Below are 137696 nucleotides of genomic sequence, written 5' to 3'. Positions count from 1 at the left end.
GATGTCTAATGTCAGAGCCCTTTTATAAGAGATTAAACATGCTGATTGCATGTGGCCAAGCATAGATGACCAGTACCAACAGTTTCATAGAATCACAGAATGGTTTGGGGTGGAAGGGACCTTAAAGACCATCTCATTCCAATCCTCTGCCATGGGCAGGGACACCTCCCACCAGACCAGGCTGCCCAAGGCCCCATCCAGTCTGGCCTTGAACACCTCCAGGAATGGGGCATCCACAGCTTCTCTGGGCGACCTGTGCCAGGGCCTCACCACCCTCACAGTGAAGAATTTCTTCCAAATATATAATCTAAATCTGCCTTCATTTAGTTTAAATGTTCCCCATGTTCTATCCCTACACCCCTTGACAAGGAGTCCCTCCCCAGCTTTCCTGTAGGCCGCCTTTAGGTACTGAAAGGCCACTGTAAGCTCTCCACGGAGCCTTCTCCAGGCTGAACAACCCCAACTCCCTCAGCCTGTCCTCATAGGAAGGTGCTCCAGCCCTCTGATCATCTTTGTGGCCCTCCTCTGGACTTCTTTTAGTACTTCCATGTCCTTCTTGTGTTGGGGGTCCCAGAGCTGAATGCAGGGCTCTGGGTGGGGTCTCCCAAGAGCAGAGCAGAGGGGGAGAATCCCCTCCCTTGCCCTGCTGGCCTCGCTTCTTTTGATGCAGCCCAGGATAAGGTTGGCTCTCTGGGTTGCCAGCTCATGTCGAGCTTCTCATCAACCAGCACCCCCAGGTCCTTCTCCTCAGGGCAGCTTTCAACCCATTCTCCACCCAGCCTGTATTTGTGCTTGGGACTGCCCCAACCCAGATGCAGGACCCTGCACTTGGCCTTGTTGAACGTCATGAGGTTCCCACAGCCCCACCTCTCAAACCTGTCCAGGTTCCCTCTGGATGGCATCCCTTCCCTCCAGCATGTCAAGTTTTAGCACCTCCAACTGCTTTTCCAATTGGTTTGGCATTATAGCCTACTAAGCTGGTTCCCAGATGTTTCCAAAAGGCTTGTTTGGCTTTACTGTTGCATTTCTCATGCAGAAGTCCTAATGAGTGGTGAAAATGCAATGACGGGATGTGAAAGCAGCAATAGTTTGTGTACCTGTGATTCATCATACACATAACTGACACCATGATTTGAAGAGGAAGCTACAAATCATTGTGAGCCAATTTAGTGATTGATGATGTCATTAGTCATCAACTGTCTTTGATCAGACTACGTGTGTTCAATGGTCTCTATCGTCACAGGAACCCAGCTATTCCACCAGCATCATTGAACTGCAGTCCTAATCCCACTGGTTGTCTACAAACCTTGGATTTATGAAAAGAAGGGATGGAAAATGGGAGTACTGCTATTTGAACTTCCACTATTGCAATCATTAAATATTTAGCATTCATTGGAACTGCTGATAATGGTGAGATGCCTGTAAAAATGGGTGAGTAGTGTATGCAGCCTGCATAGAGACAGCTATAAAATGCTAAATTAGTTGGTAGATGTAGCCTTTGTGAAACTTCTTTTCATTGTTTTTCCTAAATGCGTGCTGTGGGTTAGCCCTGGCAGGCAGCTCAGTACCATGCAGTACTCACCTGCTCTCCCAGGTGGGATAGGGGAGAGAATTGGAAAGGGAAAGGTGAAAGAACTCATGGGTTGAGATGCAGACAGTTCACTAGATAAAGCAAAAGCCATGCACTCAAGCATAACAACCCAAGGAATTCATTCACTGCTTCCCATCAGCAGGCAGGTGTTCAGCCACCTCCAGGAAAGCAGGGCTCATCGTGTGTAGTGGTTCCTTGGGAAGACAAACGCCGTCGCTCTGAACATTCCCCCCTTTCTCCTTCTTTGCCCCCGCTGTTATTGCTGAGCACAAGGCCATGTGGTATGGGACATCCCTTTGGCCAGTCTGGGTCAGCTCCTGGCTGTGTCCCCTCCCAGCTCCCTGTGCACCCCCAGGTACCTCGCTGGCAGGGCAGCACCAGGCGCTGAACGGTCCTTGGCTCTGTGTGAGCACTGCTCTGCAGGAACTGAAACATCCCTGTGTTATCAATGCTGCTTTCATCAAAAATCCAAAATACAGCATCATACAAGCCTCCATGAAGAAAATTAACTCTATCTCAGCCAAAACCATGACAATACGGTACCCTAAATTTGCCCAGCTACTTTCCTGGGGATTACAATATCTACAAATCCACCTTCCTGCAGTCAAAGGCAAGCATTAAATAAATCAATCACATCCTAAAATATCCACACTCTAATAAGCAACCCAGATGCCATCTGTTACACTTGATGGAGATCAGTGGTTGCCAGAGGATCAGCTACAAGATTGACTTTGCCACCTGAAACTCTGCTAACTAAAAGGAGTTTAATGGGCACTGTCTAGGAAACTTGCAATGGCCTTGAGCTTCTTGCAAGTTATATGCTATTCTGATAACATTATTCATGGATTATTCATGCCTGGTAAATTACTAGTATTAAAGAGGACGTCATGTATTAAACTTTTGCACCCCACAATCCCTTGCTTCCCCCATAGCCTTCCCCTACTCTGCTCCACCAGACGCAACCCATTTCCCAAATCCCTGCTACTCATTTTGCAAGATCCATATGTAGTTTCCTGGCCTTCTTATGGTTATAGGCACACAGTTCTCTAGATACAGGAAAGAGAGGTATTTTCAGCACTAAGTAAGATTTTAGGACAAAGATAGAGCCAAAAGAATGGCTAGAGCAGCTATAGCGAAGTCCCAGCAGAGATAGGAGCCACAGACAGGGGTGGTGCTGGGGGGTTATCTCTGCTGTTGGGAGCAAGCAATTGTAGCAGAGTAAAAGCAAAATATTGCAAATGAAGCTGAGGGCGTTGCTTGGTTCTGGTATTTATTTTGGGAAAAGACATAAAACAGCAGGATTGCAAGGAGACAAAGAGCATCTATCAGCATATGATATCATTTATATAGCATTAAGATGATCGAGAAAACACTGATGGGTATGCCCACGCTGAGATGTGGGCTGGTCATTTGGCTTCATGAGCTAATCTTTGTGTGGTGGTTTTATAGGCTAATCTTTGTGTGGTGCATGTCGATTCCCATTTCACAATACCCACGTGTCACCTGGGGTGTGTACCTAGGTGCAGAGCTCAGACAGTGATCACTGACTAGCACAGCCAGCCCAGACAACCCCTTGTGCTTTTCAGGTACTCACAGGTCTACAGTCCAGAGAGGAAAATTACAAGTACTTCGTCAGACTGCACATATGCCATGAGCTGCAGGACTTCCCATGCTGGTGCTGGATTTTCAAATGCCACTGAGGATTGACTTAAAGACAATGAGTGAAAGAAAATCTAGATCCCTGGATGTTTTGTTGCAAGCCCTCGAGGTTAAAAATGGTCTTTTTTTCAAGGTTAAATACATTTATTTTCTGCATCCAGGACTGTAATTCATGTGTTTTGCCTTTGTTTGCTATTACACTCTAACATCACAAATCTCCCATGTAGATATTTCTAAACCTTAATCAAAATATGCCATGAGCCATTCCTTAAATTGACTTATTTTTTAAGTGTCTCATCGTACAGCAAGGTTTCCCAACATAAAGTCACTCTTGAGCCATGTGTCCGTGGGCTTTGTTAGCAAAAAGCTCCAGCCAGTCATATTTCATATACCCGAAAGCCTTGTTAAGCGAATAACACCTTGGCATGAAGGAAGGAAACTTCACGGCAGCCCAGTGAGATTCATACAAGTATGTACAGGTGGAGACAGAAAACTCCTCCACCCTGCCCTTTTCCAGCAGTGCAGCTGCCTGTTTGCCTCTTCTGAGATGTGGCACACTTGCTGTCCCAGCTGTAGCCCAAGTGCCGAGATGCTCCCATCTCCCATCGCCTTCCCCACAGACAGCAAGAGCAGCTCTATGGCCAGCTGTCTTTGCTGGACACTCAGGAAGGAAAAGGATGAAGCCAAGTCCCCTGCTGGGACCCCTGGTGCAGGATTTGTCCCCAGATCTGGCTGTGGAGCATTGCAGCCACCCAAGCCCCGGGCAGCCGCAGCCTGCAGGAGGAGGAGGAGGTGGGACACGAGCCTAACTGCGCGGCAGTGAGTTATCATCACATGCTGCACAGAGCATGTGGTGGCTTTTTCCCTGCCTACTCCCGGTGGGCCTGCGACCTCATTCTGTTAATTTTGGTGGGAAATGTGATGAGTAGGTGAGTATGCCCTCTGAATTGGCATTTCAGGCAGAAAAAAAAAATAATAATTTATGTATATTTGATAATTGGTGATGCATTTCTTGATTTGACTTCTTTTGGATGATCTCCTAGATATCCGCCCACACACAAAAGAACAAAAAGGTTTATTTGCTGCTGTACTTTGTATTTATCACAAATACAGCCCAAAAAAAAATATAGAGAGTGTTATTTTGGAGGTGGTGGTGGCAGTGTTTGTTTGTTTGTTTCCAGAATGTGTGAGAGCTCCTAAAAATTATCTGTCAAAGTCCCTTTGAAACTGAATTTTCCTGTGTAACCCTGGGAAAAACATTGCACAGGCAATAGCAGGGCTGGCTACCCCCAGATCACACCGGTAAGTTGTGGCATCAGCCTCTATTTACGCTGAAGACCTCATCTCGGTTTTCTCTCTCTCATGGCCCTTGCATCCTCTGCTGTGCCTCTAAAGAGATGAACCTCCTGGTATTTTTGTGGTGAGGTTGTCTGTCCGTTTCTAACCCTGTTGAGTCATCCTGGCAGTGTGTCAAGCTTCAGTGCAGATGTATAGGAAGCCGCTGGAGGGACGTACACTGAGAATTGATTCAAGCCATTCTTTCTGTTTCTCACGCAGATAAGCTTAGCTCTAGTAAACCTGTTTGTCCCTGCAGATTCCCACCAATATAACAGCAAATCAAACAGTTGCAAAAATTCACAGTAGTACCACCAGAGGTTGGATTTTTGTAACAAGCCAAAATCCTAGATTAAAATATCCAGGCTTTGGTGTGCATGTGTGTGTGTTTGGTTTTAGTTCTCACAAATCCTTTATTATCCCTTCCTTTAATACTTGTTTAAAAGTGTTCATACCCTGCTTTCTCCTTTTGCTCAGTCCCCATGCAAAACCCATGTATTTGGCAGAAATTCCAGGCAATCACTGTGCACGAGGTTTGGGAAATCTGAACAGGATACTTCTATTCTACTTTCCTTCTCACTACACCAACTAAAAAAAATACTGTGAACTTCAGTTTGAAATTGATTGATTTTTCTTACAACAATGGCAAAATAGAAGAGATATGGCTAGGATATTTCCTGTAAAAATGCAAGATTTGAAAGATTGGAGTGAAATTTACATTCTGAAGAAACAAAGACACTGACAGAAAACAAACTTAATCAGAAGACATCAGTTCCCCTTGGGGGGGTGGAAGAGTCAAAGCTCCACATTTGTATCTGTTGTACTGAAATCTGCTTTCTGGTATCCACTTCGAGCTATCCAATTAAAATTAACTCTGAACAGTTAAGTTAGCAGTTGTGCCACATAAACCGCATCTGCTCACCTGTCTCAGACACCCACCCCAGGGCAGCCCCGTATTCCAGGCCTTAGACAAGAAATTGTCTGTCAAGGAAGCATGCTATGCAGCTAGCCTGAGCAGCTAGCTGCACCTCACCATCTGGTTGAATGATTTCCTTTTCCTTCATGCACCCCTAATTTTCTGGCAGTGTTACCAGGCAAGCCTATCATTACTTTTGAGGAATGTTGTCAGTCCAAAATCTATTTATTTCAGTCTCATCCAATCAGATTGGATAGTCAGTATGAACACTTCTTAGCAACAGACTTATTCTTTTTCCTTTCTTTTTTTCAGCCTCAAATAAGCTTTTAAAAATCATTATTATTTTTGGCTCAGGAGACTCTGAATCACTGCCCGTGGAGTCCTCTTGGTCACTGGATAGCCATAAGCACTTTAAATTTTCTTAGGAGTTACTGCTATTGTAAATTTGCTTTCTTCTTGGGAGCATCTCCAAATTCTCCAACTGTCCTTGCTTTCCAACCCTTTCTTCTTCTCTAGATCCAGTTCCCAACACTGCAGGAGTGATGGTGGGGAGGCCGTGCAATAGATGGAAGACCCCCTGCCACAGGACCTTGAGCTGTTATGCCACACTGCGCAAGGCTAATAAAGGAAAACAACAACCTCCTTCCCTCCCAGCCAAAAATACCACATGCTTCAGATCTGTAGTATGCACCTGAGCAGGGGCAAGACCGTGCACTGGAGAAGTGCTCATCTGCATCACCCTCAGGCTCCTATCTCGGGTCCATGCGGTCCATCTCCATCAGAACCTATATTCTTCTAAACCTGTTCTGGGTTATGCGCATACATATAAACACCCCCACACACACACTTGGACATTAGTGCAGTGCTGGTTAGGGGTGGGAACCACTCTGGTCAGTCAGATCCATGCTCTTGCCACCATCTGTGCCATACAGGGTCCTGCTGACCCCAAGGGACAGTGACAGATAGAGTCCATCCAGAAGTTGTTCCTTTCTGTTTGGCAATGGCAGAGGAGGTTTGGTAGGAGGCTTTTCAAAATCTTCTCCACTTTCACTGCTTTTGTGTTTCCCCTAAACTCCTTCTGAACTCTTGGAAAAAAAACGTGTGAACTGAAGCTCTGAGAGCTCGATTTCTGTCTTTCCCAGAAAGATTTTTGTTCTACAGGAAATAACTCTTTTTTACAAAGTGAATAAACATATGAACCACTCAGATTTAACAATGGTCATATATCAAAAGGGACAGTGTGAAGAGGGCACGAGGGACTCATTATCTGAATGAGTTTGCTCATCCTGAATAAAAGCTGGCATCTTCTAATAGGCTGAATTTTCTTTTCTAGAGAACAGTCCAGCTAAATTGACAAGTTTCTGAGTACAGCCTCCAAAATAAACAGCCTTGTCTCCTCACAGTAACATTGCAATTATTATAAATACTGCAGATGGGAAAACAATTTGAAGGAAGGGAAGCTGGCAGGACCCAGGAAGGAGGAGGAGCAGGAGTGTGCACTTCGATGCACAGGAAGGATCCTTTTGTGAAAAAAATGAAGCAGGGCAATTCTTTATTGTCACTTCTGCCTCAGAAAGAACTGCTTTTTTTTTTTTATCAAGATGTTCTATGGCCAAAAAAATTAAAAATATGAATATGAATTGAAGGTTAAATACAAATCAGTTCTTAGAATAGGATGTGGCAATGCACATTTCACTCAACAGAAATGCTGTTTTTTCAGTCTGAGGCAGCTCAGAGGTAGGTGACAACCTTTAGTTTGTCTGTAAGATTAAGCTAGGTGAAAATCCTTAGTTCATTTAATAGAATAAGAGCTTTCCCAGACACCATTCTGGATTGGCCCACAATTTATCCACTATATGTCTGGACCAAAGATCTTTCCAGCCCCGAGTTGTAACTAGAACAGTGCTAGTTCTTTTAGGCATAGTCTGGTCTTAGTCATTTAGAAAGCCATTAGTGCACAGCTAGCCAGCCCTAGGGCGGGGGGGTGTACCAGGGAGATCTGCACACATCCAAAAGCAGTTGTAGTCCTGTCTAGGCAAGTCTTTTAAAGCAGCAGAAACTCCCATACAACCAAACAGCAATACTCTGCAGGGAGGGATACCCCAACAGCCCTCAGTACTGCAAGTGCTCCAGGTGTTATTGGCTAAAATGTGCTTGTTGAGCACGTCAGAACCCAGGCTGAAGAAAATTCACAGTTCTTCTCTTCACCTTTGTGTGTTCATTTTCCCACCTTTTCTGCCCTTTTTGCTTTCTCGACTGCTGTTTTTCTGCAGTAGTGCAGAAGGATGCATACCAGCGATGAGGGGACTGATCACCTGGTATGGCTTCACAGCATTTCTCCTGAACCCCCTTCAGTGGAGCAGTTGTCTATGCTTGTAAACAGCCTGCAGTCTGTCAAATAAAAGACCTCTGCATTAATAGAGTGGGTATAAAGTACTAGTGACACGTTCATTTAAAAGTCAATTGAACACATGAATGGATAGAAAAGCACATTGGCCCTGGAAAGCCAAGAGTAAGATGCTATCAATCCTACGGTCACTGACCTTCTTGCCCTTCACCTGTGTCTTTGATATTCATCTCTAGACTCCAGCTCTGCTCTCCGATTTCTGATCTGTTGCTTTTCTGGTGTTGTTCTTTTATTTTTACAGCAGCCATACTCAGCATCACATGGGGGACGCTGGGAACAGCTGCTTCAGGGGAAAAACCAAAGCAATGCTGTATAGTTTCATCCTGAACAGGAGGAGGAGGCCTTGGGGCGAGGCAGTTCACCTGTGTCCTGGGACCATTTCACCTGCTGCCCAGTTTTGCCATGTCCCTCTCCCCCTTCCTGTATAAGTATCATAATGTAGTGGTCACGGTCGCGATCGCAACCTATGAGGGTCACCCCACCTGTGTGAGCCCAAAGATCATGATCATGATGGAGCCCGTAATACACAAGGACACAGAGGCCTGTTTCCATGGATTCTTTTATTACAAACTACTACTTGTAAAGGAGATATACATATATACTACAAGTTATTAACAAATTACCACTAGGAAAGCAAGTACATGTTACAAGAGTAATGCAAATATGTATATTGCAAGTTACTAGAGAATTTAGACAAGTGAAGCAAGTGAATACTTCGGGTCAGAAGCACCTCCTGGAAGCCAATTTCAGGGACAACATTTCTGGCCAGTCGCACTACTGCTTTACTTCAACAAAGCAACCTGTATGAACACCTGTATATATTATGTGAGGTGTTCCCAGCAGGACTCTCACCAAAACGCTCCCAGGAGTGATGCTAATTGATGATGAAAAAAATCCCTGCCTCAGAGATGATCCATGGCATGGAGCCTGGAGTCAGCCAGGTGTCCCCAGTGAGGCATCCAGTCTGTCCTGGGCATCCTTGCAGGGAAGTTCTTGTGCAGAGAGGCTCTTGCAGAATTTTGGGTAGATAGTAAGTTAATCTTTATACCTGTAGCTGCAAAAGTGGGGTAGGACATCAGTTCCTGGAATAGGTGTCACTGACTTCTGCTTTCCTGGAAGGTCATTTTGTTATCATGGTCTTTGTCCTACCAGCTTGGGGGCTCCAGGCTAAGTGCATACACATTTTTGTCAGTAACTTTATGGGGGTCACCTTTATGGTGGATCATGCCACAGTTAGTGCTTTCAGCTTTTTAATATCCATTGTCACAGTAGGGTGTGTACTACCTGCCTTACTAATCGAGTCCTCCTGCTGCCCTCTTTCCCTTGAACTTCCACCCAGCTCTGTGACTGAATGCTGAGCCTCAAGCCTTTCCAATGTATTGGGTACAAGATGACCTTGGCAGTTGTAAGTCTTTCTGCAGACAGCCCCTCCTCAGGCTGTTTTGCCATTTAGGCAAATGAACAAACCCTCTTCAGGGTGCCTGATCTTGGAGTTTCTGAAGCACTTTTAACTCTGCCATTTCTGACTGGGGGGCTCTCACTGCCAGTTCTTGGCAGAAGGATGAGATACTGAAAGGATGTCAGGCCGGAGGTGAGACTGAAAAGCCTGAGGTGTAGACCTGTACAAAAGTCAAATGGCAATGAGAACAACATAGTTTTATTACAGAAATAAGAACATCTCGTCCATAGTTTTTGTCATCAAATCATACAATTCTATAAAGGTACATAAGAACATGAATGCCACTTCACTGGAGCAAAGCAATAGACCATCTGGCCAGAAATTCTGTCCCTGAAATTTGTTCCTAGAAGGTACTTCAGGAAAAGTATAAATCCACCCTATTAGGATAAAACTTTACCTTAACCTCAGGGCACTAGGGTGTCATTTGATCATGAGGGTTACAGCCCTCCCTGCTGTTATTCTTTTAGAAAGGTGGTTCTGTCTGTTTTTGAAACCCCATTGCACTTCTTGAAGCCTGTACTTGCAATTCTTCCCTTGTTAGGGAGAGGCACTTCCCATATCTTATGACTCTTTTAAAGCTGGTTGCCACTTCAGGAAAGTCCTTGATTCATGAACACTTCTGCGACAGAGCAGAAAACATTTGGAAATATATATATATTATATATATATTATATTATATATATATATATATATCACTGGTCTGGTATGGAACAGTAGTAGTAGGAAGACCATCAGCTCATTTCACATAATCCTTGGAATCGTTATGAGAGGCAGGTAATGGTTTTCTCCAGCACATTGAACAGGTGACTAAAAGATCTGCACTCCATTAACAGAGTAATGCACAATAGCTTTCTGTGGAAAAATGTCTAATTTATATCTTTCCTGTTTTGCAAACCAAAACTTTAGAAAATGCTTTTCAAACTTCACTTCTCTCCTTTAAGTTCTCGTTTCTCTAATCTCTTCCTATCTTAGTGAGATAAATATCAGTCTGAAAAGCAGTGTTCAAGTAGCTAAATTGACAGAGGAGCAAAATTAAAAATTTGCTTCTTCCTTTAACTTTTATACACTCCGTGATGGGGCTATCCATCAAGAGTGAGCTATCTCAGGATTGATCACAGGCCTGGCACAATGTAATTACTGAACCAGAAGCATTGTATTATATAGCATGAAATGAAATAGCAACTTTGCCTTCCACATTATGAACCAGTTGACTAATGATGGAGTGTTGCAATTAGAAAATATGGAAGTAACAAGGCAAGGTATTCCACGGTCTGCTAATGTGTAGAATAAAACTACTGATAGTGTGAAGTAGGGAAATTAAAAACAGTAAAACTGTAACAGAAAATAACAATGGTATTCTTAATAAACTGTAAAAGGAGGGGATGAAGTGTCCTCTAAAGTAGGTCAAGTTTAAAAGGATTATGTGTAGTGCATGAAAAGGGCTTCTTTTCTTGTATCAGTGAACCTTTGTTTTTCTGATTTGCTTTGATGCTTTCTGATGTCTGAGAACTGGTGCATTCATTGGCTTGATAACTGTGACCCAGAATCAGGACATCCTGCTTTAAGAGACCAGGAAGAAAAAATGATGAGACCAAGAGTGAGCACGCAGTGCTCCCTCCCCAAACTCCAATTTCATGCTGTGTGAGTGACAAATGGCCAGACCACAGAGTGACACCGAGCCAAAAGCTCTGGTGGCATAACTAGTGGTTTGAAAAATCATCATTTTGCCATAAATTAGCCTCCCCACAAAAAAGAATGAGAGGAAATTATGAAGTTGCCCCACATCAGTACTGAAAGCGTTCTTCCCCTGCCATCCCCCTCTTATTGCCTGGAATATGTTTCTTCAAATTAGTTGATCATCTGCAAAAATAGGTTGGATATTTATTTTAAAATGCAATATAATTTTTAAGCCTGTATTAAAATCTTTTAGTAGTCATGATGCCAGCTACAAACATTCTGAGTCACTGACGCAAAATAAACCACCCAATATGTGCAAGAACCTGGTCCATTTACATTTTATCTTAACGTCAGCTGCAAACTTCAGCAGTGCCTGAGTGATGCAGGGATTTAGACTTCCAGTGACACCCAGCTTTGTAGGAGGCTGTAGCTGCTGCTGCTGCTCTCAGTCTGCTAGCTGGTGCCATGGGATGGGTGAGGGAGTTTAAACTCCCCTGCCATGGACTTGCCACCGGGGGGCTGCTTGTCCAGGAGTTTTGGCCTCTTGGAAGGAACATTGTCCTAAAGAGCGCAAAATTTAGACAGTGCACTAGCACAAGTGATGGAAAAGGTGAGCAAAAAGTCAAGTGCCGGACCAGAACTTGCAGGATGAGATGCTATTTGAACACCATAGGCAAAAATTTACAGCGTGGTATGTTACTGACAACTGATCCTGGGACTGACTATCATTTCCAATGGGAGTCAACCAGTGTTACAGCCTAGGTGTCCAGCATTGATTGTAACATGCTACTACAAGTGCCAGAGAGTGCTGTGAGGTGCTGTCAGGGTCCTGAGGGCACCACCAGGCCTTACTGGGCCTCCCCCCTCCCTGTCCACGGCCAGGACTCCATCTCAGCTCAGCCTGGGGCCTGATGCCTGCTCCAGTGACCAATGTGATTTATCAGCCCCTTTCCAGACTTGGAGAGGAGGATTTTGTCTGAAAGATCCTTCCTTCCTTCCTTCCTTCCTTCCTTCCTTCCTTCCTTCCTTCCTTCCTTCCTTCCTTCCTTCCTTCCTTCCTTCCTTCCTTCCTTCCTTCCTTCCTTCCTTCCTTCCTTCCTTCCTTCCTTCCTTCCTTCCTTCCTTCCTTCCTTCCTTCCTTCCTTCCTTCCTTCCTTCCTTCCTTCCTTCCTTCCTTCCTTCCTTCCTTCCTTCCTTCCTTCCTTCCTTCCTTCCTTCCTTCCTTCCTTCCTTCCTTCCTTCCTTCCTTCCTTCCTTCCTTCCTTCCTTCCTTCCTTCCTTCCTTCCTTCCTTCCTTCCTTCCTTCCTTCCTTCCTTCCTTCCTTCCTTCCTTCCTTCCTTCCTTCCTTCCTTCCTCCCTCCCTCCCTCCCTCCCTCCCTCCCTCCCTCCCTCCCTCCCTCCCTCCCTCCCTCCCTCCCTCCCTCTCTCTCTCTCTCTCTCTCTCTCTCTCCTGGGACATAGTATTAATGTAATTCATCTACACTTTGAAAGGGAACTTGGCAGATAACTGTCCAGTTCAAGATGTCACATACGAACAACATGCACTCCTGGATTACTCAAGGAACTGGCGTAGCAGCTGTATTTTGGGCAACTTCTACTAGCAGACCACTGGAGAACTGCCTGATGTAACCGAGAGCCCCATTCTCTACTCATAAAAGTTCACAAGAATGCAAGATACAACACTTCTTTCCCTCCTGGTCCCTTCACGCTATTTCAGAGCTACCAGTGACCAAGAAGCTCTTTCCAGCATGTAATGCGGCTTGAGGAAAGTGGTACTGGCTTGTCTCGTTTTGCCCAGTCTTGCTGTTGTCCCAGGGGCAGCAACAGCAGTGACAATAAGGACACCACTAAGCAGTCACATCGCTCCTAACTCCACTAGTCGGTGCTGGAGAACTGCTCTGTGCACCACAGGTTGGTCTGCCAGGAGCTCAGCTCTGCAAGACCTCATGGACAGTTATCAGGACCTCCTCTGGCTGTTACCAGACCGACTTTCTGGTAGACGTGCAGCCTCCTGTCAGGTCTTTAATCCACTGCCCAGCACGGCTGCCTACTCTCAGCTCACACTGATGAGAAATCTGCAAAGTTGAGAGAGAAACCTCAGGAAGTTTGTAGAGAAGAGCTGAACAAGATAAGGGAAGAAGAATACAGACAGAGGTAGAATTGTTAAGATAGCATCAGTAGCAATTTGAAGATTTAATGGACAAAAAAACCTACCAACATGGAATGATTAAGAAAGCCCAAAATGAAATAAACAGCCAAACAAACAAGTTGGAAGGCAGCAACTCAGCACTATCAGAGAGCTCCAAGGAGCCCTGGAGGACGACCCTTCCTCTCCGAGCTAGCAAAGTCTTCTTGAGGTAACAAGGATGCTAATGCTTAGTCTGACTGTTTATTAAATCCAAATCATCTTTTGTCTTAATAAATATTTTATACTTTGTGCAAGTATTGTTTGCAGCATCTTTTATGCCCAGTGAACTTGCTCAAAGTGTTCCAGAGACAACGCTGGGCAGCCTACTCAAGGACGCGAAGCTGACTTTGAATCCTACCGTGCTTTCACAGGTGTGCCCCGCTGAAGCATGGCTGCTGGGCTCTTCTTGGGGATCACGTTTACGACTTTGCCCTGTGTTTGAGCTTCTCCATTTTATTTTATGATACTGTTAAGCATTAGTCAGTCCGTCTCCAAACTGTATTGTGAAAACCCCTCTCCTTCCCTCCCCACCCCATTACTTGCCTTTTCCTCCACAAGTTTTTTCCCTCTTGTCTCAAAGCCGTTCCCGGTCTGGGAATGTCACCCAGATTACTTACAATCACACGCTCTTCTTGTAAGCAGGAGTCCAAATTTATCTAGCATAGGAACTGAGTTCATGTGTACGTCTTGACCTTGGTGACATTTATGTGGTCTAAACCTTGCCCTTAGGCTTTGCTGTCAAGAGCCCAAGTTGGTAAATGAGGCAATTAAGTTTTAAGAGATTGCAGATTAGTATTTGAAAATAAGACATTTAAATTAAAATTACAAAATGACTGCAATTTTGGTATGAAAAAAAGCAGGCTAGAAAACCGTTGCATTAAACTCTGTAATTTGCTCTGCATTTTTTGTTGAAACTGTATTTTCAATGATTTATGATGATACTTAATTTCATCATTCAGTATTTTCCACAAGGTTCTGTATAACCAAAGGATCCATCATTTCCCTAGGAAGCTGAATAGACAGTTGTTGGGAGGAAATAATTGCTTACATACTGCTCTATTCACATTTGGAGAAGCGTTCAAATTTATGAAATGAAAAAATAATCATTCAGATTTATCTCAACTTTTTTTTCCCCAAAAAACTTGGGAAAATGTTCTTAAGGGATGATTTACAAGATGTCCAATGTAAAATACAAGCCATTATTTTAATGGTTAAGTCATTCAACTGGAGTAAAATGCGAAGGCAGCAGCACTGGTGTTAAGCAGCAGCAATAACTCCCTCCCAACAGGAGCCAGATACCACATCTGCTCCTCCTCCCTGGCTGAGTGCCTCTCACTGACAAGACCACAGAAGCATTCTCTGTCCTGGCTTGGTCCATCAGGTCCCCAGCTCGTGCACTGGTGGCTGCATTGCCCCCCGTTCCTCAGTTTGGCAGAAGTCACCTAGAAAGTTGGTCGCCTTAGGACACAGCCGTTGTGAACTCCAAGTTATCCCACTACCTGGGTAAATGCCCTAAGCAACCCCCCAGATTTTCTGAATTCTGCCTCTCCTGCATTATGAAAGGGGAAGATAAGTCATTTCTTCATATTGAGAGAAAAACTTTGACAGATGAGCACAGAAAACAATTTTTAATATAAATTTTTTTGACACATCAGGGAGATGAGAAGTCCTCACTTTATTTCATGAAGAACAATTTCAGATACTTTTCTCCCTGAGGCATTCCTATCCAGCTGGTTTGCGTCTTCTTCCTTTTTCCTTTCTGAATTAAGTGCTGCCTGGTTTGAGTCCTACTCTGAGATGCCTCATCTCTCCCACTTAGAGGCACCAGCAACTTTGGGGCGTTGCAATATTAAGTATCCAGCTTTCTCTTCATATATTGCTGTAAAGAAACACTCTCAAGAGTGATTTTGGGTTGTAGTAGTCAAATTTATTTTCACTGTAGAAGCACACTTGTTTCAGTAATAAAAAAATAACATTTTCTTTGCAGAATAAAAGTAATCCTGTAGTGGTATAAATATATTTACTTGCACAAGAATCCACGTAAGTCACTCAATGTATATTCAGATTTAGTATTCCCATACTCCTAAGTGTCAAATGGAGTCAAAAAAGATAGTTGCTCACAGAAAGATGAGAAATCTAAAGTCTGGCTCAGTTGGGATTTACAAATACATATATGAAATAAAAGAAATCCTGTTGTTGTTTTTTTTTTCTTTTAAATGAATACTTTGCACATGAAAAATACTGACAGCCATCAGCACTGACCATTTCTGTTTGCCTAACTAAAACATGCTGAATGGCATCAGCCATAGAAGCCTCTTCAGCCTGTCTCATGGACATAACCTCAGTGCTGCCTAGGCAGAACTAGTATCAAAAGTCTTAGTGTTCAAGCTCAGCGCTCCTTAGCCTGTGCTCAGCCTCCTCCTCCACTCACAGGCCTCCCATCGTCAGTTAATCTCTTTCAAGGAACTAGCCAGGTCTAGTTGCTTTACTTCAGGGGACTGACCAGACAGCAGTTACATCCTGCTACTAAGCCCCTGTGCTGCTAACCCAGATGTAAAATGCTCCATACAGCATTATTAATGACCTGACGGAACCACAGTCCAGCTTACGGTAACTATGGTTATGTGTAACTTTATCTGGTATGAATACTTCACGTAAAAAGAAAGAACACTATTTTCCACACTTGCATTCAGTTCAGGTCATGGAACAACAGTAAACACCACTGTAGTGGATTTAGCCTGTATATACTTCTTTAACTTCTAGACAATTGCTAAACTCCTCTTTTAGCTGTGGGAGTAGAAAAACCCAAAGAGGGGAAATTAAATTTAATAAATCAATCACATCACGACTGTGTTATTATGTTCTGCCTAATTATACCTATTTACTGTGTGGGCTATCCTCAGCACCATGCCCTCAGAACATATGCTGATTTATTCTGATGCTCCCTTACTGTTACTGCATTAAAAAAAAAAGTACAACAGTCAATCTTCTCAACATGTCTGTGAAACGAGGACACCAAACTAATACAACACAATACTTAAGACAAGAGAACATAACATTTAGTTTTGATACACTGAAACACAACTTCACACATAAGCTTATTTATGTAGGCACACTGACTTATTGAGCACCATTCTTTTTTCCCCCCCATTTTTTTTTTTTTTTTTTAAAGTTTAACATCAACATTCAACTCTGAACAGGAGAACATTAAACCTCTAGGACAGTTTCAGTATTAGGAAAAGAACTACCTCTATTTTACAAACATCAAATCGCTAGTACTGACTCCTCAGTTGAGAAGTTTACTGCAAATGACCCTCTCTCTGAATTCGCAGGCGTTCTTTTTCCACTTGCAAGCGTTCCTTCTCAATCTGCAGCTTCTCTGACTCAAACTTTAGGAACTGCAGCCTCTCTTTCTCTAACTGCAAACGTTCTTTCTCAAGTTTTAACTTCTCAGTTTCTAGATCCAGAGGCTGCACGACAGGCTTTTCTGTTTGGGTCAGATCGTTTTCCAGGGCAGGTTTTTCAGCATGCAGAGTCTCTAGCCTCAGTTTCTCCCGCTCAATCTGAAGTCGCTCCTTCTCAAGCTGAAGTCTCTCATGCTCTAAGTCAACATGCCGCAAACGTTCTTTTTCAATTTGCAGGCGCTCCTTCTCCACTTGCAATCTTTCAGCTTCTATGTCTAGTCGCTGCTTCTCCAGCTCCACCTTCTGCTTCTCCAGATTTATAAGCAAGTGAGAATCTTCATAGGCTAACCTAGCTTGAGCAGAGCTTAGATTTCCAAACTCCTCAATGTGGGTGAAATCTGGTAGGTCATTTTCTTTTTTCGAATCTGGCAAAACTGATGACAAAATTTCTTCTTCTTCCTCAATAGGAAACTGCAGAGAGGAATGCAATACACCAGAATTACATTCCAGTTTCTGTGCTGGAATAATGTCACATACAACTTCATTGGAAATAACAGATACTGTTTTTTTCACAGAATCTCAGAATGGTTGAGGTTGGAAAGGACCTCTGGAGATCATCTGGTCCAATTGACCTGCAAAGCAGGATCGCCTATAGCACATTGCACAGGAGGACATCCAGAAGGGTTCTGAATATCTCCAGAGAAGGAGACTCCACAACCTCTCTGGACAACCTGAGCCAGTGCTCTGTCACCCTGCCCTCAGTCTTCTTCTCCATCTTAAAAATACCCCCAAACTATTTAACTTAGATTCTACAAAATAACCATGCTAGATCAAAAGACTGGTTTTTTGCGTTTACATGGGAAACACACTTGATCTGTAAGTTAATACTTGGCCATGAAAAATGTAAAATCAGTTTGTCTGTGGACATGCAAGAGCAGCATAGAAAACACTGCATGAGAGATATTAGAGTATTCAGAACCACTGACAGAAAACTGGATCTAGAAAGCCCGTGTTGTTCTTACTTTTCATATAGCTCAGTGACATTTACTTAAGCCACTGGGAATTTCTTGTGACTAATTATCTATCAGAGCAGCAGGATCCATAAACTATGTGGCACGTACACTAACCCAGCCCTCATTAACACGAGGATTTAATTTCTAAAAACATTTAACACTGTACAGTATTTAAAACCATCTGACATTTTTCACACGCTCCTAACCCTTCAAACTGCATTAATCGGGTCAATGAACAGGACTTGTTCAACCAAGTTTATGTTGTCATGTTTGCTGGAAAACCACTTATGATGCAGATGATTAGGGGGGTTAGTACCGCTGTTCTTGGTGGAGCATAAAGGCTGTAATTCTGCAGGAGTTATGTGCTACACATTCATAGTACACAAGGGATCACTGTGACCCATTGTGTATACTGCAAATGGTCGGCAAACTGAGCAAGTTATGGGTTCAGAGAACAATTAAAACAACGAGAGCCACTGCCACTCTTTTAGTATTAGAGAAGACAGACACCTTTCTTCAGCAGCTGTCAGGCAGCAGTCCCCCTACCATTTAACAGTTTCTTGTGATTTTTGGCAGCACATATCCTATCTGAGCTAAGACTCAGATGTTCCCAATCTAAAGAGAAAGTATCCCTTTTTTAATGAGCACTATACACTTGTACAGACAGAACAAATCTATTGCTTTGTACAGGCAGACTGAAACAGACCGATTTCAGTCTCATTGGCTGCCTATCCCAGGCAGGACAGCCATGGTGCTACTGAGAGCAGAAACCAGGCCACAAGACTCACAGCTGCTTGATGCAATTCACACTACAGTTCTGACATAGGAATGGCTGATTGATTTATTCAAGTAACATGTTCATCTCCCATGGGTCCATTTTAAGAAATGCAAACACTGTGCAATCGTGCCTCCAGGCAATGTATACTTTCATTTGTTAAAGAGGTGCATCTCTCTTCTCCCTTCATCCATTCCAATAGCCTAACTTAATAAAATAACCAGTTTCCTTCAAGAGTGTATTTTCATCCTACTGACTGAAATAATTCCTATCTATGACACACAGAAATGGAAGAACGTATAAATACACACTTGTTGTTTTGAGAAATATCAACCTTCCATAGCATTGCAAGTTGCTAGATTTAAATATCATCTTTCTGAAACATACCTGCTCCTACAATTTCCTTAATTCACACATTCAGACAAGACAGAGATGCTATGAAAAAAACAGAGCAAAATGTCCCACACTGAAGTGAAAAGGGGGCCATATTGCACATAGCTAATGCATGCCAGTCACTTACCTCAAAGTTTTGTGGATCCTCCTCTTCTTCTTCTACTTTGATTTCTGTTAAAGATCCACCTGCTTCTCTGAAGTCGGTGATATTCTGCCATTCAAAACTAGATTCGTTTGCAAATCCCATTTTGTCATCCATATCTTCATTGAGAGAGTCATCTAGATCAGATGAAGGAAGATGAAACCCAGCACCTACCATCTTGATGTTTGCATTCAGGCGTTTTCTCTTCATGAGTGCTCTCCAGTCAAGGTACCTCCTTTTCACTTCTGTCCCTGTTCTCTGCTCTCCTTCACCTACAGCGTTTACACACTCTGCTATTTCCTCCCAAGCCTTCCGTTTCATCTCATTAATTGTTGTATTAAGTTGTTTCGAAAAGAGTACTTCTCTCCTTTTTCTGATTTCCTTAAGGAGAGTTTGAGTTTCCTGAACACTAAAATTACTTTTTCTTTTTCTTTTCAATTGTTTCATTTTTTCCAGCTTTAATCTAATAATTTTACCACAGCAGACTACAAGGATTATTTGACGCTAATCAGCTAGTAATACAAATAAAATTTAGCAATGAAAGCAGAGCTCATTTCTCGTGAAATGATTTTTCTCTTCACTTTGTAGTATTTTCCTATTTGTCAGGCTTCCTAAGAGAAAAAAGAACAAACAAAATAAATCTCAAAGATATACACTGTGTATTTTCCTTTAATGAACTCGGCTCCAAAATCACCAGTTAAGGAATGCATATTCTGAATCGACTGCTCATCTGATAGAAGAAAACAATTTTGTTAAACCCTGAATACAAAGTAGCTACAGATAAGCTTCTCTAAACTCATATGAATTATAAATCCATTAATATATCCATGTCACAAACCGTTAAGGTTGAGTTGGTATTTCCATTATAGAAATACAGCTATTTTCCTTCAGCTCTTACAGTTTTGCCAGTTAGGATACGCTTAAGGCTGAAATTTGACATATACATCTCAGTTTGAACGTCATTTCCAAAAGAAGCTAAAATTGTTACATCATTACTTCAAAAACAAAATGTTTAGACAAATGAAATTTGAGACATTTTTAAACTACTTCTGTGCAAGAGAAAAAAAAGCACGTATGTTAAAAGTTGAAGTTTTAGAGGTTCTTCTGACTTATCTTAATCATAAAAAAGAACTGAAGCAACCCTGCTGAATAACAGAAACTAACTATTTGAACTAACTGTTCAAACAAATGCCACACAGTAGAGATGTTTCAATAGAAAATAGATTTAGGAATAAGTCATTACACGCCCATGTTCCATCCTCCATAGTCCTCACACTGTAAAACACCTCAATTCATGTCGGATGTGATCACAGGTTCAAAGCTCAGTGCCTCTGCCCCAGCTCCAGCTAATCCCATGCCTGATGCTGAGGAGACGGCTCAACCCAGTAACACACCTGACATCATGCACACCTCGAAGAGGAAGCAGAAAGTTTGAGTAGGAGAAACATGGGACTGTTACTACAATGATGAATATAGCACAGACCACATTACTAAAAAAACAAAAACAAAACAAAAAGAAAAAAGAGAGAGAGACTGAGAATCAACAATGACCCCTGTTCAGACTGCTCGGTAAAAGTCCATCTTAGGATTCTTCATGAACTTTCTTTTCTACCACATTAACCTCCCACTGTTAGAAGGCGGCTTTAAACCACCAGGGCAATAATTCACTATACTTACAGTTTCAAGTTATGCTTATTATTAATTATTGTATTATTAATCCAGTTTGCCTTTTGTCCACCAGAAGCATACAGCTCAAACATTATATATTTGATTGCTACTGACTAATGACTAGTGGATTTTATCCTTAGGTAACTTCCCCCCCAGGTTATATAGGATTCTTGTATTACTAAGTATTTTTCTCCTGTTATTCTCCTGAAGTTGGTTAAAACTTACACATCAGCACATCACACGAAAGCTCTCCATTCAGGAGGTAAGGCACATGATAGTTCAGAGATCAGTCTCCACCTCCTGTGCACTATTTACTGCAAATAACTGGTTCACATACAAAGTTTTCTGTATCAAACAACATTCTTTCATACCCAACACATAAGCATACTGGCATCATTTTTTTTTCCAATATTGCATTTAGGAAATTGTTTTACTAAATTTCCTGGTTGAAATATTGTCCCTACTGGGAAATCATTTATTTCTGGTGGTTAATAACTAGCCAATATGGAAGACCTGAGTCCCAAGAACAAATCAATTTCATAGAACATAAACCTGCATCAGCATGGACCACTGTATGGTGCTCCCATGCAGCTACCTGGCACTTGACTCCTCAAACTCAAGTTGGAAACTGCCTATTGTTGTTCAAAATGCAATGCAACTTCCTGCCTTTCTGAAAATAAAATTGATTCATTTTGAAAAAAGGCAGTTACGGGAGAATATACTATCTCTTAGGTTGTTAATGTAGACACTCAGCTTGCCATGACTAGTAATATAAAAAGAAGCAAATAACTTTCTGCAGTTTAAAGTCAGGTTTATACCACAACACAGCACTCTATCTGCTAGAATTACATACTTCATTCCTAACACTCTTTACCTGATCTTTAAGCTATTCCCTTAACCTTCATTATTATAACATTGCCATGAAAAGATACTTGGGTGTTCAAGGAAGCAGTAGCATATTTATTTGTGTCTAGCAGCAAGTCAATTTATTTGGTACTTACTGTGCTTTTCAAACCCAAATTGCAATGTTAGTGCTTCTCTGTTATTATGGCAATTGAATTTCTTGACCTATCTATCAAACTCTTAAGTTTATTTTGTGTAAAGTGCTATTTTTTTGTTCAGTTGATTAAAAAAAAAAAATACTTAAAAAGCCATTGAGCAGGTAAATTCTGCAGAAAATTGCCAGTACACAGAAAGAATTAAGACCACTTTTAGAAGTATCACTGTTAATACACATATTCTGGATTGATAAATAAATAAAGCCAAACTCTTGGTGCCAGGTGCTTCATGTTTACTTCAGAAACTGTGTATGCGCATGCATGTGCGTGCCTGTCTGCCTGTTTCCCAAGTAAGAAGTACTACACTGAGCTCTTACAGCACAGTTTTTCTGACTTCTCACTACCAAGGCAGTGAACTTTTGTTTAAGGTCAAACCCTACTTATGTTTACTGAACTTGGTAGAATTTCACATGCTTGATTCTAAGCAGGTACCTAAGCAAACATCCAAGTACTAGCTATTGGACAATGGGTCTGACTTTACAAAGCACTGGATAAATCTAACGCTTAGAAGTACTCTTAACTGTCTTTTTTCTTAACATAAATATTAGACTCTTGCCAAATCAAAGCTGTTTTCATCTCAAAGCAAACACTGGCTAAGTCCTTTACTTAGTCCCAGCTGGGATCAACAAGGTTCTGGTCATTCCAGTAACTGGGAATCACAGGATTTTAAAAGCTCATTTTATTTCTTTGTAACCCTGGCCCTTCCTAAATTCCTCAGTGCTAGCATGGCAGAGGAAAGTAGGCACAATCACGGGGGGAAAAAAAAAAAGAGAGAGAGGGCAAGGGGAAAGGGGTGTTTCAAATCATTTTTTTCATCCTTGTTATCTTCTAAATATAATTCTATATGAATATGGAAGATACAGACAACTGAGTTTTCCTCTTAGCTCCAGGTCACGTTGAGTTAAAAAACACAAAAGTCAGGCTACTCTGCGGGTCAGGCTCACTGCTGCTCACCCAGATGCTCTGCATTACCTGCCCAGTCTCCCCTTCCACTCTTGAAAACTCCTGACATAATATTCCCTCACTTGCAATTTTCTTTTAAACTTCTTTTTTTTTTGCTATAGCAAGATAGAAGCTCCTGAAAGCAACTACAAAGCCTACCCGTTTTAAAACTCATGGCTAATTGATAAGCACATCTTACCTTTTCTCTTTCCTTTCTGAAAGTATATTGCCTCGTTAAAGACGTTTCTTTTCTAATTAATTCAAGTGGTGTTAATGTATTGTCTTAACATTATATTGACTTCCAGATTTGGATCAACTCCACTGTGGGACTATTTACCTTTCTGATATATTAATAAAAAGCAGTATTATTTAACTAAAGCTGAGGTTTGTAATATTCTGGTTTCTGGTATTGCTAGATGGTGCCCAGGATATTACTTTTTAATTCAGAAAAATGAACTGTTACATGCTCGAAGTTTTTAAGGGGCAAGGACAGGTAACAAGTCTAGAACATGGAAATGCATATATTCAGCGATAATTCTAGACAAACGTTACAGCTTTTTCCAGAGAAAAAGCATATGGTGATAAGAGCAGAGGTGAAAAAAGTCCAGTTACGTGACAGAGAAATCTCTGGGAAGTAACAGGACACAAACAGCCCAAACATGACTAGTCATGCACCCCATCACATGGCACGGGGCTCGCTGCAAATGCAAAAGTCTGTTTGCATATTTGCACCTTTTGGGTAGACATGCAACCTGCTGGCCAGAGAAACAGAAACACTGTTGATCATGAGAGAACAGAAAGCTTTCAAAGGGCTTCCAGGTAAGACAGCAGCATGATGCTGTGAGTCTGATGCAGTCCTGTCAGGCAGAAGCAAGCGAAGGTTAAGACGGTCCTCGTATCTGGACTAAAGAAGACGAAACTACTTGTCAGCGTTGAAATGAAACAGGTATTGCAAAAGTGAACAGAACGTAAATACACAGACCAGTAATAACTGCAGAGTACAGACCGACAGAGGCATCCACATTCTGTGCCTTTTTGTTTCCTTTGCTCACATCTTACTGCGTGCACATGCTGAAATGGAGCGCTTAAAGCTGCAACAAAAACCCCACAGCCAGAATTTGCCAAACACCCCCCAAACCCCATGCATTCACCAGGGCTGAAGGACTGTTGTTAGCATTAAGCTTGAATTGTCCTCTAGAAAAACCTGACCTCTATTTTAATTATTATTATACCTACATAGTTCAGCTTTTTTCTTTTACAACTCTCAGAGGCCAAGACTAAGAAATAAGTTTTAAGCGAGGAAACCCTGCAGCCAATTCTTCTGAAATTTAAGATTTTTAAATTTTAAGCTCCTTGGAGGCTCTGCACGCGATGATGAAGCCCGGGGCTTTCTGGAAGCCCTGAGGCGCGATCCCTCCCCCCCTCGTTGGGGCCGCGACGAGCCGCGTTCGTGCGGCGAGATTCTGGCGGGGCGCCGGAGGCCGGCCCTGAGGGAGGCCGCCGGGCCCACAGCCCCCTTCCCATGGGCAGGGGGCGCGGAACCGCGCCGGGAAGGCCTCCCCCGCTCGCAGCCCCTCCGGGAGGCCGGGAGAGGCGGCAACAAAGGCGGGTCGGGCCCGCGGCCCCTCATGGCGGCGGCCCCCCCCCCCCCCGCCCGCCCCACTCCCCGGGGAGCCCCGCGCGCCGCTCACCTGCACCCACCTCGCCCCGCCGCGCCACCGGCCCTTTAACGCCCGCCGCCCGTCCATTGGGCGAGCCGCGTGCCTGTCAGCCCGTCCTGCGCGCCTATTGGTGGGCTGGGCCCGTCGCTTCGTTTTTACCCCGCCCTCCCGCCCTCCCTCCAGCCGCGCCGAGGCGCTCCCGGTACGCGCTGGGAGCTGTAACAGCTCTCCCCGCGGGGCCGCCGCAGCGCGCAACCCGCGGGCGGCCGTTGGTTGCAGCCGCTGCTTGTCTTGAGGATGCTTTGCGGTGATTGGCTAACCGCTGATAAAGCCCGCCTCTTCCTCAATGAGCTTCCGGCGGCGCGTTTCTCGCCGGGTCAGTGAGGCGGAGGGCGGGGCCGCGGGCGGGGCCGCGGGCGGGGCCGGGCGGGGCCGGGCGCTCGCTCTGCGCTGCGCCCCGTTACCATGGTAACGCGGCCTGTGCTAGGCTGCGGGCGTGCAGCGGGCTGAGAAATAAACTTACTATTTATCACTTGGTTCATACAGCTTTTGGGGATCATTGCTGTGGTGGTTAAACTGAATCCTCCTTTAAGTTGTTACTTTACAGTTTCAGCCCACAATTCTGGCAGTGGAGTTCCTGAAATGTTTATACAAACCAAACATAGAAACACTACAAAGTTCTGTCAGCCTACAGAAAGTGATAGTTTTGACGCTATACTTGCCCATTGTGTATAAAATACCATAACATTTTAATAAGGAAAACTGTGAAGTAGGGTAAGGAGACCATGCCATGTTATTGGCAATATATTATACTGTATATTGTGGTATTTTAAAAAATCCCATGCATGACTTAGGCTTTAGTTTATGCTATTTTGTTTTGACAGTGCTCAGAAGTAAGATGCAAGCAAGCCCTAAAGATCTTGTAAACTTGTTCAACATAGATTCAGGTGTAATAGGTGGAAAGAGAGTGGAATTCATTACAAGTCTGAATCTCTGCCAATCTGCAAAAATAATTACTGCTAATTATAACTCACTGAGTATCCCTCTTTCATTGTGAAGTACAAAAACACTAAACCTCATTACTGCCCATTAAAATAATTTGAACTAAAAAGCATAAGATTTCATATGGTAACTGTACTCATAATTTTAAATAGATCTCTTTTCTCCCCATTGTTATTCCACAATTACAGAGACTATTAATCAAAGGTGAAAAATATTGGTGAAATATATACCAGCTTCCTCCACCAAAAAGTCCTTAGAGCTCCTTCATTCATGTGAACTCTCTTGAATTTACATATTGTTTGACTGAAGCCTAAGAAAAATACAGTTGTAATCCCAGAATCTGTATGTTGTTTTGCATGTTGCTGGCAATTGTAAGAAATCATCTCTTAATTTGACATTGTCATAATCTGACAAACATCTACAAGTCTTATGTACTTCTGTAACATGCAGAAAAGTAATCTTCCAAATAAGCAGAAACTTTTGGTTATGAACCCACCACGGAACCAGTCTGCCCAGGAATCATTCAGCACCCGAAGCCTGCCTGCCTTTGTGCCAGATTTGTCATGGGCTGCAGCTCTGCCCGGTGTCTGCTTTCCTTCGGGCTTTATACTCACTCACTCCGCATGCAGTGCATTTTGATAACCTTCATTATGTCCAGACTCTGGTTTCCTGCTTTTGATCACAGTGAGAAAAGCCATGTCGTACAGTCTGCTTCACATACAAACTGTGCAAGTCCAAGGTGAATTAAAGGTTTCTGTATCTGTCAAACATACATACACGGTTTTCTTCTGACCGTGCACAGCGTTACATAACTACAGCTCTCAAATTGGGTCTACAAATTCATTGTTCAATTTAAGCTTTTAGCTTTGTGAACGCTGTTGGAGTGCCTTGTACATGCCTTGGGAGATTGGAGTATCATTTTTTATTGCTGTAACTCTAATTTCTCTATACAGTGGTTTGAAGGTTGCTGAATTTTAAGTTCTGAAAGAATATACGACAACATAGGGCTCCCCCATTTTGTATTAATGCCATTGCTGCACCCGTTGCACCTGAATTTTAAAGTAGTTTATATCCTTTTACTTAAAGCAATTTTAAGCAAAATAAAGTAGTATGGAAGCCCATTTCAGTCAAAATAAATACCTAATCATTTGCAATACTTAAACTGTTAAAAATGCTACATACCAATGTGATCTAGTTGCATCCAATAAAAATATACCAAGCTAAATAAGTACTTCGCAGTCAATAAATATTAGAGCTTTTCAGCAGACAATCAGTTTGGCTTGGTAGGAGCAAATTGATATATAAAGGATATACAAAGTCCAAGGATAATTAAAAATTAAAACAAAACAAACAAACAAAAACTCTCACTGCAGTTTTTATGCCTGCTAATTGCACTCTTGGTCATAACCTACTATTCAAAATGTTCTTCATTTGACAAAACCTACTTTAATTGTTAACCTCATTAGAAACATTGTTGATTCTCTGTATTTTGAAACTCAGTGGAAAACAACAACAACAAAAACAGACCTGAGAAGGATTCAGTTGCTCAGTGCTTTATTTCACAGAAGAATGAACATTTCAGCAAACATACAGTATCGCACTTTCCACATATCAGCAGAGCCCAGGCAGTAGCAAAATGTTACTGATCTCTATGCTGTACTGGATGTTAGAAGGGGAAAAAAAAAAAAAAAGTAAACTGAGCATAACGTTCAGATACAAATATTGTCAAATATATCCCTGGTTTAATTCTGTTTTAATTAAAGCAGATCTTATGCTGCCTCCTGTCGGTCAACTACAAACAAAAACATCTAAAATTAGACTCCACGTTTCAAAATGCAAACAGCATATCCTATATCCTATACCTTACCTAACAGTTACTACTAATCAGAAGAGGTATACAGCTTTCTTAATGGAGTAATACCAGGAATAAATCTGACCCAGTAAATCTACTCCATTTTTAAAATATAATGATTTTCTAACAGCAGTAAACTGACTTACTATTAATGTATTTAGAATATAGAAAATAAATTCATTAGCGCATAAATAATGATCATCAGGTCTGTGCAAACATAATCAATATAAACACCTGAATAATTGATATTTATTATAACTCAACCAATATGATAACATTACCAAAGTGCCATAATGTTTTGATAGCATTCTTTAAAAATTAAGATTATTCCAATATAATCATTACTGGGTATTGAAGTCCCACATACAATATATTATCTTAATGTATATTATACTGGTCATGCTTATAATGTGTTCTGTGACATATAATAGACAACTATTAGAAATGTTTTGGTTACATTATTTAAGTGCAAATAGTAGCATATACTTTTACATGCAATTTGAATGTTTTAAACATTTTACTATATTTCAGAGAGAACATCGGTAATCATTAATCTAGTCATGGACTGTTTTTAGAGGAATGTACATTTTCATAAAGTTCTGTGAGCTTTCAAAAGTCAGAAAAAATATAGAAAAAAATTGCATGAATTTTGGGATCTTTTTAAATTCCATAGCTGCTGTGTAAAGTCAACTAAAAATATCTATTTGATCCAGACTTACAGAAGTAACTCGAGCAAATAATCCATATTCTTTTGAGTAGTGTAGTTGACTTCACTGAGATTTCATCTATCATTGGGTATTAATCACAGCATGTGGAATATTGGCCATTAGTCATATCATAAAGCCTTGTTTCTAACCATGACTTTCTAGCACAGCTGCTTCTACACTCAATTCCGCTATCAGATTTAACCCTTGTATGTGAAACTACAGCAAATAGCCTTTTATTCCTCCTTGGGCTTACCTACATAATGGAAGAAATTTCATTCTATTTCACAGTAACTTTTTACAAGCAATAGTGTAAAATAACTGACACTACCACTTTATTTCTTGATCACCGATTAAGACAGCTAAACTCCATTTGAAATCCATGAACGATTTGTCGGACTGGGAACTGACATTAGTTCCTGTGCAAATGTCGCGTAGAATATTAAAGAAGCATATGTTTTCCAAATAAAGCTGCATTGTTTTCACTATATATATATATATAAATTGTATAATTTACCACATACGCCATTGCTCTGTCTGATGTCATGTGATAGAGGTATGTGCGTATAGCAAGTAGCTGGATGGAGGACCACCAGATAAAATGTGCTGGAAGGAAAAACTTGGAGGAAAGAGCATCACCTGAATTTGTGACCAACTCAGTGCTGTTTATGCGGCCCAACAATTCGGTCAGGACACTGGCAATTGAAAATAACTCGCACTTCTCTAGTCTCTTCCAACTTGCATAGCTGTTTATACCCATGTGCTATGGGCATAATGTCACTTTTGTCATTGCATAAATTGCATACTTATTACTTGGGTATAAAAACAGCATGAAAGCACAAGCAAAGAATTAGTATTTCTGATGGAAAGTGACAAGTTACAATAATTAAAGGTTAATGAAGTCTCTTTGCTACCTTGAGTAGCCTTATTAAAGCTAAAACTACTGTTCTCCTGTATGTCTATTTATTTGTCTCCTGATGTTTCAATAAGCAGAAATAGTTTTCTCCATCTCTCCTAAACTATTCAATACATTTGGTTTGCACTAATGAAAAGTAGTTGTGTTCCAGTACAAAAATACTTGCATTTCCATATGGTGATTCTATAGGGTACCTGTCTAAGTGTAGTTATAACATGAGTTGGAGACTCATGATGAAAAGAGCAAAATAAATGTGGAAGCTACCTGAAATACTACTACAACAAACTATTTACTTCTACAGAACTGACACATACCTTAATAGAAATTACTGAGGGGGAAGGTTCCGCTAGCAATAGGTTATCCAAATGTGCATAATTTTCATTTACATCCTTAGGAAAATATTTATGATAAATATTATGTAATTTTTTAAAGATACCTGATAACAAGTAATAAAAATCACAGAATTGGAGCTTGCCATTGTTTGCTGTGTGAAAGAGAAATACATTGCTAGGTGATACCAAGCTTTAAGCAGAAATGTTGAGCTTGACTTTTGCAGACAGTACATGCAGTAGAGATGTGATAACGAAATTACCCTAGTTGCCTCAAGCCGTGTGAAAGAATTTTTAGCTACCTCACTAAATTTTGTTCATTTTTCAGCTACTTGGAAAAGACGTGCTTAGATGTTTAGAACCATTTTGACTGGCATAACACAACTTTATGGCTTAAACAATACATAAGGGCTCCCAAAATGTTATTTAAATATTTGGAAAGAAAGAAAATTCTCAGGCTGTGGAAGATTACAAACGAGTTTATGAAACCTAGCTAATGCGAGTGTCCTTTCGTCAGACACAGGTCCCAATTTGTATACATGAGATCAAATTTACTTCACTATGTATACCTTGACTAATAGTAATACTGAAAGTCCATTACAATTTTAACATGATGATAGATTACTGTAGGAAGTTTCTCAAGCAATATATTATGTAGTGTTTACCATGTAATATTTTAACACTTAAAATTACTATGAAGTACAAGATGGAAGTGTCATTCATTTAAACTGCTATAGAAGTAAAAAAAAAAAAAATTAAAAAAAAAAAAAAGGGTTATTTCACTTCAGAATACTACTTACTTTAAGTATTGGGAGTTATTTATGTAACACTGTATTTTGTGTATGACAAGATACAAACTTTTCCCATAGTTAACTGAAGCAACAACTAAAGCTGACTGTACAGCTTGCTGCTTATCAGATAGCACTGCAGACTTCAGAGATGGAAGACTTCTGTTCAAAGCGGTTTTTCTTGCAGCGACTGAGGTGACCACCTGTACAGCAAAGTTCCCACAGGAATCATCCACCCTGTAGAAATCTTTTTCGCCCTGCAGAATGGCACCAAGGTTTTTTTTTGCCACAGCTATGGGATGACAACGGAAAGTACAGCTACTACTAAGGCACAAGGATGGAGAAAAACTGGTCAAACGGAAGAGCTGATGTAAGATGACAGAAATTATCAGTCTCTTCATGTCAGATACCTGGTTTTAATGCTGTGAAGGTCACTTTGGCTTTTGCCTTTGCTAAGGTCATTCTAATAGGATAAAGCTGACAAAAAAACAACAACACATGAATGTAGATTACTTTTAAACTTCAGTTACATAGGGAAAACAGTATCGCAAGCACTTTTCTCACTCAGCAATTTGTCTCCTAGGTCAACTGTGATTATTACGGAAATAATGGCACATTACAAGATGAATTCTTCATAACTTCTTTCTTGAAATGTAGTGTTTTGAAAATTATTCAGATAACTACAGAGAAGAGTTGTATATAAAACTAAAAAATACTTTATATATAATGGCTAATATTAATGACAATTTTATGGACCCTTTCGAAAACAACTCTATAGCTGACAATTTAAACTGAATAACTTAAAACAAAAATAGTACATAGTTTTATGCAAATTAATACCTAAAAATCTGTTCTAAAACTTGTGCATTTAAATAGATTCATCTGACTCAAGAGTTTCAAAATTCTCCGGAGCAAATTGTCATTACAGATGACCAGGGGTCCCTATATTTATTAAACTGAATGACCTGACAGTAAAACTCAGTTAAGGCTCTTGGCATTGGGGAAACTTCTTCCCACTCAGACCTACTGCTGTGGTAGACTTGAACTTCATCTGTGATTTCTTCTGGAGCATAATCACCACCTAATATATAAATTTTGTCTTCTGTCCCAACTGCGCCTGCATTAAAACCAGCGCATTCGAAAGATCCTTCCCCTTTCCATACACAGGTTTCTGGGCAAAAGCTGTAGACCTTGTAGGTGGAGAGATCACATATATACAGCGTGCAGTTCACTGGAACAGCTTTGATTAGAGTTGCATGGAAAAACTGCCCAAATTCTGCTACAAGCTCCGACCACTGATCAGTCATAGCATTATACTTAAAGAAACAGTCAAGAGATGGATTAAAGGCGTCAGTAATCTCTACTTCTGAGCCAAGGACGTAAATTATATTCTGACATGCACTTGCTTCTGGATAGTAGATACCTCTTGGTAACTGGCTTACAGATTTCCAGTCTTTGGAAAGAGGATTATAACATTCTACATCCAAAAGACTTCGGGTTTCTTGAGCTCCTCTGGTCTTCCCACCTATTACAAACAACTGGTTTAAGGTTACAACAGATGTGTGCATTGTCCTTGGCTTTGTCATAGCTGACACAATGGAGAATTCGTTGCTGACTGGGCAGTAGCACCAGGTTTGGTCCGTGGCATCATGAAACGGCTCAGCAATATGAAGCCTGACGGTCCTATAGCAATTCCCTTTACATCCTCCAGTTATAAATATTTTTTCTCCATAGCTAGATAAACTTGACCCTGGAAGATCAATCATGTGTGTATTTGGTAGTTCTTTCCATTTATCTGTTTTGATGTTGTAGCAAAATGTATGCCTGTTTTCTCCATCTTCATCAGTTTTATGAACAAATATGTATTTTTCTGTTGTTGAAGGACGTGCATCTGGAAACAGTCCACTAAAGTTTTGCACACTTTTAACTGCATCATTGATTATTACTGAACAATTAGCACTTTTCAGTAAATATTCTTCAGAATGCAGAAAGTCTTGCAAAGTCTTTTCAGGTAACTGGTGCAGTCTCACTTTTTGGATCAAATTAGGCAGATATTTCTGTCGCGTTTCTAAGTTGTGTTTGGTCCACTGAAGGACAGCTTTCAACACTGATTCTTCCTCAGGGACATCTAGTTCGTCAGCCTCAAGACATTTTTGTAATATCTCAAAATTAATCTCCAAGAAGTCACTTGATCTGAGTAGCAGGGAAAAGTGGTGCTGTACAAAATCTAGTGCGTGATCAAATAAGCGGTCGGAGCCGTAACTTTCTGATAGCGATAGCAACTGTAAGCAATTCACAAGATCAATACTTTTTATTAGAAAGTCACTGCAAGCTTTGGAAAGGAGTGAAACTTGAAGAAATGATGACAGCTGGAAGAGCATTTCCACATTATCATTTGTTATCTCTGTTTTTCCTGTGTAAGCATAATCAAGAAAAGCTTTCACTGCCTTGGGTGATAGATTACTAATAGTAACATTGCCATCATCTCGTTCTTTCATATTAACTTCAAACATGGCTCTGTGAATAAAATACAGAAGATATACACAGAAATTAAGGATCTAGCAAACAGAAGAGAACGCTGATGTGAGAAGGAGGAGATAATAAGGTGGGATGGCTGTATAGATCTAAAATGTGAAGGTTATCAAAAATAAGAACACATTTGCTTGAAATGGTAGCAGACATAAAGGAGTGGTGATAAGAACGTATTCAAGGCGATAGCTCATAAAAATGATAGCAGCAGCTGTGTTTTCTATGGATTTTCAGAGTGAGATGAAGTCTACAGCTCTCAATGGGAACAAAGATGTGAAAATGTTAGGGGCAGCATCAGCTTCAACGCTGAGAAAGAAAGGCAGATTTAAAAAATATATAGCAAGAAACCAACATGATTTAGGTCATGCACTGTGGATGAATACAGAAAATTAAGAGAAAAAAAGGCCTTCAAAATTGCAGGCTGGAACAAATGGCAGGATGGATGATGGGTGCACTCCTCAGTCATTAAGTGGGCGAGTGGTGAAAGAGGAGAAAAGTATGAAGAACCTTCATTTTTGCTATAGAGTTGACAGATAGATTTATGGGTACAGGCAGATGTCAGAAAAATGAGGTTCTGACATAGTATTGGATGATAAAATGAATCTTGTGCAGAAAGTGGATTGTGACTGAATACAAACAATGGTTGAAATTATTAAACAAACATTATTGCTCAGTAGGTCTGTCCAAATTTTACTGCAACTGAGTATTTTATTACTAAATATGCAATAATTACTTTTTAACTTTTAACTACTGCACACAATAGCAACAGCTCCTGAATTTGACAAATGATACTAGAGAAAAAATTAGACAAATGATTCCAAATACTAAGTATATCATCTGGATTATTAATATATCAAATGTAGTTGCTATTAATAGAAGGAGCTCTGTTACACAATTAGTATCTGTATAGCATGTGATTTTTAAAATCCCATACTTCTATGAAGCCAAAGAGGAAAAAAATAAATCACTGTGTATAGCATACTCTTTGGAAAGTGAAAATCAGGTAAAGCAGCAACTCACCTGACCTCCAGAACAAGAAGGTAAAATTACAGTAAGAAACTTACATCCCAAAGAACTTTTTACATACTCAACAACCCAATCTTTTGAATCCTTTCCTCATTGACCCAAGAGCTATGATATAAATCTCTAAGTTGTAGAGTAAAATGGAAAGGATGCTGGATGCCTAGGAAATGCACTACAGCTTCACTTACACACAATAGCAACTGAGTGATACCAATAGGAGGAAAGCAGTCTAGGAAAAGGCTTTGAATCTGAAAGCTAAAGTGTAGGGAGCAAAATATTGCTGAATATTGGGTGTACAAAATGAAACCAAAACTAAGAGAAGTCCAAAGGCAAGAAATATCATTTTCAGATGAAAAACCTTTTATCTAGTGGACGTGGGTACTTTTTATTCCATGAAGGTAGTAAATGGGCCTTGCATTCCAGGACAACTTACGAATTCGATGGCTGCTGTTAGCAGCTGTTACATGAAAACCCTCCTGGCAAATTTTAACCTGAAATGCCTGTAGCTAGTAAAAAGGCCACGTTACCATGTGCTTACTCCAGTTCTAAAAATTAACGCTGGAAGCTCTTTCATACTAATATTCCTTTCTACCGGTGTCTTCGTGTTTCAGTAAAAAGTGTACTTGGAAACAGATTTTCAGCGTGGAATTGCATGACTGAGTCTTACTAAGGAAAAGCTCCGCAAAGTTCTTCATAAATTTATATTCTGTATGTGAATAATCTGTCCCTTAAGAATGTATAGCTTTAAGTACCAGAAAGAAAATCACAGATTTGTTTCATGCTGAAAGGCTGAACTCTGTAGTTTAGAAAAATATATTAGATATCTGATAAATAATTATGAAGACAAACAGTGCTATGCTGATCACTCATCTTGCTATAACAAAATCCAGCCCCACTCCAAAACCATGAACAATTTACCCACAATTGTTCAATGCAAAATGTATACGGAATCAACCTGTTCTGTTTCACAATGTAAATATGTCAAAGTACATAGACTGTCCCAAACAAAGTCAAACAATTGCAGACCTTCAGGTACAGATACAGGCAACTTATTTAAATTCTACCAAACAGCAGAGTCAGTTAAGGTTTGCTATCTTTATTTCACAGTACAGACTGCTGTTTGAATCTAAAATTCATAGGGTACTCATATCACTTTGGAAATCTAACATTGCAATTTCTTTCTTTTTCTTTTTCTTTCTTTCTTTCTTTCTTTCTTTCTTTCTTTCCTTTCTCTCTTTCTTTTTCTTTCTCTCTCTCTCTCTTTCCTTCTCTCTCTCTCTCTTTTTTTTTTAAGTATCCTTAATATGATGTTTGACCACTTTGATTAAAACCCTACAGACATGTGAAAATTGTGTTGATTTATCTTTTAATTTTTGGTATTCCTTCCCTCCCTCTCAGAGAACTTACAATCCATTTCCTACAAAGTCATGCCAAAATTATGTTTACCTGAAAAAATCACTGCATGCTGCCAGTACACAACGATGACAAGGAATTATTTCATCTTTCACAATAATTTTAAAGTCAAAAAATATATTTTGTTCTCTGAACTTTTGTAGTACTTTTAGAATTTGTTGTCCATGACCTTCAGCCACTAAGGAATTGATTTTACTTTCAGGAACAGAAATTCCATTGCAAATAGGTCTGCTAATGTAATCCCGTTGATTGGCCATGTTTTCTTCAATCTAATCCTGAAATGGAAAAATAAGTAATTGATTTTAGAGTCTCATTATTTTTGTAATCAATATGCCATAAAACACAAATCCTGAAGTTGGTTTGCAAGTCGTATGTACAGTTCTAAATTTAAGTGACTTTTACACTGAATTTGATAATACTACTTCTACTTTGCAAAATACGTAAAGAAGACATACTTTGAAAAGTAAAATATCTGACGTAGCAAAAAGCATATCTACAAATAGTACCTACCTGTAGGATTTTTTTCAATAGAGTCCACAGGGAACATACCAAGGAGTGTGATATAGATTTTAATTGTCATGAAAGAGTATTCCTAGGCTTACCCTCAAAAAAAATGCACACTTATAATTTGATGAAAAATGAAGATGGAAAAGGAGAATTTCATTACGTATTTTTAGATTTTAAGAAGGTTCATTTGCATACTACAAACCCCCAAACTCAAAGCAGACCAATGGTCTTTCTAAGGCTTACAGAGCTCAGGAGACACAGGCTCCTGGATTCCCGTTAGGCATTCCAGATGAAAATAACAGCGCAAACACGACAGCCTGGCCTAACCACAGGATTGCTAGGGGTTACCAGGTGGGGTCATGCAGAGACAGTTTGGTGACAGTACAGCTTTGAGTGTTTCAGCAATTGTCGCTGACTTTACCTTGCAACCTCTGCTCTTGCCCCTGAAGCCGTCTGTTTGCTTACAGCTTACCCTGCACGCTGGGAGCTCCATTTACAGTGACGTACATTAACTGGGTTCAGAACTGATTTAATCTTAAGACAGTGCAATCTCCCTTTCAGTAGACAAGGTTTTCTAGTGAAAAGCCCTATACTGAATAAAGTGCATGGTCTGTACAGTAAGTTGGGCTTTGCCTTTTTATTTTTTTTTGTACATTAAAAATATTTTATTCCACTTTGATGGCATAACAAAAAATACTTTATATAAATATAAATATATTTAATATATAAATAATTTATATTTATCTTAAGTATTTTATATTTAAATATTTTATATTTTATAAATATAAAATATATTTAAAATATATAAATATATTTTATTTACACCTATACTGAGAGCTATTCATACTGCTTCAGATGCATAAACTGGCCTTGCTGGAAACTTGTGTCAAGCTTGCCTATTTTAAAGCTTAAGGAAACATGTCACAGTTTTTCTATTAGAGGATTCTGCTTCCACAATTCCAATTACAATTAGCAACAGATAATGGCCCACCTGAATTGACAAAGAAGCAGATAAAAAATCCAAGCCAAACACGGAGACCATAAAAATACCGATTCTGTTTTTTAAATTTCATGAAAAGGCTTATCTAATCAGGTGATACATTCAGAACAAACTACGCCATCAGGCGGTCTTCTTCATGGGAGGTACTTTCACAGCAGACTGATCTACGCTTTTATCTAGTCAGGTAGCTCCAACCACAAATAGACCTCCATGTCTCCTGGAATAGAAGAGATCCATTGATCTTGCTCCCAGCACTGGCACCCTTGGAGCAGGCATCTTCTCCTTGCCATGGCCAGACAATCTCATGTATTCACTCTTTCCATTCTAAGCCTGAGGAACTAGGAAAATACAGAAGAACAAGACCACCGTTTATTCTGATAATACATGGCCTCATAAACCCCAACTTCCATAAATCATAAAGTTTTTTTTTTGTGTCAGAATTCTCTAGAATACCTTTTTCTTATGACCTTCAATTCTACTCCTCAAAAGACTGAATCTGGAAAAAGCAGAGTCATTTCAGTAAAATTAGTTTCTCACAGTTCAATGAAACTTAAAATAAGTGAATTTCAGGGTTTAATTAGCATTATATATTTTTTTTCTAAAGGAAATGTAAACCTTTTCACAAAATTCTGGAATTGATAATAGATAGTAGACATGTTCCTCCTTTTACATGTAATTTCTATGTCAAGCTCTGACTTACTACTTGTTTTCTGTGGGTAAAATTACCAGTTTCAGTAACATCTATCTTTGTATAAGGAACACAGAAACATCTAATGTCATCAGGTCCATCTCTGCAGGCAAAGACATCATATAATCACTTTCATAAAAGCATGTATTTTCCTATTTTTCTTTTACCACCACTATTTCCACTGAAAAGCTATCCCACTACTATTGATGACAAGACTGCAAGCGTTCTTTTAAGTACACATTCAATTTATTAATGCTTACGCATATTTGTTCTTCTGACAAAACTGTTATTTGACTTAATTTTCCTTTGTGATATTTAGTCACTCACAATGATCAAATGACGATATCCTCTTTTTCATCTACTTTTGTTAGGATGAATTAAACAACTGTCAAAATTTCTAAGGCCATTTATGAGACTGATTTTTTGTTTTGCTTATTATTTCCTGCAGCTTTTTCTTCATTCAGTCCAGTTTGAGCTCATCTTTCTTTCATTGTTATCAGATTTATTGTACAGCATGATGGTTAAATGCTCAGCAGCGTCTCACTACTCATCCGGTGCATCTTAATCCTAATCTGTGATAGCAGTGTCTTCTTATTTTGTATTAAAAGCAATTTTCAGTGATGTACTGCAACTGGTTTTGTCCACCATTAAGGGAGATATACAGAATACTGTGCTTTGTCACTCCTTCCTCTGCTCCACTGAAAAAAAAAACCCATCAATTCTCATTTCCCCTGTAGCGAATTCCTGCTTTACATGATATTTTTGGTACTATTTTACCAGTTTGACCGATCTGTTCATGATTTTAGATCCCTGCAAAATACCTTGAACAATTCAGCTAAAACTTTGTATGTTAAAAACAGAGCCAAGTAGCATTTATAATTATTTCATGCATCTTCTACAAAGTTGTATGAATTAATCAATAGTTGCAATTACATTTATAAATATTTGATCAAGTTCCTGACAGCAGAGTTAAAACATGGGGGTGCAGACATATGTTATGTAGGTCTGGAGTTCAGAAAAACTGGGCAATGAGACTCCTTATTTTTGTTCCTTTTAGGAACACAGAATTCCAGTTACAGAGTCTGTCTTTATGTGGATTACCACGAACAAACTCCAGTAGATGGTTCATTACACTTGGGATCTCTTACTTTAATTTCTTAACATACGGCTGTGTGCCATACAGCCTCTTCCCAAGGCACCCAAAGCTACACCTTCTCAGGCCCTCTTCCATCACGCAACCCCACAGATACTCGTCACACAACAGCCTTCTGGCACCTCCTATAATGTGACACGTCAGACCCTGAGTGCTGGCATATGGGGCTGGGTATTGCCTGCTCTGAGACCAAGCGTGGTCTCTGATGTGGCCAGACTGAAGGTTCCCCACCACTCGGCAAAGCTGCTTTGCTCACGTACTGAACGTTTTCACATCTTGTACTGATGAATGCCACGTTTTGGTCACTGGGTAGACGCACAACTGGCCATAAGAATGGCAAGACTCACGGCATCCCGAAGAGGTCGGGAGGGACAGATGACAGGCTCAGGAACGCTTCAGCTACCTGCCATATGGCCTCCTTGCTGAAGACGCCCTGACAGAAGGGAGCCTTGGGTTGCTGTCTAGGTTTGTGCTTGTGGGCTCCATCTGGTCACGGCTGATCGTCTGCCACTCTTACTGTACGGTTATCCCCTTTGTTCTCACTCTGCCTTCTCAAAGGGAATTTAATTATTGTTTTTTCCAGTTTCAGAGTTCTGTGTACCTTTAAGTATCAGCCCAGCTTTCTAAAAAATGAAACCAAACCCCCTGAAAGTTTTCCTGCTTGAAAGTCACATCTGCACTGGCCACTGCAATGACGTTTGACAAAGACGTTTATTTAAGGCCGACCCCACTTAACACGTAATCAGGAAGATATTATGTACCTTCCAAGGCTCAGACTTCCACTTGAGCTGTGAGGCATTCTGCACACCTGACAGCTGAACGGCAAGAAACGGCCAGCTTACGTCTGGCCACAAAGTAAGCCAAAGCAGCAGGCACCTGAACAGCAGGAGGTGGGGACGGTAAGGTAATGGCAGTCGTTAGGGTGGATGAACTACGGGAACACCTTATGGGAAGAACAAGGTTGTGATGGTAAGAGCATTCTCAGGGTCCATTACAAAGTACAATAGAAAGGACCCAGACCTCTTTAGTTCTGCTGTTCACAAGGCCCTCCATTTCAATACTGCCCTTTTCCCAAGAGCAGTCTAGAAAATAATGAGCTAGATGACCCAGGTGTCAGGTATCCACACTGAAAATTGTGATAAGCCTACAGTCAAAACGTGGTATAGGCACATTCCTATCGTTATTATCTTATCTCCTTGTAAAAAGCTTCAAGAAAATGCCTAACTGTCCTTAATGGTTGTATACCAAGCACATTGCTGCAACACCACTCCCTGAACTTCTGGAGGAATTCTTTTACCTCACTGATGGTAATGTTACCTTTTCAAAAATAGTTAAAAGATGTAACATCATTATAAAGATTTTCTATTATTTGGCACCACTGGCAACCCTTCTTAGATGTATTGGTAGTTCTGTGTGTGGAAGAAATTGAAATGTGCAATTTATCTGTTTATAATCTTCCTTTGGGAAGTCCGGCTGCCTTTCTGAGTATCAATTTCCTAATCTTGATATTTGTAGACTCCTAGACATTACACTAAGAGACTGTAGTCTCTTAGACTGGTACTCCAGACTGCAGTATCTTTAAGATATCTAAGAGACAGCATAATTTAAACTTACACAAGTGTCCAAAAACATCCAAGCCAGCCATTTTCTAAATATCTAAACAGCCACACGCTAAAATCATAATCAGTATGCCTCCTATAATAGGTGATAGCACCCATTCTACCAGGTGTGAAACGGCAAAGCAAACAGAGCTGCAGAGTGAGCTCTGAGCACAGACAACCTTTGGTTTGGGTTGTGTCTACTGTGGTTGTCACCAGAGCATTGAACAGAACATAGCCGTAGAAAGTACCTGTATTTATACATCCTGAACCGACAGCCCAAATAGCCTTAGATGCTGTGACTAACAGAATAAGTGGTTAGTTACATTTTGTACTAATGAAGATGAGAATGGTGTGAGATGTGCTGTTCTATGTGGGTAACAGAGGTAAGTTACAAGGGAAGGACAAAGGCATGCATAGTAAGAATCGAGCATGAAAACCCAGATGAGGAGGACACGGTACGAAGTGACACTGGAGGAGAATAACAACAAACTCTTTTGATGATTTATAATAGTAAAACAAAAATCTATATAGAAATATATCCAACTTTGTAATAGCCAAACGGATGCTGTTTTGTGAAAGTATAGAACATACATAAGTATTGTGCCTAAGCTAGCATTTTGTGAGAAAAAAACATGCCAGGGCCGTGCCTGCCTGACAATAAACATGACTGAACCTCTGCAATTGAACAGAAGCCCGAGACCATTCCCAACACAATGGACACAAATCTTACTTGACCAGTGCATTCACACAGCACAAATAACATTCTCCATGTAGATAATGCACACATCCAAAACAGTCCAAACTCAACACTGAAGTACCAAATAAAGGTTAACAAAAAACTGTAAAGCACCCTTTAGCTGTTTTTATCTCAAAGCACAATATAAGTGTGCTGTAGCACTCTCTGTACAGCACTCTCTGTAAATTAAAGAAGAAAAAAGACATTATCTCTTAATAGTTGTTACCTACGAGAACTATCTCATGAGAAACAAATAGCGATTCAAGAGAGCATTACCTTTGTCACTTCACCTGCTCCCAACTTGGTTGGTATGTCTTACTAGACAAAAGGGTTTTAGAAAAGAGAGATTGTAAATGCTGTTATTTTACAGAATATTTTGTGTACCTAGGAAGAAAGAATTAAGACAATGAAGATAAAGAAACTGTATTCATTTTTGCGAGGAGGCTTTGGTTTTCTAATACAAAATTTAACTGTACAGAAAGTGTAAGTTTTGAAAAAATGCTCCCTCTTACCCTTCAACTGCTTTAGTGTAGTAAGAATTAGAATGCTATAAAATCTTGGGAGGTTCAGCATGTCAAGTTCAATGTTTTAAATTAATATTTTAAAATTTATTTTTAATATTTCGAGTACACTACATAGTTATTAAGGCAATTTGCTGTTTTCACTCCTGATCTATTCAAAGGGGGAGAAATTAGTAATTTATTGTCAAATTTTAAACACACTGCTCCCCACTACACATCTAATTTAACAGCTCCTGATTCAGCAAGATGAGAATGAGTGGAATAGGTGTCTAAAGGGTACCTTTGGTAATCCTTCTAATTGTTGACTATACAGGCAAGAGTGGATTGAAAGACAATCGAAGTGTAAATATTAAGTAGAAAGTTCTGTATTTTTATATTTTGTTATTGCTTTGTCTTCACTGTATCAAATATCTGCAATCTAAAACAGCAACAGAATTCCAAGTTCCTGTCTGGAAAATTCAGTGCAACTCAGTCTCACAGCTTTTTCATAAATAAGTGAACATCGCAGAAAATTAATGCTCCGTCAATCATTTTCAGACAATCAGAAAAGATGCATGTGACATTATGAGACATTTACTCCACAAAAAAGTGGCATTTATCAATAATACATACTGAGACAGTACTGTAAGAAGAAAAGGTGACAGAGAGACTTTAAAGATTTGAATTCTTTAGAAGTGATTGAAAAAAAACAGCATGAAAAGGAAAAAAAAAATGAAGAAGAAACAGCATGGTACCAGCAGGAAGCGGTGAAATTGCACTGGTTCCTGCAGACATTCCCAATGTGGAAGATTCCCTCTCTGCAAGCAGCAGTCTGTAATTGCATATCCTTTCACAAACACATAAATCCATTAAGACAAAAAAAAAATTAATAAGGAGAGCTCAAACTGACTGGATTTTATTGTAAAACTAAATTTCTTAAAATCATCAGGTTCCTTTGGAAATTATTTTTAGATAAGGAAGGTCAAGAATTGTAATTTTCATTTTCCGTATAAAAGATGGAATTGAAATGCAATGTTGTACTTCGAATTCTGGCAAAAGTAATAACTGCAAGTTCCAGAAGAGAAAAATCGCTGTTTTTACTGGGTTTTCTAGTCTTTTAAGCTCTGTATGTGATTAAAAAAAGTTAATCAGATACAGATTAGTATTTGTGAGCAGCATTTTCCTGCTTTTTCTGACTGTACTAAATCCTCCTCTGCTGTCATTTCACTTTGTGTCAGTGTGGATAACACACAAGGGAGTAAGTATGACATCCCTTGCTTAAGTCACAAGAAAAAATGGGAATCACATTTGAAAAGAAACAAATTACACTGCTGATGCCTTCCTGAAACTTTCTTCCCCAGCTGTTACTTCAGCATTTAAAATATTTTGCAGAGCCCAACCTGTACGCAGTTATAATTGGGGTTATTTTGGGCAGGAGGACAACAGCTCACCTGGCCTGGGGGGAAACGGCATTTTTTTTTCACATTACAGGGAGTTGGGATGCTGAATAACGACAGGTTCTAAGAAATGCCTGACGTAACACCACTTCATTATTTTTATTTATCACTTGATGGCTAGCACAGAGAGGCACAGCCGAAAACACACAAGTGCCCAGACGCACTGCCCGTTCCCCTGAGGCCCCCAATCCGCAGCCCAGGGGAACAAAATGGCCCCGCCGCTGGTCTGCGGCTGAGGGCACCACCTCAACCCACTGTGCCCCCCACCGAGACACACGGCAACGGCCCCAGGAGGCCTTTGGGGCCAGACGGGGCCTTCAAGCGCACTACCCGGGGTGACACTGGCTCTGTCCCTGTCCCCAACCCTGACCCCCTCCCTGCCCTTGCCCTCACAGCTCCCCGCCCGCCAGGGGCGGGCAACGGCTTCAGCGCCGCTTCTGCGCATGCCCACCCTCCCGCGCATGCGCCCTGCGCCGCCTCCCTTCATTCTAAGGGAGGACTCAGCCTGCCGGCCCGTTTTTTCCTCTTGCAGCCCGACTGCGGGCTCCGGGACGTGGCGGTCGCCGGTGCCGCCGCTGCCCCTCTGTAAGCAGCGAAGAGCTGCCTCCCTCCCCACCTCCGCGCTCCCCGCCGAACAGCGCGCACCCACCTGCAGCCGCCACCAGCAGCTCACTGCCCCGCTCTGGCCCACCCCCCGGCGGCAGCCCCGCCAGCGGATTGGCTCCTTCCGGTGTCATTCTCCGCGCTCTCTCCCTCGGAATGGCTTGGCGGGCTGTCAATCGGGATAAAGCCCCGCCCAGCCTCCCATAGAGCTCTGACGGCGCCGCCCAGCCTCATTCTCCCTGATAAGCCGGCGGTTGGCGCGTTCCCCTGTCACTCAGGGCTTTTCTGGCACCGGATTGGTCCTGGTGGCTCCACAGCTGGGCCCTCCCACCGACCGCTCGGGTTGGGGGGGGGGGGGGAGAGGCGTGAGGAAAGTGGCGGGGCCTCCTGAGGGGGCCCCGGGTGAGGGGGGGTCTTCGCTGAGGCGGTCCCGGCCGAGGGGGAGATGGGCGGCGTGCGGTGGGCCTTCCCCTGCGCCTCCTGGCGCCCCCGCCGCGAGGAGTGGCTGCTCGCGGCGCGGCTGGTGCAGCCCGAGGAGAAGGAGCGCATCGGGCGCTTGGTGTTCGCCCGCGATGCCAAAGCCGCCTTGGTACCACAGGGAACGGGGCGGGGGGCACCGGGGGCTGCCTCGTCCGAGGGGCCGGGGAGCGGCGGGCAGGGCTGTTTGTCGAGAAATGGGTCCTGCGGGGTCACGTCAGGGCGGCTAAGGGGTTAGAAATGGTTAACTGGCAGCTCTCGTTGCAGTTTAGCTTAAGAGGGGTGGTAACATCCAGCTATGGGTAGTTATTCTGAAAGGTTTACAAGTTTTATGTACCTCAGGAGGTAAAGTCATCATATCACAGAATTAATAGGATGGTTTGGGTTGGAAGAAACCTTAAAGACCATCTAATTCCCACCCCCTGCCATGGGCAGGGACACCTCCCACCACACCAGGTTGCCCAAAGCCCCATCCAGCCTGGCCTTGGACACCTCCAGGGATGGGGCATCCACAGCTTCTCTGGGCAGCCTGTGCCAGGGCCTCACCACCATCTAAGTTAAGAAAATATGAGCATGTTCTAGGAAATTCTGCACGAAAACAGTAGTGTAATCTGTAAAAGAAAAAAGCTGTTTCATGCAGAGGCTTTAGGATAATCAATTCAGGTTTAAAATCTTACATAAGAGTGGGGCAGTAATGCAGTCTTTTGCGAATTACCCTATAAACAGTTACTCATCATTTTTGTCTGCACAGTATTTCATTTAGCACTGAAGCAACTGAATGAAGATACTGAGAAGAAAGCTTTTGAAAGAGTTTTACTCTTCAGTGCAGGATAAAAAGTATTCATCTGTGCAGTAAAGTATCCTAAATAAAATAGAGAACTATTTTATGTCATTGTTCTGGGCTCTGACTACTTCATATTGGGCTTTGTGTTGTCTCTGTGCTAATAGTGGTAGCAAACATGTTGCATAATCAGGTCTGGTGAAATGTGTTTGGATTTGGTTAAGTTTATATGGCAAGGGCTTTCATAAAAGGGAAAAGCCTAAATGATTTAGCACAAACATATTCATTTTCTTTCTGCAGTAATAAAAGCATACTTCTTTTTAGGCAAGTTGTTTTCTAGGAGCCATAGGTATCTACATAGCTTAGTAGTTCTGTGTGAATCACTCCTGTTTTATTTCATAGGCTGGTCGCCTGCTGATGCGGAAATTAATTGCAGAAAAGCTGTGCATACCTTGGAATGAAATACACTTGCAAAGGACATCAAAAGGAAAACCTTTCCTGGCAAATACCATACTCAATGTCTGTTCAAATTACAACTTCAATGTCTCTCACCAAGGGGATTATGCAGTTCTTGCAGCTGAGCCTGAGCTTCAAGTTGGCATTGATGTCATGAAGACTAGTTTACCAGGTAATGCGTTATTGTGATGAAAGCTCGTTTTGTAATATTTAAATGCTGAACACATTTAAAGTTTCCCAAAGAACCAATCTGTGTCCTAGCAATTTAGTGTTATTCGAAGAGTGTGCATGCATGTGTAATATATTTGCTTCTTTGTTGTTATACATACTGCTCACTTTATTCCAGATATGGATATGTTTCCAGTTTAGAAAACCAGAAGCCTGCAAAAATAGTCATAAATCTTGTTGTGATACTGGCAGGATTGGCACAGGCAGATATTTTAATTGCAATTTGCTTCCTGGTAGGCAGGTAGAAGCAGGCACAATTTGCCAGCTAGGGACAATGGGATCCATTCCCACAAGACCTTAAATGGTATTTCCCATTTCCATAAATGTGGACGTTATATGCATTAGCACCAGTAATGTAGCAAACTGGCATGTTCGTTATGTGTGTGCAGTAATCCTCAGTGAGAGGGGATCATCAGGGAGCGCTAGATGTGCCCCTCCCTCACAAAGAGCTAAACTTCACAAGCATTGACATCTGTGGCTTATTTACTAAGTAAATAAATTGGTTTATTTACTTGTATGAAGTTTGAAGTTAACATGATTCTATTAGTGAACTCCAGGACCAAAAGTGTAAATTAGAATTGTAGCAAAGTGTATTTTTAAATGCGCTTTTATAAAGGTCATTTTCATAGAGTCAGAATAGTTTAGGTTGGAAGGGACCTTAAAGATCACCCAGTTCCAAACCCGCTGCCATGGGCAGGGACACCTCCCACCAGACCAGGTTGCCCAAAGCCCCATCCAGCCTGGCCTGGAACACCTCCAGGGATGGGGCATCCACAGCTTCTCTGGGCAGCACGTGCTAGTTTTGAGGCAGCACTCAAGGACAGTACTTTTATCATGGCTTTCCCAGGCAAAACAGTGATAAACAGCACAGCAAACTGCAGATGCTGAAAGTAGCCATTAACAATCCCTGAAGTTTGAAGCACAACAAGAGCATGCCATGGAGCAAGTAAGTCAACAAATGAAGCAGTACTGAAAACAAAAAAATTGATATTGTGACCAGAAATGGGAAGTAACAGTTCACAGAATCATAGAATATCCCGAGTTGGAAGGGACCCATAAGGATCATCAAGTCCAACTCCTGGCACCACACAGGTCTGCCCAAAAGTTTAGACCATGTGAACCCTAAGTGCACAGTCCAATCGCTTCTTAAATTCAGACAGGCTTGGTGCAGTGGCTGCTTCACTGGGGAGCCTGTTCCAGTGTGCGACCACCCTCTTGGTGAAGAACCTCTTCCTGATGTCCAGCCTAAACCTCCCCTGCCTCAGCTTAACACCATTCCTGCGGGTCCTGTCACTGGTGATAACAGAGAATAGGTCACTGCCTCTCCACTCCCCCTCGCGAGGAAGTTGTAGACCGTGATGAGGTCTCCCCTCAGTCTCCTCTTCTCCAGGCTGAACAGGCCCAGTGACCTCAGCCATTCCTCATACGTCTTCCCCTCTAGGCCCTTCACCATCTTCGCAATTGAACAGGTATTACAGCTATAAATTCCATCTAGCGCACTCCAATCAATTCTGTTGATAACTTGAACTCCTCAAGCCCCAAGCTGTGCGACAAAAAAGACTGTGGTGGGTTGACTATTGCTGTCAGCTCTGCCCTGACCCAGTCACTTGGTCACTTCCACCCCCTAGGGAATTCCACGAGAAGGGCAAGTGAGGAAAACCTTATGGGTTGAGATATGGATAAATTAGTGAAGAAAAAAGGGGAGCAAGGAGAAGTGATGCAAAGGCAGTCACTGCCAGCAAGCAGATTCCCAGCCAGGCCCCAAGCAGTGCCTACTTCTGAAGCCCTTCTCGCTCTCCATTTTATTGCTGAGCATGATGTTTTGTGATGTGGAATACCTCTTTGGCCAGTTCAGGTCAGCTGTCCCAACTGTGTCCCTTCCTGATCTCCTGACCATCCCTAGCTGATTTGCTTGTTGGGGCAGAGTGAGAAGCAGAGAAGGCCTTGATGCTGTGCAAACACTGTGGCAGTAGCTAAAATGTCAGTGTGTTGCCAACACTGTTGTAGTCACAGATCTAAAACACAGCACCATATGAACCATGGTGAAAGAAAAATTAACACCAAGACTGACTACACTTGAAAACAAGTCAGCTAGGCTTGCCACAGTTACTCATTTTCTTTGGACTTTAAGTGTTTTTGGGGAACTTAAAACCTTAAAGTCATTTACACACGATTATGAATAAGATGTATGAAAGTAGGGACATCTTCCGTCCTTTACTGTTTTTTTTGTGCAGATGGAAATTTAAAGATATGTTGCTGACAGCCAGCTAACAAATCTTACAAAATTTTTTAAACTTTTGTTTTGAGAGTAGTAAGCAATTGTGAAGAGTATAGATTTATTTTTACATTTAGGTTTAGAAACCTGGTTTGTTTTGCTTCCCCATTTTGGAATACAATGCATTCAACTTTTAAGTGAACATATTCTTACTTTATTTCCAGTTAATATAAAAAATCCTTTAACTTCAATACTAGCTGGCTTTATTTAAATAATAGTAATAATCTTTGTCTTGTTTGTACAGCTTCCTTTCTCTTGTATTTTTTCTAAACTTCTTCACTATTTCTTTCTCGTTTCCCTCACATTAAATCACTGAAATAGTGGATAAGTTAAGGTGCGTTTATCTGTTGCTCATTCTGCAGGCAGTTGCAGGAAGAATCAAGGATCATTTGCCTTGTATCTGAGCGTAATCTTCTTTCGGCATTTTTAATCCCTGCTGTCACAAGACAACCTGACTTTGGTTCTGCACCTCAGTACACATTGTCACTTACTCTTAGTTATGTTAACTTCAGCAAGCTAAATTTAGGAAAAAATATGTAGTATTCATCCTAATAATAAGTTACATTTGTTGTTTGGCTTCTGTCACATAGTTTTGTAGTTGTTTGTCCTAGGATTTCCAAATAATGTGAAGCTGAAGGTCACAGAAGGATTTGGTATCAGGAAAAAAGTTTCATCTCAGTGTAAATGTAGGAAAAGAGATGAAACAATTCATTTTTTATTTTTTTAGTTTATAATAACAGGGTTTGGGTACAACATTAAATTCTTAACTTCTTCAAGAGAGGCTCCTGACAGTATTTCCTAGTATTGTTGATGGCAGTGATCATGAACTCCCACTGTAGAGCAAATGATGCCACATCACCCTGGACAGCTGTGCTGAGCAGCTGTGTGGATTTAATTTGGGAACATGTGCTGGTGAGACAAAACAGTGCTTTGAGATCTTATACAAACAGACTTCAGTGATTTTACCCAGAAAAAGAAAAACGATGGCTATTCTGGAGATGCTAGTGATTCCAGAGGCTTAAATGAGGGAGTGAAATTGGTGTTTCTGTAATACAGTGATACTGCAAAGGTGTGTATTGAATACCACTCTGAAACAAGCTAGTGACAGATACAAGCTGCTAGAATTCCTGAACGTGCGTCCTTTTTAATGCTACTTTACCCACATCTGCCTCTTTCATCTTCACAGAGATGTAGGTATGTTAGCAGAAAGTGGTGGTATTGGGGAAGTCGTTGTATCCACGGACTGAATTCGTAGTAGCAAGCCACAGTGTATATACAAAGGAGTACAAAACATATCCTTCCAAAATTACTGGGTTTGTTTCCAATTTTTGAAGTTCCCTAGCTAGCATATTCTGTCCTGAGGTGATTTAGCTGTCAGCAGCTTGCATGGAGCACATCTTTTCTATCTTTTGGTAATGAAAGAGAGAAACTTCAGTGCTTGTCATTTTACGTAAAAAATAAATGTCTTAAGTGTGTCAGTGCCTGATCTTGCATTTTCCACGTTACTGAACTTTGCAAAAACATTTGTGAATTAAGTTTAAAAATACCATCTCCCAGATTTTAAAGAGGTTTTGTTTATGACCGTACAGTTTCATTGTTGAAATAATAATTTGTGGTTTCGGAAAAGAAATAGTTATGAAAATTTAGTAATGGTATGTGGTAGGAAAGTGAGTTAGTGAATAAGAATTACTAAGGATAGAGTTTGTAATTATAGTTTCTGTACTTTGAACTAATGCAAGTAGGTTTTTCACTTCTTTTTTTTCTTGAGAATGATTTTTGACAGAATTAGCAGGATTTTTTTTTTTTTACTGCTGTGCTATGGATAAAGGATACCTTTGACTTCACCAGCATTGTTTTATCTGATAGTTCCACTGAGTGGTGCTGTTGCTCTGCAGTTGCAAAGTACATTATGTTTCTGATCATAAAGGCTTGCATAAATCTGCTATAATCTCTTTCTCTGGAATAGCTACAAGGACAGAGAGTTCCATATGCACAGAGTACATTACAGTATTTTTTAATATGCTTGTTTAAGGACAGAATGCTCCATCTTGTGATGTTATCCAACAAAATCTTGAGGTCTCAAATATTCCAATTCTTAACACTCCTTTATCGTTCAACCAGTGAACAAAATATGCAGAATAAATACGTAGCAGAGTATCGTGCAATTGCAGGTTTTGTGAAATATGTTCATTAATTGTGTGCTAGCATATACACAAGGAGACCCTGGTGCACGTAAACATTTTATGTCACATCTTAATCTGTCCTATCTATTTTTGTTTTATTTATGTTCAGTACTGAAGAAGTCTCTTTCAATATTACTTTTGCTTTAGTATTACAATCTGAAAACCGAAACTACTGCAAGAATTAACAGTCTCAGAAGGTGAAAGTAGGCCACACAAAAAGCTGTTTTTAGTAGTGCAAATAGAACTTTTGTAGCACTCTCACTGCAGGTATGCAACAGTTCATCACTTTTTTTTCTTCCATTAAATACTGAAATAAATAATGTAGTGACAGTAGAAAAGGAAAATCTCCTCTTTAGGTATTGTATGTTATTGTTTCTTAGGGTGGTGGTATTTTTTTGGTTATCCAACAGGTTATTGTAGTAGATTTAAAACAGGGCTTTAATTTATTTGCTTGGGAAGAATCACTGAGATCAAATGTGTGGTTTTTTTTCCTTAAGATTATTTTAAGGTGATTTTTAAAAAATCATTTGGGAAAGTGCATACTGTGTTGCAAATTTGTTAGTGGAATTAGCTGTGGACATCATTTGTCTAGAGAGGTAATGTATGTGAAACTATTTTAACCCTTCCACACAAGAAATGAAAAGGATTCTAACAGTACTAGTAGTAACTCCCGAAAAAAAAAAAAAAAAAGCTCGTGTTGGTGTATTTAATTTTTTAACTTACGGACAAGAAATTCTGCAACAAGTGTAAACTTGGTTTAAGTGGTATATGGGTTGTTGATTTACTGGTCACTTAAACCCCGTAAAGTAGGGTGTTTTTAGAGACAATAATTGTATAATAATCAAAATTACTTTGTGCATTTGGAAAAAAAGTCTAGGTATTTCTACTATGCAAATGAATTTCTAGTCAGTAATACAGTTTCTTAGCTTAGATGGAATTATAAAGATAAATAAATGAACAGTTCATTCCTGATCTTTCACCATCAGCCTGCCATCTTTCATATGCATTGCTTTAAAGTTAGTTTGATCCTGACATCTTTAATCTTAATATAATTTCAGAATTAAATATCTGACGTGCAATAAAGTTAGCTTTTTTTCATGAATCTTTTTTTTATTCTAGGTAAGTTTATTAAGGCAAAAAAGGGTATTTTTTTCTGCATGTCAATTTTACAGGAAATTAATTTGATCTAAAAATACTTCCTGAAATACTTTTTTAAGTAAATAGAACGTGATGTGCAAATACTAGACTGTTTGAAACTGTTTCTCTCTGAGACAAAGAAATACAATCAGAACTCATTCTATTTTTATTCTCATTATTTCATCACTGAGGTGATATAATACAGGATAGCAACTTTCAAGTCAAAGATAAGTCACACGTGAATCGGAGTATTTAAATCCTACGTCACGATGGAAAATATGTTGGTGGAGCAAAACTCTTTCCAGCCAGTTTTGTGCCATTTCTTCTGGCAATCATAAACTAAATTCAGAGTTAGTCATACCTGCATCATAGTCAATATGTTTGGCATGAGTCTTTTATTTAGCAACCATCTTTAAGCTTCTGAACTTACAATGCTTTTTTCATTTCTGCTTTTCAGCTTTTGCAAAAAGGTTTTTTTTTTGACCTAGAAAGTGCCAGAACAGATGGGAGTGCTTTTGTCCTTCTTACAATACCTTACATTTCTTTACCTTGACCAAAGTTTTAATTGTTTTTGGTTTTATTGTTGTATCTCATAGCAGGAATCAGCGTCTGATCTTTTGCTAGAATAGACAATTGCTGAATTATTAGGTAATGGTACAGCTGTAAATATGTACGTGCACTGTTTGGAGAAATTAATCAGGGTTTTACGTTAAATGCTATTTTTAATTGAAGTAGGAAGGTTAGGGTTTATAAATATGAAAACAGTTCAATTTTAGATTCACAGTAGTGTTAAAATAGCTAACTATCAGCGTTATTGAACTAAAGCATCATAGTGATCTTAAGCCTTTCACTGAGTAAACAGGGAGGAATTTCTTTGTTCTTGTTCTGTTTGAAGATGGGAAGAAACAGCCATCTTAAAGATCCTTGTAAAGAGCACATTATATGGCAATCTTATTATTCTGCTTTATTTAAATTTCTAACACTGTTTTAAGTAGGAATTTCCTCATGTTTGTAAAAAACACTTCCACGTTCTGGTAATGGATTAAGCACTGATGCTTTAATAAACTGTGAAAGGAAAATTTGATTTTTGTGATTGAATCTTCTCTTTGAGGGTAAATTGTTTCTGTCTAAAAAGCTTATCAGTCCTTCATGATGTTTTTTCTGTAGGACAACATAAAACCACTTGGATTAAAGTAGAAGATGGTAGCAAAATGTAGAACAGTGACAATGAACTTGTGGAGAATAGATATGTTTAAAATGAGGGAGACGTTAATAATTAGGAAAAAAAACAGGAGCTTTTCATAAAAAATAAGAGGTAGAACAAAGAGAAACTACAAGAACATTTGCTGGGTTGTTGCAGAAGTATCTTTTTGCAGACTGAATTTATAGTAATCACAATTTATCCCTTTATTGGTATTTGGGGAAATTAAGTTACACATTCAAAATGAGAGACTGAAGAGATTTGAATATATATATTTTAACTAAATGAAAGAATTACTTCTTAGCCTAAACTAATAACGGTTAGCTTTGGCTTTCCAAATTAAGGAATTCTAACACAAGGATGTAACAGGAGGGCCAAGGTTTCAGTAATTATTATACATATGTTAAGAATTGCTTTTAAAGGAATTTCTTGGTAACGCTGATAGTTTCCAACAGGTCTGTAGGTGTGTATTTGTTGCAAAAGTTGGAAAAAAAGAAGCTGTCTTTATTCTGTGTTGTCCAAAGTTTCTTTGGATGTTCTCTGTGCAAGGGTTACAGTTTGGAGCTCTTACATATTAGTTTCAACATTGGAAGACAATATTCTAGAAAGATTTGCAAATTTTTAGTCTGACTTATGAAATGGTAGAAAATATCAGAAGTATTTTAACATCTTCCTTATGAAACAGTTTTAAAAAAAAAAAAAGCTTCGTCTGGATTCCTCTGAGACATCTCCTTTTCTAGGAGAAACTTTGATGTTTTTAACAATGCAAATATTTTTGTTTCTTCACTATAAGATTGCTGGTGTCGTGTCAGGTTTTGAAGAAAGTTTAGGACCTGGAGACTTTTGTTACGGGTATAATATTTGTCTACTCTTCCTTGCCATGTATCAGGTTGGTAATACAAGTTCTAGGCATTCATCCCTGTTTCATGCTGTGTTGCATTTTCATAGAAAATCCAATCTTGTCATGCATAAATGAAATTGTCACCTGCTCTGTTTAGATTTCAAGTCTTTTCATTAGAATTGCTGGTTGTTGTATTAAGCGTGTTGATCTTTCTCCTGGCAAAAACCAATTTAATAAAAACATGAGCAAACACTTGGTGATCGTATCTATAAGAGTATTACCCTGCTGAGCTGACCATGCTGTTCTGAAATATGAAATCTCTCTGGGCAGGGTGCCGAGCTGATTGTTGTGGATGTATCCTGGTAGGCAGGTGAGCGCTCCCCACGCTGCCACTTGAGCATCCCCCCTCCCCAGAGAAGAGAACTGGAAGGGCAAAAGTGAGAGAACTTGTGGGTTGAGATAAAGACAGGTAAACAAAGCTGTGCATAGAAGCAAAGCAAGGAATTAATTCCCTACTTCCCACTGGCAGGTAAATGTTCAGCCATTTCCAGGAAAGCAGGGTTCCATCACACACAGTGGTTACATAAGAAAACAAACATCATAGATGAAAACATTGCTGCCTTTCTTCTGCTTTTCTTCAGCTTTTATTGCTGAGCCAATATCCCTTTGGTCAGTTTGGATCAGCTGTTGTGGCTGTGCCCTCTCCCAGCTTCTTGTGCACCTCTAGCCTAATCACTGGTGGGACAGCATAAGAAACAAAGACACTGACTCCGTGTAAGTATTGCTCAGCATCAACTAAAACACTGCTGTGTTATCAGCACTGCTTTCATCACAAATCCAAACCATAGCACCCTGCCAGCTGCTATAAAGAAAATTAACTCTATCCCAGCCATAAAGAGTACACTGGTGGAGGTGTATGGGTCATTGAAGTTCTTTTTTTTTTTTCAGTTGTGGGACATGCTCTGCTCTTGCTGCATTGCAATTGCATCTTCCTCTTGCATCTTTTTTATAGCCTGTTGGCTTGATAAAAGCCAGCTGCAGCAGTGGCTGGTTTGGACCTGTGCGTGTGTTGATTTGTGTGTTGACGGGGAAGGATGCTGAAGGACAGCTGACTGCTGTTTCTTCTCTGTGGGAAGACCAAACAAAACATGATGGTTTTTAGCTGTTGAGTAGGCCAGACAGTCTCTTGGAAAGCCTAACAGTTGGCTTTTAAAGTCTTTTGTTGGTTTTTTTTTGTTTGTTTTGTTTTCAATGCATATTCTTACATGGTTACTCTCACTGATGTATAGGAGAGATTGATTCCCAAATTTAAAGCCATAATACTCACTCATTTTGAAGGGGGGAGAAGGGAGAATATATACACAGAAGTGGGGATGTTCTAATTGTGAAAAATGTTTATATACTGTTGATTGTGGACGTCACGGAATGTTTATTCCATCTGGCTTTGAGATTTGTATTCTGGGACAGGCTTCTGTGCAGTGTCCTGACCTCTGCAATCGCAAGGTTTGGTAGTGCGAGGCTATAGATTGTTAGGAAAACAGGATTTTATACGTGGCTGCCATTGTGCTAGCCACATATTGAGGTTTTTGTTGTTTTGCAGAGTGACAGAAAGCCTGGCTCTGTTGACACGTTATGTTCCTAAATGTCTGTCACCCTTAAAGAGATCTGAGTGCATTTGACTTTTTGGTTGGCTGATTTGCATATTTAGTTTTGTTCTCACAACTCACAACCATAATGCCTTTATAAAAGAAAGTCCATTTGGGGGGTTATTTAGATTTTGGGTTTTTGTGTTTAATTGTAGCATGATGCATCATAACCTCATGAGTGTTGAAAGGAAGCAGAGTTCCTGCTGTTGAACAAAATGAGATAATTGCTTTAACTGTTTGATACCTTCTATAATGGAAAAATGATTAAAATGTCATTTTCTTGGGGCTAATTTACCTTTTTGCTGGAATACTGCGGCTACCTTGAGCTCTGCTAGATGTGGTCATGCAAGATCTTGGAAAGAGTTTAAACAAGAAAAAGGTACAAGCAGTAATGCAGACAAGTTAAGAAAGGGTTTCTTATTTCTTTTTATTGCTCATTATCTTAGTTGTTTTTGCTTTGTAGTTCTAAGTACATTTTATTCAAAGAATTCACAGTTTCTGAATCATTCTATTTGATAATACCCAGTGTATTTTAAATATTTTTATTTTTTCTACTTAGAAAGAAGTTAAAACCAGACGGCATATACCTTGTGCAGACCATAAACAAGCTGTCTGATGAGATATGAAAAAAAAAAAAGATGTGAAGTTGTATCTAGGTAATAATTTGTGATTTTTTTCAGTTTTTTGTCAGGGCCACACTTGTGTCAAAATTGCTGTTTCTCCAGTTCACTTTTGGAGGTAGAGCTACCTAATCAATTACGTGTCCTTATTTTCTTTTGTTGACTGTCAGGGCAGCTTGCTTAAAGATTGATCACTGCTGGGCCCAAGGACTACTGCAATTGAAACCTTAGCAGTTTTGCTAATATTACAAGGACTTAATGATCCTAACTGCAGAGAAAAATAATATACACTAATTATGGCAGATTTTTAATGGCCTTTCCATTTTTGTAGTCTGGGAAAGAGTCAGTGATTCAACAGAAGCAACCTCAAATTTTATGACTTAATGCTGCTCTTCTGAGTCATGCAAAGATACAATATCATCAGTGACTGAAAAACAAGAATAGATGTTCAACATATGTACCACTGGGAGAATTTCAGGATAATGGCAGGAAGTAGAGAGGTCACAGAATGCAAATTCAATTTCCAATTCACACTAAAGCTGTGTGAGCTAATAGATTTAAAAAACATGCTCTGTTAATTTCCTATCTGGTTCTTCTAAGTCATTTATTTAGATAATTATTTGTCCTATGTTGTCAGTTGCTAAACATCTGTATAAGGGTTAGTTTACATTAATAAACAACTAGGACTTGGTCATCTGTTGCAGAAGAAATGTTTTCTCTGTATCAATCTACTTTGGTTTCCTCTAGAGGTGGTAAAATACAATCAAATGTGTGGTGCCCTGCACCAGAAGGATTGTCAGCCCAAGAACCTCAGTATGTGCTCATCCTATACAGTTCATTAGCTTGCAGGATTTATAGCTAGCCTGTATTTCACTGTACTAAGCACACTGATCGGTTGATACGTCGGTTGCTCATTTTGCTAGCTAGGCTAGGCCCATTTGCCATCTGAAAGTGAACTTGTATGTATTGATTAGATATTAGTTCTTGATCAGTGATCTGTTCCTTTCATGCAGTTCAAGGCAGTTAGGATTGTAGGGCTTTTTGCTTGTTTGTTTTTAAGGGATTATATGCAAGGCAGATTTTTGGCTTAGTCTTCAGAAAAAAAAATAGTTGTCATTTAAGTGGAGTAGATGCTATTAAATATATTTCAATGCAAGTGGCTTGTTGGGGGGGAGCATGCACGCGTGCTTGTGCATGCTTGCCTGCATATAAGATGTTTGTTTTCCAGATTTGATACTGGATTCTTCCAGTGTCACTCACTCCTTTCTTCTCCTCACTCTTCCTGAAATTGCCAGAGTATCTTATATTTTTAATGTAATCAAGGAACTTTTGATTTAGTCTATTTTAATATATAGAAGACAGTTTTTGAAAGATCACTGAGACTGTACTTGTAAGGATCTAATGTGCTTTAAAGTTTATTAGAAGGAGATAAAGCTATATATATATATATGTATATTATATATATATATATATATACAGGTAAGAAATCAACTGCCTTCACAGCTTCACTAAATTTAGTTTCACTAAATTTTACATTTAATTTATTCTGTGAACTCTGCCTTCAAACCTGTGTTATGTTGTATATACGAGTGTGAGGCTTAAGTGTCAGTAGAAATGAAATATGCCTTGGTCTCAAGGATAAAACCTCTAGATTCTCTTGTGAATATCAAACGAATTTAGACACCAGCTGAAGGAACTGGTCAGAGATTTGGTGGATGAAGAGCCTTTCCTATATTGGCTACTCTTCCGTAAGGAGAAAGTTAATGAGTGTTTTGGGGAGGAGGCAGAACTCTACATATTGGAGGGAGAAAGTATTTTTAAAGTTGGGATGTTGAGCAGCTAGACCGTCCGGTCAGTTTTTTCTAATGCAAATAATCATACATATTTGTATTTGTTAGACAATTAGATACTTGTACAAATTGTTGTCAGTTAATTGGATATTATAAAAAGAAGCTACAGTATGTTTTGGTTAACTTTATTAGAGATTCCTTGTTGAATCTCTTCGTTTTTCAGTAAGATGATCTAATATAAAAACAAATACCTTCAATATTTACATGTGGAGTTTGCAGTAGACTGGAGAAATGTTTTTGGGATTTCTGTTAATGAACAACTGCAAAAAGAATGATTTGCAGCAGTTTGAATAAAAGGAAGGAAAAGGAATCAATTATGAAAACGTCTACAAATGAAAATATATTTTCAAATAAGCAGGGGAAGTATCAATCTGCTCTACTATTGAAAAGCAAATTAAAATATTTCACAATTTCTTATAAAAATAAGCAAAGTAGGTGTTCCAAAGTGTATTAAATACAAGCTTGTAAATGAAGTGGCATAGGTGATAAAGTGTCTATACAAATTATTGGATATATTTGGAAACTTTACATTGCTAAGAATTATCACATGCAAAATCTGCTGTTAACTTAGATTTTCATAAGATTTATAATGAAGTTATTTGGTTGACTGAACAGATGCATGCATTTTGGGAAATAAAAGGACTCAACATTTTTATGGTTGGGGTTCAATACTAAAAAATCTTTTTTTAAGGTATTAATAAAGGGTAATTATGGAAAGGAATAGTGTTAGATTTTTGACAGAACACTCATAGTAATCAATATAATACATTTCAAAGCAAGAAAACTCTTACATTTAAACTTTTTTTTGTCATTCCTCTTGACCCAGGCAAGTTTGATTTGAATCTCCTTGCCATGTTATTACCTTCTGTGTCACTGGCTCAGCTTTTTGTCTCCTGAAATGCATTCTCTCATTTCCCCTTAGAATCTAAATCAGGTTCTTCTGATTTCTTTCATTTCTTGAAACCTTTTCTCCAGCATTTTCACAGATCTATTCCTGCCACAGTTACTTTTCTTCTCTTAGAGAAAACCAGCAAAAGGTTATTGTCTGTTCTTTCAGAGTTTTAATAGTTGATGGGTATAAGGATCTTTTCTCATTAATCAAAACCATCCATTGAATTAGCTTACCAGTTTTCCCTGCTTCCAACTACACTTATTTTTCTTATTTTTCAAATCTTGTATGCCAATGTCTTACCTGTCTTACCTATTCCTAAAATCACAAAAATTAGGTTATTCTGTGATGATCCTCCACCTAGTTAGATGGCCAAACCAATCAGATGAATATTGTACAGTTTCCTGATGCCAACCAATTTAAATAGGTGATTTATGTACATCAATATTTTTTTTCCAAAGTGCACACATTGTGTGTTACAGGGGAAAAAAAATCTGACTGTCCACTGAGATGGACAAGATTAGCTTAACTGTGTTGGATGCATTGGAATCAGAATCTAAATTCTGATTCTTCAGTAGCTCTAGGTATGCATTGCAAGAAGGAGCATTTAAAATGCTGTTTTTAGTGAAGTTTTTCCACATAGTTGCATTCCCAGCTAATGTTTCCTCTCAACATGTAAGTGTGTTTTGTTGTGGTGGTTTTGTTTTGATAACCCTGATCACTGGGAAAGCAGTGCTGGGTTATGTTACAAAGGACTCAGTACTGTGTGAACCCAGCTGTGTGGCTTCTGCTCGGGAGCTCGTTAGTGTATGGATGTTAAGAAGCACAGGCAGATCAGATGTGCAATTTTCTACAAACTACATAGGCATGTCCTACAGGAATCCTTTTTATTTACTACTGAGAGCTAAATAAGAAATAGGGGTATGGTTACATATTTCCCAATGAGAGTCTAGCCTTACCGTTTTTCATTTAATCCGTAAAGACAAAAAATAGTCCTGGAAGTATTTGTGTTTTGTGTGTGCGCTACAGCAAAACCATTTGTTCCTTCAGAGAATCTGGTTTTCAAATTTATTGTCAGGTCATATGTTTCATCATTTTCCAGTTCATAGATCTTTATTTTAAAGAAAGTTTTCCTAGAATTTGCTCTTAGATAAGTATTGAAGTTTGCTTCTAGCTCTTTTCCTCCCTCAACTCCCAGGTCGTGAGAGATGTGGTGTGGTGGGTTTGCCTTAGCTGGCTGCCAGGTATCTGCCCAGTTGCTCTCCCACTCCCCCACGTCAATGGGATGGGGGAAAAATAAGATGGAAAATGCTCGTGGGTTGAGGTCAGGGCACGGAGACCACTCATCAGTTACTAGCATGAACAAAACAGACTTGATGTGGGGAAGATTAATTTAATTTATTGCCAGTTAGAAATACAGTAAGGTGCTGAGAAAGACAAAAGTAGGGTGCTGAGAAAGACAGAAGTCCCCTCCATAGGCTGCGCTGCGTGTATCTGCTCTGATGTGGTCTTGCATGGACAGCAGGAGAGCAACCTGGTCCATCATAGTCCCCTCCATGGGCTGCAGGGAAACGTCTGCCCTGCTTGACAGGGCTCTGGGTAATATAAAGCCCTGTTTTCAAAAGAAGGTCGGACCAGATGGTCTCCAGAGGTCCTTTCCAACCTAAGTTTTTTCTATAGTTCCGTGAATCTGCCTCTCTGATACTCAAACAGATAGGGGGAAACAGTCTAGGCAGGCTGTAGCACTGCTAGCAATTTCTTGAGAATAATAGCCCTGGCTCCTATAATCTGATCCATTCCTCAGAGCAAAATGACTACACTTTATTAAGAAGGAAACTGGAGGGGAGGGCAGTTCAGGAGAAAGCAGAGCCTGAGCTTTTCAGAGCGTGCAGCTCACTGTGAATTTGAACATGAGCATCCAGGAGTTGAACAGGTGAAGAAACTTAGGACAAAAAAAAAGGAATAAGGAGAGAAAAGGCAGTACTGCGTGAGTGTGCTATACACTTGGTATACTAAACAGTTTAGTAAGTACGAAGTGCATTCATGTCGTGTGGTACAGCCTGTAGGGCAGAAGGACTCAAGGTGCTGAAAGTCTTCTCTGGTGGTGTGAATGGCCCTGGGTTATTGAACGCAAGAAGAGAACTGTCTGAAAGTAACGGGACTCTGAGGAGGAAGGTATACCAGGAAATTCCTGAAAGTTTCAAAATCTGAGTTACCTGAAGAAGCAGATGCACCACTGCCCTCCCCTTAAATACCCAAGAGAAGAAAAGGAAGGAAAAAAAAGAGTTTGGAGCGTGTTTTAATACAGTCATTTGATCATAAAAAATAGGCCATTTAAACTCAGCAAGATGAAAGGCCTTTCTCCAAGTTGAAGATTTTTTGTTGTTATTTTTCATTGTTTCAGGGAAGTTGGAGTGTCTAAGCAGATGGATGTTTCCTGTGCCTTGGTCATCCATCAAGAAGTGCTTGGCATTGTGGTTGCTTTTCTTTTTTAGTATCATCTTTTTCTCCTGAAAGGAAAGTTAGTTCTGTCCTGAGATTGTTCTGGATCATTCCATTAGCTGACTACTGCAACTGGCAACATAATTTCTGAGTTAAGATGTTTTTTATTTCCACTGTAGTCTATAAAGGAAATTAAGGGCATCTCTAAAATGTCACTGTCATGTATTGCATGATATATACAGTATGTCAGGTTTCATTTTGAAGTATGACATGGAAAGGAAATTGTCAGAAAACCTGCATCTCTGCTTTAGTGTGACACTAATTCTGCCAGATCAAGTTATTACTGCAGCCAATATCTTTTTTTTATATAGCTCTTAGATGCTTGTAGAAGATGACTGTTTTATAGAGGAGGTTTAATGCCTTTATGAACATAAAGGGGAACACTGATACAAAGAAGGGAAGTTACTTGCCCCTCATCACTCACAGAATCATTGACAGAACTAGGGTTAGCATCTTTGTCTTCATTAAGCGATAATTTAGTGATAAGTTTTCAAAAGTAGTGTAGTGTTTGGGAGAATCACAGACTGGCTGAGGTAGGAAGGGACCTCTGGAGGCACCTGGTCGCACCCCTGCCCAAGCAGGGACACCCAGAGCAGGCTGCCCAGGACCACGTCCAGGCAGCTTTTGAAGATCTCCAAAGAGGAGACCCCACAGCCTCTCTGGGCAGCCTGTGCCAGGGCTCTCTCACCGACACACGCACACACAAAAAAGTGTTCCCTGATGTTTAGACCAAACCTCCTGTGTTCCAGTTTGTGCCCATTGCCTCTTGCTCTAGCACTGGGCACCACTGAAAAGAGCCAGGCTCTGTCCTTTGTGTACCCTCCCTTCAGTCTGTTGTAGACTTTGATGAGATCTCCACCCCCATCTCCAAGCCTTTTCTTCTCCAGGGGGAAGAGACTCAGCTCTCACAGCCCTTCCTCATAGGAAAGGTGCTCCAGTCCCTTTGATCATCTTTGTGGCTTTTTGTTTGACTCTCTCCAGTTGTTCCATGTGTCCCTTGTACTGGGGGGGCCATAACTGGACCCAGCACTCCATGTATGGCCTCACCAGTGCTGAGTAGATGGGAGGGATTGCCTCCCTTGATCTGCTGACAACACTTGATCTATTGAAGCCCAGGACAGCAGTAGCCTTTCTTGTGGCAAGAGCACATTGCTAGCTCATGTTCAGCTTGGTGTCCACCAGGACTCCCAGGTCCTTCTCTGCAGAGCTGCTTTCCAGGTGGGTGGCCCGCACCAGGTCCTGGTGCCTGAGGTTGTTCCTCCCCAGGGGCAGGACTCTGCACTTCTCCGTGTTGACCTTCATGAGATCTTGTCAGCCCACCTCTCCACCCTGTGAGGGTCCCTGTGGATGGCAGCATGGCCCTCTGGTGCATCTACCATTCCCCCTGGTTTCATGTCACCTGCAGATTTACTGAGGGTACACTCTACCTGCATCATCCGAATTGTTAATGAAGATGTTAAACAGGGCTGGGCCCAATATTGACCATGGGGTACTCCTTTTGTTATTGGCCTCCAACTAGACTTTGCACCTTTGGATTAGACCATTCAGCCAGTTTTTGATCCACCTCACTGCTCACCCAGCAGCTTTGACAGCTTCTCTGTGAGAATCTTACGGGGGACAGAGTCCTTACTGAAGTCTAGGAAGACAATATCCCCTGCTTCCCCCTCATCCATCAGGTTGGTGATTTCATTGCAGAAACTTAGCAAGTTGGTCAGCCATGACTGCCCTTTGATGAATTCATGCTGATTTCGGATGATTTTCTTCTCCTTCATGTGCCTGGAAATGGTTTCCAGGATTAGCTGCTCCATCACTTTTCCAGGGATTGAGGTGAGGCTGACCAGCCTGTAGTTCCCTGAGTCTTTCTTCTTGCCATTTTTGATGGTAGGAGTGACTTTTTTTTTCTTCCAGTCTTCAGATACTTTTCCCTGTCACCATGATCTATCAAGGATTAAGAGTGGCCTTGCAGTGAGGGAGGTGAGATTGTTTTCCATTAAATACATCTGTTTTTTTCTCTTTAACATGAATATCGTATTACCTACAAAAAAAATTGTCTCAATATGTGTAATTGTCTCTATCCAGATTTTGATTATCCCAACTAAAGAAAACAGATTGCTTTGTGCCATTGTCTGTTTAACCAGCTGTAAGCCATGTTGGACAGATTGTATGGAATACTGATTAATGATGCGGGTTTTAGGTGATTAGTCAAGTGTGTAATGAGGTCCATAGCTTCCAGTGCATTGTAGAGATGCCATTGATCAATATAACCACACAATCTGTAGTGTCTCTTGTGAAGTAAATCCCAACTAGTGGGGAAAAGTGGTGTAGTCCCTGAAAAGCTGTGGCAACAGTACACAGCTGTGCTTATTTTTGTGGGATACTTAAATTTAATTGAAGGATTTGAGGCTTTTTCCTTTTTTTTTTTTTTATTTTGTCCCTGTGATAAATTTGGGAGATTGTATTTCCACATGTGCTTTAAAAAGTGTTTCTTTCATATTCCCACCGTCAAAGGACAGGAGGCAGAATAGCTTGATGAATTTTGACAAAAAGCATGCTGTTTTATAAAGTGTTACTAGACCAAGCTGTCAAATATTGAAGATTGTATATGCTTGTTTTGTAGAATGTTGAATATATATTTTTATATGAAGTCAGCACTGGTCAAATACTGTCTTTTTCAGAGAATGCTGAAAATACAGAATACGTTTGACTCTCATATCACATTTTTATGTAGTAATTCTGCCACTGGAATGTGCCTTTTAATGCTATGTCCTGAACTGTCACCAACAGCTGCTCACTGCTTTGAGGCTATACAGAGTAAATTCAGATTGTAGAGCAGAATTGGTTCTTGTTTTCTTATGAATGTGCCTGCTTTTTTTTTTTAAGAGCAATAACATGAGGTGATTTATTTACTTACTACTATTGTTCTGTTAACATTTCTGTAAATATTTTTTCTAACTTACAGGTAGCAGCTCAATTCCAAATTTCTTTCATATCATGAAGCGACAGTTTACTGAGACAGAGTGGGGTGTAATCAAGTCTATGAATAATGAATGGATGCAGCTGGATATGTTTCATCGGCACTGGGTAATGTATTTCTTCTCTATTTAAAGACTGCAATACTATAACCTGCAAATTCTTCTTTTGTTATTATTTTCATTATGATAAAATTGTATACTTTTGTAGGTACATAATCATATGGAGGTTATCTTTTATAATGTCAGAATAACTTGTAAGAACACTACTATAGATGACATTTCTAGGATTTATGACTAGTTTTAAACACACAGAGAACAAAGTAAAGGCTTCTTATCTATATGTGCCATTTAGTAATTCTAGTTGCCTGTTCATTGTTACGCAATAACTTAGGTAATAACAAGGCTGATAACTTTTTTTTCTTGGTAACTGTGTCAGTCTACCCTCACATTTACAGTGATTTAAGCCTTAAATATACATGGCCTACATTGTCTGCTCCAAAATAGTGTTTACAGAGAAGTTTGATTGACAACAGCCAGTATGAACAGTCCGTATTCTGAAAACAACATTTTATGTTATAGGCCCTAAAAGAAAGCTTTTTAAAGGCTATTGGAGTTGGAATTGGCTTTAACTTGCAAAGAATTGAATTTAATGTGTCTCCATTGCAACTGGAAATAGGGAAGGTGTATAAGGAGACACAAATGTTGCTGGATGGAGATAAAGAAGAAGAGTGGACTTTTGAGGTAAGATCTTCAAACTAATTTCTTTTTAATAATAATACCCAGTCTCAATGCCTTAATCAAATTGCACATTTGATGTCTTAATTGCAGCTTCACACCTTTATTTTGTATAACCACATTGCAAAGATACAAATTAAAGTAAAGGATATAAATCAGCAGCATCTAAAAATATTTCTGATCACAGAAGCACCCCGGAGAGTATATTCATTATAATAGCTTTTTATTTTTTCTGTTCCTTGAGTACCTTTCTGGCACTCTAGGGAACATCCTAGAGCACACAGGAAGTGCAGTAAAGTGTATATTCAGGCCTGACTTCTGAATAGTGTCTAAAATTTTGAAGTTCTTCCTCAGTTAGTTGAGAATGAGGCTAGCAATTGACTCCATTAGTTAGCATTTACGTTAAATGCTTGAAATGGAGAATGTGTCTTCAGCTCTTTGTTTGGTGTATATGTCTTTCTCTACCTGCTTGTATAGACAATAAACAATGGGGTTTTGTGGGTTTGGAGTTAAGGTGTGCTGGCTGGCTGTTGTGTGTGGGAATTCATAGATGCAAAAAAAAAAAAAAAAGCCTTTATTTGAAACATTAATTTGGGCTCAGTCTTCTATCTTGAGTGCAGGATTTTGTTTGGTTGTCATTTTGCTTGCTTGTTTTTTCTTTCTTGAAAGTTACTGAGACTTGCTAGTAAAACATCCATGAAAACGACCAATGGCATCTAGTGTGGTTTGATGGGTGGGAAGAGAAAGAACCGATAGGTACTGTGATCTTACATTATTTAATTGTAGTAAGAATCCAAGTTACAAAAAAAAAAAAAAAAAAAAAAGAGCACCCCAGAGTGCTCTTTGTCTAGCACTGAACGGAAGAATTGCAAAAGACATTGTGATTTTAAAGTTTTTTATAAAGGGCATCTTGCTCCAGGTTGTCCTTATCTCTGTCTGCTCTAAGTTTGTGCAGCAGGCATATAGCTGACTGCCTACTGACTTTGCAATTCTATTTCACAAAATAGTCAAGCATGCTTTTCATTTGAGTACTCAGCTTCCAGTACACTTGGAAACGTTTACATTTTGAAAATGTGTACATTGTTGGACACAACTGTCCCAGTAGACCTTGTCAAAATAAGTTTTCTGGTATGTACTGGTTTTATGTAGTATACAAAGTACATTTATGATAGTAAAAAAATAAATAAACATATCAGTAACATTTAACTTGTGGCATAAGATGACCTTCACAGTTAATTTCTTTCAGCATTTCTAGTTACATTTGGATTTCTATTACTTTAAAAGTCTACCCATGCTAAATCAGTTCTCATACTAATATTGCCATGCTCTCTAGGAACTGAGCACGTCACGAAATCCACCAGTGGGAATTACAGACTGGCAAAAAAAAAATCTTAGAAAAGATTGTGACATGCCTTATAATAGGACTGTTGTCTGTCTTAATGCTAACTGTATCATTGTCAAAGAAGCATCTATCTCTTTTGACTGACGTATGAATCTCCAAATTTTGGTCTTCAGTGGCATGCTGGTTGTTGATTGACTAAAATAGCTTGAAGTTGATAATGCAAATAACTCCCTGTATTACTTAAATGCTTTTTTTTCCCTTTATTAGTCGATAATTACTTCTAGAAGCTTAATTTAATTTTTGTCTGAGGAATGTCTCATCTCCCATGTTCACCTCCTACTTCCCAAGAGCACAGCCTTATAACTAGGCAGATTGTAGTATCTCAAAGAAAAGATTTATTATCAAGTTTAATTTAAAATATTAGCTCTGTTGGGTATAATTTCTTTTAAATATCAGCATTTATTAAAATGAAATTGGAAAAAAAAAATCACTTTTTCAGTTACCTATCCCAGCCTAAAATTAGGCATCACTTTACATTTAAAAAACACTCAGGAGAAGAAAAAATCGTGTGTCCATTTTGTTACTTACACAATTCTTATTTTTATTTGATTATTTGGCCTTGAACCAAACTATTGAAATAACTTGTTACCAGAAAACACTAATTTTGAGAAATATGGGGGAGTCATCCAAGGGGATGGGATTACCTTCAACTCTACTGGAGGTAATAGGACAAAGAGTAAAGTAGAACATCATTCAGAAACATTAAATTTTAAGATATGTCTGCTATCTGTGTTAAGTATGATTTGTTCATATAAGCAGTGTATGCTTTGCTCCTTTTAAAAAAGAATAATTTGTTTAGTAACAATTAAAAATACAGTAGTCAAGTGAAGAGCAATTTAGTATTTGTGTGAGGTTTTTAATTTAGCATGGAGTCATTACTCTTGATTTTTTTTTTTATTTTTAATATTATTATATTGAATAGTTCTTTATGCTCCAGTTAGTACTTCTGAAGAAAATAATCTTTCAGAATGAAGTACTAGTTAATATTAATAAAAGTGAAGGAAGTGGGTCGATAAAAATTTTGGTAATTTTTATAGTTTAAAGAGAAATATGTCTACAATATATATTTGTAGCAGACTTGTTCTATGGAAAAAAAACACTACTGATATGCAAAAACTTAAGTGGATTTGTGACTTTTTAGTCACAATTTTGTTACTCAGGAATGATGGTTGGATAGCATTTACTGGAGCCTCTATTAAAGAATTTTAAATAGGGAGCAAACTAGATTCCCATCCCAGTTTTCATACAGGCAATTCGTACAGGAAGCTCCCGTTTGTCCTTATCTTCAGTCAGCATTTGAGAATCACCTGACATCACTGCTGCTGCACAAATCATTGTTCACATTTTTTCACAGCAAATATTTGTTTGGCTTGTCTATATGCAAACACTTCCAGAACATGGATTTCAAACTGGAATTACCTGGGTCAATTAGAAGCATATTTGGTAATTGTTGTTGGCATGCAGCAGTAACGGAGTCTTTCACCCTCAGTGAGAGAAGTTCGTTCTGTTGTATTGTCAGGAATAAATAGGAATGAAAATTTTTGTTCCCAAGACTAGCTGATCCAACCAGATTTACACAGCGATCAATTCTGCTGGTTGGAGGTACAGTTTCCTCATAAGCTGTTCTGTTGAGTGAGCCCAGACTGATTTGAATCCCAGACACATCGTTCTGTTAAGCCTTTGAAGTGAGGTAATTATAATTCTCGTTGTGCCTTTAGCTGGAACAATTCAAGTAAGTTTGGTTCAGAGAAAAACAAGTTATGTTTTCTGTTTCACAGACAAAACAAATGTATCTTAACAAAACAAATCCTGTGCCTCAGGGGAGTTCCTGTACTGTCCTTTTTGTTTCCTATGCTACTCTTTCGGTTAATCTTCTATTTCTGTGCAAGAAGTTGAATTTCATTTGTAAGATGGTGTATGGATATGAATATGGAAGCTGGTTGGTTTTTTTGGTCTCTCTGCTGCATTATCTCCATAACGTAAGGGTTTTGCTGCTGTTAGCAGGAGTCAGGAAAGATCTCCTTCCCTTCTGTGTTTGTTCTGGGCTTACATTTCTCCAAAGCAGTGAAGGGCCTAGTTTGTTACGTTTTGTTATAAGATGCTGGGAACTGTTTTGTGGTCTCGAATGTACTGAGGACATGTGAAGTAAATGACAAGGAGCCTCCTGCATTGGGTGGGGTCTGCAGGAGAATGGTCCCCCTTACCTAAAGAGTCACCTCCTGTTAAACGATGCTTTGAGCTGACAGAAAATGATTTTGTTGACAATATGTAAGAGACTTTACATTATATACATTTATAGTTGCACAAACAATAACTAATACAAATATTCACTCTATAAATGCAGGTTTCTGTGCATTTAGCTTAAAGCTGTAACACAGTTGTTCCCAGACTTTTAGCTGCAGATGTAGGCCACTATGTGCTGTGCTGTGTGCACAGTCTCATCAGTCTTCAACCTCTGGGACAGGCAAAAATTGAGAAAAAAAGGTGGGGAGTGATTAAAGTGATAAAAACTGGATGTGGTGATTTTTCCATGTAGACAAGCACAGCACATTGCCATCCTGGAGCTATATAAATTGTTTGCCAACACTTGATAAAACATCTGATAGGCAATTTTTTGTTGCTTTTTGAATAAGTTGCAGGAATGTGTTATGTGTACGGATGATGAGGTAGCATTTTTATCCTTGGCTCATTTTCAGTCTTGTGACATATTAAGGGAGTAGAAAACTTACTAAAATACTTCATAGCAAGTACAACTATAGCTTTTGCAATTATGAGAAATACAGTTTACGCTGCAGGTTTGTTGGCATTTCCTATGGGCATCAAATATTTCTCCTGGTACAAAGTTAAAGTAATCTATCATTTTCTTAGTAGCACTTTGCAGAAAGACTAAGCAACATGAGCTTGATATTTTGGTTTTAAATGAGTGACAGAGACAAAGTTTGCTGCTAAATCAATCAAATACACGCAACTCAGGTGCTGAAGTGATTAAAGTAAAAACACACTTGTACTCCCACACCAGCACGTATCTGCCAAGACACCCACATCTTTGCCAGTAAAGTCCCCCAGCCTTAGAGTTGTGCTACTACACATGAGTAGAGCAGCTGCTGTCTTGGGTGAGCTGGGCTGCGTAGATCTGAGCTGAGCATCTTGGCACCTGTTCTATATACAAGGCTACTGGGGAATCACAGAAATTGTATCCTTGCAGTTGAAATCTTTGAAAATGCTATATAGCAGATGAGCTGTAGGAAGCTTGAGGCAGACTGACAGCATTATTTTAGAAGACATTTTGCTTCGATAAAATAATAAAAAAAAAAAAGCAAACAACAATCTGCCAGAAGAATGGGAGGACATCGTGATGCTTTCTTCATATAACATAGTGCGTTGGAGTATTTCCTGAGGAAGTGGAAATGGTTCAGTCATACACCCCCAGAGAGCAACCAGACTAGTAGCTGATATTCAGATTAATGGTGACACCTAAATTGTTCATTTTTCTAGGTAAAATTCTTGCCTTCAAGAATTCTTCTATTCTTGATTTCCATTTTAGAAAGGTTGTGCAGAAACGACATGAAAAGTTTTGGATACAGAAGCAAAGGAAACATTTTTTCCTTCATTTAAAAAAAAAAAGCCAACAGTTATGACTTGACCATAGAATAAACATTATTCAGAAATTATAATATATAAAAGCAGATTCTTCTGAAATAAATTGTTTAGGATGAATTGTTAGTCTTTCTGAGGAGGAGGAGGACTTTTAAACAAAATCATTAGATTATATATATACTATTATAAAATATAGCTATTATGTTTAAAAATATATTTTTTTTTTGTGGAAAATTGATTTGCGTTAACACAGAGCAGTGCTCAGACTGTCGTGTCAGAAATTGTCATTGTGGTCTTATATGATGCCTGAAGCCAAGAGTGAGAGTCATTCATTTAAGTTTATGCTTACGTTGTTGCTGTTCCTAATACCCTCTAGAGAACATTCACAGTTCATCTCATCAAAAACAGATGGTTAAAATAGATTGTATGTCTTGTGACTTAGAATGGACTGATAAAGGAAGACTAAAGTCACAAACCTGCATGTATAAGTCTATAAAGGGGTGAGGTGATGCTAACCTATAGTAACTAGTTCAGCCCGGCTAACTGGATTTGTGTCCTTGAGCTCTCCAACAAACCTGCTAAGAAGGACTATTGCTTTCTGAATGTCATTATTTTAAAGTATTTTAAATAATGCTTTGGTGTTCTGAACCATATTCTGACCGTGCATATAGTCTTTGATGGAAACAAGAGTAAAGGAAATGCTTCTACATTGCTGTTTTTCATCTCTACTAGGAAACCCGGTTAGATGACTATCATCACGTTGCAGTAGCTCTTGGGAAGCAGGAGGGATTTGGACAGCAACATTCTGATGTAAGAAATTAAGAAATGTTTGCAGGTCTTGGTAACTAATCACTTGAACCGTAAGCTTAGCCTGATGCTTTATTTAACAGTCTATTGTCTCAGGTGTAGGTCCAAGGAAAAGAAAGCTTACCTTAACCACAGTGTTAACCAGGTTGTTCACTGGACTGTTACCTTTATTCCTCTTGTGCCTATTTCAGAAAAGGGCTGGGAAGGACTTTGTTTAAAGAAATAGCGTGTAGATGTTATTTAGAAGAGGCACTTACAGCCTCTGTAAGATTCATGCAACTGTACTATTTGCCTTGCTGGAATTACACATGCAGGTAGCATACAGCAGACTGCACAGTAAAACAAGCCTTTTTTTCTTTGAAATATAAATTTTCTTGAAGTGATGAAACTAATGGTGAGACCATGACTCACTTATCTCCAGTATCTGAGCTTAATCTGGGTTTAACACTAGGAATTTTGAGTTGATTGTTACAGCTTTTGTCCTTAAGTAGCATGAGTTTCTGGGAGGAGACTGAGTGCATGCACAACCCCAGTGATTGCTGGTTTTAAAAGGCATAGGAGTAGGCATTCCTCTATTAGAATAAATCCTGATGCTATCATCTCAGATAATCATGTCTGCTGTAGAATGAAGTAGTTTGTTTTTCCTTTTTCTGGATTTAAACATTCATTCTGTGGTGTTTGCAGGACTCCCTGTGCCTTGTTCTCTCAGGTTTCTGACCTGAGTCTCTAAGAAAAACTTGCTTTTTCTGTGTGCCTTATTACATGTTTCTATTAGTTAATGTATAGCCTAAATTAGAGACAGTGACATTGGTCTTAACTGTAATACTTTCTCATTCAGTAACAATATGCAGTTTAAACTGGACAGGGAAGGTTGCAGGAAGAAAAATTGAGATACACTAATTCATGTAAAATTGTGTTTTATGTAGGTGTGTTCCACGGAACCTAATCAGCCGCAGTTTACATTATTGACTTTTGAAGATTTAGTCACATCTGGTATTCCAATCGCACCTGAGGATTCTGCATATTGGGATAACTTTTGTTCTAAGCAGGAGAGTCCAGTGAAACAGAGTTCACATTCAAGATAAGAACGCTTACAAGCGGCGGTAAGGGGGAGGGAAGAAATTGTCAAAGCTCTCATGCTGTTCTTCAGGTTGTGGGAATATGTGTATACATGTATAAATGAAATGCGTTTTTCTTTATTTAAAATATTTCCTTATTTAATAGTCTGATATTCACCTTTTCAAAATTGACATTCTTTATCAATATTTTAAAAAAGATGCGTGTTTCCTTGCTGAAGGAATTCTGAGTGAAGGCTAAGCTGATCACATGTTTCTTTGCTTCTCCATGCTGTGGCTCGGGTTGGAAGGGACCTTAAAGACCACGTAGTTCCAATCCCCTGCCATGGGCAGGAACACCTCCCACTAGACGAGGTTCAAAGCCCCATCCAGCCTGGCCCTGAACACTTCAAGAGATGGAGCATCCACAGCTTCTCTGGGCAACCTGTTCCAGGGCCTCACCACCCTTACAGAAAAGAATTTCTTCCTAATATCTAATCTAAATCTATCATCTTTTAGTTTAAGAACATTCCCCCTTGTTCTATCATTATCTACCTGAGTAAAGAGTCTCTCTCCATCCTTTTTGTAAGACCCCTTTATATATTGAAATGCCGCAGCAAAGTCTCCCTGGAGCCTTCTCTTCTCCAGGCTGAACATCCCCCCTTCTCTCAGCCTTTCTTCATAGGAGAGGTGCTTCAGCCCTTTGATCATCTTTGTAGTCCTCCTCTGGACCTGTTCTAACAGATCCACATCCATCTTGTGCTGGGGCCTCTAGGCCTGGATGCAGCACTCCAGGTCAGGCCTCAGAAGGGCAGAGTACAGGGGGACAATCACCACCTTCCACCTGCTGGCCACTCCTTTGTTGATGCAGCCCAGGATGCAGTTGGCCTTTGAGGCTGCAAGCACCCACTGCTGGCTCATGTTGAGCCTTTCGACCACGAGAACCCCCAGGTCTTTCTCTCCAGGGCTGTTCTCCATGAGTTCTTCTCCCAGCCTGTACTCATGTCTGGGATTGCCTCGTCTCAGGTGCAGCACCTTGCACTTGGACTTGTTGAACCTCATTAGGTTCTCATGGGCCCACTTCTGCAGACTGTCCAGATCCCTTTGAGTGGCATCCCTTACTTCTTTGGTATCAACTGCACCACTCAGCTTGGTGTCATCTGCAAACTTGACAAGGGTGCACTCGATCCCATTGTCCATGTTGCTAATAAAGATATTAAACAGCACTGGTCCCAAGACAGACCCCTGAGGGACACCACTCGTCACTGGCCTCCACCAGGGCATAGAGCCATTCACCACTGCTCTCTGGGTGTGGCCATTGAGCCAATTTCTTGTCCACCAGATGGTCCACCCTTTATATCCTTCCAATTTAGAGATCATGATGTTGTGTGGGACCGTGTCACATACAGTTACACCCCTTCCCCCTCCAAATCTAGTTTAAAGAGAGCTGTCTTGGGCAGAGTGACCACGAAATGGTTCAGTTCTCTATTCTTGGCGAAGTCAGGAAGGGGACCAGTAAAACCGCTGTCTTGGACTTACGGAGGGCTGACTTTGAGCTGTTCAGGACACTGGTTGGCAGAGTCCCTTGGGAGGAGGTTCTGAAGGGCAAAGGAGTCCAGGAAGGCTGGGCACTCCTCAAGAAGATCTTAATGGCTCAGGAGTGGTCTGTCCCCACGTGCCCAAAGACGAGCCGACGCAGAACTAGACCGGCCTGGCTGAGCAGAGAGTTGTGGCTCGAGCTTACGAGAAAAAGGAGGGTTTATAATGATTGGAAAAGAGGGCGGGCTACTCAGGAGGACTATAAGGATGTTATGAGGCTGTGCAGGGACAAAATTAGAAAGGCCAAAGCTCATCTGGAGCTCAATCTGGCTACTGCCATTAAAGATAACAAAAAATGTTTTTACAAATACATCAACACCAAAAGGAGGACTAAGGAGAATCTCCATCCTTTACTGGATGCGGGGGGAAACTTAGTTACAAAAGATGAGGAAAAGGCTGAGGTGCTTAATGCTTTCTTTGCCTCAGTCTTTAGCGGCAAGACCGGTTGTTCTCTGGATACCCAGTACCCTGAGCTGGTGGAAGGGGATGGGGAGCAGGATGTGGCCCTCACTATCCATGAGGAAATGGTTGGCGACCTGCTACAGCACTTGGATGTACGCAAGTCGATGGGGCTGGATGGGATCCACCCGAGGGTACTGAGAGAACTGGCGGAGGAGCTGGCCAAGCTGCTTTCCATCATTTATCGGCAGTCCTGGCTATCAGGGGAGGTCCCAGTCAACTGGCGGCTAGCAAACGTGACGCCCATCTACAAGAAGGGCCGGAGGGTAGACCTGGGGAACTATAGGCCTGTTAGCTTGACCTCAGTGCCAGGGAAGCTCATGGAGCAGATTATCTTGAATGTCATCACGCGGCACTTGCAGGGCAACCAGGCGATCAGGCCCAGTCAGCATGGGTTTATGAAAGGCAGGTCCTGCTTGACGAACCTGATCTCCTTCTATGACCAAGTGACGCGCTTGGTGGATGGGGGGAAGGCTGTGGATGTGATCTACCTTGACTTCAGTAAGGCTTTTGACACCGTTTCCCACAACATTCTCCTCAAGAAACTGGCTGCTCGGGGCTTGGACTGGCGTACGCTTCGTTGGGTTAAAAACTGGCTGGATGGCCGGGCCCAAAGAGTTGTGGTGAATGGAGCCAAATCCAGTTGGAGGCCGGTCACTAGTGGAGTCCCCCAGGGCTCGGTACTGGGGCCGGCCCTCTTTAATATCTTTATCGATGATCTGGATGAGGGCATCCAGTGCACCCTCAGGAAGTTTGCAGATGACACCAAGTTAGGTGCGTGTGTCGATCTGCTCGAGGGCAGGAAGGCTCTGCAGGAGGATCTGGATAGGCTGGACCGATGGGCTGAGGTCAACTGTATGAAGTTCAACAAGGCCAAGTGCCGGGTCCTGCATCTGGGACACAACCCCAAGCAGCGCTACAGGCTGGGAGATGAGTGGCTGGAAAGCTGCCTGGCTGGGAAGGACCTGGGAGTACTGGTTGATAGGCAGCTGAATATGAGCCAGCAGTGTGCCCAGGTGGCCAAGAAGGCCAAGAGCATCCTGGCTTGCATAAGAAGCAGTGTGGCCAGCAGGTCTCGGGAGGTGATTGTCCCCCTGTACTCGGCTCTGGTGAGGCCGCACCTCGAGTACTGTGTTCAGTTTTGGGCCCCTCGCTACAAGAAGGACATGGAGGTGCTCGAGCGAGTTCAGAGAAGGGCAACAAAGCTGGTGAGGGGTCTGGAGAACAAGTCTTACGAGGAGCGGCTGAGGGAGCTGGGATTGTCCAGCCTGGAGAAGAGGAGGCTCAGGGGAGACCTCATCGCTCTCTATAGGTACCTTAAAGGAGGCTGTAGAGAGGTGGGGGTTGGTCTATTCTCCCACGTGCCTGGTGACAGGACGAGGGGGAATGGGCTAAAGTTGTGCCAGGGGAGGTTTAGGTTGGATATTAGGAAGAACAACTTTACTGAAAGGGTTGTTATGCATTGGAATGGACTGCCCAGGGAGGTGGTTGAGTCGCCATCCCTGGAGGTCTTTAAATGACGTTTAGATGTAGCCCTTAGTCATATGGTTTAGTGTAGGACTTGTTAGTGTTAGGACAGAGGTTGGGCTAGATGATCTTGGAGGTCTCTTCCAACCTAGATGATTCTGTGATTCTGTGAAAGCCCTGCTAATGAGTCGGGCTAGCTTGCTGCCCAAAATGCTCTTGTCCTACTTGGTCAGGTGCACTCCATCATATGTTACCATGTCCAGTCTTTCAAAATCACACCTGAGATCACATAACCCAAAACCCTGAACATGGCACCAGCTACACAGCCTCCTCTTCTCCAGGCTAAACAACCCCAGCTCCCTCAGCCGCTCCTCGTAAGACTTGTTCTCCAGACCCCTCACCAGCTTCGTTGCCCTTCTCTGGACTTGCTCTAGCACCTCCATGTCCTCTCTCTAGTGAGGGGCCCAAAACTGAACACAATACTCGAGGTGCGGCCTCACCAGAGCCATCAGAGAATCACCGCTTTTTTGTTCCTTCTAACTTGTTTACTTTCCTCATGGCTTCATCATCAGGAGTCCGATGTTATCACCAACCACTTGATCAGGTGCACCCCATCATATGTCACCATGTCCAGTCTTTCAAAATCACACCTGAGATCACAGAACCCAAAACCCTGAACATGGCACCAGCTACGCAGCCAGTCATTCACCTGGTCTGTATGCCGCCTCCTCCTTGGGTCCCAGTCTCCAACAGGGAGGACTGAGAACACTACTTGTGCTCCTGATCCCTTCAGCATCTTTTCAAGGAACATAAAGTCCGTTTTGATGTTTTGGAGTCTCCTTGTCCCTGCGTGAAAGAACAGGAACGAGTGATCAGCCAGGCGCTGGCCAACGGCTGAGCAATCCAGCAGCAACCTTGTTTTTAATAGAGTCCCAAAGCTTGACCCCAATTTGGTCCCATGTTTCGGGATCATAAACTGTCTGATTCATAATAGAGGGGTCATTCATAGTAGCCCATACAAGCATTTGCTGCAAGGCTGCAGAGGGGACAGTTTTTCCCTGTTTTTTTTTTGAGAATAAGCTGGAAAGTTCCCAGGATATTCTTTGTTTCTAAGGCCATATGATTCCCCATGGTGCGCAACTGCTTACCTTCAGCCAGTGAGAGGTAATTGTGTGCGCGGGTACACTTCTCTCAGCACAATGCTTCTTTCAGCTCGCTGGGTTCGGCAAAACCTATCTTCGTGAGGCAATCAGTGTCCCTGTCCCGTTAGCCCGTCCCTGTTCATCATTTTTTGTTTTTGTCCCTGTTCTGTTAGCTGGTCCCTGTTCAGGTGCCATTTGTGGTAAAACAATCACAGGAACACCTGAGTACGTTTAGGGATCAATAACAACCTTATTGAGGACAGGCTCCCTTCCTTTATACCATTGGCTCTGCAAGGGGTGCTTTCACACGAGCTACTCATTGGTTAACAACTTCGCCCAGCAACAGCAAACATTTAGCAACTTCCATGTCTTAATGGTTGGAGAACAAGCAATTTGAGACAGGAGGGCGGCTCCTGAATCACCCTTCTTTGTTCCTTCTAACTGGTTTACATTCCTCCTGGCCTCCTCATCAGGAGTCCGATGTTATCACCAAGCACGGGGCTTGTCGACCCCCATGGCGATACTCCCACATCTCCCCCTTCTTCATTAACAAAGAAAGCACGATTAACACAAATTAAGACACAGAGAAAAACTACCAGACATACTAATCCTATCTTTAACAAACTTTGTAACCACATCCCTGGGAGAGGCAGGCACCGAGTGCCGCCGAGCGGGGGGGCTCTGGCTGCCCCTCCAGCTCCTGGAGCTCCATACGTTTTTTGTTTGAGCTGGAATCCAAACCGTGGAGGAGAGTGCTGTGATCATGTTAAGGCAGATGATGAGAAGGACAGACGGACCCATCATGCTGACACCCATCTAGGACCAGCTCCTGTTGAAACAAAAGCATAACCTCAGCCCCAAGTTGTTAGAGAGCAGGGCCCTTCCCATTGATTGGTGCTTTTTTTTTTTTTTTTTTTTTTACGATGATTTGTGCCCTTTCTTTAACTGAGTTTAAGGTATTATGATTAAAATGTTTGTGAATTGGAGGACCTTCATCTGTCCACGATTTTAAAAATTAAGAACATAGCATGTTTTACCTATCCTTTCCTGGGGGGTCACACCCCTACTCCCCCTTTTTTTGTTTTAGAAGCATAGCTTTTAGGGTACCATGGGCCCGTTCAATAATTGCTTGACCTGTGGGGAAAATGAGGTATACCCCTCAGACGTTGAATGCCCCACTGTTGAAAAAAGGAGTGGGTTGTGTGGGCCACATATCCTGGCCCGTTATCTGTTTTAATCGTTTTTGGGACTCCTAATGTCGCAAAAGCTGACAGAAGATGTTTACACACATCCTTTGTCTTTTCTCCTGCATGGACAGATGCAAAAATACAGGCAGAAAAGGTATCAATTGAAAGAGCGAACTTTTCTGAATTTTGGCAAATGTTTAATAAACAAGCCTTTATGTCTATTACATTAATATCCATGACTGGGGGAGCATAGTTGGAGATGGCAATCCTGGTTGAACTGCTCCCGTATCTTCCATGACTTCATTTTTCTCAAATCATGTAACAGTCTCCACTTTCCATTCCTTTTTGTGATTACCCAGGTCATCAGGGGGCATAACAACAAAGGCCTGCAATGGCAGTAGCAGTGGGTGGGCCGATGGCATAGCAGGTGGATCAGTGGACAAGCCCGCAGCTTCCTCACTATCTGGCAAACCACATGTTTCTGACTGTGGTCCCACATGGCTCTTTAAGGCCTCAGAGATTGCTGGCCAGGGGCTGAGCAATCCAGCCACAACCTTGTCGTTTTTAGTAGCAGAATCCCAAAGTTTGACCCCAATTTGGTCCCATGTTTCAGGATCGTAAACTGTCTGATTCGTAACAGAGGGGTCATTCATGGTAGCCCATACAAGCATTTGCTGCAAGGTGCAGAGGGCACAGTTTTTCTGTATTTTTTTTGAGAATAAGCTGGAGGGTTCCCAGGACATTCTTTGTTTCTAAGGCCATATGATTCCCCATGGCGCGCAACTGCTTAGGTGTCCCCACGTGAAAGAACAAGAACAGGTGATAGTCCTCCAGCTTGACCAAGCTCAGTAGCCTCCTTGCAATGTCACAACTGTGGGCCCCAGGCAGGCAGCAAACCTCTCTTGAGAGATTGTCTGGGCGGCAAATGGGCACCTCAGTGCCTCTCAGAGAGGAATCTCCAATTACCAGCACCCTCCGTGCTTTTTTTGTGGCACTGGTTTTTATACACATGGTTTGCTGGTCCACCTTTTTGCAGTTGCCCTTTCCTGGGTCTTGCCCATTACCGCTGTTGTTATTGACACCCTCTCCTTTTTTCAGCCCCAGAGCATCCTATCTGTTGTGTAGGGGCAATTCAGGAACTAGGGGGAGATTCCTCACTCTGCTCCGAGCGGAGACGAGGGTTCAGCCTCCCTTGTTTTGCGAGTAGATTAGGAACTTGAAGTGTCAAAACTGTTTTCAAGACAATTTTGCAGTTACATGACAAGAGACTGGTGCCATTTGATGTGAAAATATGCAGTTTTGAGTAGTGGATTATATGAATTCACTCAGGTGTTCACAAAGCCTGTAAACCTATGCAAAACATATCTTGTTACTATATTATGGAATCAATTGCACTGATGTTAATCAAATGCTGCTCTGGTCCTACTCAAACAAGAAATGTTAGATATATCAGCAGAAGTAGTGTAAATATGGTTGTAATTTATAGGTTCCTGGAAACGCACAGGCAACAATTTGCATTCAAACAATCATCTTTACCTAAGACATTGCAATAAAACCATGATCTGCAAAGAAAAGCAAGATTGGAAGGAAAAAGTAGTTCCTCAAGTGAGCATAACTTGTCTTTTGTGGAGCTTTACATGACCATAGCTCTACAGTTGGCAAAGAAGATGGAGCAGTGTTTGGGCAAAATTGATACAACTAAGTCTAAAACAGTGATTTAGACTTTTCTTCCTTAACTGCTGCCTAAATCTACCTGTGACTGGACATGGTAGTGTCCTGGGTATGTTCCTCCCATGTACAGATATTTTAGATTGTTGTACACTGTATTAAAAATGTTGGTATGAAAATCTATTCTGAATTCCTCTCAAAAGAGCTAACATTTAATTATTTTTTAACACATTTTTTGTAATGTGTTGTGGTATCTTCTTGTGCTGTCCCTACAGTTTTTTTTTTTTACAGCAAGATACAAAGTATAATTCCTGTTTCTGCTAAGATGGAGTTTAATTTCTTCATGGAAATAAAAAGTGCATTTTATGGTTGTGTTCTGATTTTGTGTTGTCTATTTATGGCTCTACATTTCTGAGTTATTTTTTTTTCTCTTGCTGGTTTTTAGATCCAGATGTGTGGGATTACTGAAGCACTTGTCTAATACTCTTGTTATTTCTGAAACAATTTATGGGAACACAAAACTGCATGCTCCTAGAGACATCTTTTAGATTAACCAAAAAATGAAGGTCTGGACCAGTTGTCCATTCTGTGGCATTCTTGTAATACTGGGTGTGTTCAAGTCTTTTCCAGGACAAAGATACTCCCTGTTTTTTTCCTGCAATTTTAATTTAATAAAGTGCAACCTGGTTTCTTGACATAAACTATAACATAACATTATTGTATTCTACATTAGAGAGAGTCGTTTGGTCTAAATTGCAAAAATAATGTGATATTAAAGGCATGTAGGAAGATACATATTTTCAAATAAAAGAGGCCACTGTTGCATAGTGGCACTTATTAATACATGTAAGGAAATTTCTGAAGAATTTTGTTTGAAAATGTGTTGTGGAACACAAAGGTTCTTGTAGTAGGACCTCAGTCTCACCAAAAAAAAAACAACTTTGGATTTATAAGTGATGTAAACAGTAAATAATGCAGATTTCAGTTGAAATGCATCTTTGATCCTTGAACATTTAGAGGTACCCAGATACTTTTATTTCTCCTTTACAAAGCAGTAAAGGAGTGCTGCCATATGGCAAGGTGCCGGGAGAACCTGCCCAGTAGCCACCACAAGGCCACTGAGGTTTTATGTGAGTTGGGTTTTGAAGACTTACCAACAGCAACCACTCTGAGGTTAACTTTACCCTTGTTTGTAAAGTTCATGAATAAGCTGATGTATCAGCTCCATCCTGTTTCCTCATCTGTCAGTTTGGCTGGCGCTGTGCCCTCAGTCTCGCAGCCCCTCCAACATCTGCCAAGGGACCTTTTGCTGCAAGTTTTCAATCGGCTGCTCGCAGCACGCTGAAAAATCCTGCTGACAGCGGGTTGACCCTGAGCTGACATGTTGTGGTATCATTATGTGTGCTTTGGTGTGATGTCCCCCTGGCAAGATAATAGAAAAGATGGTTAAATGAATTATACATTAAGACTGTAAATGAAGAGGGAAAATAAATATGAAAAACAAGATGAAAGTATATTCATGCTAGCTTTTAACTCACAAAGAGAAGTTTTTAGTTCTACTTTGTTCTAAGGTCTCAAAGCATCTAAAATTATTTCAATCAGTTTTTCAGTCAATAATTTAAATATTTGTGTTTCTTCTTTTTTTTTTTCTTCCCTTCCCCTCAAGGTTAAATAGTAGTATTCATCTTACACAGTTCTGAAGTTCCTGCTTAGATTTTCAAACTAGTGAATTTCTGTTGTCACAGTAGTTTAAGGTTTCCAGCCTTGGTTCAGTGTTCTAAAAAATTGCTTTCCTTTAACCTTGAAAGAGTCTGAATTTCACTCAAGTGACCGTTCACATCCAATTTATCCAGGGGAATCTGATAACAGACAGAAAGCGGGAACCTGGACTGCCTTCGAATTCTCATACAGGCTGGCCACTTTCCCAACCTCTGCCCAACCCTGTGTGTCAGGATCCTGTTCGCTGCCCAGGTAGGGCACGCTTCTGCTCTTTCCATTGGTACAGCAGTGCCAAGGGATGGCAAAGGCTGGGGTCGCACAGTGCATCTCAGATATTCTCACACAAATAGAGCAGCAGCACCGTGAGCCTGACAGTGCGGCGCTTCCTGCAGCCTGCTGCAGCAGTTACGCAGTTGTTCAACCTGGTCCCGTTTCGGTCAGAGGTGGAGAGTGCACGTTTCCGTTGTAAAGTCTCTTAAGTTGCCTCACTGTTTCTTGAACTGCACTGAACTTACTTAGTGTCACTGAATATTAAACTCCCAGTTGCATGACTAATAATTCATTTTCATTTTTTTTCACCACATCTAGTGATGTGAGCTGGAAGCAAATCTGGGGAAGTTGTTGCAACAAAATCACACAGAATCACACAGCAGTTGAGGTAGGAAGTGACCTCTGGGTCCATCTGCTCCAACCCCTGCCCAAGCAGGGACACCCAGAGTAGGCTGCCCAGGACCACGTCCAGGCGGCTTTTGGAGACCCCCAAGGAGGAGACCCCACAGCCTCTCTGGGCAGCCTGTGCCAGGGCTCCGTCACCCGCCCAGCACAGAAGTGCTGCCTGGTGCTCAGAGGGAGCCTCCTGGGTGCCCGGCTGTGCCCATGGCCTCTTATTTTTAAGCTACTCAGGTGTGCATCACTCCTTATAGTCTTGTATCCTGGCACTCATATCATCAAAATGCATCTTTCTTTGCCTTTTAGAAAGGTGTAGAAAAGAAGGTTTGTTTGTTTGTTTTTCTGTTTTTAACTATCTGTCTCTCAGAGTAAATTAGCATAACACCAATGTATTTTTTGGGGGAGGGTGCATCTACACAGATTTACAATGGCTAAGAGTTTGACCTGATATATTAAATTGAGAGTGGGATTTGAATCATAACCATATATTTGCTGATGGCTTTCTTATTGAGAAAAACGTATCTTGGGCAGTAGAAAATCGATCTGAGTACTGATCTGTGTCATAAACTTCATGGGATTAGCATGTTTTGGAAAAATGCTGCAGGAATGTATTTAAACCTCACATGGGAGAAGCACTTTGAAATTACTTTAATCACTAGGACTACAACAGAAATCGGTAGGCAGTTTACTATAGCTTTAGATCAATTTCACAGGAGGTATTGAAGTTTTTCAAAGCCATTATGAGTTTCTAAAATATTTTAAACTATCTGCAAGATTACAGAATTCAAAGGAATACACCTTCCCTGTTTAGACTTGCTCCAAAGAAATATTAATGGAGAACGCTAAACTTCTGTTAGCACTATGAATTTGAAATTCACAGCAGAAAAAAAAAAAAATGTGTTTTAAGTGGCATTTCACCAAATTATGCCTGTCACCAGACATCCTGAGTTGACCATCCATAGCTAATTAAATCTCTTCAATCCTTCCACTGCTTCTGTGCCATGAATATGCTAATGGCTGCTTTCATCAGTGTTTGCAATTTCTGCCATGACACCAAACGTACTGCTGGGTTGGATTTTAAGGCGTAGTAGGTGGGCATCCTAATAACCAGTGCAGAAGGGACTGTAGTGTTGAGGAAGTGCAAAAAGACAAAAACTATAAATGATCTTTATAAATAGATTTTGTATATCTTTGTGTTATGCTTAATGGATGCTGTGTATGTAATGCAATATGTTATATTGTCTATAATGTTATATAAGTTTTATAAATTTATTACATACATATACATGTAGAGTTTTATATATATACATATATATATATATGTACCATATTAGAGTATCTTACACTTAAGGATTTTTCTCACTTAAGGATAAGCCTGTGTTTTTCTCTGCAGTTTGGATAGGCATAAGTACCTCTATGTAGTTTGAAAAGTATTATTACTTCTCCTCATAGAGTAGTGTTTGATGTATTTAAATGACCGCCTATTAGAATTACTTTGAGTTTGCATTTGAAATAGTACACAGGCAAAAAGCTGAAGCTTAGTAGCTTGAAAATATTTTCCCTTTAAGGTGAACATCCTGCATTTTGTCAGCTTCAGCAGCATCGTTTCGTGTCATTTATCGTGGCTGCCATCAGGTGAGTGGATTCTCAGCCCATGTATCAGCGGATCATCCAATGTACACCTCATCCTCTCTGAGAGCTTTTGTGAGGCACAGAGAGCAGCTTGTTCAGTGGGGTCACCGGCCTCGTTGTGGGCAAAATGGAATTTTCCTGCATGTATTCAGCTCCAACACCGCATACTGAATACAGTAGGATTTTCAGGATACAGTGTTTACTACCTACATAAAAGCATTTTGTTAATCTTTTGATAGTTATGTGATCTACAATTAATTAGCTACCTGTAGAACACGAGGAAAATGTATTGAATTAATTCTGTTTGGTGAAATTGTGTGTGGGTAAAGGTCGTACTTCAGCTGTGTGCTTGGTTATACCATAATTAAAATTCTCATGCGAGTGAAAACAATGTATTACAAAGAGACAGATATTTTTGATATCATTGTTTCAGTCTAATTGCTTGTTAGGATCTATAAATGACTGGCCTTGTTAATTTAAAATGTTTTCCCTAAAGTACATTAAGATATTTATTTGCATTTAAATTATGCAGTCAGGTAGCTCCTACTTGAAGAAATGATTGCTGTTTCTCAGTCACCTTTCAGGATAAAAAGAGACAATAGCAAACTGCTCATTGCAGTTGAAGCACATAGCTTTTGTTTGGCTTAAATAAAGTCAGATCTGGGCTATAGAGCTATATAGCTTCAGTCTTGTAAATGCATTTAAGTAATCGGATAATAAGTTTATCTTCTGAGATGAGTCTTCAATGAAGAAAGGGAAGAAAATAATGCCAGGTGAAAGCTGCTTCAATAGTGAAGAAACCTCAAAAGTGCTAGGAATTTTAAAATATATCTAATTTATTTATAAAAGTCAATTTTGGGACTTCTGAAACAATGTGATTGATAGAATGATTATGGGTTTTGGTTTAGTTTCTTGGCATGACAACAGAGTTGACTGAATTGATAATTTTGTACAAACAGCTTTTAAAAACAAAAAGTGCAGCTGCATTAAATTTTTAGTGTGTTTATGCAAATATATCCATTTCAGCCATACAATGGGTTTTAACTCTTGTTCTCAGACTACAGTCAGTTCATCACTGACAAGTATCAGAGTTGCTATGGATATGTAGTATATGTATGCACATAAACATACATACATATATGCATATATATATATATACACACACATATAAAATGGGATCATCTTTAAAAGACCTAGAAATTAACCCCATCTTTATTAGCTCTGTAGCCTGGACAGGTAAGAAAAGAGCTTCAAGAGCAAGTACTAAAAATGGTACAAGTATGTTTGGCTGAAGAAAAAGACAATTTACAGTTTGGGGGAAATGAGGAACAGTACCTTGAACAAATAGAAAAAGGGGCAGATTAAGGCATAAAAAATGTGTTTGTTGGTAGCTTTTATCAAAAATAAATGAATTCAAAAAAAAAGGTGAAAAGAAGTAAATACGGTAAAATACCCAGTTCTGTGTCATTTTATGATTGGTGATTCGTACAAGACAAATTAACAACAGAAACCCAAGAAACAAGATTGCATTGAATTTATTTTACTTTATCCCAGAGATCTTAAATGCTTTTCTAGTTGATATCCAGTGTGGTGGAGGAGAATCTGTGGTATCGTTACAGTGCATGCATGAAATATATTTAAGTTTCCAACAGGACTAGAAAAGATGAATCCAAATGCAACTGTTTCAGAAACCAAATGCTTCTGAAAAGGAATCTCAACATTGTAGGTTGGCAGGTAGCAAAACACCTATTAATTAGAAAATCTGGTGAGTATATCACAGCCAAATAACTACTGTGTCCTGCTTTAAAGAGGTAATTCTGTAATTATTATAAGACACAATATCAGAAATGCTGCCTACAACTTCTCCACCACTTAGCAGTACAGATCCCGTAGGACATACCCAAACTTACATTTGCTGTTTGTAGAACATTATTTGTAAAAGAATGATCAAGCGTAAGTTTTAACAACAATCTGGCTTTAAATTCTTCTGAAATCTACCATTCCAAGGCACAGAGGATGGAAGGCTTTGAGACTTTCTGTGGCTGCTCGGGAAGATTCCTCGTCTCTAAGGGATCTCACATATAGTGCAGGACACAGATGTCGTGCCATGGCAGTATGCAGGGACTTCCTCCTGATTTCAGAAGGCCTCTGACAGCCCTGAGTAGCCAGGGAAAATTGGTAAGAGGAGTAAGGCAGGTCAAGGACTGCAAGCCCATCTAGCACCTGAGCTGGCATCAGACAAGGCTTTGGAGGAAGAAACTTTATTTCTTAAGTATAAGGGCAGCTAAAACCTGATTCCATAGAGAGGGGTTTATAGTGTAGCTTACACAGTGAAAACCATTGTTCCAAGAATTATAGAAGCTAAAATCAGACTCCAGTCTGTCCATCTGCTACCACCATTTTTTTTTCCTTAGTGTAAAGCAAAATGTGTGTTTCTGTTAGAAACAGTACAGGACAGAGGCATAGCTGGGAGGGAGGAATCAGGGAGTTTCAAACTCTGGTGGTAAAACATTTTTCTCGTGTCCTCCAGCTTCTAAAATGTAACATTTCTGTACCTCTAACATACATTTTACTGTAACTTTATATTATTTTTGATATGGTAGAGTTCTAAGATGGCTTTGCTTCTATTTTATTCAAGAAATACCATATAGTTGTGTTTTAACTGGACACCTGCTAATGCAAAAGTGCCAATGGGAATTAGTCTGCCTGTGCAACCATAACAAAATCACTTCTCAATGCCTCTGTTTCCCCTCTGTCTGCATCCTGTCAGCTGAAACTGCATGCACCCTTTGAGAAAGAAACTGTCTCCCAGTACTTGGTAAAACAGAGGCCTGGTCTCAGCTGGAGCCTCTCTGCATTACTCTTACACAAATAATACAGAAATAATTGAATCCCACCAGTGACAAACCTAATAATCCAACAGCAGCTTCTACGAACTCAGATGATGCTGTTCTTGTACATGGGGGATGCTCATGGGTGGCTGTGCTGACAAAAGACAGGCTTTGCTGTTCGACTGCTAATGCACCGAAGAGATGGGCACAGGTGGCTCCTGCGAGTGGAGACATCGCTGTCAGATTCTACCACCTTGGCAAGTTGTGGCATGCTGTGTAACCTATAGGTGGCTTTCAGCTGAAATTTCTAGGTAGTTTCATGCCTGCCTACTCCTCCATTTGAATTACTAAGTCTGTAATAGAGTTACAGAACATCCACGCCAGAAATGTTTATACAGCAGGCAGCATGCCAAAGGCTTGACAATATCATAACTTAATTAAATGTGAGTGTATGTATGAACTAAAAGATAATTCGGTTGTGCTTAGGGTATATGGCCTCTACTTACCATGCTTTCCTGCTTAGCCTACAACTTTTTGGCCAGAATATTTTTATCTTCTGCCAGCCAAGGTCTCTTTTATGATGCTGATTACATCCCAGGCCAGTTCACAAATACTGGATAATCACAGTGCACTCTCCCAGCACGCTCCTCCTGTTCATGTTCTTTTACCCCTTGCAGTTTAATTTCCCTCTATGGGGGACTGAGCCTGAGTGCTCTTTTGATGGAGATTGTCCTTCCCTTGTCTGCAAAGCCACTTAGTGCACTGGACTCCCATTTTGCAGAAGTGTAAGTGAATACCTGCAATGTGAGTCTACGGGCATTTTTTTAAAAACCTCTGATTTCCCTTTTGTCCTTCTTAGTTCCTTTTTTCTCCTGATGCACTTTTCCTTTCCCCAATCTAACACCACTTACTTTCCTGATAAAATAAATTCACGTTTGACTTCCCAGGTTGCTCCCTCATCCTCTTCCTTTCTCCTGCACAACTCTTAAACCTCTCTTCAAGCTATATGCTCTTTATGCAGCTATTTTTCATTTCTTTTTCCCAAGCCCGCATTTTCCCTCATCAGTCCCTTCGTCCTCATCAATCTCAGAGAAGGCTGCTCTGTGCTAGCTGCAGAGGTGGGGAAGGCACCTCTGGTTAGCCTGGCTCAGGCCACCCTATGACACTTTGCAGGCAGGAGTACACGCCTCCAGGTCCTTGCACAGATGATGCCCCTTCCTTGAACAGCAGTATCACGGTAGGGTTTGGTTCATTAAAGATCTCCGCTGTTTCCTTGTGAGGCAGGAGCTGGCATTATAATCAAACGAGGCGTTTGGTGTTGTGCCACACAGCTCTCACTGGCATTGCTGTGGAACTGAAGCCTTTACGTGGGACCTTCAGCAAGTAATCAGTGCATTTATTTTCTCACTTGTGAATTGGGATGATACCTCTATGATTTCTACTACCCAGTGGTTTGTTTTGTTTAGTGCCTCAAAGTGCTTGTATTCAAGCTTTTAAACAGGTGAAAAATACTGAAAAAGTATTGCTCCAATGGAGTCCATGTTTGTTTGTTTGTTTGCTTGTTTTTGAAAGGCATTAATGGGCTTTGGAGGCTTTATTAGCTTTAATGGAGAAGCAGACATCAGCATAACCCTCTGAGTGCAGTTTAGATGCTAATCTACCGCTTTCTTTACATCTAGCAGCCCAGGTAGACACAAGGAGTCAGCTTGCATCTGTAAGCCCTCTGCAAAGCATTTCTGCTCTGCCCCTTCTCTAGACCTTCCAGTGCAGACAGGTCTCCCTGTGTCCAGTTCTTAAAATTATCTGTGAGTGAACAAGGCAGCTTCTGAGTTTGATAAATTTGTATGACTTCACCTTCTGTCACTGAATATCATTGAAGCTGGTCTTACACTGAGTCAATTCAAACAAAAAAATGTTCAAATCATTTAATGCTAGCCAAAAGACTTCAAAAGCTAGGTACTGCAACAATGTAGTAAGTCAAAAAATAGAGCTGTTTTTCAAGATATGTGTGAAGAGTCTAATTGCAACTGAAGCTTTTGATGAGATCGTTTCATGTAAATGGTACATAAAATATGATATTTATTGTTAATGTAATTTAAGATTTGTCAGGACATAATAATATCTCAGAGGTATAAAAATGTAGGAGCTGGCTAGAGGCCATAACTGCTAAGCTGAAATACTTGGATAAATGTTTGTTTAATGTAAGAAATGAATAGTTTTATGTTATCTTAATGCTTTTGAAAGATTGTCTTTTATTATTGCATCAGTGATTTATGTTATACACCACAGGAATGAAAACAGTGACTAACTTAATTGGGCATAAAGAGGAAAGTGTCTTTTTTTTTTTTTTGAATAAACTATAAGTTTTCTATTATTTTCCCATGAGAGTATTTCTCTCCAATAAATATAAAGTGAACTATTGCTTCTCTCACTTCCTTATTTGTCTGACAGAATTATGTTAGACTTGCCCTCTGTGGCAAGGGAGTTTGTAATCTGGATATTGACATTCTGGCAGCCGAGTTGCATTGGACAATGAACAGACTGCCATCAAAGCAGAATTTAAAGGGTTATTTCTAACTTCAAAAGCCCCACTCTTACCAATATTTTGAGTGTTTTAGTGTCTTGACACACAACCAGTTTGCTACTTTTCTTTCACTAGATGTGTAGAATCTTCATGGGGGCCACAAGGAATGAAAAGTTTCATCATCATGGGAATGGGCATGAAGTAATCTAAAAAAATACCTTTATGCATTTTATTACCACCAGTGTTGATCGGTCTTCATTTCTTGGGGCAGCTTCAGAAAGATCCCAGGTGCTATGCTCCTCAGAGCTGCCATGCCCAAAAGCTGGATGCATGGACCCATGAAGGAAATCCACAATCCAGAAGCAGGTGCCTAAGTAACCTTTATGTTGAGTGGTAAGAGTTGTGTGTTTTAATTAATGTTCTCAATATCAGATGTTCTGGGCCCAGATGGAGACAGACTGTGAAAGAAGCAGCAGTACCTTCTGGTCCTTGCAGGATGGAGAACAGGGGGACATATCAGCTGGAATCCAAAAAGATATCTCAGGTGGCAAGGCCCAGCAGGCATAGACCCTCCAGTACAGTGTGACCAGAGCTCATATGCCTGCACCCACTTGACAAATAGGAGCAGTACAGGCAACATAGAAAATCTCAAGGCAGCCTGGGCACCCACTGAATCTCATTAACTGTTTTAGTTAATGGGATGTTGATATGGTTTTGAAACTCTGTATGATTTTAATTTTGTTTTATGCTAGTTTTTGTAATTGTTAATGTTATGTTCGACTGAGGAAGGAAGATGTAATCAACTCTGCCTTTACTTGGCTCTGGTAAAAGCTGGCCAGCGTTACGCAGAGACCAATGTTGTGCGGTGGTAACCAGTGAGAAACAGACCCGTCTCCCTGCAATGGCTCAGGGCCTCTCCAGTGATGGAGGCACAATTGAATTTTGCCACAAAGAAGATGAAAACAAAATAATTGGAATGCACTGGCTCTGCTAGAAAACACTGCATTGCCAGCTGGGGAAGGTGAGATGAAGGGAACGCATTTACCCTCTGCTTCCCTCCCTTTATTCTGCTATATGTCTAATATGCAGAGACTTCCCTGCCTTCAGACTTTCTCCCTGTGAGGAGAGGACGTGAGCAGTGACTGGATGAGGGCCGAGCTGGATATGTCTTGGTGGCGGCCAGAGACACCAGTGTGTGGCCTGCGGCCTGGACCTTCTGCTGCTTCTTTCCAGGGGCACAAAAGCTCCGACAGAGACTTAAAAAACAGAGCTCATTGTTGCACTTCTTTTTGTACTTTCTTTGTGACTTCTCAGCTCCAAAAAAAAAGAAAAAAAAAAAAAAAAGAATCATGGTTATGAAACTGAACCTAGATTTCTGGTCTAAATTTTGCTTTAGACTTAGATGGGCTCCTCCTCTCCCTGATGTCAGCTGTAACCTTAAAAATGGTCAAGAAGTTTATATACTGTTCAAGAGTGCTTGCTGGAGAAAAGCCATTCCCAATTTCTCTTCTTCATTCTGTATGCTAGGTTTCTTATTACTTTCTAATTTACTTTTCATTCATGATTCTTAATTTAAAAAGTCATCATTTAAGTTTGAGCAGACCAACTTTCAGTACTGCAATATCTTTTACTCTTGATTTTGAAATGAATTACAGGATATGCTAAAGGCGTAGGAAGAACAGTTCATACAGCTTAAACTGGGCTGGACAGCCTTTAAAACGATCCTAAATGCCAATACAAATTCACTCTTAAATTAGTTCTGTGATGTAGATCTTATTTAAATTGCAGCCAGAGAACACATCTGTGGTGCTATTGCCAGGCAGACTGCAAATTGTGCTGGATGTAAATGAGGACTGCTCTACCCAAGCCCAGCAAAGACAGCCGCGTGGGCAGCCCTTTGCATCGACGGACTGGCTGCTAGTGGGCGGACTGGGATCTGCCCTGGGTTCTTGTGATTTTAGTGAATTAACAGCTAAAACCCTGTCAGAGCACCAGTTTAAATGCTTTGTATTTTTCATTGTCTTCTTGCCATCAGATAACATGTAATATTCACAGCTTTGTGGTGCAATCATACCTTCTGCTTCGTACTTTAGGGCTGTTCCCCTGATCTGGGGCTCCTTGTAAACTTGTTTGGTTTTATTTTTCTTTAAAAAAAAGTTAAAAAAAAATCCCATGAGCCAGACAGCTAGCAAGCCTGAATCAGTCTAATTCTACTGAAGTCAAAGAAACTTTGCATACTAAAACCAGCATATAGTCTAGCCCAATATTCTTGAAATAATGATCCCATTCAAAATCCACACCCTGCCTGACATTTTCAAGGCTGGCCTTGATTTGAGCATAGAAGTACATGATGTGTATTGCAAATCTAGTGGTACATAGAAAATAATGATTCAAGCGAAGCAAGAACCTCTGCTATTTAAGCTGTGTTCATAATATTTATCTAAATGCAAATGAGAATGTTGCTGTTCATACATATGTTTGTCATTTTGTTTCAGAAAGTTGATCAGGGAAAAAGCTTGGTGAACTTTCTGATAAGATACTTACAACTTTCTAAAATAAAACTTGGATCAGTGCAAGAAACAGATGAGGCCTTTTATATGAAAAATATTTGTTCAAAAACTCTTCTCAAGTTTTCAGTAAATGTTGTCTGTATTAGATGCTTTGAACAGGCCCACTATTTTGATAGATCATGAAATAGTAAATAAAACAATCAACAAATGTTCTTCCAATTTCTTTCTCTTTGCCTTCTTTGACATACCCACGATTCATGCCCTTGGGCTGTTATCCTCTTCTTAGGAATGAAATTCTGCAAGCAAGAAGTTATATTCAGAATTATGCAAAATAACAGGACTACAATGAGATACTACCTCCGAAACCTGTTGCTTGACAACATGAGATGAAGTCAAACAGAAAACATACGCTGGAGTGTTGTGGTTTCACCCTGGCAGGCAGCTCAGCACCACACAGCCGTTCGCCCGCTGTCCCCAGGTGGGATGGGGGAGAGAATCTGAAAGGGAAAAATGTGACAACTCACGGGTTGAGATGCAGACAGTTCACCAGGTAAAGCAAAAGCCAGCAAGCAAAGCAAACCAAAGAATCCATTCACTGCTTCTCATCAGCAGGCAGGTGTTCAGCCACCTCCAGAAAAGCAGGGCTCATCACATGTAACGTTTCCTTGGGAAGATAAACACCATCATTCCAAATGACTCCCCCTTCCTCCTCCTCTACCCCCGCTGTTATTGCTGAGCATGAGGCCATGTGGTATGGGACGTCCCTTTGGCCAGCCTGGGCCAGCTCCTGGCTGTGTCCCCTCCCAGCTCCCTGTGCACCCCCAGGTACCTCGCTGGCAGGGCAGCACCAGGAGCTGAACGGTCCTTGGCTCTGTGTGAGCACTGCTCTGCAGTAACTATGTTGTATCCCTGTGTTATCAACACTATTTTCATCAAATATCCAAAACAGAGTCCCGTGTGAGCATCTACAAAGAAAATTCATAGAATCATAGAATATCCCGAGTTGGAAGGGACCCACAAGGATCATCAAGTCCAACTCCTGGCACCACACAGGTCTGCCCAAAGTTTAGACCATGTGAACCCTAAGTGCACAGTCCAATCGCTTCTTAAATTCAGACAGGCTTGGTGCAGTGACTGCTTCACTGGGGAGCCTGTTCCAGTGTGCGACCACCCTCTCGGTGAAGAACCTCTTCCTGATGTCCAACCTAAACTTCCCCTGCCTCAGCTTAACACCGTTCCCACGAGTCCTATCACTGGTGATAACGGAGAATAGGTCACCTGCCCCTCCACTCCCCCTCGCGAGGAAGCTGTAGACTGCGATGAGGTCCCCCCTCAGCCTCCTCTTCTCCAGGCTGAACAGGCCCAGTGACCTCAGATGCTCCTCATATGTCTTTCCCTCTAGGCCCTTCACCATCTTCGTCGCCCTCCTCTGGACACTCTCCAACAGTTTAATGTCCTTTTTGTACTGTGGTGCCCAGAACTGCACACAGTACTCGAGGTGAGGCCGCACCAGCGCAGAGTAGAGCGGGACAATCACTTCCCTCAACCGACTAGCAATGCCATGCTTGATGCACCCCAGGATATGGTTGGCCCTCCTGGCTGCCAGGGCGCACTGCTGGCTCATATTCAACTTGCTGTCGACTACAACCCCCAGATCCCTCTCTGTGGGGCTGCTCTCCAGCGTCTCGTCGCCCAGTCTGTACGTATAGCCAGGGTTGCCCCGTCCCAGGTGCAGGACCCGGCACTTGCTTTTGTTAAACTTCATGTCCAAATTAACCTATGCCAGCCAAACCCATGATGGGTGTACATGAGTTGGCCTTTGATGATTGCTCATCAGGTGCTGGCCAGGGTCACCCCACAAGAACTTGGGACAGGGAACATCCAGAAGAGTGTGGTGGCCTCCAGTCCACCCTGGACCAAAGATCAGAGAGGTGTGAGGTGTCAGAGCTCTTGAAGCAGACAGTGGTGATGTTCTGGCACTGTGAAGGGTTTCTCATAGGGCAGCAGCTCCTCCTCTGAGAAATGGATGAACAAAAGCTTGTGCAGCAGTTTGAACATGTCAACATCAGCATAAAAATGGGAAGAAGATTGTTTAAAAATTCATTTAAAATCAAAGTGTTTATGTGGCTTGCAATACATTCAAATTTATCACATAATATTATACATTATGAAAAACCTCAAAAACATTTTGGATGATGGATGTAAGCTTACTATATTCTCATTACTGTTTTAAGAGGCAATATACTCCTTGTGCTTTGCACAATGCCGCGGTCAGAATATCCACATGAGGGAGCTGGAAGAGGCAGCGCTGAGAATTACTTCCTGATGTGAATAATTCCATTGATTTCAAGGGCAAATGCTTAGGAAAAGCATGCACTGACCTCAGGGGGAATGCCAGCCACATCCAGCCAAGTATGGATGTGCACTGTTGCTGGCACAGGGTGTGAGTGTTGGATCTGAGTCAACCCCTAGGGCAGGTGCCATGTCTTCTCAGAAAGATTACAGTACATTTCTTCTTTATTTCCATAACCTAAGAGTATTTCAGAAGTCTACCTAAAAACTGGAGAAAAGCAGAACAGTAATTTTATTTGTCTTAGACTAATGCTTGTCAGGAGCAGGGGAATAGGAAGACTAATAATTACAAACATAGCCTGGAAAACTGCTTGTCTAAATAGCTGAAGATATTGCAAGTACCTATTAAACCCAATGACCAAGTATTGCCATGGAGATACTACTTCATAAAAAATTTATTTAGCTGCTTTCCATTCACTTTAAAACCAACATATGTAATTACTTCAATTTCCCAGGCCCAATCTCCAGAGATAGCTCAGAAGCTCGTTGCTTTTCACAGTTCAATCCTTATGGAGTTAAACTTATTGGATGAAAAACATCTATAAATGTGCAATGTAGATAAGGATGATTAATTATTTCTGATAAAACCAGAGGATTTGTTTAGTTAACCACTCTAATTCAGCTTCTTGCATTTTTAGATCAAATTACAGAAGTTAATAAGGGCTGTTACGATAAAGCTTGTAATAAAATTGATTCTTGGTGATTGTTTGGACACAGTTAACTATCACCTCAGCCATCCAAAAATGTAAAAGGTGCTGTATGTATTTTGAGTTCAATTTCTTAAATATTACTGAGCACTTTAACAATCTGTAGAAAAATAACTAACATTTGAGAGTGCCATCAATTGAAGCCAAAAAGAAGTATCATGGCATCCAGAGATTTATGTGTTGCTCACAAACAATTGCTCTCCTGCTACCGAGCAAGGAAAGGGCAATTCAAAGTGTATGAGAGAATAAGAGAAGTAAAAGCAATTAAAATAAGGTGTGACACCTTATGGAAAATAATATCCGAGCTGGAAACCAAGTGAATTTGCTGAGTTATAAACAGCTGCCCCAGCTTCTGATATGATGAAGGAATGGCTGTTCTGTGGAATTCTGCATGGAAATTCTGCAGCACTTTTTGCCAGATCTTAAACTGGGCAGTCTGAGGGTGAGCCCTTGGTACCATTTCAAAACCGTAGAAAAAAATGCAATGGCATATCCAGAATAAATCTCCAGTCCGAAAAGCTGTGCACCTGGCTGTGAATTTTGCCATCTGGAGAATGGCTGTGAGCAGGGAGATGGTGCCTAAAAGACGAACCAGAGGATGCAGTCTTGCTGCTGTTTGTATTCACCTGAAAATGAAGATGTGACACGTGCATCAGCCAGGACTTTCTCACCTTAGTAGTAATTTTTTGCAACTTTTCATGAAAAAGTTTCCTGTACTCATTAATATCAAGAAATTAAATGCTGTACACATATAGAAGGAAAAGACCGTTTCTCTGAAGGAGCCAAGTGTCCAGCAGAAGACAGGAAGTGGAAAAGAGAATGAAAATGAAAATTTTCATTTCATTATACTCCTGTTCACTTTCTCTGTCATTAATCCCAACACAAATTCATTTTCACCCCTTTCCCTGCCCAGAATATAGAGTTACACAGAGGAGAGAATGGGGATAGGACTTCTTCATAACGTTCACTGTCTATAACTGTGATGTCCTTCTCCATTTCGTTTTGTTGCCTCCCCTTTTCCTGTTCCCTCAGGATGCTCTCAGAGGAAAAACAACCAGTGAACCAAGTTCTCCATGGCAGGATCAGTGTTGCACCAGCACAGCCCTGCCAAATCATACGGCTGTGTTACGGCTGTGTTGCACTTGTGCTGTGGCTGTCCCAAACCTGTGTGCTGTTAGCACAACAGAGAAGCACACAACCTTTTTTCAGATTATGGCAGGAAAAAACCCTTTGGCTTCCACAGGAGGTCGGATACCTGTGTTGCTCAAGATATCCAAAAGCTAATCCTTCATCATTCCTGTGAATTCCTGATTGACTCCTGGCAGCAAGTTGTGCTTGACTATATACTTTTCTCTTTCTTGGATATGAATGGATTTGTGAAAAACAGAAGAAATTGAACCTCAGAAGGCCTGCAGGACTCTGCTGTTAAAATGAGTGGAAATAACATAATTCTCTTGGTAGCTTTTGCTGCTTTTTAATGTTTTTTTATATATGCCTTATTTTATTTTATTTTAACAGAAATGCCAGGGATTTGTTTTTCATTTGTTTAATGGCTATGTTGCATCATGTGTAGTAAAATGTTCATGATTTCCCATAAACTCTGAGATAGTCTATTTAAAGATAAACATGAAATAGTCAGGTTATAGCCCTGAAAGTGAACGAAAGCTGACATCTCAGTTAATTCCCATAGCAGCAGGCACACGTCTGCTCATTCTCTGAAACAGTACGCTGATGTGGTGTTCACCAACCTGGGTGGAACTCAGATGACTAACGGCACAGAATGAGATTATTGTTGCTATTAAAGAGAGGAATTCTGTTTATTTGAGAGAAGTGGTGGAACTCTCCTCTCCTCTCCTCTCCTCTCCTCTCCTCTCCTCTCCTCTCCTCTCCTCTCCTCTCCTCTCCTCTCCTCTCCTCTCCTCTCCTCTCCTCTCCTCTCCTCTCCTCTCCTCTCCTCTCCTCTCCTCTCCTCTCCTCTCCTCTCCTCTCCTCTCCTCTCCTCTCCTCTCCTCTCCTCTCCTCTCCTCTCCTCTCCTCTCCTCTCCTCTCCTCTCCTCTCCTCTCCTCTCCTCTCCTCTCCTCTCCTCTCCTCTCCTCTCCTCTCCTCTCCTCTCCTCTCCTCTCCTCTCCTCTCCTCTCCTCTCCTCTCCTCTCCTCTCCTCTCCTCTCCTCTCCTCTCCTCTCCTCTCCTCTCCTCTCCTCTCCTCTCCTCTCCTCTCCTCTCCTCTCCTCTCCTCTCCTCTCCTCTCCTCTCCTCTCCTCTCCTCTCCTCTCCTCTCTCCTCTCCTCTCCTCTCCTCTCCTCTCCTCTCCTCTCCTCTCCTCTCCTCTCCTCTCCTCTCCTCTCCTCTCCTCTCCTCTCCTCTCCTCTCCTCTCCTCTCCTCTCCTCTCCTCTCCTCTCCTCTCCTCTCCTCTCCTCTCCTCTCCTCTCCTCTCCTCTCCAGTGTACAGAATCCCATCAGCCAGGTCATTAATGAAGACAATAAACAATACTCAGCCCAGTATTGCCTCCTGGGACACATCACCAGTAACTGTTGTCCATCTAGACTTCATGATGCTGATCATGACCCTTTGAACCTGGCTGTGCAGACTGTTTTCATAATCCACATCACTGTATATTTATCTAGTCCAACTTTATAATTTTGTCTATGAGGATGTTATGGAAGACAGTGTTGAAAGCCTTGATGAACCTGAGATAAACAAAATCCTCTGCTCTCCCTTCACCCACTGGCTCCACTTTTTTGTTTCAGAAGACTTTAAAGTTGGTCAGGCAGAATTTCCTCTTTGTAAACCCATGCTGACTACTTGCTATCACCATCTTTTTGTGTGTTTCCAAGAGGATTTGAAATGGTTTTCACGAGGATTTGCTCCATCACATTCCCAGAGATTAAGATGAGGCTGACCAGCCTGTAGTTCCCCAAACCCTTCTTGCCTTTCTTGAAGAGAAGGGAGACATTTGCTCTCCCCAAGTCCTCATGAATCTCATCCAGTCACCACAGTTCCTCAGAGATAATCAAGACTGTCTTTGAGTGCTGTTGACCAGCTCCATCAACCCTTGTTGATGCATTATATCAAGTCCATAGATTTGTGTTGTCCATTTTGTTTAAAGTTCCCTAACGGGACTTTTCACTAGTGAGTAGAAATCTTCCTTGCTCCAGACTTTCCCATGAATCAGAGTGGTCTGGGTTTTCTGATGGCATATCTTACCAGGTAAGACTGAGGTGAAGAAGTCATTGAGTACATCAGCCTTTTTCATGATCTCAGCAGCTGGCCCACATTTCCCTTAGTTTTCCTTTTACTGACTTTGCAGCTTTAGAATACCTTCTTTTTGCCTTTCACGTCACTCATCCTCACCAGATTCAGCTGTGCCTCTCTTTCCAAGCCAGACCATTATGTCCTGACCTGAATACAAAAATACTGTCAGAGATGGTGTCAGAAGCCTTGCTGAAGTCCAGGAACTTGGGCATAGAATCACAGAATCATTAAGGTTGGAAAAGCCCTCCAAGATCATCTGGTCCAACCATCCCCCAACCACCAATGTCACCCACTAAACCATGTCCCTAAGCACCACGTCCAACCTTTCCTTGAACACCCCCAGGGACGGTGACTCCACCACCTCCCTGGGCAACCCGTCCCAGTGCCTGACTGCTCTTTCTGAGAAGAAATGTCTCCTTATTTCCAACCTGAACCTCCCCTGGTGCAACTTGAGGCCATTCCCTCTAGTCCTGTCACTAGCTTTCTGTGAGAAGAGGCCAACCCCAAGCTCCCCACAGCTTCTTTTCAGGTAGCTGCAGAGAGCAGTAAGGTTTCCCCTGAGCCTTGGTCTGTGCATTGAATTTAGGAATGTCTCCATTTTGTACTAAGGTCACGTTGCTGACAGTAATCCAGTGGCATGGCTGACCTTCCATCCATGTAACCTTTGGAAAAACAGTGTTTAACTGCCTGTCTGAGTCCTGAGGAGATAGGTATCTGCAGCATTGGCTTTTCAGTCTGCTTTATTGGATAGCGTGCAATGTGCTGTCTCATCACCTTACTCTTAATTATTATTTTTTGATGATTAGGATCTGAGCAAACAGTCACTTTATGTGTTAAAGTTTTTTTTTTTTTTTAAGCTACTGCTTTATTATATCCTCTATTTCATTACTTTTAAGGTTGTTGTGAGCAATAATTAAACAATATTTGAAGTGCCACTACAAAATATGATTACAGAAACAGCTGATTCTCATGCAAAATTAGCAGAAAGGATAAAACCCTGAATTTTAACTAATCTGCTTTAGCAAATCTAATTTAAACATCTCAAATTTTGCTTTAGGAAATCATAATGAACTATATCACTATAGTGGATGTTCTGTGTATGTCTTAAAATTTTCCTTGAATTTTCCACAGTGTTCAGTTTTCAGAAGAGAAGAATTGGGCAAATTTTACTGTGGGTTTTCAAGATGACCAAGGAAGGCATCTTTCTGATGCTTGAAAGCAGTAGTCACCTCCTTGTTGGTGCAGGTTCCCTTTATGTACAGATTTGTAAATATTTCTGACACAAACAGAGGCTTCTGCAGTATGCCAGATTTGCTCAGAGAATTAAAACTAAATCAGCTGTTCAGGCTTTGGATGTGAAATACCCTGAGTAAACTTGGTGCTGGCTGAAAAATCAGTTTTGTAACTCGATCTGACCTTGTTACTAGACTACACCCTGTTTGAGTGGAGGCGGAATAAAGAATACAAGGGCAATTGAGCTGAACTCTGCAGATATGTGAATGCTTATTCAAGGATGCTAGGCCAGCAAGAGATTTTCTAATTTATAATTCTACCTCTGGTGCAGCAGGCAAAGTGTTTGCAACAGCCTTGGGAGTGAAACTTCTCTAACAACTGACACAAGTTTGATGCCAGTGCTTCTCTTCTATGGCATCATGGAAAGCATTGTCCTAAAGCTCCTTCTCCTTGGCAAACTCCCAATGTCCTTGTACAGAGAATAGCCTTTCTCAGGATAGATCTCCCTTTCCATATTTACTTAAAATGAAGCCTGGATGGTTTCGGGAATGGTGGGAATGTGTGTGAGGGAGATGCACACAATGCCCTCCTTACTTTCTTGTGTAGAAGCAAAGTCTCAGCCTGAGACTACAAGCTGCTAGAGACACCTGCTTCCAGGTGAGTTATAACATTTAAGACATTAAAATCCAATTCGTTTGATTTTCTTTTTCTCTCACAAAGGCAGAATACTGGTCCAGTCCTTTCTCCTGCCAACATTTTCTATGAAATTCAAATTTGAATTGTGAACTGGGATGGAGATCTTTCTGGACTGCATCAAGGGGGGGAAATGACATGTACTTGGTCTGAATTCTCAGCTTGGTTGTGTGGACACCCTAGAAATTGATTTCCCTTACCATCAGAGCTACCTCCAGTGGCACAGCCCTGCAAGGGAGCCTGATGGCACTGCTGCAAAAATTCTACTCTTATTTCAACAACAGCAGAATGGAGGAATAAGGGGGAAAAATAATCCCACCCCCCGATCCCCATATATCCTCTCCTTTCCTGCGAACAGAGGTAGTTTTACAGCCTCAAAAGATGTCTTTCCTAATGCAAATACATTCACAGGTCTCTCTGCACATAATAGATTAAAAATTAAAAGTGAAGTTTGGGATGGAACTGCCAACCTGAATTTGCTTTTGTTAGATTTTCGCGTAGCAGCCTCGATGACAGATTTCCTTTAAGACCATATTTCACTAGAAAGATTTGTTTTTCAAATTCCTCATAAAAAGCATGCTGTTTGGCTTTCTTATTAACTTCTTTCCCTGCGTACCAGTTTCTGTTGGTGGGGAGCACTGCAGCACAGGGTGCTGGTCTCTGACAGGCTGGCAGAAATGTTGTTCAGCCAGAGCTTAAAACAGGACAAAAGAGAACTACAGGTCTTGTGAGATACAAAAATTTCAGTCACTTCAGTTTTATATAAGGATGGAAAAAGCATAATTTAAAACTGCACAGATAGTCCTTCTCTTCTTAATTCTTGAGTGCTCGAGTGCTTTACTCTCACAAGATTTTTTCTTTCAGCCCAGCTTTTTGTGCATAATGTATATATGCATGTATACATAACCTGCTTCTTCACCTCCTAAAAGACCCCTGCTATTTGGAAAATTGCACGTAGGAGGAGGAGAAAGGACATTTAAAAAGTCTGATATCAAAGTGATGCAGTGCAGGAGAACGGTAAATAGAGAGGAAAACAGCAGTCTAAGAGCACAGGCACTCGCAGCCCGCGCAGCCCCTGGGCCAGCAGCCCGGTGTGCATGGCCAGGCTGGCGTCGGCATCGCCTCCAGGGGGGCCTCGGCTTGGCTGGCCTTGAGACTCTCACTCCTGGAATAAACAGAAAATGGGATGATACCGAGGTACGGCTTTCCCTCCAGAGGGAGGTGCAGTTTATTAGCAGTCTTTACATGCTGTTATTTTGTTTATCGTGGAAAGCAGCCTTGGAAAGGGCTGTCTGCCTCGGTTCCTTGGATGCAGAGCAATTATGTGTTAAAGAAGCGTGGGAGCAGCAAGTTAAGAGAAGCTGGCCACAGAAATAAGGGAGAGAGCGTTTCATTAACGTTGCAGAAGCTCTGCTAGCACCATGGCAAGGAGCAAAGGCACCTTCCCATCTCTGTGCCTCCTGATGCCCTGCCTGGATGGGGCCAGCACCACTCCCACAAGGGCAGGGCAGTCAGGGGAGTTCAGCTGAAACATTTCTCTGTTGGAAAGTGCTGCTGCACTGAGGCTGAAATGTTCTTTCCATTTTGATGTAATTCTGCTTTGAAACAAATGTTGGGTTTGTATTGAAAAAAGAGTTTTTGTTTCTGCTTTGGAAGTTGCAAATAAAACATCACAGCTATGACACTTTGTTTCACCACTTTTGAAAGGGAATATATATATTTGAACACTGAACAGGAATTTTCACAAAATTTAATTTTAAGGAGGAACTACTGTAAGCATCTAGAAACCAGCTCCAGCATGAGGCATGGCAGATTTTCTTCTGTACATTTCTCCTTTAACTCCAGTGCTTGGAACAGAAACCATTCTTTAGTAAAACACCTTTACACGTCCCTACTGGCAGCATTGAGTGCCCTGGGAAACATCTGCTTGGATGTGCAGAATTATATTTTTCATTGAAAATGTCGGCTGCTCAGGGGAGTGATGCTCAACTAACACAAACTGCACTGTTAGAATATTAACTACAACTTTGTCAGAACACTGCCAGCTCCAGAAAAACAGATATGAAAGATTAAGGGGAAACCTCTATAATATAGTAAGTAGACACAAAGTAGGCAGAAACTCTAACCTACAGCAGTCCAGTTACTCAATAGATTTACCCCCAAATGAAACTTTAGATAATATAGCACAGCTGACTAGGTTATACCAGCATTAAGTGATGTTCTGAGTACAATGGTACAGTAATTTCCCATAAAGAGGCAGGCAATTTGTTTTCCTTACAGGAAAAAATCTAATATCACATCACCAGTAAGGCATATTTAGAATGTGCTTTTTCAGAGGAGTCTGACAGATAATCATCTGTCTTCCAATTAAAATGTGATATGAGTGTCTGGTTTTCTTGAGTTTGTAACAAAATCTCATAAAAAGGCACCTATTTTTATCATACAACCAACTACGAGCATGTTGAAGCAATTAAATTAAGTCAGCAGGTTGTGAAGATTGTCCAAAATGGCAATGTGAAGCAGGTATGCTTGGAGAACACAGGGACACATTCAAGTCATCCTCTGATGAGGAAGAACATCCCTCACACTCACAGAGGCTGTCACCAGGTTCAGCATTGCCTCAAGTGTAAATTCCAGCAGGGTGCTTTCCACCACTCCTAGTTTTACAGCATGGAGCAGTACCGAAGATTTAGGCGATCAACAGTGATGCTTTAAAGTGAGCCTGAGATAAACTTTGACATGAGTATAGGAGTAGTCTTGTGTGCTTCCACCTGAAAAGCCACTGGTGAAAGAGTTACTGTGCAGAAGTCATTGCTCGGGGGAAGAAGTATTGGACCACCATGGCATAGGGTTTCCAAGTTTATATAACACTGTACACAACATATCTTCCCAATACTCTTTTGTTTATCAGAATATGCAAATGATCAAGTTTTAAACTATAATTTATTCATACTTCGGTCACACTGGAATAAGTGAATTGCAGAGTTCATTCCTCCAAGGGTCCAAACTGTGCTTAGTTATCTTCTGCTGTACAATCATGTGGAAAATGTTTCACGTATTTGAGAACTGCTTCATGCCTACCCCTGTCCTGCAATTTCCAATTCAAGGAAAAAAAGAAAGTAGAAGAAAGTGTTCAAAAATGTATTTTTAAAAATATATTTATTTTCTTAATTTATATAGTATGTGCAGGGCAAACACAAAAACTATTCATTTATTCCAGCACTGACCCACCAATCTCTACCAACAAGAAAAGCAAATCATGATCTTGCAGGTGAGTCAACGAAAGCCCCTTGTTGTGGCATGACATCAGTGCAAGGCACTTTCCAACACAGACTTGAGGTAGATGAACTGTATTTTCCAAACCTATGTTAAAATATGGAATAAGAACAAAAAATGTTATAAGATGAACTGTCAGAGACAGTAGCAATATCATTGCAAGAGCTTGTTGTCTCATTATTACTCAGTAAAAGAATAATCATGAGACTCAATTATGTACTCAATGAAGTATGTGAAGACTGTAAATACTTTGTTCGTTGTAGTTGCTCTTCAGATTTATGCACCAGTGAGTGTTGCGGTACTCACAAGGTTCTGGACCCCTGGATCCCCAGACTGGGGACTTTCAAAGCACGTTGCCTTTCCTGTTGCTCAGCACCAACTGGTGTCTTTTCTTTGGAAAAAAAGGACTTGCAGGAATAAAAAGAGGGTCATGAAATACATGTCAGGGTCAGCCCTCTGGTGGAACCATGGGGCGCACCCTGATTCAGGAGCTCCAAAGACCTTCTTCTACCTTTCACTTAAATTCCTCTGTTAATTTATGGAGGGCTAAAGTAGTAAAATGCTATCCGAAAAAATCTGGGTTAGAAGGTTCCAGGCCTGCTGTTTACAGCTAATTGTATCACGCACACACACAAAAGCATGAATCATCACTAGCACATTATATTTTCAACTCACTCTGAAAATTTTCAATAAGGTGAGGGAGATTAAACCTCCTATAAATCTTGGGATGTTTCTTTTAATTTTATCTACTTACCTTCATCTTGAGCAAGATAACTTCGGTTTGAGTGAAGCACGACTTGTTTGGCTATAGCCTATTATCCCCAAAGACATCAACATTTTATTTGAAGATAAAGGAAATCTTTAGCTGAAACATCAAATGATGGAAAAGCCAACATCTTCCCAGGTGTTATCCTAATCACCATTGTTGTTAATACCTCATTTTTTCACTGGTCTGCATGATTTTACTGTCCTTATCAAGCTTCACCATTCCCTGTCTGCATGCTTTCTCCAGCAGATATTTCATACCTACTTTGAGATTATGAATAAAAATGTTCAATAATGTTGGATTTTGTTATGATCCCTGTGAGCCTCCAACAGGTATGCTCAGGCACAGCAAGCAGTTTGGGTGACCTTGTTGTTTACCATATTCCATCAGTAGAATCTAATTATTTTTTTCTGCTTTTAAATTTCATTTTGTTGTTGGCTTGGAAAAGCAACATACATTCTTTTTCTTCTAGCAGTTCATGTGTTGTTTTTATTTTCAGACCTGTATATGAAGACATATATTCAGTATTTTGGCATAAGTGTTTATCATTCACTTTTACTCACTAAATATTTAAACTGTACCTCTTCTGAAATCACTTTTTTTCATAAATAATACATTTTGGGCAAAAAGGTGTTTTCTACCTCTGATTCAAAAATAAGTAATGTTTGCATTGGAGCTACTGTGTTACTACGTGCATGTAAAACAAGTAGTAACAGAAAAAAAAAGATTGGGTTTGTTTATATTTTTTAAATCTAGGTATCTAATAACCTGTTCTATAGAAGACTTCTTAAATATGGATTAAAAGCATCCAGAAAATGTCAGTGAATGTTTATATCAGCTCCAACTCAGAAAAGTACAACAAAAAACTCCTGAAATGTCTAATACTGTACTACTAAGTTTGACCTCCAGATGATGAATTGTGGTCTTCAGCAGCTGGATTTCAGTGATTAGTTCCCGTTTGTCCAACTGCTCAGATTTGCCATTCCTCTGAGGAATACATTCCCACAGACTAGCAGTCTTGGGTGCCAGGATGTAATTTGGGTGCCACAAGATATTTGGACAGTGTGATTTGGGTATGTCTTAAACTGGCAGGTCCCAAAATAGCAAGCTTAAATTCCAGCAGAGAGGCAAGATCTTAAAAAAGACTTTATGGACAAAAAAATAGGTAAAATACCTAGAAAACAAACTACAAGGCAGGTTGTCACAACTGCACAATAATGCAATGTTGATTTCAAACTTAAGCCGTTGTGGTATATAGGATAGTCATGAGGAAAATACACATCTACATATTAGAGGCAATTCAGATAAAACTAGATTTACTAAGAACCTTTGCATCAAACTGACAAACTGTTTTGGGAATCAAATATGCTACCTGAGCTTCATAAATACAGGGATAATAGAAGCGCTAATTTCTGAATGCTTTATATACATGAAATCAAAAATCCTCTGTAGACTTTGAAACAGCTTGGAGCATCTATGAATAGCAATGCCCCAGTCTCTTTGTACAGCTCTTTGGACTGGGGAAGGGGTTGCAGAGCCTGCTGGTGCAGTCAGGGACCTGGCACTGCTTGCCCTTGGACAGCCCAGCTGAGGACCTGGATTAACAGGAACTGCACACTTTCAGAGATCTGGAAACTTTAAGATCCTTGCTAGTCTGTGTGCAGATAGTCATGCTATCAAGTGTATAGCGCTCATTGCATATGCAATGAGTCAAAATATTTTCTGATATCAGCTTTTTCTGTAGGCTTTGACTATTGGAGCAGTTTGTCTTCCATCAGTGTTGTGGTTTAACCCAGCCGGCAGCTAAGCACCACACAGCCATTCGCTCACCCTCCCCCTACCTCTCTGGGATGGGGGAGAGAAACAGGAAAGTGAAGCCTGTGAGTTGAGATGAAGCAGTTTATTAAGACAGGAAAATAAAAATAAAAATAAAAATAAAAATAAAAATAAAAATAAAAAATAAAAAATAAAAATAAAAATAAAAATAAAAATAAAAATAAAAATAAAAATAAAAAAAAAAATAAAAATAAAAATAAAAATAAAAATAAAAATAAAAATAAAAATAAAAATAAAAATAAAAATAAAAAATAAAAAATAAAAATAAAAATAAAAATAAAAATAAAAATAAAAATAAAAATAAAAATAAAAATAAAAAAATAAAAATAAAAATAAAAATAAAAATAAAAATAAAAATAATAATGTATACGGAACAAGTGATGCACAATGCAATTGCTCACCACCCGCTGACCGATGCCCAGCCTATCCCCGAGCAGCCGGCCCCCCACCCCGGCCAGCCACCCCTATATATTGTTTAGCATGACACCAGATGGTATGGAATCCCCCTTTGGCCAGTTTGGGTCAGCTGTCCTGGGTCTGTCCCCTCCCAGCTCCTGCTGCACCCCCAGCCTGCTCGCTGGCAGGACAGAGCGAGAAGCCGAAAAGTCCTTGGCCTGGTGTAAACACTGCTCTGCAACAATTAAAACATCAGCATGTTATCAGCGCTCTTCTCATCCTAATCCAAAACATAGCACCCGACCAGCTACTAGGAGGAAAATTAACTCTCTCCTAGATGAAGCCAGGACAATCAGACATTACAGAAGTGCAGATCATTTTGATAACCAGTCCAGCTAGGTTTCAATAAGAAACAGCTTCTATAAACAAATTCTGATGATTACTCGTGCTGCTCAGCAAAGGCTATAGATCTCAACCTGACAGATCCAGTGATCTGCTTGGTCTCACTGGTGTTTTGCTTAAGGTGTCCAGGATTTTACAGTGTTGCAGAGCTACCTATTCCTTGCAGGCCATTTTGGCAATGCACAAGAAATAGATGTAAAAAGACAGTAAGTCAACAGCATCCTAGCTCATTCTGTGCTGCCATTCCCATTATCCTGCTACACTTTGATTAGCCACTACCCTTTCACTCATAAATACCCATGTAGACAACAGACACCTTGGTCTCCCAGAGCAGTCAATCTCTAACCTGGCTGCTACTTCAAATTCTGACATGACAAGGATGTTTGAGTGCTACAGAAAATACTATCTTCCAACAAATGCAATGAAATGGCTGTCAAGGACTTTCCAGCTACAGTCAGTATAAACATCTAAATTAAATATCATTCCAAAGGGTGAGCCGCATCTAGATTTCTTTGGTACGGTGTTAACTAAAATGTTGAACTTTTGGAACACTTGCAGAAATTAAAGCTTGTAATGCCTTGTAATGGCTTAACCTGGGTTGCACAGGTTCACATGCCTCTCCAATCCGCAGCTCAGCTGCAGACCTCTGTTCATCTCACGCCGTTTGTCATAGAGAGAGCTGATTGACACGTGGTTTTATTTCAGTCTGTGTACCACACAAAAACATTTCTATCTTAACCTGCTAATGTAGCTACTGGTGTTAAGCATATGTATTCTTCACAGGGATGCAACTCATTAACTATTAGAGAACATCCAGGCTACTGTTCATCTGCCATTGCATGCAGATCTTTTCAGTTGCGTACAAATCTTTTCAATTTGCTTGTAGTTTTGCAGTCTCCAAAATAATCCCTGTGGTTTTAAGAGACTAAGCAAAGATTGCCTAGAGTCAGGCTGGTGAGAAAAACGTTTCTCATTAAAAATAAGAAAAAGTTTCCTCAGAAGCAGTCCTGCAATTTGGTTTGAAGTTCCTTCAGCCAGACCAGCCGAACAGGTTACAAACTGGCCAGTTCACAATCAGATTGCAACCAGTCTTCACAGCTGTGGCCAGTGCGTCTTGCAGAGATGGATAAAGAGCTGTGAATAAAATCACAGTCAGCGGAGCTGCCATAAGGACTGATGGCAGCTCCCCAGCATGAATAAGCATGCAGGGAGATGCTGCTGGGCTTGACAAGGAGAATGTGTTTGCTGCGTGACTGGGCTCCCTAGATAAGAGCATTTTGCAGTTCTTCATCTGTAACAGTTTATTCTTGCAAAACTTGTGAGGAAGACACTGTGATGATTCTGCCTCCCTCGTTACCTGTATGACCATCATCTGTGGGTTACTACTGTGCCTTCTGCTTTGGATGGGTTCTAATGAGACTGGGACTTAATTGTATGTTCATTACAGAAGTCAAAAAAGTTCCGAACTTCCTAAGTCTGGCCATTTTTCAGTTCATACTGTTGAGCTGAGATCATCTCTTCTGTTTGCATTTGACTTGTACAGCCAGCTACCAGCGTTACTCACCCTGCCTTCTGCAGCTGTGGCCGTGGGTCTGGGTGGAGGGTTTCCTGTGTCCAGCTCACCACGGAGGCACAAGGCACGGGCAGATCCCCAACTCCACATCCTTCTGCCCTTTCTGCCTCTGAGGCACACTCAGGAGAGACAACAGCAAAGGGTGGATGGGGTGAACTCATTTGGCAAAGCTTTGTCCTGAGGGTTCACTCAGTAACAGCCAGGGACATGTCTGCACAGATGTGCTGAGGAGCACATGAACAATAATCTCATTGCTTCCTAGCAGTGACAAGTCTACCAAATTTCTTCATGTAACCACTAATTTAACACATTTAAAGCATTTTTTCAGGAGCGTGATCCATTCTGGACATTTTACATAATTTATAAATGATAATCTGATCAAAAAGCATTACATTCACTACTAAAAATGTTCAGTGTATTCCAGTTTGAATTTTATTTACTTCAACTTCAAGCAGTGTTTTATATATTTGTACTTTTATCTGGCAGATTAAAGAGTCCACTAATGTATTTGTGTACTGTACCAGAAAAGCAGCAAAAGAACCAATCTGAAGATCAAAGAAGATTAGATGGATGCAGCTGCTCAACTCAACCGTTTGAGTTTGTTTATCATTAAAACATATATTGGTTTGGCCTAGCTACCAACGCTGCAGATTTAACTACTGTTGATTTTCAGCTCTTAGAGTTATGTTTGCTCAGTTTTCTATGATAGGGAGAGATTTCTTATTTAGAATAAAATCAGCATCAGAAGTGCTAAGAGTAAGTTTTGTAGGAAGAAGCAGTACGTTTCCTCTCGGAGAACAAAACACCCTCCAGGCTATAATAATTTTTGTTACACAGAAAAGATAGTTGCCTACGAATCATACGTCAGGGAGAGCCTGTGATGACTTGTAACACCAAGAGGCAATCTTTATATTAAAAATTCTCGCTGCCGCAGCAGCTTAATAGTCACATATCACATAGCATGGTGAGATCTTGCGGCTGGAGCAGTTACCTTCTGACACCACCAAGCATGCCAGGAAGGCAATCCATGCTGACAAAACCAAACAGTGGGGGAAAGAATCAGCACTCAGATAACTGGATGATTTTTTTCTTGTGCCTTATCCCCTCCTCCTGAGTGTGTAAAAATGCACTTCCTTTTATTGCATGAGAATAAATATTTTCCCTGTTTCTGGTGACCATAACAAGGACAGCTGACACAATCAGAGAAAACCTCATGGGTTTCTGACTCACTCTGCTCCACGCTCCAAGATGAGGACTGAAGTGCAAACACACACATGGTCCCTCGGTGCTGGTGGGCAGAGGGGGCCTGCAGCGCTTGTACCCACCTGAGAGCATCTGGAGATCAAGCCAGATGAAGGTGCACCAGATAATCATGTTTCCATATCTGTGCAATCTTAAAAGCATCAAACATTGCAAGACAAATATCAAAGAATGTAAGGAATCACAGAATTACCTGAATTACCTTTTTGGCAATCTGAATATTCAGCTTACAGTTTTAATAAGTAGTTGAGTCCATGCATTTACCAAAGCCAGATTCCCTGTTAGCAAAGAGGACAGTCCACGGCCCTGGGTAATAAAAGAGGTAGCTCTGGGCAGTGTCTGGCACTGCTTTGGGGGCTGCTCTGACCCACTGAGGCCAGCTGCAACACATAGGTTGTCAAACACAGCTGTGGTGTGGTGGCACATTGTCTTACTGAGATATTCCCTTTGCTTTCCCCTCAGGACCCACGGGCAGCAAGGGGCACGCTGTTCTGCTGACCACATGCTGTCAGCGTTCAGCCCAGCTGCCCACATCCTGGTTGCTGCAATTCGGGCTTCTAATTTGGTGTCTGTTAATTTTTCTCAGGTGCCTCCTCTCTTGGAGCCACATAATCATAAGGATTTCTGCACTGCAGAGGTTGAGTATGAGGAGATGTAAGGGCACCTTCCCCAAGCAATAACACACAGACGCCTCCTTCCTCCATGTATTGAACACTGCCAAGCAAATTACACTGAAATGTAGCCCAAGCAATAAGGCAAGACTTTGTGATCAGGATAATGCCTCCAAATGGATCAGAGCCAATTTAAGTTGGAAAACAAAAGAACAAAATATTAAATTTATTTTAGTAGCAACTTCAGCAACTCCCAACAAAAGATTTTTCCTCCAGGCATCTGAATAGCAACAGGCATTCCCAGAAGCATCTCAGCATGCATAAATCATCAAAACACACAATGAGAAAGAAAGTAAGCAAGCAGGAGAGAGAGAGGAAGCAAGCAAGCACAAAAATACACAAAAACAACCCAAAGAACAAAAAAATAGCTCAGGGTAAAAGAAGACCAAGTGAGTTTTAGAGAGTTGAAAGGCAATGTGGAAACCTTTTAATAAAAGCAGTTCTGCTGGTTTCATGGGGCACCAGTTCTTTTTCAGGGCATCAAGAACAAAAGCAAAAACATTTTGGAAATGACAGTTCTTCATCTTTCTCTTCTCTTTCTAGATTTGGAAAAAGTTGTCATTCTCGTCTTCCCCATGAACAAGACTCAGAGCTGCTAGGAGGAGGAGGAGTAGGGGAAAAGTTAGCTAACACAAATAAAGCTTTTAAAACTTAAATAACCTTGATGTGCCTTTGTTGATGAAAATTTCGAACAAAGGAAGCAAGTCTTCAAAAAACAACCTCCGTCTATAACTACACAGATGCAAACACACGACAGGGCAGAGTGTGAGTAGGGAAAGCCTCACCTGTAGCATGACACTGGATCCCACCTGCACCCCAAGTTTGGTGACACCTGCAAGCTTGCTAAGGGAGCCACTCTCTCTCCTCCTTTAGGTAATTGATAGAAATGTTTACAGGGTAAGTATTGGGATAGACAAATGAATTACTTCCTTTCTTATTGGCCTCCAGATCAAGTACATCCAATTAACCACTTAAAATATATATTTTTAAATCATCTGCTTGTCCACCCATCCAGACAGTAACGTCATCGCACGGACATATTGTGGGAAGCACTGCTCTTCCGCCATCCACATCATTTTATCATGGAAGTCCACCAGTTAAAGTGGACCCCACCCCTCCCCACTTGTCCTCAAGGAGGGTCCTGTGGTTGTAAAAACCCTGACAACAAAATAATCCCTAACGACAATGCCAGCTGTGGCATTGTGGATCTGCAGGATTTGACACCGTCTTCCCCAAACCTTCCTCTTCACTGGCAGGACCAAGGAGAAAACCACCTGAGACCCCATGGTCTTGACCATCACCTACAGAGCCATGCAGTCACTCCAGACACGATCCAGGTGGTTATGGCTCTCTGGCCATACTGTTGGTGACTATGTGGAGGAGAAACAGAGGAGTCCGAGGGCCGTGTGAGCCTCAGCAGCTCTTCTGGTTTGTAACCTTTAGCTAAGCCCTTTTCCTCATCTCCAGCTGGCTTAGCTGCAGCTTCACCTCTAACACTAAAGAAGGTTACCTGCAGAATGACCCCTCTCTCCCGAGCTTGCATTTAGCCTGTACCTTTTTCTGTATTGGCATTAACTGCCACTGCTACAACAATACTAAGAATAGAGTTGCGGTTGATTTTTTTTTTTCCTGTAAGATGTTTTTCCATTGCCCAAGTTACTGTTTTTTCAGGGCACAGTAATATGTCCGTGTGGCATGGATGAGAGATCACACGACACATATTTCAAACTTGTAGCAGTACTTCACAGCTCCCATAAATCCAGTACATTAATTTAATAAATAGAAATAAACAAACCTGAAAAAAAAAAGTTGAAGACAACATCTGCTGAGAACTGTTAAACAAAGAGAAAAATCAGCTAAATTTGGCAAAAGGAACTACAACAAATAATTCATACAGCTCTGCAAGGGAGAGCACCGCACCATTTGTTCTGCTGTTGGATCTAACTCGTGGTGGCCCATCTTCCAGAGAGAGCTGCATTGCCTTGTCTGCGTGTCTCAAGGAATTTACCACAGCAGAATTTCAATAAGATTATGAAGAGAAGATCCGTTCTTTTTACTGAGAAAAAAACTTCTGTTTTCAACAGATGAAAAATTTTCCTCAGAAAATTAACTACAAAAGCAGATGACTTCTTACCCATATGAGAAATGTACCCCTGTGCCCAGTGCGTGCTGCTTAACTTGTAGCAGATAAGGTAATTTTTTCTCTCTTATATTACCTTATTACTGACAGCTGCTTAGCTTCTCTTTTTGGGTAACCAATATAGCTACCCTCAAGAGACTGAGAGCATATATAAAGTCCTCAGAGCCTTCCATGGGCTGAATGTGTCAGCTGAGCATCCAGCCTGCCCAGAAGACAGTACTCAGATTGGCATTAGTCAGAGTATATAGGCTCTCCTTCATGTATCTGGGACTGTGTGGGGCGGATTTGCTTCTGGAACAACCTGGGACATTTATACGAGCTAGCATTTCTCAGTGGTACTCCTGCCTCTGTCTGAGTCACTGCCAAAGCACGGACATGCTGAGGCAGAATAATCCTTAGCAACTGCTGCTCCTACTTTTCCTTTTCTCAACCCTAAATTGCTCCAAAACCAGCAAGCCATCTATGAGGATCGTAAAAATCTGTGTGAGCCCAGAGCAGATGACCCTGCGCTGTATGGAAAAGGTAAATTCAGTCCCACAATCTCTTTGCAGAACTTAAAGCTTCAATAGAGAGCTGTCTGTTTGACCTCATTGCCTTTTTCTGCCTTCATTAAAACTAACGATCTCATGGCAGCAGAGGGCCATTGGAAATTTAGTATGTAAATAATTGCAAAGGTCATTAAGTATGCTGAACAAAAAGTGAATATTTAAATGGCATCCTTGCAGGCAGGACTGAGGCCTGCAGTGAGCTGCGAGCTCTCACGCAGCCAGCTGGCAATGCTTGCCAGGGAGGGAAGGAGACAGCGTCTGGGAAGTATTCCTCAGACAAGGTTCCCACTACAAGATTCTCTGTGAAGAGCTGTAAACCCCAGTGATCTCAGCCATGCTCTTTTTAAGGATTTCTTGGTTTTACTGTGAAAGATTTATGGCAAGTAAAAATAGCAGCCTACCAACGACGCTTACTTCACACCAAGGCCACGTTATAGGTTTCACAGTCTAATTCAGCTGAGAGACCACCAAGTCCTTATTGCAGAGGAAGGATGTTGCCTCAGGTCACATACAATTCAGAAATTAGGTGCAGATAGCTTGGGAAGGCAATGGGTACAGGCTGGGGTGGGAACCAAGTACGGAGCTTTCAGGTGTTTGGTCCTTCCCTGAAGCAGTGAGATCATTAGGAATGTTTAGCATTCACCTTCTGAAGAAGAAATTTTTCACTATGAGGGTGGCCAGATACTGGAACAGGTTGCTCAGACAAGCTGTGGACACCACATCATTGGAAGTGTTAGAAGTCAGGTTGGATGGGGCTTTGAGCATCCTGACCTAGTGGAGGGTGTCTTTGCTCATGGCAGGGGGGTTGGAATTAGATGATCTGTAAGGTCCCTTCCAACCCAAACCATTCTGTGATTCTGTTCCTGCAGATGTGCATGGCAGTACTTTTTTTCTGGCTTTTACCCAAGTACATCCAGCTTTGGTGATTTAAGAAGGAAGGAAAGCTCAAGAACCAAGAAGTCACCTTTGCACCCATTGTACAGAGGCAGGGTGTTGTGACTCCACATCTCAATACGGTTTCACACTGTTTATAACACCATTCCACTTATACTTCCACTGGGAATAACACAGGATGAAATCAGGAGCTAAGCTGAATGATTTACATGATTTACACCAGAGAATGTCAGAGCAAGCTCACTAACTGCTTACTGTAATGCTCTGCCATTCACCACAATTTTTTAATACTTCTTAAAGCTCTGAAATCTTTGCAGTGACTGACAGACACCATGAGGTAAGGTCCAAGGTACAGGGTGTCAAATACTTTCCATAAACGAAGTCCTTAATGAGCTTCCAAATCCCCTCCTGCCTTCCCAGGGTGCTCAGCTTGCTTTGGGGAGAGCCACTGGTTTACACATACATTGTTTTTATTTTTGGTTGGTTGCACTGATAGTTTTGAACCTTTTGTTACAGAATTAATATCTGTCATCATGTGTGGGTTTCCTCTGCTGAGGAGAAGATATCTTTGGCACAGGGTGAGATGCACAGGGTGAGATTCTGCCCAGAGCTAATGTGCAAAAAAAAAAAATGGTGGCAACAATTCATCATCTTTTGGGATGTCCTACATTCCCTTCTAACCACAGGCACCCAGTGATTGTCAAATGCCCCCTGGTATTGTGCTCCTTCTGGAGTCACTGACAAACCAGGTATGTGAGAGCAAAGCAGGGCCCTGCTGAACACCTGTACTGGCCCTAGCTGGGCTCTCAGCACTCCTCTGGATTGCATCCCCTTTGAAGAATAAAGATTAAGACAATTTCTACTAGTTCATTTTGAGTATATTAAACTTGATCTGAAAATGAAAACCTTTTTTTTTTTTTTTCTCTTGCTGTGGGAAGATTTCACTGACACTGAGTCAATATAATGAACACCCATCCTTGGAGCCTGATGATATTCAACACAATGAGATAAAATTGAAGGGTTGGGTCACAGAAAGCCCTAAAGAGGAATTGATAACAGTACTTCAAAGAAGGAACACTTTTTCCCTCAGAAGGGGAAAGTTTTAAAATCTATGTCTGACCTTTAAGTATCTTTGAATATTATTATGCATAATCTTTCTTTCTCTACCCTTTATGCTTCAGCCAGAGCCTTTCTGACAGAATACATTCCTTTTCCAATACAGTCTCTACAATTTCAAAGTTCAGTGGCACATTAACATTTACAGAAAGTTTTTATCATTATTGTAGGAAAAGTTTGAATGCCAGATTCACTGTGGGATTAACTAATTAATATTTTGAAAGCACTCTGAGGAAGAACAGTGTAAAAGAAAAATACATATTTCTATTTTTGATGAAAATTAAGACTCCATTGTGCAGGTTTTCAATTTAACTTAATGCCAGAAAGGTCCCACTACAGGACCTAGCTTAGTCATGTTTTTGCATTCAAACCTTTTCAGCACAGTGCTCAAAAATAGCTGGATGTTTTCCTGAACTAGGACTATCCTTGACAAAGTGGAAAACATGCAGAAATTCTCCTTCTGGGTCAGTAAAGCCAAAGGCAACAGACCAAACAACATTTAATTTTCATAAGAAAACTCTGTGCATGCATTATCTTGTCCCTCAGTACTCTGCTCCTGATTGCAGGATGGAGCTGAGTCATCTTGAGGCTCTCTCCATGCAGTCTTTCTGGACAGGACAGGACAACTGAGAAAACACAGGCTGAATTTATCAGACAGTAGCACCATCGCAGTGGTGGGAGCCCACAATGGAACGTGAATCCAGAAGACATCAGACTGAGTTTAGCTCTGGTATTTAGATCAATAAAGAAATTCAATATTTTGTTCTTGTTGTTTGTTGTGTTTTCATGTGTGTGTGTGTGTATGGTTTTTTTTTTCTTTTCTTTTTTTCTTTTCTCTTTTTTTTTTTCCCCATGGAAGATTCAGCTATTAGTTTCTGAATTGCTTTTATATTTGAGAATTAAAGCTTTTCAGGCATGTATTGCAGGAAGAGTGAGATTCAGACTAAGTTAGCAGCATGGAATATGTATTGCAATATCTAAATATGAGACCCTGAAGGCAAGCTAAGTGCCCTATATAATCAGTGCAGACATCTCTGAAAGCTTTCAGAAGGCAAATTAGACCAATTAAGTGAGCAGCTACCTGCCTTTGCTGACTGCGTAGGAAAGTTAGGCTTCTCACTGCTGCTATGGATCTGTGGAAGTTCTCCAAAGCAAAATCAGTGGCAAGCATCATCTCCAAATGAACTCATCCAAGATAACGATGATCTAAGATCTTAGGACTTGTTTCTTATGAAATGTTTGTGTATTTCTAGTGAAGATAAAGTCACAGTCATGGGAACGAAATCCTTCAGCCTCTCTCCTTGCAAGCTGGATGAGCAGCCAGTCTGTTTTTTGAGTGCTCTGCTGTCACTGGCTGCAGCAGGAGGCCAGTGCATTATGCATTAGGCTATTATGAGAAAGGCAGGTAGCAGGACAACATTATGGTCTGAATTCAGTGCAGTGCTATGAGGTTAATGTGTCCAAATTCTCTGGCCTCCCTGGGGAGCCATGTCGAACTTCTCTAAGCGGGGATGTTGTCACTCTGGTTCTGAGTACTGTTAAGCAGAAGTGCATGAAATCCATGGATAACTCAGGCATCAGGGTAAATCAGTGACTTCTTGTTCCTGGAGAGCTAGCTGGTGCTATAAAGCAGGATTGCCTTTGAGGGATGGGTATGTTATAATCCTTCATGTGGCAATGCTTTTGTACTTTTCTAGAGAGGTACAAATTCACATATTCCAAATCCAATGTTTGCAAAGATCATCTTGTTCATCGTTTCTGTGTTAAAATCCTGGCCAGTTATTAATTCCTCCCCCTCAGCTCCAATTTAAGTTTTGATTCATCCATGCCTTCTTTTTGGACTAATGCTAGTCCTTAGTGTCCAGCTGAGCTGTATGTAATACTCTTCTCTGAGGTAGAACATATTCTTTCCTGATTCATTTCATACCAATGAGAGGGAAATGAGAATGGGAATTGAAATACATGGGTAAAAGCTTTGGTAATGGGCATGCCAAATAGCAGAAGCCCAGGGAATAATCAGTTCCATAATATCAAGTAGATAAATATTAAATATAATTCTGAAGCTGTTCAATAGGTCTAGCAGGGGTTACATCTGTCTCTGTGGACAAATTGGATTCTGTCTCCATGGAGGAATTAAAGAAGCTTTGCACATGAAATAAAATAGCTCAGAGATAATTAATGCAAAGAGCAAGGCAGAAAAAGCGCTCCCAAGAGGCTGAGGTCCCACGTACCCTGGGTGAGTTTGGGTGTGCTGATGAAAGTTTCCTGTCAAAGCCTCGGTGATGGCAGTGAGTGACCAGACTGTATGAGGGGAGAGGAAAAAGTCCTGAAACCCAGGATGAACAGAAGCATATACTCTTCCTGCCAGAGTAGCCTTTGGATAAGGGGATGCCATTTCATTTTCTCATTGTATTTAGAGTTCTTCCTAAATAGCAGGCCTTTGCTTTATCTGAAATAACTGCGAGAGAAGAAGACTGGTAAACACACCAGGCCTACTGCAGGGATCATGGTAATGGACAGGATGAACCATACATGCCTGGGACGGGAAGGAAAGGACAGAAGGCTCCATCCCAGAGGGCTCAGAGTTGGAGGAGCAGTGCTCATGCAGAGTGGCTTCAGGCGGCTTTGGAAAGAAGGAGTCATCATTCCCATATTCCCTTGGCTTGTGATAATAGCTCTTTCATCTAGTCAAGGAAGCATGAGAAGATGGTGTATAGAAACTGAAGTTAGATAAATTTGGGCTATACCTAAGGTGGTGTTTTCCAGAGGGAGGGTAGCCATCCCCAGAGCAGCACACCGAGGCTCCCAGTGCAGCCCCCACCGCTGGCACAGTGGTCTGTCTGGAAGCTGTGCTTCATGTAATGAACTCCGAGCAGGTCTCTGCGTTCTACAGGGAGTCACGTTAACAATCTGTCCTTTCAGTAGCCAGGACCTCAGTTCCTGTTTTTCCACATCTCCACACAGTATTAGTAGTGCCTCCACCAGCCTAGATCTTTACAATTTCCTTCTGTTTCTGATCACATACCACCTGAGAAGCCACCTGGTAAACTAGTTCCGTAGTGGAGGTTTTCAAATCTTCATCTATATAAACCACATGACCTTTTAAGCAAATTGTCCAAAATCCTTAGTCACCTTGGAATTTCTCAACATTTATCATTAAGCGCCATCCAGTCCACAAGTGTTAGAGATTCACTACTAGGAAGTGCTTCCTCCTCCAACACCACTACCTGGTAACAAAACTGAACTGCTCAAGAAACTTTCAGACTACCTTTTGACTTTCCTTTCTTTCCCTTTAATTACCACCTATAAAGAACTATTCCAGAAAATGTGTTGCGTATTACAACAATATGGGAAATGAAACACTGCTGCAATTTAATGGTGGCCAATAAGAAGTGAGTTGTTTCAATGCATTCTTAAAACACTAGCATTCCTCTTAACCACTAGAAAAAATCTAGTTACTTGCAATTATGCATAGCAAATTGTGTAAGTCTGTAGGACTAGACTAATGATTTGCCCGCCAAGGATCCCCAAAGGGATCTATATTCTTGCTCTCAATCCCCAATGTAGTACATTAAACACTGAATTACTTCCTTACGGTTGTTTGCCCACCATTAGCTTTTTCATTCACGCTGATCATCTCCCTGCAATAGAAAATGTGATTTTTTTAAATAGAAAGAAGAAAAAAGAAACCAGTCTCCTACCAGCACAGTTAGTAAGCTTGACTACCAGAATTATCATCAATGCCTTATGTCGAGCAATGCATAGACACAATTGCTAAAAACTGAGTTTGTCAGAAGACACTGCATAAAATTAACAAACAAGAAGAGACCCAAGAGTTTGGGCAGATGCTTTTTAAAGTAGATGTTCTGAGAAATGAGTTTGAGAGGGAGATATCTTAATATATCTGTACATGCAGGTGTCTGCACATTCCTGAGTTTCTGATAAAATCAGTGAATATCTCCTCAACAGAGTCACAGCAGCAAAATTTGCTACTATATTTTGCTGGCATAAGTATCTTGACAAAAACTGATGCCTAGCTTCTGTTTCATTGGCCTTTTAAACTGCATTTAATCATTAAACCTTTTATTCTGCTTGGTTAGAAAAATAATTACCAGCTTATATGCAGCGCAAGATACCACAGCTGGAGCTTTTTGCTTCACACCATCATAGTTCCAGGATGCAGAAGATGAGATTTAACCCAGAAAGATTTCCCTACTACCCAGCTTAGCGAGGAATAAATTCCCTTTCAAAAGTACTTATCTGTAGTTCTATAAGCAAACACCGTTCTAATGAAAAACAGGAATATTAGAAAGCTTCTCTTATTTCAGGTCTAATATTACATTATATCATATCATATCATATATCGTATCATATCATATCATATCATATCATATAAATTATATCATATACCATATCGTATCATGTCATATCATATTATATTATTATAGTTTGCATTTTTGAATTGTGCATACAGAAGACTCTAAAGGTAAGAATTAATTATAAATGATATTTGAGGCTGTCAGACTAAGCTCTAAGTCATAATAGAGGATAAGTCCATATATTATTTGTCAGTCCTGTGGTGGTCCTCTAAGCTACAGCTAAACTGACTTGCTTGGAGGTTGTTTAGTGAATTTTGAAAGTCAAAGTAGAAGCTCAGCTCTGTCGAAAAGTCTTTCACATGAGAGGAAAAACACCGTTGTTGCTTTAGTCCTAAATACAAGAGCAATATGCATCCTTTTGACTGAGAAAGCTTATATTGAACTCTGGAAGGTACTTCAGGAGAAAAACAAGGACAAGCAAAACATGATTAGACTAAATACTCAGGTTATTTGGTAGTCGAGGGGGAAAGCTGGGTGACCTCCATCTCCACCTCCCTTTCTGATTTTTCTCATCGGATCAGCCTGCAGTGATCTTTTAGCAACATTTGCAGGTTACCAGGTGATGAGCATTCCTCAAGTTGTGTTGAAGAGAAGCCTGAAAGGAAGCTGACACATAACAGGTATCACTACCCCTATTCTGCGCTGTTTTGGTCATCTTTAAGCTGTGCATAAAGAGGGTGGGGGCAGGAGGGGAAGGGTTGGCCCCCTCAGCTCCTGGGCTTAGTCCTTGGTGGTGCTGCTTTGCCATCTCCTATGAACCTGATGCGCTGATGACACTGATGGCCGGACAAAGAGGCGGTTCAGCCTGGTGGTCCAGCTGGCTGAGTGTCTCCATGGAGGGAGGCTGTGGAGGGGCTTGCAGAGAGGAGTTACCTACAACACATGGAGCTGCAGTGAGAGGGCTACAGAGCCTCTGTCCTCTCCCCCTTTCACCGTCCTTTTCCCTTGCTAAATCCACATGTAAAATTCCTTACAGAGGTGAGGGGAAAACTGCTGTTAAATTATTAAAATTCATCTTTACTGGTTTTGACATAAGTACAGCATTATTGCAAGCATTAAAATGTTTATTTAGATGTTCTTGCAGTGTCCTATTCCCCTGCTGATGAGACCAAACAGAGATATATTGAACCTGGCAGGAAGCAGAAAAAGTGATAGAGTTATATAGAATCCTACCAGTTCTGATCACAGGAGCCCCAAACCCTTACCCTCAGCAGCACAGTTGCAGTTTCATGTTCTTTAGGCATTTTTGTGAAGAAATGGAGCATTGCTCTCAGTTGGGACCTGACTTTACAAAACACTGACAGCCTCCTACAAAGTGCTATCTTCCATTACCAGTTTTCCCCACTGTAGCTCCCAAGGACATTTTGTTTTGGCTGTAGGGACATCCAATGAAGCTGCCAGAAATAAGGCTCAAAGCAAACAAGATTTTTCTTGCAGTCAGTGTTGCAGCTGAGAAGCAGAAATCTTCAGCATGTTTTGTTAAAGTTTGCATGGCTTCAAGGAGAGGCTGGAAAAGTTCACTTCAGACAAATCCGATGGGGGTTGTTATGTACACAGAAAGTACTCCCAGCTCAGGCCTTGCTTCTGTTGGGCTTAAGTGGCAAGAGTTTGGTAGCAGTGGGGCTGCAAGGGTAGCCTCTGTGAGCAGTGCCCAGAAGCTGCCCCATGTCAGATCAGAGCCAGCTCCAGACGGCTCCAAAAGGACCTGTCACAGCCCACGGGTCCCACACGGAGCAGATCTCCACGCTGCAGCCCGTGGAGGAGCCCCCGGTGGAGCAGGTGGATGTGGCCTGGAGGAGGCTGCGGCCCATGGAGAGCCCCCGCAGGAGCAGGCCCCGGGCCGGAGCTGCAGCCCGTGGAGAGGAGCCCACGCAGGAGCAGGGGGTCTGGGGGGAGCTGCCGCCCGTGGGGGACCCGTGCTGGAGCAGTTTGCTCCTGGGGGATGGACCCCGTGGTACGGAGCCGTGTGGGAGCAGTTCTGGAAGAGCTGCGGCCTGTGGGCAGCCCCCCAGGCTCAGTTCGGGAAGGACGGCATCCCGTGGGAGGGACCCCACGGGGAGCAGGGGCAGGGAGGGACCGTGAGGGAGCGGCGGAGACGAAGCATCAGGGACTGACCGCAGCCCCCATTGCCAGTTCCCCTGCACTGGTCGGGGGATGGACGTAGAAGAGGGTGGATGGGGCAAGGTGGTTTGGGTTTGCTTTTATTTCTCACTGGTCTAATCTGCTAGCAATAGGCTATAAATTACACTAATCTCATTATGCTGAGGGATTTTTGCCCGTGATGGTAATTGGTGAGTGATGTCACTGTCCATATCTCAACCTTTGAGACCTTTTCCATTATATTTTCAACCCTTGTTACTTCGAGAAAGGGGAGTGAGAGAGTGGTGTGGTGGAGTTGAGCTGCACATCAGGGTGAAACCACCCCAGGGGCTGAGCTGCGAGTAATAAAACTTGGAGAAGCATCAGAAGAACACCATAGATGTTTATTCTGCTCCCACACGGTGCCCCAAGCTTTTGGGTCAAAACGAAAGGAAAGACGATAGACCTTGGTTTGATCTGTTATACCTGCTCTTATGTAAGGTAAGCAGAAACACTCTTACCCAATTAACAGCAAGGTTTCCAAGCATATCATTGCACAGACTGTACTTTTCTGTTAACATTTTAACAATGACAAAATAAATTAGACAGAATAGGAAACATTTAAATGAAGCATAGAATAGGCTATGATCTGTTTTAAGATATAGACCATTAGGACATTTAACTTTTTGATCTTCATGCCTACTGTCAAGAATAGTAACGGTTTGTTCTACATCTTTTTACGCTAGCCATCACTGCCATCTCCGTTTGTACTCTTACTAAGTTCAGCTTCTTGTGTAATTGTGGATAAAGTTGATATCTGGTCTGATTCAGCTCAAACAGCATAGATAAAAGAAATCCAGATTCTCAGATCCTGGTTTGTCACTTTAGGCAGATCTGATTTTTTTTTTTGGTTGGTTGGTTGTTTTTTTTTTTTCCTTTCTGCCTGAACCCCCTGCAACCTGCAGAGGCACTGGGTAATACTCAGCATGCTGCTGCTCATCTCTCTGCCAGCCTAGCTCCCAAAATCTGACCTTCACAGGAAAAGCAGGGAAACTGGTACTTATGCCAGTCGCCACACCTGGGATGATCTGAATCAAAAGACAAAGATATGAGAGATTCCAACACAAACGAAACTGGCAGCACAGATCAAATCTACAAAAAGGTAGGGACCAAAAGTTGACAGAATTTATTAAAACAGCAATTCTGAAACAAGTGCTTCTGTGCGTGTGCAGCATATGATGAAAAAGGTGTGTATAAAAATCCTGTGAACTGTCCTCAGGTGCCTCTCAAAGAACAAATCTTCACAAGATGAAAAAGAAATTGCTTAAAAATAGATTTAAGTACAAGTAATGGAATGTTTGGAAATTTGTTTAATGAGGCAGTTTCTAAAGCACAGCACAAAACAAAGATTATATCATGGGTGTCAGGATAATAAATCATGTTCACGTTCTTCTCACTCTTCTGAGTCATTTAGCCTGCTGTCCTTTTGAGCTGTCACTTGAATAAAAGCATCTGAAATGCACTAATTTTGTAACTTACCTCATTTGTCTTTCTTCAGGAAGCATTCTTTTCTCCAGAAGCCTCTTCAGCCTACAGGCTGAAAGGAGAGACAAATATAAGTGAAATGCCAATAAGAAAGATGATTAGTTTATTTCCACGAGCTGAAACTTTGAGATGTCTGGTCCAGGCACAGTTGCTGCGTGCACCACGTATCTCTGATACTCAGTTCAGAGTTTAAATAATAATAATGGCAATTCTTTCTCTTATTGGAGAGTAAATCTACACAACACAGCTACAACATTATGAAAAAATATCAAAGCTGGCTCAGATGTCAGGAGCCACCTCAGCATGACTCCTCCCTGAAGCATCACAGTCTAATTACGGTAGTTTTCCTTGCTCCAACACCCGGATTTACCTTTTCTAGGACTAACACACCTATCTCCCTGGTCAGGATTGAATAACTCAAAGAAAATGAAAAAAAAATGCTGTACTTTGGACTCACAATGCAATTTGAAAGAAGGACTGTCCTACTGGCAGATGTGCATCTCCTAAGCAGTGGCTCCATCATGGGTTCCACCATAGACATCCTTGCAGAATTGCAGAGCGAGTTCTTTCATCTTCACGTGCCTCTGCTCCCTGCCAACACCAGGAGAACTGCACCTACTTCCTTTCCTCTGTCCACTGAGTTTGGAAACATTTTGAGGCCAGCAGCACTCTCTTGCTATGCGCAATCTTATCACAATGGTACTGGGGTCTCAGCAGGAGGCTCTCAGTGCTATGCAGCATAAATAAATAATAATAATAACTAATGTCTCTAATGAGACCTTTCTTGAGACGTGCAGGGAGGCTTCCAGGCTAATCTATCAGTGTTCCTGTCTGAACAGATGTGTATCTGTTGACACACAGGTTATGTTTTCCTCTTACATTTGTAGGGAGCCTATGATTGCATCTCATTTTCCAAATAAGTTTTTGTTATTCATGAGGATTTCTTTCCTTGACAATCACTTAGATTAAGGCAGACATTCAGAGGGAATTTGGTAAAGCTTTCCTCATTACCTTGCCTGGATAGGTTCGTGCTTTCAGCATTCTGAAAAGGTTTAACAGATTGAGGTATGTATGAAAATTGTATGAACTCCTGAATCTGAATAGGATTTTCAGAGAGGGTGTCAACTCATCAAAATCACTAGCAGACAAGTGGACTTAAAATTCAATACTTTTAGTTTCAGAACTGAAAGATTATTTGTGCTGAAAACTCTAGCAGTTGGACTAAGGTGCTGTGAAATGCAGTACCATAAACCAATCACAGTATCACAGTATCACAGATTTCTAGGTTGGAAGAGACCTCAAGATCATCGAGTCCAACCTCCGACCTAACACTAAGTACTCCACTAAACCATATCGCTAAGGGCTACATCTAAACGTCTTTTAAAGGCCTCCAGGGATGGTGACTCCACCACCTCCCTGGGCAGCCCGTTCCAATGCTTAATAACCCTTTCGGTAAAGAAGTACTTCCTAACATCCAACCTAAAACTCCCCTGTCGCAACTTTCGCCCATTCCCCCTCGTCCTGTCACCAGGCACGTGGGAGAACAGACCAACCCCCACCTCTCTACAGCCTCCTTTCAGGTAACTGTAGAGAGCGATAAGGTCGCCCCTGAGCCTCCTCTTCTCCAGGCTGAACAAGCCCAGCTCCCTCAGCCGCTCCTCGTAAGACTTGTTCTCCAGACCCCTCACCAGCTTGGTCGCCCTTCTCTGGACTCGCTCGAGCACCTCCATGTCCTTCTTGTAGCGAGGGGCCCAAAACTGAACACAGTACTCGAGGTCCGGCCTCACCAGAGCCGAGTACAGGGGCACAATCACTTCCCTAGACCTGCTGGCCACACTGCTTCTTATACAGGCCAGGATGCCGTTGGCCTTCTTGGCCACCTGGGCACACTGCTGGCTCATATTCAGCCGACTATCAACCAATACTCCCAGGTCCTTCTCGGCCAGGCAGCTTTCCAACCACTCACCTCCCAGCCTGTAGCTCTGCTTGGGGTTGTTGCGCCCCAGGTGCAGGACCCGGCACTTGGCCTTGTTGAACTTCATACAGTTCACCTCAGCCCATCGCTCCAGCCTATCCAGATCCTCCTGCAGAGCCTTCCTGCCCTCGAGCAGATCGACACACGCACTTAGCTTGGTGTCATCTGCAAACTTACTGAGGGTGCACTGGACGCCCTCATCCAGATCATCGATAAAGATATTAAAGAGGACCGGCCCCAGTACCGAGCCCTGGGGGACACCACTAGTGACCGGCCTCCAACCAGATTTGACTCCATTCACCACAACTCTCTGGGCCCGGCCATCCAGCCAGTTTCTAACCCAGCGAAGCGTACGCCAGTCCAAGCCCCGAGCAGCCAGTTTCTTGAGGAGAATGTTGTGGGGAACGGTGTCAAAAGCCTTAAACCAATACCATAAACCAATCAAAATGCAGCTAGTGAAAATTTTAAAAACAAAAATATTGAGACACTTATTCAAAAACATTATAAACAGCAAGGGAAAATTAAAAAGTAACAATATTATTAAACATTGTTGCCATTGCTCAGTGTTTTAACATGAAACAAGATTTAAAACTTTAGCTGTAGTCATTGTGTGATTCAGTATAGCATCCCCCCCCCCCAAACTTTTGACATTTATGTCACATTTATTTCACATTTTCCATAAGGCTGTGAAGAAAAGTCTTTTGAATACAATTCTCAAAGACTGACAAAACAACGAGGCAAATAGTATTGTATGCATTCATTAAACATGTATCCATTAGTCTCTTCAGTTTGAATAGAAACTGGTTGATTTTCTGAGCCTGGCTTACAATTTTTGAATACTCACAATACTTTCATATTGATTGACCTTTTTTGTAATTCTAACAGAAATCATACCTTGGAGTACACCTGAAGAGCATAGTAAACCATTCAAATTTATTTTCACAGGATTAATTCAATTTTCTTAGCAAACATAAACAAAAGTTGGACAAGAGCCAACATGAACCGGGTCAGAAGAATATATGTTTTAATATTAGGGTTACTCCTATTTTATCAGCAGTAATTTAAAAGTACAGGTAAAAAACTACTTGGATAGTAATAAATAGAATAATGATATAACAATACGAAGGACAGGGATCTAATACAAAAGGACCTCAGAGACATTTAGGGTAGTAAAAAATTAAACAAACAAAAAAAGTAGGAAAAAATTTCGGAAAACACTAGCTAATATAACAATGAAAACAATCAGCTTTTAGGATGGAACTAATCTTACTTGTTTAAAAGTTTAAGAAATTACATAAAAGTAATCTTATACCACTAACTTAACTGTTAACTTATTTTGCTTCTTTTCATCATTCTTAAATCTGTATTGGGTTTATTTTTCCCTTAAATTTTCCCCCTTGCATAGGAGAGATTTACCTTAATTATCCGAAGGATATTTGTCTAGTAGTTGGCAGTGCTCCCAGCTCCCCTTACTGTGAAAAGAGAGAACTCAAAAGTAACCCCCCCCAAAGCAGTGTTCAAGATAGGTGAGATTAATTAAATTTGGCTAAAGTGTATTTCTATCCACTTTAAAATGATTTTATAAGGAAAACATACTTTTTTTTTTTTTTTTTTTTTCCATTTATGGAGGAATAAGCTGAGGTGCATGCAGGTAAAACAGTTTTATTTTGCCACCTGCCAGGCTTGTAGAAAATAAAATATGTTTATTTAATTCATGTTCAGTGGGCTCTCTGCTGCATTACAGTGACTCCCCACATCTGAGTGTAAAATGAATTACATTTTTTTTTTCTGTTAAAAACAATTACCTGTAAGCTACAAGGTCATGTTTAGAAACAGATGCATACAGTGACAACTCTCATGTTGGAGGTTGTTATAGAAGAGCAGGGCGGTTCCCCAGCGAATTATGCATTTATGCATCTAAGATACGTCTACAGATGTAAAATGGAACATGTTTTGGAGAGTAATAAATTAATAGAGTCCTAAGTTTTCAAATTCACAGGGGAAAGTGTAATCTTGCAGCTAACCTGTTTTCTAACTTGAGTTAATTCTTCCTTAGTGTGGCCTTGCCCATGAGCAAAACAAATAACTGCATCTTGCCTTAAGCTGATGCACATCTGGTACCTGGGTGTCAGCACTGGATACCTCTGAATGTCTGGGTCTAGAGACAGTACAGTTGGAACCATGTGCAAACACTGCCTTAGAGTCATCCAAGATCATGGAGACACTTCCTTTGTCAACCTGACTTAGGCTTTTTTTATTTTTTTTTTTCAGGTGGATTTTGGATTTTTTAAACAATCTGTTACAATATTTTTTCAGAATTTTGCCTTAGCACTTCAGATTGACAATGGAAAAAGAGACATTAGTCACAAACTGAACAGAAGTTATTTACTCTAAATTTGTTCTGTAGATGTGTTGTCTGTTGAGATTAGCTGTTTTGTAATTGCCTCTAATTCGGTCTTTCGTTTATGTTTGCAAACCTGTGTTCGTTCCAATAGACTATTTCATCATTTTCAGTGACAGACTTACACAAAAATATGTCTATTCACCCAAACAAATGGGACTTCACTGTAAATTACTATATTACTTTTTTAGCAAAAAGAAGACAAGTATAAAGGAGTTTGTCCAGTATATATATTAGATATTCTGAATGACTCTCACCCTTGATAAATTTGCAGATTAATAAATTAATGCATTTTACTGAATATCAGCAAAATGTTTACAAACATAAAGAAGCATCAATCTGTAGCCTGAAACATTCACATAAGCTTTAGAGCTATGAGACTTTATATTTTAAGTGTATGTGGACACAAGAAGATTGGATCAGATCATTAAAAACCCTGTATTTTTTAACTGTATTAATTCTTTTATATGAATAAAACAAGCAAACTAATAAATAAAGTTCTTTTAATGATATTGTTGCTTTATTCTCCAGTGATCCTATCCAAACAATTGCTGGATTTGCAGTTGCCTTGATTATCCATTTCTTTGGCTTCTTAGTCTCTGAGGAACAATGCAGCTTGCAAAGGAATGAAAACAAAACATTGAAAAAAAAAGCCTAACCAAAAAAATAAAAGAAGAAGAAGAAAAAAAAAGGATCTACTCTCTTCTGATAGCAGGGGATATCAAATATGACAGAAACTACCACATACTTGGATTGCTCACCCTAAACTCATGCTACAGTAAATTTCTGGTATCAAGAGAGTCCAGCCCTGCAATAAAAGGTCCAGGAACACCTAGAAAAGAAATAAATCCAGCCCCCCTTCCTATTTATAGGAGGAATTGAACATCCTTGTCATAAGATTTCCTGGTGCAAGGGTTAGGGCTGAAGAATGCAGCAGTCTTGACAAGTAGTGGCTTGCTGGATATTAATCGTCCTCCTTGGATAGAGGTGGTATTTTTGTTTGTTTTGTTTTGCTTTGTTTGGTCCCCTATGTGTTATATTGTGTTCTACGATGGGGAGTGTCCACTAGGTTTCTGGACACACTGCTTTAGGACTAGGACTATGGTTGAACCATCTCATGCTAGGGAAGCTAGAGGACTGAGGATGTTAGATGGCTTATAAAGATAACAAGGCATTGGAACTGGCATTTGCTTGATACTCCATGGTCTTTTATAGCACTGCAGTACTCATATAAAGAATTTATATTTACATGTTAGGGTTAAGGAAGGTGGCAGTCCAAGCAGGTAGCAAACTGAGGCATAAACTGACCCACTGACAGGTGATGGTCTAACTTGTTCCTTCCAGGTTATACATCTTTTTACAATGACAGAGGTCCTCCAGGCTTTGAAGCATATAGCTCAAATGTTTGATTGTATCTAAACAGCGTCTTATCTATTATTAACACAAAACACAAAGTCAACATTTTTTTTTTCCAAAATTTGATCAGAAATAACAAATTGCTTAGGGAATTTGTGATAGCAGTGCATGTCTGAAATTACAATAAATTTGAATGCAGCATAGACAGACTCAATCAATCATAGCAGTACTTATGGAAAACACAGATATCTTGGATTTTTATATGCAAATGCTGTTACTACTCTGAGCTCCTTCTTATGAATACACAATAGCAATTGTGACTGTGAACATCCTGCATTTCACTCATATTCCCAAATGGAAAATCTCAGCACTTAGGAAAAGTGCATGAATTTATAACTCTGCCTATAAAACTTCAAGTCCATAAACAAATAAACGGAACTTGTGTTTTGTTAAGCATCTCAGAATCTTGCTGAAGGATTTTTCTTGAAATGTAGATTTTACTCATTTTCCCCACGTACCCTTCAACAGAGGATGATTGTTCTTGCTTCTTTGACTCTAAAAAATCCCATCACTTGGCTTCACAACACTAACAATAATAATAATAAAATAGTAATGAAATAATCTTTATATAACTACTTAATCTTAAAGTAATTGATGTACCTGGTAGTGATTTAGTCAGTATAAGGCAACTTGTCTAAAATAAACCTAAAGTTTCTGACCATGTGGATGTCCTGGGTTCAGGGACTGTGTTCGGATTAAAGAATAGAAAAGGCCAGGTCCAATCCTGAGGCCATGGTTTGCATCTGCAGTCCTTACCGCTTTCCCGTCTCCTTTGAGGATGGGGTAGTTCCAATCCACAGCAGGTAGAGAGCAGTCTCTAACCAGTGGTATATCCATATCTGTCCCAGGATATTGCCTAGGAGGTCTCCAGGGGCAAGGGGCACCCTGAAATTAACCAATATGAATGATCACACACCAGCTCCTGAGCCTGTGCCCAGTTTATTTTACTAGCTAGATTACTTGCTTATAGTTCCTAGGCCAAGGTCAAACCTATTCTAACCAAAGAAGAAGGAGAACAACATCTTTTCATTCATAACTACTATATTTAGTCATAAAAATATTGGGAAGATCTTTGACTGGCGTATTGAATTTCTGTGTCTCATATATTTTGCAAGATTGTTTGAAATCCAGATTTACATCCAAGTATTGTTTCTCTGTCTGTTTGAGACAGCTCTTGGACTTTCTTTACCTGCTCTGCCCTCAGTTCTTCAAGAATGTCATGCTGAAGTCTGGCCAGAAGATCTGGCTGCCCTGGGCACCGGGCAAGCACTCTACATCTGCTGTTGTGCCAAGTAATTTACATATCATCACAGGGCTGTAAAAGTATGTTTTGTTCCTTCTTTGCTGAAAAACAACACAAAACTGTCTCATCTCTCCATAAAACTAGTGTAAGAGTAGCTAAGCATGCTATTCAACTCCAAAAGATCTTGTGGATCACGAAGATCTTGTGGAATTGTTCCACAAGACAATTTTTTTTCCAGCCAAAATAACTTCATTACACAATAACAATGGTAATTGAAGACATCTGAAAGAAGAATGGTACGAAGTGTCACTTTCTCCAAAGGATAAAATCCGATGGATGGCCTACCTCCATCAGGGACACTTTCAGGGAGGTGAGGTCAGTGCTGATACCCAGGCAGGGTATGAGCAGCAGAAACACACTTTGTATGGAGTAACCAGCTCAGAAATGCCTGCTGGTAAGCCAGGGTCTTATCTCTAAGGCATGGATCCAGACATCTGAAATGAGCCATTCGAGTTTGACAATTTTTTTCATGGTGATGGTTAATTTAAGTGAACATGATCTGAAACCTTTGAAGAAAGATAATAAATGAAAGCTTCTGACTGACTGGATTGTGTTATCCCTGTTCTGAGGGCAGAAACCACCACTCAGCTCTTCTGGCCAGAGACCGGGACAACCTGTTACGAGGACTCCAGGACAAGATGGTAGTACAGACACTAACAAAGAGGTGTAACACTGGATAACAATCAGGCCAGGCGCGTTCAGCCAACTCCAGTGTTGAAATCTTGTCATTGCCACCCATAAGAGACGCTGTTCTCACGCTGTTTTACAAAGCAAGGTGGAAAGGAACAATAGGAGATATTTATTGATCTTCCTGTCTCTGAAGATAGCTTCTGTTATGACATTTTCTAACACTTTGCCTAGATGTCTAAAGATGATCTGACTGAAATTAAAGGTTTAAATAGTCTTCGTTAATTGGGTTAATAAAATGTATAAATACAAAATCTTGTTAGTGTGCACCAAACTAAATATTACTTATTTTACAATTTCTTCACTCCAGAACATGTATTTTTAAGACATTTTAAAAATTTTGGTGTTTTTGAACTATGTTGCAGTTTATTCAGAAATTCACGTATGCTTAATTGACAGAAAAATGTGAACTTTTTGTCAAAATAATGGAAAACATTTACAGACTTTCAGCTTTTTTTTTTTTTTTTTGAGGCTGTTTCGCATTCAGGTATTACTTTCTTGTAAGTTAGTTTGCTTTTAATTTCATCCATTCTTTCTGTTATATCTAGGTACTTTTCAATGCACCTAGCAACTTCTTCCATGTATCCCATGCTTTTAATTCCCACACATGTAGTTAGCCTTTTTATTTCTAAATACCATTCTGCAAATTTGTTTACTTTTATGCAGTCTTCAGTTTCTTCTACACAGATATATTCTACTGCAACATATCAACCCTTAATGTCTATTATTATTATTATTATTATTATTATTATTATTATTATTATTAAATTCTCCCCAACCAGTTCTTTCTATCCGGATATTGTTTTGAGAGAGATATTTGTTCTGAGGCTGTAAGATACAGGATGGGCAGAAAACTTTTGGATCAGACTTTCCTCACAACCTGCTGTCTCAGAGCATTGGCAGAACTAATTCACATATGTCTACCAAGAGCAAATAAACATCCCCTCAGCTATGCTGTCTTGCTCGCACTTAAAACTGGAGCTGTTCCACACTGCATAAATAATTAACTATTAATTGGGCCAGAAGCTGACTATAGACACAGTTATCATGGCAGAACTACATTTTGGCAGAGCAAACGCTATTAGACACCATTTTCACAGAGACCGTATTGCCACAGTTTTGAATAGTCAAAATGTTGATTCATCAGAAATATATACTCTTCTAGGCAGAAGAGTCCCATAAAGTCATGTGTATGCACAGTTATAAATTTGTGCTAGTTAAGATTTAAACAAAGATGCTGCCTCCAAATGGATATAGCATTCCTAAGAGCAGGCCAATGATTTTGGCATTAGTTTCCTGTTTTTTTTTTTTTTTTTTTTTTTTTTAGAGGTAAGAATATGGCTTTATATATCCTCACCACCAGGAATACTTCTGAATGTGCTCATCATAGAAAGGAACACAAGCCCCCAGACATTTCTTAGGATGGTATTTGAGAGCATAATGTGTCTTTGCTAAACTGCCTGTTTTCAATAACTGAAATAGGTGGGCAGGGAAAGGCAGAGAGTGAATTTTTAAAATGCTGTGGCCAATGCTCCTGATGGTCGCTCCAACAGGCCCTTAGATATGGAAGCATTTTAACACCGTGTACATATCCAGATGTATTTTATCTTGGCCTTGAAGAGCCCAGATGTATTTTATCTTGGCCTTGAAGAGCTCTTATTCCCTACACCCCTGAGCAAACAGAATACTTTGAGAGCTAAGCAAACAATGAGATTGTCTGAGATTTTTTTGACTTCTCTGCTTGCCTTCAATGCCAGGAGAGGCTGGTGGTGCCCATGTGTGCATGAGGGTGAAGAGAAGAGGACCAAGGTGAGTGGCACAGGCACTGGCTGAGGCTCTCTGCTGTGAGAGAAGCAGCAGAAAAGCAGAAACACTGAGTTGTTGCTCCTAATACACCATGTCACATCCTGTCTTCCTGTTACTGAGAGGTGGGCGCAGAGAAATGAATGACATGAGCTGCTTCTGTAAGAATAAAAGTCAAAGAGAATGCCCTTATGATTTTGGCTGAAGACCTCGCTAACCATGAGAGAAAGGCAACCTTTCCCAGGAAATAATAACTTGTACAAAAAAAATTTAAAAAAAAAATAAAAAAAATCAAATAAAACTGTTAACTTTTGTCTGAAGAAAATCAATGTAGAGATAAACAAAAGAAAAATTAAAATACATTTTGAAATAATGGATTTGACAAAGAACAGTGTAAGTTCTTACGGGTGTCCAAACAACAGAAAATTTGTTAAAAAAAAAAAAAGTTTTTTGAACCCTTGCAGTCATAGATTCATGATAAAATTTACTTTTTTTTTTTTTTCTATCTTACATTTGCATTGTCTTCTTTTCAGTTATCTTAAGGCTTAATTTCTGAATAGTCTTTTAGGCCTATTTTCATTACGAATGTTATTTCATCTTTATAGGCAAGGTTTTATGATAGTCTGACTCTATTAATGATAATGTAAACAGTACAACATATCACAGTGGAATGAATTACTTTTACTTCATATTGAATTAACAAATTAAAATTTGGAACACAAACAAGAATGGACCAAGTTAAGGAAAAAATTTCACTAGAAAAATAATGCTTGGTCACCATTACACTATGTAGTATTTTCCGTAAAGTTAGATTATACAAACACAAGGCAATGAAATGCAGTTTGTCATTCATTAGAGGTAAAATAGTGTCCTGCTTAAAAAAAAAAAAAAAAAAGTATTAAAATCATAATGAAGATAGGATGCCTTCTTGAGGCATTCCCCAACGGGAAGAAAAAGTAATAAACCACACTAAAGATGTGAATTTTTGAAGGTTTATCAGGCATCTAGATTAGAGATGGACAATTTATTCATTCCAAGTACTTTTTCCCTGTTTGCAAACCAACTGTCATTTTTATGGGTGTTCTGACTATTGCCAAGGTTTTACCATTTAGGCAACACTTCATCCTTGAAGAGAAGGAACTAGCATCTCTACTTTGCTCCTTTTACCATTCTCAGGCTAATGAGCTTTGGCTGCTAAAATTCAACTATTCTCTCATAAGTTATTACTTAGGAAATCCTAAAAAAAGCTTCTTCCTTGTTCATATTTTTCTCATTTTTAGACAGTGGCTTGCAGGCATACTCTAATGGTGAAAGGTCGGCCCATTGTACTGCTGATACATACATTAAAAGTCATTAGTGACAGGTGACACTCTATCCTGTAATCTGGGGTGAAAATGTCATCAGTTACACCATAAAGCAAAGTTCTGAGAGGAACTTTGACACTTAGCTTAATAATCATGGTTGATGAAATTTATTAGATTGTAAAAGTCATTAGTGAAAGTAAACTTTTGCTATTTGTGATAATTTCCAAGGCAATTAAATTTAAAGTGTACTATTCAGCAAAGTTTTCATAGGACAGTCTCAAAATCTGCTTTATTTTAAGATATACAACTACAACAGCATTTTTATGTTGTGTGAAATCCAGTCCATTTAGATATCTCATAAGGAAAACAACACAAACAAAACAACAAACCCGACCCAAAATAGAATCTTTTTTTTTGTCTTTTACATTTTCATCTTTATTTGAGTTTCAAACTCTGCAAAACTCAAAAACTCTTAGTGCAGAAGACTAATTTAATTAAAACAAATGGGTTTCTCATAATTTTTGAAGATGAACTCAGATTCAAGGTTATCCATTGGACCATGCATTTTCATAGATTTCCACCAAAAGTAGCTGGATTCAAGTTAGTACTGAAGCCTGAGCAGGTAGCATACACTTCAGACTCAAAACCATACTTAGATGATACTAGCAATGATTTTGTTGTCATTATTCAAAGCAGGGAAATGAATGAAATTGTTCAACAGTGCGTATAAAATGAACAAAAGAAGTGCTTTCTCACAGAATGCCTAATTAAGCCATGGGACTCATTTTCACAGGATAATGTGAACACCACAAGTTTAGCTTGGGAAATGTCCTAATCCAGGGTTATTATAAACAAAAATAAGATCTCTAGTTTAGGAACTCTCCTTCGGCTTGCTCAGATCTGGATGCCAACACTTGCACTCCTCTTGCATTCTGTTCTATGCATATGCTTCCAGATGCTGTTGGAGACGGGATACTTGCTTGGATCATTGGTTTGCCTCAAAACAAAGTTTCTAATGTGTTTACATTTTCTTCTTTGTCTTCTTCCTAGAATGAGCATGACAGTACACTGTAGTGGATTTACATGGCAAGGTTTTAGTGGCAGGGGGTATGTGGAGGTGGCCTCTGTGAGCAGAGCCCAGCAGCTGCCCCAGGTCAGATCAGAGCCAGCTCCAACCTGCTCCAAAAGGGACCCGCAGCTGGCCAGAGCCGAGCCATGAGCGATGCTGGTTGGGCCTCTGGGAGAGCAGATTGAAGGAAGGGGAAATCTGCTGTGCTACAGCAGCTGGGAGAGAGGGGTGAGAGCTGAGAGAGAAGCAGCCCTGCAGCCCCCAAGGTGAGTGCAGCAGGAGGGCAGGAGGTGCTCCAGGCACGCAGCACAAGTTCCCCTGCGGCCCGTGGAGAGGCCCCTGGTGGAGCAGGCTGTCCCCCTGCAGCCCACGGGTCCCACACGGAGCAGATCTCCACGCTGCAGCCCGTGGAGGAGCCCCCGGTGGAGCAGGTGGATGTGGCCTGGAGGAGGCTGCGGCCCATGGAGAGCCCCCGCAGGAGCAGGCCCCGGGCCGGAGCTGCAGCCCGTGGAGAGGAGCCCACGCAGGAGCAGGGGGTCTGGGGGGAGCTGCCGCCCGTGGGGGACCCGTGCTGGAGCAGTTTGCTCCTGGGGGATGGACCCCGTGGTACGGAGCCGTGTGGGAGCAGTTCTGGAAGAGCTGCGGCCTGTGGGCAGCCCCCCAGGCTCAGTTCGGGAAGGACGGCATCCCGTGGGAGGGACCCCACGGGGAGCAGGGGCAGGGAGGGACCGTGAGGGAGCGGCGGAGACGAAGCGCCAGGGACTGACCGCAGCCCCCATTCCTCGTTCCCCTGTGCTGCTTGGGGGGAGGAGGTGGAAGAGGGTGGATGGGGCGAAGGTGTTTTTAGTTGGTTCTCTTTGTTTCTCACTTCTCTAGCTTGTTAGTAATAGGCAATACATTTTAGTAATCTCCCTATGCTGAGTCTGTTTTGCCCGTGATGATAATTGTTGAGTGATCTCCCTGTCTTTATCTCAGCCCTTTAGCCCTTTTCATCGTATTTTCTCTCTCTTTCCCTTTGAGGAGGGGAAGTGAGAAAGCAGTTGTGGTGGAGCTCAGCTGCCCACCTGAGTAAAACCACCACATACATACAGGGTGCTATTCAAAGAACAAAATTAAAGTTCTGTTTTCCAAGACATTACCATCCAAGACAAGAGACAGATGGAAAGAGACAGATGGAGAGTACAAGAAATCAGTGACACAACATCAATCAGCGTGAGTGGCAGTAAAATCACTACTGGAGCAGTTTTACCATTATAAGGTTTGCTGCTGGCGTTAGGGCAAGAAAGGGTTTAAGAAGAGACTTGGGGGAGAATAATGAGGTAGCGTTTCTGGTGTGTAAAAAACAAAGCAAAAAAATCCTCTGAGGTGTGAGGAAAGATGAAATTGTTCATTTACTCTAAATTAGGAATTAGAGATTTCACTTCAGATTCTCGCACGTCTAAATTTCTGACCAAAATTCTTGTTATGCATTGTTTCCCATAGTGGTCTGTTACTCAAATAATCAAATCTCAAAGTAAATCCCTTTTCTTCTGCATCACCACCATACATCTCTGGAGGCTCAAAGAAGAGATTTTTTATAGTCTTACATGCTTTGGTGCTCAAGGAGTGTTCTGCAGCATGTGGGCTCCAAAATAACGTGGTGTGATAGTTGCCAGTCTAGGAACCCAGTAGAAAGCTGCTTCTCTAATAAAGAATGTGATGCAATGTTTGCATTTCAGTCCTGTATTGAATTGTACTTGAGAGGGCTTTGAAACTAAACATACCATCAAACAACAACAAAAAGAAACACTGCTGTAAACCACAGTAGGTGAGAAGTAATGGCTGATGCTAAAGTGGATGTAGCAAAGCCCTCACTGGACTAAGGAATTACTCCTGCACAGCATTTAGAGACTTTTAAATGATGTATGATGTACGGAGAGGAAGGGCAGAGGAGAGGCAAGGTGAGGCAAAAAACAAAGCAAAAATAAACAAAAGAACAAAAAAGAAGGTCCTGATATGACAACATCTGACAAAAAACATCAAAAAGATTTGAGAGACAGGACAAGAACCTGGACACTGTTGCAACTTGAAATAGCCGATCCCTTTTGTTTGCCCTGAGCTCTTCTTGTTTGCAGTACACGATTGGTACTCCCAGGGTTGATCTTCTGAGTGCTTAAAGGGAAGGCATTACTCTCTGTCCTTGCAAGTGTTCTCTTGCTAATTTTCCTTCTCAGTGTAACTTGTGAGGAGACCTGTGTCCACATGATCAACTCTTCAGGACACATCCCTGTGTTGTGTGGGGTTTGTCCCCTCAGTCAGCAACCTCAGTTGGAGGTTCCAGTGATTGTCCTCTGGCATGCAGGAGATAAAGCCCTTTTTTTTCCCCTCTTACTCGTAATTTCTTCCGTGTTGGAGGATAATAGGGAACATAAGCAGGAAATTACCTCATTGTACACAACCGGCTGTGTACAGAGCACATGGGCAAGCTGGACTCCTACAGTATCTCCCTGGGCTCAGCAAAGCTGGAATTTGTATGGGAAAGCAATTCACAGAATCATAGAATCATTAATGTTGGAAAAGAGGTTGAAGTCCCCCATGAGAACAAGTGCTTGCAATTGCGTGACTTCCACCAGTTGCTCGTAGTTTGCCTCGTCTGTTTCTTCATCCTGGCTTGGCGGTCTGTAACAGACTCCCACGAGGATGTCCACCTTGTTGGCCATTCCCCTGATCCTTTTCCGTAGGGACTCTGCCTTATCATTCCCAACCCTGAGCTCAACAGCATCAAAACACTCTCTAACACAGACAGACACGACACCGCCCCTCCTTAGTTGCCTGTCCCTTCTGAAGAGCCTATAGCCATCCACTGCAGCACTCCAGTCATGGGAGTGGTACCATCACATTTCAGTGACGGCAACTAGGTCGTAGTTTGCCTGCTGCACAGTGGCTTCCAGCTCCTCCTGTTTGTTGCCCATGCTGCGTGCATTAGCGTAGATGCATTTCAGTTGCACCATTGCCTTCATCCGCAACCCCAGGCTGTTCTCTATCAAGCTTCATTTCACCCCTGTCCCCCTTTGTGCCTAGTTTAAAGCCCTCTTGACAAGTCCTGTCAGCTCCTGGGCTAGGATGCATTTCACCTTTGAGACAGGTGGGACACATCTGCAGCCATCAGGCCAGGTGCTGAGTAAACCTCCCCATGCTCAAAACAAATAATAAAATAAACAAATCCTGCAACGGCACTGGCCTCTCAGCCATGTACTTATTAACTGGATTTCTGGGTCCTCTCAGTATCCCTCCCTCCCACCTTCATCAGTTGAGGGTCCCACTCCCACAGCCACTGAGGAAGCTCTGCAGGTTGTTCCCATATTTGCCATCTGCATGCTCCACGCACAGCTTTCAAACCTCTGCTGCTTCCTCCTTAAGTTCACAGTTGGTTTGCTAGACTTATTCTGTGTACAAAGTGTACTTCTATTTCTGATTCATCTTCCAGATGCCCATATTAGCAGCACAAAAATCGTCTCCTCTTAGCTTGCTCTTTGCTTTACTAAATTGAAATGTTACTTTAGCTGGCTTTTATTCATACTGAAATCAAGTTTATGCCATTTTAAAAGGAAAAACAAATCAGCTCTAGCTACCTACTGAGCTGCTGTGTTTCATGCCTAGAATTTTCATCAAGCACCTGGTGATTTTTCAGAAAAAGAGTGCAACCTGCTTGTGTTTGCATCAATTTTAATGAAAAAACATCCAATACTAACCAGCTGAAAATCTGAGTACCGAGAAAGAAAGAAAAATGAAACCAAACAAAAGTATAAGTTAGATTTACAAATCCATTCGTTTTTTTTTTTTTTCCAATTCAGTTTTTAGGTTCATAAATGAGTGACTGAGACAAAATTATTCTCAGTCTTATTTCTCCTCAGTCTAAAGGCAAGAAATCTTAGTCCACCACATCTCTCTAATAAATTTGCCCCATCTTTTGTTTTTGTTGCTTATGTTACTGCTTTACGATGCTACTGCGAACTTCCAGGAAGCTGGTTTACACATACTTCTTTATTTATTGAAAGGAAAAAAAAAAAAAAGAATAAAAACAGTGTAGCTCCAACTCCTTCCTCCAGGTTTATGGTCAGGAAGTTACGAAGATTTGTGGTCTCTGAGCTGCAGTAAAATTTAGAGCTAAAAAATGCTAGCTATAGCCAAAAAAGCTCCTGGAATCGACTTTGGCCCAGCCGGGAGCTGCTTTGTGCCATTTAGCAGGATGCTTCAGGAGCACTTCTCTTCTGTTCCCAAAACCTGTCCAAGCTTTCATGCTTCAGTGCCTCCATGTTTCTGAGGCTATCAGCTGCTGTGTGCAACAGATTCAACGGGGAGCCACACGGGGCAAGTTACAACAATAAAGCCACTTGATATTACTCCTTGGTCCCATAAACCCTTCTCACTTTATTTGCAGAGTCTGTTTTTATTTGGTGCCTCATGATGAAAGGCAGCAGTTAGAC

At 40.9% G+C, this 137696-nt stretch overlaps 3 protein-coding genes across 8 annotated transcripts; 1 reads left to right on the top strand and 2 right to left on the bottom strand.

Annotated features, from left to right (window-relative positions):
* Nucleotides 1–15138: 15138 nt before the first annotated feature.
* MSANTD4 (Myb/SANT DNA binding domain containing 4 with coiled-coils) lies at nucleotides 15139–24557 on the bottom strand. 2 transcript variants are annotated; one of them, XM_080580810.1, is made up of 3 exons: nucleotides 24330–24557; nucleotides 18946–19571; nucleotides 15139–17108 (listed from the first exon to the last, which is right to left on the bottom strand). In XM_080580810.1, the coding sequence occupies exons 2-3, from the start codon at nucleotides 19405–19407 to the stop codon at nucleotides 16533–16535; spliced, it is 1038 nt and encodes a 345-aa protein (XP_080436936.1). In that variant the 5' UTR covers nucleotides 19408–19571; nucleotides 24330–24557; the 3' UTR covers nucleotides 15139–16532. The 2 variants fall into 2 exon arrangements, with proteins under 2 accessions (XP_080436936.1, XP_080436937.1); XM_080580811.1 differs by lacking the exon at nucleotides 24330–24557 and adding an exon at nucleotides 23865–24327.
* A 2271-nt stretch (nucleotides 24558–26828) lies between these two features.
* KBTBD3 (kelch repeat and BTB domain containing 3) lies at nucleotides 26829–43263 on the bottom strand. Of its 3 annotated transcripts, none has more exons than XM_080580768.1 (3): nucleotides 43137–43263; nucleotides 34879–35120; nucleotides 26829–32397 (listed from the first exon to the last, which is right to left on the bottom strand). In XM_080580768.1, the coding sequence occupies exons 2-3, from the start codon at nucleotides 35100–35102 to the stop codon at nucleotides 30777–30779; spliced, it is 1845 nt and encodes a 614-aa protein (XP_080436894.1). In that variant the 5' UTR covers nucleotides 35103–35120; nucleotides 43137–43263; the 3' UTR covers nucleotides 26829–30776. The 3 variants fall into 3 exon arrangements, with proteins under 3 accessions (XP_080436894.1, XP_080436892.1, XP_080436893.1); XM_080580766.1 differs by lacking the exon at nucleotides 43137–43263 and adding an exon at nucleotides 36344–42857; XM_080580767.1 differs by lacking the exon at nucleotides 43137–43263 and adding an exon at nucleotides 40807–40825 and having other exon boundaries at nucleotides 34879–37738.
* A 143-nt stretch (nucleotides 43264–43406) lies between these two features.
* Nucleotides 43407–78961, top strand: AASDHPPT (aminoadipate-semialdehyde dehydrogenase-phosphopantetheinyl transferase). 3 transcript variants are annotated; one of them, XM_080580836.1, is made up of 7 exons: nucleotides 43407–43679; nucleotides 44751–44976; nucleotides 63136–63257; nucleotides 63728–63889; nucleotides 69615–69692; nucleotides 70616–70792; nucleotides 78712–78961. In XM_080580836.1, the coding sequence occupies exons 1-6, from the start codon at nucleotides 43536–43538 to the stop codon at nucleotides 70772–70774; spliced, it is 891 nt and encodes a 296-aa protein (XP_080436962.1). In that variant the 5' UTR covers nucleotides 43407–43535; the 3' UTR covers nucleotides 70775–70792; nucleotides 78712–78961. The 3 variants fall into 3 exon arrangements, with proteins under 3 accessions (XP_080436962.1, XP_080436963.1, XP_080436961.1); XM_080580837.1 differs by lacking the exon at nucleotides 78712–78961 and adding an exon at nucleotides 76958–78638; XM_080580835.1 differs by lacking the exon at nucleotides 78712–78961 and having other exon boundaries at nucleotides 43416–43679; nucleotides 70616–70989.
* Nucleotides 78962–137696: the final 58735 nt, after the last annotated feature.

Source organism: Anser brachyrhynchus (assembly GCF_964034855.1).
Source record: "Anser brachyrhynchus genome assembly, chromosome: 1".
Lineage (NCBI taxonomy): Eukaryota > Metazoa > Chordata > Aves > Anseriformes > Anatidae > Anser > Anser brachyrhynchus.
This window is presented reverse-complemented; position numbering and strand designations above follow the sequence as displayed.

Excerpts from the sequence above, each read along its gene's own strand:
- KBTBD3 (XM_080580768.1), bottom strand. The coding sequence starts at position 35,102 with ATGGCCAATCAACGGGATTACATTAGCAGACCTATTTGCAATGGAATT. Across the intron at positions 32,398-34,878 it reads GCATGCAGTGATTTTTTCAG|AGCCATGTTTGAAGTTAATA; the intron begins GTAAACATAATT and ends TTTTATTCACAG.
- MSANTD4 (XM_080580810.1), bottom strand. The coding sequence starts at position 19,407 with ATGAAACAATTGAAAAGAAAAAGAAAAAGTAATTTTAGTGTTCAGGAA. Across the intron at positions 17,109-18,945 it reads AGGATCCACAAAACTTTGAG|TTTCCTATTGAGGAAGAAGA; the intron begins GTAAGTGACTGG and ends TCCTCTCTGCAG.
- AASDHPPT (XM_080580836.1), top strand. The coding sequence starts at position 43,536 with ATGGGCGGCGTGCGGTGGGCCTTCCCCTGCGCCTCCTGGCGCCCCCGC. Across the intron at positions 43,680-44,750 it reads GCGATGCCAAAGCCGCCTTG|GCTGGTCGCCTGCTGATGCG; the intron begins GTACCACAGGGA and ends TTTATTTCATAG. Across the intron at positions 63,890-69,614 it reads AAGAAGAGTGGACTTTTGAG|GAAACCCGGTTAGATGACTA; the intron begins GTAAGATCTTCA and ends CATCTCTACTAG.